The sequence below is a fragment of the Chiloscyllium punctatum genome, chromosome 11 (genome assembly GCF_047496795.1).
Source record: "Chiloscyllium punctatum isolate Juve2018m chromosome 11, sChiPun1.3, whole genome shotgun sequence".
Classification (NCBI taxonomy): domain Eukaryota; kingdom Metazoa; phylum Chordata; class Chondrichthyes; order Orectolobiformes; family Hemiscylliidae; genus Chiloscyllium; species Chiloscyllium punctatum.
The window spans coordinates 68,913,087-69,033,792 of NC_092749.1; the positions used below are offsets into that span (position 1 = coordinate 68,913,087).

At 41.3% G+C, this 120,706-nt stretch overlaps 2 protein-coding genes across 4 annotated transcripts; one reads left to right on the plus strand and one right to left on the minus strand.

Annotated features, from left to right (window-relative positions):
- Positions 1–5,302: 5,302 nt before the first annotated feature.
- On the minus strand, positions 5,303–75,549 carry pus10 (pseudouridine synthase 10). Its single transcript, XM_072580992.1, has 18 exons — positions 75,480–75,549; positions 69,394–69,530; positions 64,617–64,865; positions 61,057–61,143; positions 53,147–53,181; positions 38,954–39,065; positions 38,149–38,210; positions 34,825–34,870; positions 30,683–30,747; positions 28,610–28,695; positions 24,343–24,468; positions 22,637–22,693; positions 14,905–14,981; positions 14,762–14,817; positions 14,554–14,671; positions 12,107–12,249; positions 8,782–8,881; positions 5,303–5,551 (listed from the first exon to the last, which is right to left on the minus strand). Exons 2-18 carry the CDS (start codon positions 69,517–69,519, stop codon positions 5,513–5,515), a joined length of 1,584 nt encoding a protein of 527 aa, XP_072437093.1. The 5' UTR covers positions 69,520–69,530; positions 75,480–75,549; the 3' UTR covers positions 5,303–5,512.
- Positions 75,550–75,807: 258 nt separating this feature from the next.
- Positions 75,808–95,464, plus strand: pex13 (peroxisomal biogenesis factor 13). 3 transcript variants are annotated; one of them, XM_072580993.1, is made up of 4 exons: positions 75,808–75,951; positions 87,978–88,666; positions 91,381–91,509; positions 93,627–95,464. In XM_072580993.1, the coding sequence occupies exons 1-4, from the start codon at positions 75,881–75,883 to the stop codon at positions 93,929–93,931; spliced, it is 1,194 nt and encodes a 397-aa protein (XP_072437094.1). In that variant the 5' UTR covers positions 75,808–75,880; the 3' UTR covers positions 93,932–95,464. The 3 variants fall into 3 exon arrangements, with proteins under 3 accessions (XP_072437094.1, XP_072437095.1, XP_072437096.1); XM_072580994.1 differs by having other exon boundaries at positions 91,384–91,509; XM_072580995.1 differs by having other exon boundaries at positions 93,632–93,870.
- Positions 95,465–120,706: the final 25,242 nt, after the last annotated feature.

Below are 120,706 nucleotides of genomic sequence, written 5' to 3' on the forward strand. Positions count from 1 at the left end.
TGCCTTCACCTCCCTGTCCATCTGCAACAGCACTTTCAAGGAACCCTGAACCTCCACAACACTAAATCCTGTCCTGGCTTGCCTTACTAAAGTGTAACACCTTGCATTTATCTAAATTAAACTCCATCTGCCATTTCTTGCCTCACTGGCCTGACTGATCAAGATCTTGTTGTATTCGGAGATAACCTTCTTCACTATCTAGTACACCATTAATTTTGAAGCCATCTGTAAACTTACTAACCATTCCTCCTATGTTCTCATCCAAATCATTCATATAGATGAAAGACAACAGTGGACCCAGAACCGATTCTTGCAGCACACTTCTGGTCACAGTCCAGTCTGAATAGCAACTCTCTATGTGCCACTGACTTTGTAAGAAGGAGAGCTTTGAAGAACTCCTTTAAAACAGATAACAGTTGTGATTTATAAATTTAGACTGTGATTTATAATAATTCTAATCATGTTTGATACATTGAACAAAAGCCAATTAAAATCCATTATAATGTACCTGCACCAAAGCAGAGTTAAGTAGCCAGCTCCACCTATATTTTATAACACAAGTACTTCATGCATTTTAGGAAACAGGTTTGCAGTAATAGTGCTCCTACAAGTTAATAAACTGTTGTAGCATGAATATATTCTTCTAATTTCAATTATACCAAAATTATTGTTGCATGGAGGATACAGTTTTCTCTTTTATAGAAAGGCAAGGTTACTCTAACACAACCATAGCCTCATCCATTAATCCTCCATCAGGCAAGCAAACATGTATGACCTGCCTCCAACCTTTAGATTCATCAAATACATACAAAATCAATAGCCTGAATGTTCTCCTGTACTCTGTTTTAAGTCAGTGTCATTTCTTTCAAAGACTAATCCAGTTTGTTTCAGCAGGTAAAGCATCAATTTGCCCAAATTATAAAAATAAATTCTAATACAAGAGAGTGTGATGTGGAAGTCAGGAGATGGATTTACTATTGTTAATATATAGAACAATAATTTTGAATCAGTCATCATTATAATGATGTTTGTCAAATATATTTCACTGTTTTCAAAATATTCAGACAAGCAAAGACAAGCTAATAGGTGTCATCAGACTGCTAAGTGTAGGACCTTTCAATGCATAAGTTGACTGTTACACATCCTACATTACAAAAGAGACTACATTTCAAAAATACTACAATGGCTGTAAAATGCTTTAGAACTCCCGTAGATCACAAAAGGATCTGTACAAATTCCACTACCCCTTGCAGAAATTGACCATGATGAAGAATCTAATTTGCCAGTGACAAAGCATAAACAACTTGCCCATTCATCTTGTATTCATGAAGTTATGATTCATCAGGCTTTGTGTAAATGTGACCAGTGGAGTGCCACAAGGATCGGTGCTGGGTCCACTACTTTTCGTCATTTATATAAATGATTTGGATGTGAGCAGGGAGGTATGATTGGTGGGTTTACGGATGACACCAAGGTTGGAAGTGTAGTAAACAGCAAGGAGGGTTGCCTCAGATTACAGTGAGATCTTGATCAGATGGGCCAATGGGCTGAGAAGTGGCAGATGGAATTCGTTTCGGATGAATGTGAGATGCTGAATTTTGGAAGGCAAATCTTTGCAGGATTTGTACACTTGGTGGCAAGGTCCTCGGGAGTGCTCATGAACGGAGAGACCTTGGAGTGCAGGTTCACAGCTTCTTGAAGGTGGATGGGAGAGTGAAGGCGGCATTTGGTATGCTTTCCTTTATTGGTCAGAGTATGGAGTACAGGAGTTGGGAGGTCATGTTGCGGCTGTACAGGACATTGGTTAGGCCACTGTTGGAATATTGCGTGCAGTTCTGGTCTCCTTCCCATCGGAAAATTGTTGTGAAACTTGAAAGGGTTCAGAAAAGATTTACAAGGATGTTGCCAGTGTTGGAGGATTTGAGTATAGGGAGAGGCTGAAAAGGCTGGGGCTGTTTTCCCTGGAGCATTGAAGGCTGAGGGGTGACCTTATAGAGGTTTACAAAATTATGAAGGGCATGGATAGGATAAATAGACAAGGTCTTTTCCCTGGGGTGGGGGAGTCCAGAACTAAAGGGCATAGGTTTATGGTGAGAGGGGAAAGATATAAAAGAGACCTAAGGGGCAACTTTGTCACGCAGAGGGTGGTACATGTATGGAATGAGCTGCCAGAGGATGTGGTGGAGGTTGGTACAATTGCAACATTTAAAAGGCAGCTGGATGGGTATATGAATAGGAAGGGTTTGGAGGGATATGGGGCGGGTGCTGGAGGTGGGACTAGATTGGGTTGGAATATCTGGTCGGCATGGACGGGTTGGACCGAAGGTTCTATTTCCGTGCTTTATATCTCTCTGACTCTAAATGTCACCGTTTGGTTGGAATTTAATACAAGTAATTGATGTCTTGCCTGGCAGATGAAAAGCTTCAGAGTCCTATGTCACTCAAATGTTGGAAACAAGTGAACTAAAATTGTAGGATATGTAGTTAATTCTCTTCAAACCTTCTTCTAAATAAAGTACATTGCCTTGCTCAGTTTTGGTTATTTAGAATAAAAGGGAATAGCCAAACTATTCTGCTAGATACAACAACTGGAATTTACCTAACAAAATGGAATAGTCCCAACTATCTACAAAAAAGCAGGTTACATACCATACAGCTACTTACGGTCCCACTGGTCTATGTAATCATTGGCAAGTGACAAGTGTTGCCGACAATACCTACCAACGTATAAATAAACTGCTTACCAATGATCAGTTATGAAAAAAGTCATTAAGCAAAGGCTGTGATGAGATATAGAGTTTATTTCAGAGGTAAGAGTGACTACCCTTAGTATGAAAGAATTCTCATAATAATGAAGTAAATAGGCATAACAGAAGAACCTTTAGAAAGAGTAGAATCATATTTAGTACAAAGGATGGTGGTTGTGGTTGTTGAAGGCCAGTTGTGGCATGAACTTCCTGAGGAAGTGGTGGATGCTTATACAATTACAACATTTAAAAGACATTTGGATAGATCTATGAATAGGAAAGGTTTGGAGGGATATGAGCCAGGAGCAGACAGGTAGGACGAGTTTAGGTTGGATTATGTTTGACTTGGACTGGTTGGATAAAGGGTCTGTTTTCATGCTGTAGGACACTACGTCAGCCTAAAGGACAACAATGTTGTTTATCAGGGTAGCAACTGACTTTCCTTTCAATATGATGTCTGCAATAGTCAGATAACATCTCCACTTCTGAATATTATACACAAACAGGCTGACTCATTAAAACCTGAACAACATTGAGGCTTAGCCTGACATGTGTGGTGGCGAAGATAGTCATTCCCAAGAGTGTGCAACCACATCCTTTGACATTCAGTCCCTACAAGTGATATTTGGATCACAAGTTCAGTTAAATTTCTGATCAATCACTGAAGTACTGTGCCTTCAAAAACAGACAACATATCCTGTAGTAAGTTATCTACTGACTCAAGATCAGGACATGATCCTCATGGCGTGTGATTGAATAGTCCCCATTTGCCTGGATGAATGCAGTTCTAACAACACTTAAAAACCATGATACCATCCACAACAAAGCAGCTATTTGATTACCATCTATTCATGCCTGAAACATTTACTTACCCTATCACCAGTTTAACTTTCTAACGTTTCTTCAATAGCTATCTCAAACCTGTGACTTACATTGGCAAGAGACACCTTCACCTGACGAAGGAACAGCACTTTGAAAGCTTATGATTTCAAATAAGCCTGCTGAACTATAACCTAATGTCATGTGACTTCTGACTTCATCCTGACTTGGAAATATTGCATAATTTCTTCAATAATAGCATGTTGGGAGCACCTTCACCAAATGGTCTTCAATGGTTCACTACCACCTTCTCAAGGACAATAAGAATGGGCAACAAATGATGGTCTAGCCTGTAGCACTCATCCCATGAACAAATAGAAAATGTATAATTCAGGTGTAGATTGATTAAAAATTAATCTAAGATTAAATGCTTAATTTTTGAATTCAAGACATAAATTCTCTCTTAAAGCTCATCTTTTCTTTGGAAAAATGTATGCTGTGGAGATGAATTTTTTGAAAAACATTAGTTTAATTCAGTAACAGAGCACAGCCAAGTTGCAAATCCACTGTAGCTTAGTTTCTGCTGACCAGAGCTAAATTCTTTGACTGAAAAATCACTGTACATGCCTACATAAACAAACCACAATGTCCAAGCTGACATTGGAATTAGCATTCTGTAATATGAATTGAAGTCTTCATTCACATGCAGAGTCAAAAGGAGCAGTGCTCTGAAAGCCTGAAGTTTCAAATAAACCTGTTGGATTATAACCTGTGTGTGATTTTTAACTTTGTCCATTCCAGTTCAACACCTCCCCCCATATCAAGTCAAGTGATGTAGACAAACAGATCATGTCATTGAGACAAAATAGCTGTTTTGTTTCTGTTCTATAAAATATTGCTCCTAAAAAAAGTGAAAAATCAAATCTCTTTGGTTGAGTTGGACATGGCAGTATTTAGAGAAGGGCATTCTTACAGTGTTCAAACATTTCGCTCACAACTGGCACCATCTAAAAACAGACTTCTTTAATATCTGAGGTATGTTAATTGGTGCAAGATGACTAGAAATTTAATATTAAATGGGAAATTCACAAGTCATCTCCTGGTGTAGTGTTTCGAGATGTTTTAGCAAGATTAGAAGATACTATTTACATATGATTATTATTTAATTAATTTGACTCATAGGTATTTAAAATATTAGAAACTACATTTTTTGGATCAGAATGAAACATTAATCTTGAAAGCAAGTTCTTTTTTGGACATGTAACCAGGCAGTTTTTCAACAGATTCATAGGTTCACAAATTTCAGAAGTACTATTTTTAACCGAATGTCAACTATTTGTGTGAAGCCAATGGCCTACTTGCTCGACTATTAAACGTTCTGGGGACCTGGATTCAAATTCTGCCATGGCAGATGGTGGAATGTAATTTCAATAAAAAGAAAATCTGAAATTAAGCATCTAATGATGATCATAAATCCATTGTTGATTGTTGGAAAAACCTATCTGGTTCATTAATGTCCATAGGGAGAGAGAGAAAAACTCTCGTTCTTACCTCGTCTGACCTACATGTGACCCCACACCTGCAGCAATGTGATTGATTCTTACCTGCCTTCTGGGTAATTACAGATGGGCAATAAATGCTGGTCTAGCCAGCAATGCCCATGACATTGAATGAATTTTTTTAAATTAGCTGTGCAGCTTGAGCGTTAGTCAACTTTATACAAATTAGATTCATAATTTAAGGTCAGACATTTATTTTTTATGTTGTTTATAAGTTATTTACAAGGTTTACATTGAAACTGAGCCCTTAGAAAATGAATGCAAAATTAAGCTTAAAAAAATCACTGTCACTGTTTTTGTTTACATCAGTTCCCATGAAGTATCTGATAACCTTTTTGATGGTAGTTAGTACTGAACTCAGCCAGCAATTGCTCAAACTCCAGCACTTCACTCATCCAATTTTGGCGGCCAGTCAACATCTACAGACTAAAGAGAAAGAAGGTTACTATGTATGTAATTGTTTTCTGTACTGTGAAGACAACAGTAAATCCATTCCACTAATTGAAATTACAAGATGGTTGCAAGCCATTAGTAATGACCCCAAAATATTTACAAAGACATTTGGATTACATTTACCTACAGTGTTGCACCCAAATTTCAAAGCACAGTTAGTACCATTATTAAAACTTTTGAGCAAATCTAGACCATGTTAAGAAGAGAGCATTATATGGTACAGGTTCCATTCGCTCATTTGTGACAGTTTGGACCAGACGAACATTGGGACATTCACTATATTCTCTTTTTGGTAACTGGCATAAAGCAGTTATAACAGAATCTGAAGTGGTGACCGTAAATTTGTTTGTATGGAAGACCAAAAATAATGCTGGTTAGAATTTAAGCGGGACAAGCATGAGTGAGTAAAAGCAGCATATATTTACTGAGTACCTTTAACATAATGAAACATTCAAAGCTACTTCAAGAGGCATTGTCAAAATAAAATACATCAAGCTAATAAGGAAATATTAGGTCAAGTGACCAAAGGTTTAGTCCAAGAGTTATGCTTTAAGGACTGTCTTAAAGGAGGAAAGCAAGATAGAGAGAGAGAGAGAGAGAGAGATAGGGAGGGTATTCTAGACCTTGGCAATCAAAGGAATGGTCATCATAGATGGAGCAATTAAAATTGGGAACGTTAAAGAGGCCAGATATATGCCTATATCTCAGAGCATTATGGGTCTGCAGCAAATTACAGATATAGAGGGGGGAAAGGCCAAATAAGCAGCCTGATAATTTAGCAACAGCGCAGAGATCAATAGAAGTGGTGGCGAAATAGAGTTGGATAATGTCTGTATACATTGAAAGCAATGTTGTGCTTTTGAATGTCACTGAGAGGCAGCATCCAGATGATTAAAAAAAGGACCAAGGATAAATCTTTGGGAAAACCAGTGCTAAATGTGCAGGAACAGGAAGAAAAGCTGCACCAAGTGTTACTCTGGCTACAATCAGTAAGATGATAAAGGGAGAAATTAGAATGATAGGAAGCTAGCAAGAAACATAGATAGGAAGAGATTCAGCAAATATAGAAGAGAAACAAGACTCCATTAAAAACCTTGCTTTGTGTTTGGTAATGACTAGCGTGACCATCAAGGATCTGCACTGAAGTCTCAACTATTCAGCAATGACTTTGATAATGGGTTAGAAAGCTATCGAAATATACTGGTGACACAAAGATAGGCAGCATATTTAAGCAGTGTATACAGCAACACACAACATTCTCGAGACACTTTGATAGTCATGTATCATTATCCAAAACAATAAAATAACATTTTCCAAATGGTAAGAAGCAGTCCAAGGAGATTGGGTGTCTCGGTACATATTATTGAAATGGCACAAGCAGTCACAAAAAATAATTAAAAGGACTAATGGAATTCTGGCCTCTATATCGAGAAGAATAAAATATAAGTTGATAGTAGTCATGCTTCAGCCATACACACAGTCTTGGTTAGGCAAACCCTAAATACTGTAAGCAAAGCCCGAGCTCCAAAACCTTGGAAGAATAAATAGAAACATAACAACTAGCAGCAGGAATACACAATTCAGACCCCAACCCTGCTCTCTGCCACTTGATATAATTATGGCTGATGTCAACTCCATTTTCCTCCTTGCTCTCCACAACCTTTCAACCCATACCTAATTAAAAACCTGTCTACCTCCTTTACTCAATATCCTCGCATCCACTAAAATCTGAGATCGTGAATTCCAAGGATTCACAACTCTTTGAGAGAAGTAATTTGGCCTTGGAATGTTTGTAGCAGTGTGGAAGCAGGCTATTCAGCTCATGAAGTCCACATTGACCCTCCAAAGAGCATTTCACACAGACCCACCCCCCCTACCCTATCCCTGTAATTCTCATGGCCAATCCACCTCACCTTCACATCTTTGGACTGTGGGAGGGAACTGGAGCACCTGAAGGAAATCCATGCAGTCACCAGGAGAATGTGAAAAGTCCGCACACAGTCACCCAAGGGTGGAATCGAACCCAGGTGCCTGGTGCTATGAGGAAACAGTGCGAACCACTGAGCCAGGACCCAAAAGATTAAATTCCAGGGCAAAGTTACACAAATTAGCATGTTAAAAGATTGAAGGGTGATAGAATTGAACATGCTAAGGTATTGAGGGAACTGATGTGCTAAGTAGAGAAACTATTATGGATGGCTGGGAAATCAAGCAGTGTCTAAACATTGGAGCTTGATCATTCAGGGTTGAAGCTAGGAAACATTTTTATACAAAAAGGAAACTTGCCCCCTCAAACAACATGGTTCACCTAAATCTGTGGTTGATTAAAATCTTTGAGTGACACAAATTCAAGAGCTATGGGTCAAAGGTGGTCAGATAGAGGTAGATGACAAACCAGTCACAATCTCATGGTCAGTGAAACAGCCTCAAGGGGTTAAATAACCTACTCTGACTCCTATGTCCCTGTAAAGATGAGAGAGAGCTAAGATTGACAACATCATGTGACAGGGAGACAGTATGCAAGAGGCAACTTGTTTAATTGCAAACAGCATTGTAAGTTAAAAAAAGTCAGGAATTTTACTCTAATGCAAATTGCTACTTTGCCATAGTTGGTAGCATTCTTCCTTTTAAGTCTTAGGTTTAAATTTTGGCACAAAATAGAGAACATCATTTAGACAAGTGAACTAATGAAATACTGAAGATGTGCCGTATAATGAGAAGTTTATTCTCTCAGACGAAATGTTCAATCAATGCTTCTGTATGCTATTTGAACAGCAGCAAGGAGATCCCCATGACAACATTCCTCCCTTGACTATGTCAATACAGAACTGGTGTCTCTCATTTTTATGGAATCGCCCTTTCTATATACACATTAGCTACCTAATTTTTCTGCAGTAAGCAACGATAAAAATAAATCAGTTGGAAGGCATTTGAGGAATATCTACAGGAGATGAAAAATCCTACATAAATGCAGGCACTTCTCATTAATACTCTGCACTAGTAATTCACACAAAATTACTATGTAGCCACACAATGCAGCTATTGTGAAGTCCAATGCTCCAATTGAGATTGATGGAAGAAAGCTGGGTACTTCCTTGATAGAACATAACCTTGCTTAAGGTCAGGAACCTGATTCAAAAAGCCTTGCACAAATTCTTGCATGCAGAAGCTTGACATAAAACAAAAATAGAAAGAGCTCTCACCTCTACATCTAGTTCAACAATATCTGTTGTCATATTCAGTAGGGTGCCAAGGTTTGGCTGGGTACGTCCAAAATCTCCATGTACAAACTCTTTAACATAGCTATTAGACAGTTCAGAAAACTTTTATTTGTGCAATGGAATATTAAATATCACTGAATATTTATTCAGTATAAAGGTTAGTTAGAATCTGGTTATTATCGAACTTGTTAAAGCAATCTAATGTCTATTAGAAAGTCAAACAATTCCAGGATAACAGACAAATGAAAGTATAAATAATCATATTTTATAGAAAATTTCATTGATATTTGCACATTACATATCGTATAGGCTAATAACATGAAACAGGACACCAGATTTACCCAAGGTAATCACAAGCCAAAATCTACAAACAGTGGATGGTATCCTGGAATGATATGGAGTGATGTTTTGTTGTTTCGAAAGCGTATAAAATGCAATGATCAGCCTCTTCCTTTCCAAATCGGAATAGCTCTGTAAGCTATAGAACAAATATGTATGAGGAGGGATGTACTTCACTTTCCTAAAATCTATTTTTTCCTCCTTCAGGGGTACAGACCAGGACGCTGGTCAAGCCCACATAATGAGATGCCTATCTGGTGCAAAGGTGAAAAACATCTCGAGTTGACTTGAAAGGGTACTGGAGAGAAAGCACCAACAACAAAGTAAAGGGTAAAGTGATCTTGTTTCAGGAATATCAGGAATTAGGTACAAAATTAAAAACAAGAACTCAATGGTAGTAATCTCTGAATTATTACCTGAGCTATGTAAAAAATGGCAAAGAGATAAGATGATTAGGGAAGTAAATATATGGCTAATGGAATAGTATGGGAAAAAGGGTTCCATTTTGTGGGACACAGGCACACTGGGGCAAGACAAAACTGTACCGTTTGGAAGAGTCTCCACCTGAAATGATCTGGGACCAAGATCCGAGCAGAAAGACTACATAGGATGGCCACAAGGACTTGAAATTAGTTGGTGGTTGGGTGTGCTCCGAAGAGGTTATCAAAGTTTCCAGAACAAGTTATAAGACAGAAAGTATGGAAAAGGTCACAAACCTAACTTCAAGGCACAGCAGATAAAGAATGGCACAGTGGCAAGCACTGTTGCCTCACAGCACCAGGGACCCAGGTTCGATTCCAGCCTCAGGCAACTGTCTATCTGTGTAATGTTTGCACATTCTCCCCTTGTCTGTGTGGGTTTTCTCTGGGTACTCTGGTTTCCTCCCACAATCCAAAGATGTGCAGGTTAGGTGAATTGGCCTTGCTAAAATTGCCCAAAGTAGATTAGATTACTAGATTAGATTAGATTACTTACAGTGTGGAAACAGGCCCTCCGGCCCAACAAGTCCACACCGCCCCGCCGAAGCGTAACCCACCCATACCCCTACATCTACATCAACCCCTTACCTAACACTACGGGCAATTTAGCATGGCCAATTCACCTGACCTGCACATCTTTGGACTGTGGGAGGAAACCGGAGCACCCGGAGGAAACCCACGCAGACACGGGGAGAACGTGCAAACTCCACACAGTCAGTTGCCTGAGGCGGGAATTGAACCCGGGTCTCCGGCGCTGCGAGGCAGCAGTGCTAACCACTGTGCCACCGTGCCGCCCACAGTGTTCATGAAATGTGTAGGTTAGATGCATTAGTCAAGGGTAAATGCAGAGTGGTAGGGCAGGGGAAAGGGTTTGGGTGGGATGCTCTTCGGAGGGTCAGTGTGGACAACTACAAGAAAGGGGCAATCAATGTAAGTCTTAGATTGTTCTGGGTGTAAGTTTGCTCGCTGAGCTGGAAGGTTTGTTTTCAGACATTTCATCACCCTACTAGGTAACATCATCAGGGAGCCTCTGGTAAACTACTGGTGTTATGACCGCTTTCTATTTATGTGTTTAGGGTTTCCCTGGGTTGGTGGTGTCATTTCCTGTTCTTTTTTTCAGAGGGTGGTAAATGGTCCAAATCGATGTATTTGTTGATAGAGTTCCAGTTCCACTCTCTCAACATACACATCTATTTGGACCATTTACCACCCTCTGAGAAAAAGAACAGGAAATGACACCACCAACCCAAGGAAACCTAAACACAAACAGAAAGCAGGTCATAACACCAGTGCTTCACCGGAGGCTCACTGATGTTACCTTGTATGGTGACGAAATGTCTGAAAACAAACATTCCAGCTCAGTGAGCAAACCTACACCCAGAACCTCAACCAGAGCTACAAATCTTCTCAAAACTCTTAGGGTGTTGTACTTAAATGCACAAAGTATATGAAACAAGGTAAACCAGTTTGTAGTACAAAGTAAAATTGGTGGGGATGATGTTTTGGGCATCAGAGACATGACTGTGAAGGAATCAAGGTTCTAAACTAAATAGTCAAGGATACACATTAGGTGAAAAGATAGCCAGATAGGCAGAGGTGGCCGGATGACCTTGTTAGTAAGAAATGAAATTAAATCAATACCAAGAAGCAATATAGGGTCAGAAGGCATAGAATCTTATAGGAAGGGGAGTTATGTACAGACTCTCCAGCCAGGATGTGGGACAGAAAATAAATCAGGACATATAAAGGGGCATGTAAGAAAGGCACTATTACCAATAATCAAAGAGAACTTCAATATGCAGATCACAAGGAAGGGAATTCGTGGAATATCTACAAGATTTCTTTTGGAGTAGCATGTGGTAGAACTCACTAGGAAACAGGTAATTTTGTATTTGGTGATGTGTAATGAGGCAAACTAGATTACCCAAGGGAGCAGTGATCACAATATGATAAAGTTCACAGCTTATGAAGTTTGAGAGGTCAAAAGCCAAATAAAGTCTTAAGGGTATATAATTCTTCTAAGATACTGTAGTTCCAATTTCCAGTTGTGGTTAGGGTGATGATAAAGTCCTATATCAGCCAGCATCCAGAGCAACAGGAGTGGTCACCAGCAGTAGCATTATGCAAGGATTGGCCAGTTCTGGTATTAATGTCTGCATATTAACATAGATCTTTCCCTACCTGCATTAAGACACATAATAGTGCATCCAATACAAATGACCAATCTGCACTGAAGCATCAGCTGAAAAGGAGGTATTTAAAATACTCTGCAGTGTCAAGAGTTTCTCAGAGACACTACATCTCCAACCTGGCATCCTGGATCTAATTGACTGGCTATGTTGTAGATACTGGATCAGTAAAACAAAAACTCAACTTTAAGGTCTGCAAACTGAATGCAATGTTAAAATGGCACACATTCTTGAAAAAGATTATTATTAAAAAATGCTCCATCTTTTACTTTCTTATTTGCACAAATTGTAAAAAGATACGTCCCAGCCTGTGTCTTTAAATAAAGACGAAAATGATGTAGATCTATATACTCCACTCTCATATTGTGTATTACACGCGTTCTTACAGCAAGAGGCCTTCGGTGAAGAACTCGTAATGGAGTTTTCTGGTCAAGCTTTAGATCCTAAAAAGATGTGTTAAAACATTAGACAAACTTATTGAATACTATCCATTCTGTAGGCTTGAAGGTTTGTAGTTCAGGTTGTAAGTTTCCTCGCTGAGCTGGTAGATTTGTTCTCAGTTATTTTGTCACCGTGCCAGGTAACATCATCAGTGAGCCTCTGATGAAGCGTTGGTATTCTGTCCCACTTGCTATTTATCTGTTCCAGTTTGTCGTGGTGGGTGATATCACTTCCGATTCTTTTTCTGAGAGGTTGGTAAATGGGGACCAAATCCTTATGTTTATTAATAGAGTTCCAGTTTGAGGCCAGGCCTCCAGGAATTCCCGCGCGTCCTTGTTTAGCCTGTCCCAGGATGGATCTATTGTCCCAGTTGAACTGATGTCCCTCTTTATCTCTGTGTATGGATACCAGTGATAGTTGGTCATATCTTTTGGTGACTAGTTGGTGCTCGTGCATCCTGGTGGCTAGTTTCCTGCCCGTCTATCCAAGGTAATGTTTGTTGCAGTCCTTGCAACCAATTATAAGAAACCCATAAATGCATAAACAACATCCTTAGCGGAATAAAGCTCATTAAAGAGGAAGAGAACATTAACAGACTCCCCTTCCTAGGCATCACAGTAGAACGCAAAGCCAATGGAGAACGACAGACCAATGTTTACAGGAAAGCCAGACAGTGGCCAGATACTCAACTGCAGGAGCAATTATCCTTACACCCACAATGGAGCTGCATCAGGACATTATTTAAAGGAGCCATAAAACACTGTAGCACTAGGAACTATTGAGAAACGGAGGAAAAACACCTGTACAACATATTCAGGAATAATTAGATTAGATTAGATTAGATTACTTATTGGGTACTTAATGTGTACCCAATAAGCGCAGTCTGCTGATTCCTACACAACAGACCTAAACAAGTAGGCACAACACAGCCAGACACTCTCACCACCCTGTCATATATTAAAGACATTTCGGAGATGACCACCAGACTACTCTGGCCCCTAGGCATCATGGTAGCCCACAAACCTAGGACCATACTGAAACAGCTCCTCATGAATTTAAAGGACCCCATACCAACAGAACCAACATCATTTAAGAAATACCCTGCAAGGAATGCAACAAACATTACATTGGACAAACGGGCAGGAAACTTGGCACCAGGATACACGAGCACTAAAGACATGACCAACTATCACTAGTGTCCATACACATATCCTGGGACAGGCTAAACAAAGACACACATGAGAATTCATAGAGGCCTGGCATTCAAACCAGAACTCGATTAACAAACACACCGATTTGGACCCCATTTACCAACCTCTCAGAAACTGAACCAGAAATGATATCACCCACCACAACAGACCGAAACAGATAAATAGCAAGTGGGACAGAACACCAACGCTTCATTGGAGGCTCACGGATGATGTTACCCAGCATGGTGATGAAACATCTGAGAACAAATCTACCAGCTCAGTGAGCTAACTTACAACCTGACAATCCATTCTTTTCAATTTCATATGTACACTCCGCAGTCAAGAAATTTTCTTCCAAAAATGGTACTGTAAGTTTCACAATTTTAACACTACTTCAATATTTATGAAATTCATCATTCAGTTGCAAGCTATAGACCATGATAAGTGTCCTTTGTCTAACATTAAGCAAACTAGTTTTGAAAGCAAATGCATATCTTTTAGAAAGTGTCTGCTTCCAAAATATCAGACATTTTTTATTTAAATCCTTATGGAAATAGATCGAGACCAACAAGCCAGTCTGTTTTTGATAAATCTGATATTTTCAGCATCATGCCCCTCATCTCACGCCTTCTGTTTTCTAGCAAGTCTGCCCATGGAAATCTGCCAATACTTATTTTAAATTTTAATGAGGGTTACATCAAAGGATTTGCTAATTTGTCATCTATTTTACTTCCTTCTCGCTACATGATAAAACAATTTAAGTGCTTGCTCCAGATAAACACTGAAATCAACTTTAAAAAATAATTAATGGAAGAGACTAAGTCAATATCACTCAGTTCCAGGTTAACTTACTGTATTCCAAAGAGATGAGCTCATTAGTTTTAGACTGAACAGCAAGAAATGCAATAACCCCCTGAACAGGTTACTGCCACAAAAATTACTTCTCGCTGAGTCACAAGTGAAAGCCCTGAAGCTCATTGGGTTTAACAACATTTACAAAGATGCAAGTTATGATTCAGATTCATCAGCCTCATCTCAGAAGTTTATTTCTTCTTTGAAGCATCTTGCACACAACATGCAAAGCTGAACTTATGCAACAAATTTGTTTCTTTGTACCTGTAAATCCTGCAGAAAATCTATATCATTCTTTACTATAGCTTTCTCTGTCCATATTAGGGCACTATATGACTTTGTCTTCTCTTCTTCACCTTCTTTCATATGTCCTATTGCCTCCCTGAACAAAATAATCAGGAACAAATTAATTGTTTGCTTAGTAAATAAAACAAGTTGAAGAATGGAGGGTAATTTGATTGGACATGCTCACCTGGTCACTATCTGTAAATCTCGAACTTGGATTTTGTCAGTAGAGCTATTAATTTTCTGCAAAGAATTTATAAGCTACATTAAAGCTTAAACAAATCACTTTGTAAATTCCAAGGAATTTAATTTTGCACTCTTCTTAATCACCTGTTGAAGTTCTTTAAGTTCATTCTGAAGAAATGTTGCTCTGCGTGGGTTAAGCAGCTCAATCGCAAATGGCCTGCCTGACAACCAAGGAAAACATGTTCAGGGGAAAATAAGTCAGTTTCACACATTTGGTAGAAATGTTAAACAATTCTGATCTTGAGATAGCTACGCAAAATGATCAAATGTTTACAATGAAAAATAATGTTCAAATTATAAACTTTCAGGCCACCAAATAATCCATTTAAACCAATAACCTAAAATAATAGTTCAGACATAGCACCTTTTGATCCTGAGTCAATCCTCCTTCAGCACATATTCCAGGCTGATGTTTCAAAATAGTTCTGAATAGGAACATGGAATATAGGACATTGGAACAGTAGAGTTGAATGGCCTTCAAGGTTGCTGTATTCAATGTGATGATGGCCAATCATCAAACTCAATACCCTGTGCCTGCTGTCTCCCTAATACACCTTGATCCTTTTGCCCTAAAAACAATATCTAACACTATCTTCAAAACATTGTTCAAAACTGTTTTGGCCTCAACTGCTTTCTATGGCAGAGAATTCCACAGGCTCACCATTCTCTGGGTGAAGGGATTTCTCCTCATCTTAGTCTTAAATGGTCTGCCCCATATCCTTAGTCTGTGACCTCTGGTTAGTGAATCCCCAGTTAGTCATTATGAATCTTCTTCTTGTCTTGCTACAGGAGGAAGGAGGTGCATAAACAAAGCCACATCTACATGGTTGCAAAAGACCATGGACTATTCAAAAAGGAACTGGGAAGGTTTTCTGTTGTGTTAACCGACAACCAATATCCCTAATACGGCCATTTTCTATTTATGGAATCCTCCTCATCCAAATTGATTTTTGCATTTGTCTCGAAAATGCCATTGACTACTTCAATAAAATAATTCACTGCCAATACAGGTCCTGTGGATACCCAGAAGACACTGAACTCCCTGTGTAGCTAAGTGGACTCAAATGCCAGCCCCATCTCTATGGTTTTTCACTGTCGGTGAATCTCCATCCGGAGCAACTAAGGAGAGAATAGGGCCCCTTGAAGGCCAATGATGTAGTGTATGTGTGGAGCCACAGGAGATGAGAGAGATACTAAACGAAATACTTCACATCGGTTTTTACTGTGGAGAAAGACATGGAGGCGAGGGAACTCAGGGGAAATAGTTATTAATGTCTTAAGCATAGTCCACTGACAGAAAAGGAAATGCTGGAAGTCTTAAAAAACAAAGTTGGACAAGAGCTTCCAGAGGAAGTGAGGAGGCTGGTACAGTTACAACATTTAAAAAGACATTTGGATGGGTCTATGAATAGGAAGGGTTGAGAGGGATACGGGCCAAGGGCTGGCAAATGGGACTTGATTAATTTAGGATATATGGTCAGCATGAATGAGTTGAACTAAAGGGTCTGTATTTGTGTTGTACATCTCTAGTCTATGACTCTAAGTTTCTGGGACCTAATCAAGTGTATCCCAGAATGTTCTAGGAAGCTAGGGAAGAAATTGTGGGGCCCCTTGCAGAGCTATTTATATCACTTAAGCCATAGGTGAGGTATTGGAGAACTAGAAAGTGGCTAATGTTGTGTCTTTATTCAAGAAAGGCTGTCAGTAGATGCCTGGAAACTATAGATCGGTGAATCTGATGTCAGTGATAAGTTATTGGTAGGGATTCCGAGACACAGGATTTGTCTGCATTTGGAGAGGCAAGACTGCTTAGGAATAGTCAACATGACTTTGTGTCAAACCTGATTGAGGTTTTTTAGGATGTAACTAAAAAGATAGATGCGGGCAGAGGGGTAGATGTTGTCTACATGGACCTTTGACAAGGTTCCGCACGGTAAACTGATGAGTAAAGTCAGATCACATGGAATTCAGGGAGGGCTTAGCAGTTGCATACAAACTTGGCTTGATGATAGGAGACAGAGTGTGATAGTGGAGGGCTGTTTTTTGGACTGGAAATCTGTGACCAGCAGTATCCCCACATGGGTCCACTGTTGATTGCCATTTATATAAAAGATCTGAATGAGAATTTAGGAGGTATGATTAGTAAGTTTTCAGATAACACCAAAACTGGTGGTACACCTGACAATGAAGAAGGTTATCTAGGATTAGAAAGTGATCTTGATCAATTGGGCCAATGGACTGATGTGTGACAGATGGAGTTTAATTTGGATAACTGCGAGGTGTTGCATTTTGGCAAGAAAAACAAAAGCAGGAATTACACAGTTAATGGTAGGCCCTGGGTAGTGTTCTTAAACTAAGAGATTTAGGGGTTGAGGTACATTGTTCTTTTAAAGTCACGTCACAGGCAGACAAGGTGCTTTAAGAAGGTGTTTAGCACACTTGCTTTCATTGCTCAGACCATTAAGTTTAGGAATTGGGATGTCATTTTGACGTTGCGCAGGACATCGGTGAGGCCTCTTCTGGAGTACTGTGTTCAGCTCTGGTTGCTCTGCAATGGGAAGGGTATTATTAAGTTGGAGAGTATTCAGAAAAGATTTACCAGAGAGTTGCCAGGATTTGAGGGTTTAAGTTATAAGAAGAAGCTGGACAGACTTGGAGTTTTTCACTGGAGCGTAGGAGGTTGAGGGGTGACCTTATAGAGGTATATAAAATCATAAGGAGCATAGATAAGGTGAATAGCAAAGGTCTTTTCCTTTGGGTTGGTGAGTTCAAAACTAGAGGGTATAATTTTAAGGTGAGAGGAGAAAGATTTAAAAGGGACCTGAGGGGCTACCTTTTCACAGAGAGTGGTTCATATGTGGCGTGAACTGCCAGTGGAAGTGGAAGATGCTGGTACAGTTACAACATTTAAAAGACATTTGGACAGATACGAGAATAGGAAAGATTTAGAGGAATATGGGTCAAATTCAGGAAAGTGGGATTAGTTTAGTTTTGGGAAATTTGGTTAGCATGGATGAGTTGGACCAAAGGTTCTGTTTCCGTGCTGTATGATTCTAACATTCAAAAGTGTAGATTTAGTTTTTATTTTTTCTTCAGCCTTTAGTTCATTAACACATCAAGTCATTACATATAAATACAGAAACAGGAGTACAACACTTAATTTCCTGGGCACAGATTCAACTCACTGGACCTGAACAAAATGGGTCACGGTGTAATTTCTGGCAGAATCGAGTCAGAAGTCCAGCAAGGCCTATCTCAGCATTGGGAACAACTTGCTGCACCTTTCGTGTATTTGTCAGGCAGTGAGAAGAGTTTCTCACTGGATAGAGCAGCATGGTGGCTCAGTGGTTAGCACTGCTGCCTCACAATGCCAAGGATCTGCATTCAATTCCAGTCTTGGGTGACTGTCTGTGTGGAGTTTGCACATTCTCCCAATATCTGTGTGGGTCTCTGCCAGGTTTCCTCCCAGATTAGGTGGATTAACCATGGTAACTGCAGGGTTATGGCGATAGGGTGGGGAGCCAGGTCTGGGTGGGATGCTATTTGGAGGTTGATGCAGACTCAATGGGCCAAATGGTCTCTTTCCAGACTGTAGGGATGCTATAATTCCAGCAGTAGGTTACCAATTAAGAGAAATTATAACTTATTAACACCTATCTTACCTCATTAAAACTCAGCTTCCTTTATTACTAAACAAGCTCGACATTGAGAATTCTGGTATTGGAAGTCAGAGTGACATCAGCTTGCTGCTTGCTCCAAAGGACTTCCATATTGGACACTACTCACCATATGTACCCGATAATCATGTACGTTAGAATGTGACATATGTCAACCTCTAGGAACTTCAGAGCACATCTCCAAACCATATAAAGGACATTTCTGCACTTCAAAGACGCACTAGGAACTATTAAAAAAATGCTGTTTTCATCTCCAATGATACTTATCTCTCTCGCTCAGACTCCAACAAGGCAGAAGGGGTCAAGACTGAAGGCAGGCTGCCTGCCATTCATGGCCTAACCCCTTATGCAGAGAGCATCCTGTAATGTTGCTGCAAGGACAGTGTGCCCAGAGACATATCCCCAGCTCATGGACTGGATGAGGGTGCATGTCTGGCCAGTTCACTTGATGTCAATGCACTCACTCACTTTAAGCTACCTGGATACTCACAACATCACAACCTTGCATTGCCTTGCCTTCCTTTTTTAAGCTTTATTCTCTCAGTCAGAGGCTCATAGTACTTCTGTCCTGCCATGTCATTTAGCACAGTCACAGAGAGAGAGAGAGAGAGAGAGAGAGAAGGCAGCACAGACAGCAGGCAGACACAGTGAATATTAGGGGGTTGGAGTGGATAACAGCGAGTGGGGAAGATCTTGCAATCAATAGAGAGAGTGGTAGAGCATGAAGCCTTGCTGGAGGTGGTTACAGTGGTAGAAAGAGAGTGAGAATGAGGTACTGAAGAGGTGGCTGATTGGTGAAGGATTCTGTCCTTCCTTCTACACTATTGGCCGTTCCTTCAGAGAGCCAGGTGGCGACCTCAGACAAGGTGAGCATGGTCTGGTGTCAAGGATGTGGAGTTAGAAAAGTTTGTGCCTGTACAACACCCCACCTAGAAGGGCCTCTGGATTTCTGCCCACAGATTGGGGCACCAAGTGTCTCTCTTCTGCAATGTCTAAGACAGGTATCAGGAACCATGCAAGGCAGCTCTGGACTGACTGGGTTTGTCCAGGACCACAACTGCCTTTTAAAGATGGCACGGCAGCGTGGTGGGGGGGTGAAAAACATGCCAATCAATTCTGAGACATCCTGGCAGTGGCAACTTCATAGAATTATAGAATTACTACAGTACAGAAGCAGGCCATTCAGCCCAAGAGTCCACACCAACCCGCTGAACTGCATCCCACTCAGACCCATCTCCCTACCCTATCCCTGTAACCTTGCACATCCCACGGCTATTCCACCTAATATGCACCTGCCTGGATTTTATGGACAATTTAGCATGGCCAATCCACCTAACTTCAAAATCTTTGGACTGTGGAAGGAAACTGGAGCGCCCAGCAGAAACCCACACAGACATGGGGACAATATGCAAACTCCACAGTTGCCCAAGGGTGGAAATGAACCTGGATCCTTGGCATTGTGAGGCAGCAGTGCTAACCACTGAGACACCATGCCGTCAAGTTCTTCCAGTCCAGTAACAGCACATGGTAAGATGACAGAAACACCCTTGGGCAGGTAGATCGCTAATGAGGTGTGTTTAAGATACTGTGAGAAAATTCACTAGGCCTCAGTGAAAAACCCACAAAAAAAACCTTGATGCAACTGGCATTTATCCAAACAAGTGTTACGGTTTGGCCTATTGTGATTAACTATAAACTGTCTTAGCGCACTTCTGCTTTTTATTTTCTTATTCTGACTGTCTGGTTTGCTCAAGGATGTTTCCTACTTTGACAGCAGGCCGATCTGCCTTGTGGTACGTATCCCCCTCAGTACATGCTAACTATCCATCAGAACATAGAAACAAGAGCAAATCTAAACCTTGCAGCCCCTCAAACCTGCTCAGTCATTCAACAAATTATGGTTCATCTGATCTAGCCTCAATTTTATTTTCCCACCTGTCCCTCATAGCATTTGTGATTCTTTCTGGTGCCCTATGTCACTTCAATAAGATCCAGTTTCCCAATCAAACCACCCACTTCTTCAACAGGTGCATTCAAACCTTTGCATATAAAAGTTGTTTTGTTTCTTTTCAATTTACAAAGGAGTGTTTTAGGATTAGTGGGGTCATACTTGTACTAAGTGCTAAAAGTCTTTGAATTTGTACAATAAATAGATAGTTTGGATCATATTATTTTATCTTCATTTCTCATGGAATGCACTTTATTTTAGTGTTAAAACAACTTTAGAGAGTGTTGCTGCTTAGATTTCAGCAACAGACCACTCCATTTAAACTAAAATAAATAAAAATATGATCTACAAATCCAGGTTCCTGACTGGAATCTGACTTGTCTGGTACTAATATCAGCTGGGATCACAAGTTCAGCTGCTTTGTTTAGAATGCTAAAGGCATTCAGATATTGAAATTTTAGTTTTACCCTTTTACTTCCTTTGTAAATTCTACTCTCATTTGTTGTCCGACTTGAATTCATACTCTCCATTCTATCCTGACACAATCTATTTATCATTTACTGCATCAACATCTTTCTCTTTGATCTTGGCTCTTCTTTGATTTACCACCTCTTCCCAAATTTGATCTCTTGTCCCCACTGTTCAGTTTAAAACTCTCTCTCAGATCCCTAGTTCTTCAGGTGGCAAGAACACAAGCTCCAGCATGGTTCAGACATTGTCCCCTCAGTACAGACTCCATTTTCCCTGGCCTGATGCCAGAGGCCCGTGGACTGGAACTGACTTCTTTAATAGTTGAGCCACACATTCATCTCTCTGATCTGATTTCCCATATCCAACTTGCACTTGGCTCAGGTAATAAGACAGAGATTCTGAACTTTTGAGGTTCTGCCTCTTAATTGGCACCCAGTCCTCATACTGACTATGCAGACTCTTTGTGTTGTCCTGACTATGTTGTTGGCACCTAGATCGACTATGATGATTGGATCCTCCCCTGCCCATTCCAAATTCTTCTCCAGCTCTGAGCAGACATCCTGAAATCTAGCCCCAGCCAGCCAACACAGCTATCTGGAATCTCAGTCTTTGCCTCCTTACTGTACTGTACCCTCCTGCTTCTTCCACATTCCTACTTACTCCGCACTCTTGAGTAGCTTCTTGTGCCATGGTCAGTCAGTGCATCACCCCTACAGCCCTCACTCTCAGCACAAAGGGCTGAAAGAACCTCAAGCCTGCCGGACTCATGCACTCCTGCCCTCTGTGTCCCTTTATCTGCCTCACCCACAGTCATACACTCCTGTCCCTGAATACTGACCAAGCCAGGTGATCCAACCCCAAGAGGTGCAACTGTCTCCTGGTAAAAATGATCCGGGTGACCTGCTGGTTCCTGCTGTATTACAGGGTCTATTGTTCAGTGACCAGTCATCAAGTCTGAGCTCAAGCTGCACAAACGTCAATCACTAGCTGCAGACCAATTTGCTCCAGATCAAACTGGCATTTAGGAGCTCTCATACATTGTAACTGATGCATCATTTCTCCTGCCATTCTTAGAGTGTTCCATTACCTCAATGAATCTACTCAACTTTACATTTAGATGTGTTATATATTTTGTTAGCCCTACAACCAGCTGCCATGCTTTGAACCTTAAGAACCTTAACCTCTTACCAGATTCTCACTAGTTAACTGGCTTCTTCTCTTTAGAAGAAGAAGAATAAATTACTGGAGGGTGAAAGGGTTTAGGCAATAGCAAAAGGACACCCCTTTCCTTCCTCCACTTAACTGCCTGAATCACTTAGCTCCTGCGCTCTATCCATTTGCCAAGTTGCATTAACTTGGTTAGTTTTATAGGCCCCCATCATAAAAAGGTGGATCTGACTCACTTAATGAGAAATTCCGGTTTCACCTCTAAATTCTTAATTAAGCAGCCCTTTAATTGAAATCCTCTGGGAAAAAAAAACCCTGTTTAAGTCTGGCATCTGCAGAATTTAAAATGTAGGTTTCAGTTTAACAGCAATTACAAATTCCTGTTGTTTTAACATATTTCTGTGTGCTAAAACAGACACCATTGTAATGAATGCTAATTTAAAAATAATAATTTCTGAAACAGGATACATATTTAAACTTAAAATCACAGTCCAAACCAGCACAGTGGTTCATTTAAAATAAACCACATCACAAGAAGCTTAAACATAATTACCATTTCCCAAGGCTCTGACATCAACATCTTCTCTTCCTGAAGAGGAAAAGTTTAAACCTGCAGGTATAAAAGATGCTCTTTGGATCACAAAACTATACAAATTAATATTTTAGATGTTAAATAATAATAATATATTTATTATGTTAACGTTCCCTAATCTGACTAGATGAATGGCAATATGGACGAGTTGGACCGAAGGGTTTGTTTCCGTGCTGTACATCTCTATGACTCTATAAGCATACTTTTTTTTAAAAAGGACAAACTGAAGATGAATTAAACAGGAGGGGGGAGAAATGAATTCCAAAGAATGCTTTTACAATGTAACATTGGCAATCAAACATTTTGAAGCTCATTACTCTGTGGGAAAAGGAGTTGAAAATTATTTTGAATTAAATGGCACTTAAAATGGCAACAGATCTTTCACATTTCATTTTCTTTCACCCTGTAATTCATGGAAAAGTTATGCTGTAAACACAAAAAGAGATTTACAAGACCACCTCACTTACTAGAACAGAAGGATTTCTTTTTGTGTTGTCTGCAGTGCTTGTAATCACTTGCTGCCTCCTCAGTGGTCTCTCGCACATGCATACTCAGTCAACAGTGAAGGACTGTAACATTTTGCTGGCTTACGCATAAGACTGCAAGAGTGAGCTAGTTCTTGACTGAGGTTGCATCATATTGACGCTTAATGGATTTACAGCTAAGAGACACATGGTCAACAGGATGATCTGGGCTGGTTTTGATCCAGAGGTTGGAGAGGAATTACCCAGATTCCCATGACCAGCCATTGGGTTTTATATACAATGTCTCAGCACTGGGTTAGAAAGTAAAAACAATGACTGCAGATGCTGAAAACCAAATACTGGATTAGTGGTGCTGGAAGAGCACAGCAGTTCAGGCAGCATCCAACGAGCAGCGAAATCAACGTTTCGGGCAAAAGCCCTTCATCAGGAATAAAGGCAGTGAGCCTGAAGCATGGAGAGATAAGCTAGAGGAGCTTATCTCTAGCTTATCTCTCCATGCTTCAGGCTCACTGCCTTTATTCCTGATGAAGGGCTTTTGCCCGAAACGTTGATTTCGCTGCTCGTTGGATGCTGCCTGAACTGCTGTGCTCTTCCAGCACCACTAATCCAGTACTGGGTTAGAAAGTGTTTAGTTATGGTGGCCTGAGCATTATGAGTGTGAGTGAGCTTAATGGGGACTCTCTTCTTTTTCTGTGTACGCAAATGCAACACTTGCAAACATGTCATAACAACAAAATTAGTCATAGAAGGTGTTGAGATTCCACGTGAACACACATCCAGGCAAGCTTGCACAACATGAAACTTCACTGAACTGCAAAATTGCAGCAACAGAGATGAGCAATTTTTTTTTAAAAATGAAAACAAACCAGTCATTTCAGATTGTACTAACTTCAGTTAAGCATCAATCATATTCCAATGGCTATAATATTGCCTGACTTTTCTGTTGTAAAGTTTCACATTATATTAAAATTCTTAGTTTCCATACTAAATTCTTCTATATTTAGAAGTCTAGCATTTTAATGTTTTCCATCTTCAGTGTACCATATCACAAAAACTTTAGTTTGGGAGACTAAGACAGACATCACGTCACAAGCTTGGATCACCGCAAGTCTTATATTGTCATCTAAAGGCACTGAAATGCAAAAAAGCATTTAAGAATTTTACTTTATTCAAGTAACTTACTATCTACTTTAAACATTTTTTTCAGCGGCTCTCCTATAAGTTCTTCCACTGAAGACTCCATTTTTCTTTCTCCGTCTATTACCCAGGGAGTCTGTGGTAGATTCCTGGAGAACTTGTTATATCTGCCTAAGAGAAACACAGGTATCCACTTTTCAGACTTTTCACTCTCCACATGTGGATTATTTGACACATTTATAATCAAGCAGACTGTATCACAATTGTTAACAACAGTATGTGTAATATTCAAATAAAGCAAGATAAAGGACTTGTCACCTCCTTTTACAGTCCTAGATTTTAGAACGTACAGGTGGCCTCCTAACCCAGAACTAGGGACACCACCTCTGCTCTACAAAAGCTCTAAGGCTCAGACAGGAACTTTTTAAAAAATTTAATCTTATTTTTCTCATCAACCTGGTCAGAGAAGTTATTGTATGCCTCTGGAGCAGGTGGATCTTGAACCCAGGCCTCTTGATCCAGGGGCAGGAGTACTACCACTTCATAAGATGGCCCATGGCTCAAAGAGAATAGCTCTATTCCTGATGAATATCCTCGGATGCTGCCTGACCTGCTGTGCTTTTCCAGCACCATTCTGATCTAAACTCTGGTTTCCAGCATCTGCAGTCCTCACGTTTGACTCAAAGAGAATAGCTGCAGAGTTGATTCAAAGCAGGTGATGCTCGAGTTCAAGTCCAGACATTGGTAATAGCATCTTTGAGATCTTTGGTGTAAAATCATCAAGGGGATATTGGTGGACGCCATTTGTTGTTTAATTAGTTGACTGGTTAAATTGGTGGTGGTCTATTTAAAGAAAAACAACTGGACTCATATCTGAGGCAGAGAGGGGACTCAGGGTAAGATGGTGCTATTCTAGAGACAGATGGGTCTTAGTTACATTCAGTACTCTCAAATCTGTGCACAAGCTAACAGAACGGTTTTAAAACAGCCAAGAAAACAGCACACATAAATGTCAAAGCCAACAAGCCAAACAAAACAAAAATGATCTGAACAACTTCCGCTGACCTGAAAGTCTAACGGTGAGAACTCTTTGATCCATCATTCTGAAACATTGATCGATGAATCCATTTGAAGGCCATATCTGCAGAAATGGCCAAATGCTAACTAAAATAGATACTATTTTATAGAAAACAGCTGGGCTGTTGGTCTGACTAAAGTAGCTATTAATAGGTGCAGGCACTAGCCCATGGAGAAGATCAATGGTCCTGACTGCCTGTCCCACTTCTGCAGCTATGTTCACGTCTGGTGTCCTTGACGAGGAAGCATGCAATGTCTACCAACACTTCGGAGGCATTTAGGAAGAGGTGGGCTCTGTAAGGGCTGGGGTCCATTATTTCCCCTTCCAATTCCATTCTGATTTAGTCAGAAGTCACATGACACCAGGTTATAGTCCAACTGGTTTATTTGAAATCACAAACTTTTGGAGAGCTCCAAAGGCTTGTGATTTCAAATAAACCAGTTGGACTATAACCTGGTGTTGTGAAATTTCTGACTTTGTCCACGCCAGCCCAACACTGGCACCTCCACATTTTGATTTAGCCTCTCCTCTTTCTTTACCCATTCCCTTTGCTTTGTTGTTGCACTGTCCCAGTGGGTAGCCCTTGCTAATTCGTCCTTTAACTGGTTAAATGGGTGATTTGGTGGTAGAATTTTAAAAAAAATGTAGAGCTGGGTTCAGGTCCCTTTTGGCACATCTCTAAATTTGGGTCAAAGGATCCTGGATCATGCTCCACCAACTCCAGAGGTGTGTCATAAAACATCTGGACAGGTTGATTAAAAATATCTTTTTTTAAAGAAAAGAGGGGGCTGGGTTCATTCCCCTTCCCCCTTCTCTTGTCTTCCCATTTTTTTGATCTTGGATATTGTTGCACTGGCTCTTCTTGATTATTTGGGTGAATTAGCAATGAGTATCAAAGAAGTTGGGTTCATTGGAGTTCTTGTGGCACCATTGTAGTGTCCCTACTGTGAGCTGAAAGGCCTGAGTTTAACTCTCATCTGTTCTAGAGATGTGTCGTAACATGTGTGAACAGGTTGATTATAAATAAAAATAAAAAAATGTTGGGTTCTTGTGGCCTTGTGTGGCCAGAAGGACCAGGCTCCAGTCCCACCTGTGCTGTTAAAGGATGCCAGTGTTATGGACAAAGAACGTGAAACCATTTTAGAATAGATCACATCATAGCATGCTATATGCATTCAATACTTAAAGACACCACCATGCCCAGTTGTTTTGCCCAGGCATTAAATCAAGTAGTAGGTATGGACCTGAAGATGTGGGACAAAGATCAGAATATTTATCTATAATTTTCTAGAATATGGTGACCAGATTTAGCAAATTCACTGTAATAATAAGGATAGATGAATGATAATGGACAAAGTCATGGAAAAATTGTCTTGCGTCAGCAACAAAGTCTTAAAGGATAATGGTGGTAATGTGAGAGTGACAAGTTTGGGACATGCATAAGAACTTAAACATTTCAGTAATGCATACCACTACAGAGAACTCTGTTCAGCAATAGTTCATGTGAAAGAAGACTATGCAATAATTCATTAGCTGTCACGCAAAATACTGGCATATCAGCTGAACTGTAAATTATAAACTGCACTGGCATAGGCAGTAAATGAAAAAGAATTCTTACAGATGCTTGGGAGGTCCAGCCCAACCCAATCAAGATATGGTTGGAATTTAAAATTACCTTCAGTACTGCACAATAATATTCCAGCACTAGAAGGAATAACAATTAGCCTGAGTTTTATTATAAACACACGTCTAAACACGTTAAACACTGGTCGAAAAAAAAACATTCATTAAAGCTGAGGCACCACATAAAGTTAGAGCTTTGAGATATTGCAGATAGTCCAGGGAGATTTCAGATCTGGTGACACGGTTTATTACAAGATAGAACACAAGGAGTGGAAAGGGCCAGGAAACGTTAATGACATGATGGGAAAGCTTTCATAACATGGGAATCAGACTGTAAAGCTGTGTTCCTCACAGGTAGTGGGGCTGAGGTGTGAATTTTCAAATTCAGAATGTGGGAGAAGGGGTTGCTAATGAAGCACCATGTAATTTGCATAGCCATGAGTTCTACAAATTGGAAACAGAGAGGAAGACTTAAGAGGTAAAAACCATGACTGCAGATGCTGGAAACCAGATTCTGGATTAGTGGTGCTGGAAGAGCACAGCAGTTCAGGCAGCATCTAAGAGACTTAAGAGCTTGGGAAATATTATAGCCCGATTGTGAAGAACATGAGAAAATATCTTTTTGGGATCATTTGCCGAAATACGTTCATGAATATCAGCCAGCAGAGTCAGATGACTGGGTAGTGGCCACAATAGTGGGATATGCAGACAAGCCTAAAGGAAAATGCAAGAACTTCTAAATATCCAAGATCAGCAACAAGTAGGAAGGGCCATTGATAGGCAAAAGGATTTACAAGACTGGAGGAGCAGAAAATGCATTTATAGTACTGATTCAGGAAGTACAATTAGGAGGAAAAGGTCAAGTACAACTGAGAAGATTTCTAGTAAACGTGCTGATGGGAGAAATGCAGAGAGATCTCAACATGAGAAAACAGTCCACAGTCTGACAAGGAAACTGGGTAGCAAGGATAATGGAGAGCCTTCCTGGACAGATAAAAGCAGAAGTCCCAATGATTAAGAAGTGTTTATGGCTACTAGTAGAATGGAAAAAAATCGGGTGACTAAATAAGGCTAAACTAAACGGATGGAATTTTACATCTGGAAGTTGACAGTAGTGGTCGACCTGTTTTGTCTCACTAGTGGATCTCTTCTGTACAGAATCTCACCATGACAGATGGTAACGTCGGAATTCAATAAAAATTTGGATTAAAAGCCAATCTCAAAGGGACCACGTAAACTGGCATAAAACCCAACTGTTCACATTATGGAAGGAAATCTGTTATTCTTACCTGGTATGGCATACGTGTGACTCCAGACCCACAACAATGTGGCTGACCCTTAACTACCCTCTTTGCAATTAGGGACAGGCAATAAATGATGACCTATCCAGTCATACCTGCATCATATGAACGAATATATTTGAAAGAAAATTGTCTGGGGGCACAGCAACAGCTATTTAAATGCTATGGTAGGCCAATTTTCAAGTTAAAACTGGTTAGCAGCACTGAAATGAGTACATATGTCCGATGACCCCAGTATAGTATTTTAAACACTGATTTGCAAATGTCAACCAGAACAGGGAATTTAAAAATAATTGTTATAATGTCTTACCTGCCACATAGATTGAATCGTGAGTGCACTGAATTTCCTGAATAACACAGGAGCTTTTAGGTCGTTCAAGCTGATGAGGAAACTGTCTGTCAAAGATCAAAGCACAATGAACGCGAGATTTAAAAGATGCATCAATATTTCATTAGAACAACACATACATTATAATTCACATCTATAAATTACTTTTAAAAACAATTTCAACTATCAGATCTCACCCATAAAATGCATCTTTTCTTCACGTCTAATTCTGACCTCTTCAGCAACCTTGAGTTTAATCACTTCATGACTGGTGACGTGATTTCAATGCCTAAGCTCTAGAATTTCCTCCCGTCCTCTGCATGTCACTTTCCTCCTGTAAGACATTCCTTAAAATCTCTTCCTGATCAAGCCATTGATTATCTGATTTAATATCTTTTAATATGGCTCAGTATCATGTTTTGTTTAATAATGCTCGTGAGAAGCACATTGGGTTGTTTTCACGACATTAAAAGCGTGAGATACAAGCTATTGCTGACAGTGTCCTGGAGGAGGGACTTGAAACTAGAACCGTATGACTCAGAAGCAAAAGATGCAACCATCTGATGATGCCAACTTAGACAAGGGAGCCTTCGAAATGTCCACCTGCTTCCTCACCAGAGGATTCCCCAACACCGTAATTGACAGGGCCCTTAGCCAGATCTAAATGATCTCACAAAACTTCAGCCCTCACTCCCCCTCCTCCCTCCCACAACAGTGATAGGGTCCCTCTTGTCCTCAACGACCATCCACATCCATAGTATAAATAGCCGCCATTTCTGTCATCTCCAGTGAGATGCCACCAGCAGATATATATTCTCCTCTCCTTCAGCTTTCTGCAGGGACTGTTCCCTCCAAGACACCCTGGTCCACTTCTCTTGCACTTCTAGCACAGGCCCACGGCACCTCCCCCCTGCAATTAGTGTGTAACACCTGCCTGCTTACTTCCCCCCTCCTCAGTAGCCAAGAGCTCACACATACCTTCCAGGTGAAGTAGCGCTTTACCTGCACTTCACTCAATCTAGTCTACTACACTCACTGCTCACAATGTGATCTTCTCTACATTGGGGAAATGAAGTATAGATTGGGTGATTGCTTTACAGAACATCTATGTCCTATCTGCAGAAAAAAAAAGACCCTGAGTTTCACCTCCATTTCAACACACCATGTTCCAAGGCCGACATCTCTGTCTCAGGCTTACTGCAGTGCTTTAGTAAAAGGTCAGCGCAAGCAGGAAGAACAGTATCTCACTTTTCATTTGGGAACTCTATAGCCTTCTGGAATCAAGACTGAGTCCAACAATTTTAAGGCTGGAAGCACCTTCTCCCATGTCCTTACCCTAACTCCCACACACCAGGCCTTGTCATCTCTTGACTGCTACCACACACAACATTTGCAGTTAATCATTCACCTAGGTTGACCTTTGTCTGACTTACCGTTGTTCTCTCTCTTTGGCTCTGTCTCTACCTACTGTGTACTGCCCCCTACTCCCCACCCCATCTTCTGCATAAATACCAACCTTTTCCTGGTTCTGAAGAAGGGTTGCTAACTCTGAAACATTAACTCTGATTTCTCTCCACAGATGCTACCACACCTGCTGAGGTTTCCAGCAATTTTTGTTTTTGTTTCACTTCATCCAAGACTCAATGCCAGATCAAGCAGCTGAATGAACAGAATAATAACACAGTGACTCTGACCAAGTCCTGCATGTATACAGCAGGAAATGGGTTGCAATCCCGTAGAAGGCTATTCATGAAACTCTTATGATCTTTTATTGAACTTCACTTCTGCAATTTTGATTTCTAGCCCATCATTAATTTCAAGCCTGTAATCTATTTCATAGACCTTGTGGTCCAAATTTTGCTCCAATTAGAATTCTACATCATTCAAATTATCTGTGCTTGTATGTGTACTTTTCCTTGTGTCTGGGGTTTTCCTCAGAATATAACCCAATATACATCATGAATTTATCTCTGTAACAGTTATGTACAGAAACTGTCCATTTACTAAGAAATACATAAAGTACGTTTGGGGGAAAAGAAACTAATCTGCACTCACTGAAGGAAGTCACCATCTTTTATCTTCTCCAAAGCTTTCACCACTGCCATTCTAGTGAATATGGACTGAAAAGAGAAACATCCGTTATAATTGGTTCTTAGAACTGTAGGTGTGTGTCCAGGATGTGGCAAGATTCATTACATCATATGTTCACTTTACAGCAGAACATTACTAACAAGTCAAATTACTTAGCAATCAAGTCCAATTTACGTTTAGCCTCTAATCCACAGAAATAATTTGTTTGGACTTTCAGGCAATCTCTGTGGCATTCTTAATATACTGCATCACACAAGGTTCCACTATAACCTCCAAAGAAAGACTGTTCCCACAGGGAGCATGCACGTACCATACACATTTGTAACACCAACAAATTTTCTACTTCACTGCATACGATTCACACAAATGTAGCTGAAAGTTGAAAAGACCAAGAAGTAGAGGTCAGGTATATTTTAATAACCAGCATCCTCTTCTCCTTCTTTCCAGTTTCACTCTCCTTTCTCCCTTTATCCCAACCTCAACTCCAGAATCAATTCATCCATCACTGCTGGCCTACTGTCCGATCTGTTTTTTCCACCCTGTTGATTTGTGAAACATACACTACCAAATCACTGAAATCACCCATTTTCTAAACTTAATCTTTTGCCCGAGAGTCCTCTTTTTCTTTACCTAGTTTTTAAAAATAATGGGAAAAAAAAATAGTAAGTTCCAGGACTGGGCACACAAAATAAATTTCTAATGAGACCACTACTTGAACCCCACTGCGATAAAATGGGAACTCACCTTCCAAACGATCTCTCACTGTAGATGAGCTCCACCGGTAAAATGCCATTTGGGAGCTCACCTTAGAGTCATAGAGATGCACAGCACGGAACCAGACCTTCGGTCCAACTTGTCCATGCTGAGCAGAGATCCTAAATTAATCTAGTCCCACTTGCCAGCACTTGGCCCACGTACCTCTAAATGCTTGTATTCATATACCCATTCAGATGCCTTTTAAGTGTTGTAATTGTACCAACCTCCATCACTTCCTCTGGTAGCTCATTCCATACACACACCACCCTCTGAGTTGTCCCTTGGGTCTCTTTTATATCTTTTTCATCTCACCCTAAACGTAGGCTCTCTAGCTCTGGAACCCCCCTCCAACCCAGGCGAAAAAAATCCTTGTCTATATACCCTATTCATGCCACTCATGATTTTGTCAACCTCTAGAAGGTCACCCCTCAGCCCTCGACACTCCAGGGAAAACACCCCCAGCCTATTCAGCCTCTCCCTATGGCTCAAACCCTCCAAACATCCTTGTAAATCTGTCCTGAACCCTTTCAAAGTTTCACAACATCCTTCCAAGAGGAGGGAGTCTAGAACTGCACACAATATTCCTCCCACAGAATAGACAATGTTCTCATATCTTTCTCAGTTTGTTACTCCAAGCCAAAATAATTCTTTCTGGAGTTGTCTCACCCATTGTTCATCACTAAAACTGACCATTTCCACTCTGTAACTTTGCCGAACTCAATCCATCATCGTTCAACTGCTACAGAAAACTTCTCCATGCTTTTGTCACTTCTAGGCATGACCATTTGGATGTGCCCAGGACTAGTCATCCATTTTCCATCCTCCATAAATCTGTGCCCATTCCAAATTTTGTGACCCTTAGCCTAACTTGCAAGAAAGTCATTATTCTTGTGACTTCTGACCTACACTGGCTCCCTGCAAAGCAATTTCTTAATTTTAGCATTCTCATCCATACCTTCAAAGCCCAACCATAACTAAGTAACCTCCTCAGCCTCAAAAACCTCTACACTCCTCTAATTTTGATATTTTGAGCATCAAGGTTTTTTAAAAATTACTCCAGCAGTGACAGCAGTCCCTGGACCTGGACCATAAGCTTTGGAGAATCCTTCCTCAAACTCTCCCTGTTCTCTTCTCTCTCTTCCTCTGTGAAGCTCTGCAATATCTATTTCTCACCTATTCTCAAGTCTCCTTTTCCCACATAATGTCAACTTTTGATCAATAACCTCCTCTGAAATCTTGAGATATTTTATCGCCTTAAAAATGCAAAGTTGTCTTTCACCCAAGACATGTTATTTTTAGAAAACTTCAACAAAGCAAGTTGAACATCACTAATAAAGTGACTAAAATTACTCACTCAAATAATGCAATAGCTTCAAATCAATTGGAGTCCAAACAAAATTTCATTGCAATCAGCTAGCCTCGACACATTCCAACATCTTCTCACTCCACTAGCCTGTTGCAACAATGTTAGGGATCCACGCTGAAACAAATCTCCTTTCTCTTAGATGTGCAGATTAAATTAATTTACATTCCGAGTTCTTCTTTGTTACTTCAAACTTCCTATTCTTGCCTTTCCTGTTTACCTCTTGAAGTATCAAGTTTCGCTACAATGGACAAATAGTAAAAGCTCATTGAGGAACAGCTTTACATAATCCAAACAAAATGAAACTGAATTAAAAATTCTGAATTCTAGGATTGGTTGCAAATAAAGATTCAAAGAGTAATGCTAGATTTTGTTTTAACTTGTCTGAATCTATACCAAATCCTCCTGATTAATGTCAACTAGTCATAGAATGGGCAGTACAGTGACTCAGTGGTTAGCACTGTTGCCTCATAGCACCAGGGACCTGGATTCAATTCTACCTTTGGACGACCGTCTCTGTGTAGTTTGCACACTCTCCCAGTGTCTGTGTGGGTATCCTCTGGGTGCTCTAGTTTCCTTCCACAGTCCAAAGATGTTCAGTTGAGGTGGATTGGCCATGTTAAATTGCCCGTAGTGTTAAGGATGTATAGGTTAAGTGGATTGGCCACGGGAAATGCAGGGTTACAGGGCTTGGATGGGGGGTGGGATGCTCTTCAGAGGGTCAGCACTTTCACACTGTAGGGATTCTATGAATTATCTTCAGTTACAATGTTCTTCCCCCAGAACAAGCAGGGCAGCTAAGGCTATATTTCCAAAAACACTATACCCACAAAAACATGGGATCTCGAGGATTACATTTTGATTTTCTGGGCTATATTTTCATTCTCTCTAACCTGATTAATTAGGTGACAGAGTCACATTGTTACATCACCTTCTCTATTTACATATAGGATACTTGGACCTACAAAAAACTGAATCATCAATATCCTCAATAACTATTGACTTCATTAAACTTGAAGTCATAAGTCATTAACAAAGTGCTAACTTCTTAAACACCACAGTATTTAATTTGGTACAAAGCAACAGGCATAAGTAGACAAAAGTTGAGCATAAAATCACTGACACATACTTCTGCACACAGAGCCATCAGCCTAAACACACCTTCCACATACTGATAGGATCATAGCTACTGTGTTTCCATTGCATTTCACAAAGCTGGAATATTTCAGGCAGTTACTTCCTTTTATACTGCATCTCACATCTCAATCTCAGATTTAAAATTAACATCTGAAACAGTGTTCGCCTCAACAGCATCCACTACATTTTCTCCTTAAAGCTCTTAAATGTATGCAGCCATTAGTTGGATGCACCACATTCACTTGCAAGTAATCCATTACCTCAGTGTCTCCATGTCTTTCTAGCTCCTACTTAGCAAACTCCTACTTTGCTAACAGTCGTGAAACTGTTCTCCCTTTGATACCTTCCAACCCACCTTGCTGTCTCCCTGCTCCCTCCAATCCCCTTGCAGCCTCCTCCTTCCTCCAATACCTGCGGCCCTGCAGGCAGATGCCTGTTTTGGTGTCTACTGGTCCCTACTCCTGCAGGGAGTCATCTCTGCTCCCAGATCTTGGCTTTTGGCCTTGTACTTCTGGCCCTCATTCCCCCACGGATCTCACATTGCCTATACTTCCTTACCTGGCTGCTTGCAGGTTGGCCAATCAGTGGTTGTTTCTCTACTATGTTTGCTGTGGATGAATGGGAACAGTTTCTCACCCTTTCCCTCCACTCTGTTTACAAAACCAGTTTCCCATGATCAGTCAATCCTGTGACTGAATATGCCTCGGCCATTTGGGGCTTTCAAGGGCTGATTCACCTGCTGCTCTGTGTATTTTGAACGTTGACTAGGATGCTATCTAAACAGAAGTATAACGTACAAAAATCTCTGAAATTAATTTAGGCCAAACATTAAAAATAGCTATAGAAATACCTGCTTGCTTTTTGTTGGTCTAAAGCACTCTCGACATGCAGTGGCCCTAGATTAATAATAAATATCACAATTATGAACATTCTAACAAGAGCATAACTTTAAAGCTTGGATTTATCATTTCTTCTCTGCAATACTCAAGGCAACATTATATTTAAAATACTGAATTCTAGTCACACAATCTAAAGTGTTCAAGGTCAGCAGAATTTTGATTTCAAAAAGGACATTCATTGACTTTCCAGTTTGCTTTTATCTCAAGTTATTCAAATTTCAAACAAGCATGGGTTTGCTGGACATGATTCATTCTGCAGACTGGAGAAGTACAATGGATCACTTCCTTATCCACAGTTAATTATAGCTAAGGAAAACGTAGTACAGAGGATATTTAGGGAAGTGTTATCTAGAGTTACAAATATGCAAGTTCACACACCAATAATTGTTGCAGCTCATTTATGCCAATGCCCCTTACATTTTTATTCCCCATTGTGCACAGCCTTTCATTTGGATGTGGAGTCCCTTAAATCTTTTTCCATGGCCATGCACATTTCCCACTCCATTCACAGGGTTTCCAATTTTCACTAGGGCCTTTTAGGAGTATGGAATTGGTTCAGGTTTCAAACCTGCACCCTATAGTCCAAGCTGGCCAGTTCCACCGTGGCAATAGATGGGTCTACTCCTCTGTAATTTTCATAGAGATGGATCACATTTTTAAAGGGTTGTAGTTTACAGTACAAACAGAGATGTCATGAACCATAATCTGCATGAGGAACCATCTTGAAAGTAAGTTTGAGAGGTCCTCCTCACATCCACTACACTAAAGGTATACCCCTCCTTCCACCTATTGTCTGTCTTGACACCTATGTCAAGTTCTGAAGATTATTAGGGATAAACAATAAGTTTTAGCATACCAGGGAATATCCACGTTCTAGTACCCCGTGTTTTCAGGGATTGAAATCCAAATGCTTGACACTTTTATTGGGTTGCAGAGAGGATTGGGAGATAGAGGGAGGCTACAAGGGCAGGAAAGGATCTTTACTTTTAAAAAAAAGGTGGTACTTTTAAGAGTATAAAAGGTTATGAATGAATTTGTCTATAATTTTGTAAACATATCTACTTGGGGTGGCACAGTGGCTTAGTGTTAGCACCGCTGCCTCACGGTGCCAGGGATGCAGGTTCGATTCCAGCCTTTGACAAGGTTCTGCATGGTAGACTATTTAGTAATGTTAGATCACATGGAATTCAGAGTGAGCTGGTTAACTGGATACAAAATTGGCTTGACGCTAGGAGACAGATGGTCATGGCGGATGGTTACTTCTTGGATGGGTGCCTATGACCAGCGGTGTTCCGCAGGAATCAGTGCTGGGTTTACTTTTAGTTGTCATTTAAATAAATGACTTGGATGAGAATATAGGAGGTATGGTTAGTAAGTTGGTGGTTGACACCAACATTTTTGACATAGTAGATAGTGAGGAAGGTTATCTAAGATTACAAAGAGATCTTGATCAATTGGGGTAATGTGCTGAGGAGTACCAGATAGAGTTTAATTCGGATAAATGCAAAGTATTGCATTTTGGTGAAACAAGCAAGAGCAGGGCTTAAACAATTAATGGTGGGGTCTTGTTGGTATCATAGAACAGAGAGATCTAGGGGATCAGGTACATAAATTTTTGAAATTTGTGTCACAGGTAGACAGAGTGGTTAAGAAGGTATTTAGGATGTTTGCCTCCATTGCTTCGACCTTTAAGTACAGGAGTTGGGATGTCATGTTGAGATTGCACAGGATGTTGGTGTAGCTTCTTCTATAACACTATGTAGTTCTGGTCACCCTGCTATCGGAAAAATATTATTTAATTGAAGAGGGTTCAGAAAAGATTTGAGAGGTTGCTGCCTGGAATGGAGGCTTTGAGTTATGAAAATAGGCTGGATATGTTGGGACATTTTTCACTGGAGGGTAGGAAGTTGAGGGATGACCTTTTATATAGGTTTATAAAATTATGAGGGGCATAGATAAGGTGAATAGTAAGGGTCTTTTCCTGAGCATGGGAGAAACCAAGGGGCATATTTTTAAAACAAGAGGAGAAAGATTTTAAAAAGAAAGGACATGAAGGACAACTTTTTTACAGTCAGTGGTTTATATGTGGAATGAACTGCCAGATGAAGTGATGGATGCAGGTACAGTTACAACATTTAAAAGACATTTAAGTACATGAATAGGAAAGGTTTGGAGAAATATAGGCCAAGCACAGGCAGGTGGGACTAGTTTAGTTTGAAAAAATGGTCAGCGTGGACTAGTTAGACCAAAGGGATCATTTCTATGCAGTATACCTCTATGATTCTATTGATCCAATTAAGTTAGTTAGAGAGAGAGAGAGAGAGAGCACGAGAGCGAGAGAGAGCGAGAGAGAGCGAGAGAGAGCGAGAGAGAGAAGAATCATTGACAAAGTAGCAAAATTAAGAAGGCAATTCTGCAAGTCCAAATTGTTTGAACTCAGGTACACTCATGCAAACCATGGAACTGGTAGCAGACACATTATTTTATACGTACATGTGATCTATAGAAGGAGGACTAGTGTTAGAGAAAAAAAGTTGGCAAATATTATTTTCATGTACAAAACTTGTCAACTGTAAATTAAACAGCTTAACATAAGCGATGGGAAAAACTAGAATTTAATATAAGCGTGCACATAAAAATCAGAGAAAAGAATAAGAAATAATCAGCATGGGCTCCAAAAGGTTAAGAATTCTTGAAAGGATAACAGGAAGTATATACAAGGAGAACATAGGAAATGCCATATACTTCGATTTTGAAACCCTGTTTGATAAAATGCCACACAGCAAATTCATGACAAAAGGTTAGGACATGTAGAATTGAAGACAAGTAAGTGAATGTAAAACAACTGGCTAACAAAAGGAAGTGGAGATCAGGACAAAATAGTGATCATTCAGATTGGAGGAAGTTAGAAAGCAGTGTTTTACAAGTGGTGCTCAGAATATTCTTGTTAATAATTTAAGGTAATGATTTGAGTTGTGGGTTGTGACTGCACAAACACATCTAACATTGGACTAAAACATATCCATTACAGTATATTTTCATAAACGACTTTATTTTTGTCAAGAATGAAAATTGATACGAAAAAGTGAAAATCACATTCATTTGACAATTCTAGAAACTGTACTGTTACTGTATTAATAACAAAAGAAAACATAATTTATTCATACACATTTCACAAGTGATAATTTGCTATTGGCATTAAGTTAGCTATATGTAAATAAACTATTAAAATATATTAGTATTCAGCAAATAGGAGAATAAATAGGATAACTTACAAAAAGTGGCAATCCCCGTCTGTTTCAGGGTGTGCGAAAACCACACTTAGCTCAAATAAGCTCTAGTATTGAAACAAAGGCAGTTTATCCTCCAGTAAATAAACTAATATGGCAATCTTTGTAGGTTAGCTAAAAGTTTCTGCCTGACGAATGCAAGAAAGTAACCAAATACTATAACTATTTATCACGGTGGCACAGTGGTTAGCACTGCTGCCTCACAGCGCCGGAGACCCGGGTTCAATCCCCGCCTCAGGCGACTGACTGTGTGGAGTTTGCACGTTCTCCCCGTGTCTGCGTGGGTTTCCTCCGGGTGCTCCGGTTTCCTCCCACAGTCCAAAGATGTGCAGGCCAGGTGAATTGGCCATGCTAAATTGCCCATAGTGTTAGGTAAAGGGGTAAATGTAGATGTAGGGGTATGGGTGGGTTACGCTTCGGCGGGGCGGTGTGGACTTGTTGGGCCGAAGGGCCTGTTTCCACACTGTAAGTAATCTAATCTAATCTAATCTAATAACAAAACCAGCTTACTTCTAATTGAAAAGGATATAATACAAAGTAGTCATGTGTATTCCATCCATTTTTCCTTCAAAATATAGATGATTCTGAAATATTCTTATGTCAATAAGATTTTATTGCTTAAAAAGATGACCAATTTAGCATTTCAGTAATTCTAATAAAATAATTCTAAAAATAAATCCTCCTTATACATTGCACTACACGTTCACATTCTAACATTTTGAACTTTGCAATTGTAATAAAAATAAACATTGCCTAAGATCATCTTGAAACTCTGGATCAAATGTTGTACCTTCCCATCCACAGGCACCCCCAGTTCCTCAGAAAGCAGAGGATGAGTTATCCACTTGTAGACTTCTTTAAGTTGTAAAATATCATCCTTTTTTAAAATGTTCCCTTGTTGTCTGTTAAACAGAAAGAGTTTGATACTTGAAAATCTCCTCCCAGTCTTGCATTATGCAGTGAATGTAAATGACCAGAATAGCATTGGAACTTGGAAAACTGGAATTATATGGCTTCAGAATACAACAACATTAAATATTATTAGTAAAAGAAATTGTGTAAATGTCTTCGGCATAAACTGGAAATTAAAACTAAAGAAAAAATAAATTGCCAGGCTTTACAACATGCAGTAAGCTTGGATTTAAATTTCCACCTCATAACCAAAGAGGAGCTACTTCGACTCAGAAACATTTCAGGTTATAGAGAAAACTACAGCTGGAACTGTTAAAACTGTAATACTCTCAAGATTTTGTATACAAGCATTCCTGTTACACAAAAACCTTGACAAATAATGATGTATTATAACACTTTCAATGTCAAAATTACAATGAAAGCTATGCATATTAAATATTCTATCCCTTTCATATGCATAAATTAGACAGTTTTAAAATCAAGTTACAAAGTATTACATGAAAAGAAATTCCCTGGGCTATTTTCACATCTCATTCTACAAACTGGATATGGAAACCACCCTTACTGCTCAAATGAACAATTTAGTTCAAACTTTCAAAAATATAACTAAAAGGAAATCAAAAGTTGGAATCTCAGTTCTGAAGAAAGGTTCCTGGACCGAAATGTTAACTCTGCTCTCTCACAACAGATGCTGCTAGTTTTCTGAGTTTTTCCACCAATTTCTGTTTTTGCTGCTATTGTTGTAATCTCATGGTTCAGACAGTTATCCAAGTAAGTTTTGCTCTTACTATGATGTTGTTTGAAAAGTGTGAAAGAAATGGTTTTCAATGTTGAAATGGAGCGAAAATGGAAAACAAAATACAAATTACTCTGTACATCTCTATGACTCTAATTGTCTTCACATCCTCCAAAAAAGGAAACAGGTTACAGGCACCCCAGTTAATGCAATTAACTTTTTAACAATTATTTCAGTATAAACAAAGTTAGATGTGTGCCTGGTTGTAAACAGATCTGAGGATTATAAAAGGTTTCCTTTGAAATGTGTTAGTAAGTAATGTACATTTATTATGTTATATGGTTTGATAGAGGTTTTAGAGATTTACTGAAAACATTGGGGTGAACCTTTTCTGGAGTCTGTATGCAAAGACTAGACGTCGACTGAGATAGAACTGAATAAACTACAGAATAACACTTCAACACTGGCATCTGCTTAGTTCAGGTTTTGAACGCTGAACATTCTTCACAGAACTAAATCCAGCTCCTTTACTCTAACAGCAGGACCATTGATTGAGTATCTCCTTGGTTTTATATCCTGCTGGTGGGATAAAATAAGAAATTTTGACAACAGTTTGGGTATAGAGACAATAAAAATTAAACAAATACCAGTGAAAACAAATGGGCCTGTTAAACTAACTTTTACTTGTTCCACATTTTCTCACTTGATGATTCACTGTCCTGTAATTCCTCGATTTTTTTTTGAGTCAGCTTTGTTTCTCCATTTCCTTTCAAAAGCCCCAACTCATAGCTGAAACGAGTCATGATCTCGTCACAAGACTGCATCATACATGTTTGTTATTGAAAGAGGGAACCAGATTTCCAGTTCTTGAAATTTTATATGTGTCACACCTGACTTCAAACTGCTGTTGAGGAGAATGGTCCAGCTAATGTCAGACTTCAGGGACAATCCATTCCTGAATTCACATTAAAAGTGACATGATTTTGTCAAATTACCATAAGTAAGATACTAATAGTTCAACACGTTAAAATGAAAAACTCATTCTTCAAAATTTGTTCCCATCTCCAAAATGGACAGTAGTTGTCAAGGATAAATATGGTACTAAAATCATTTTAACTTTACAGTTTTTGAAGAAGGAAGTACTTAGAATAGGATAAATCAGATATATAGGAACTTTTTTTAAACCAAAAAAAAAGTTACATAGAAACACAGGCGATAGGAGCACGAGGCGGCCATTCGGCCCTTCAAGCCTGCTCCGCCATTCATCACGATCATGGCTGATCGTCCAACTCAATAGCCAAATCCTGCTTTCTCCCCATAAGCTTTGATCCTATTTGCCCTATGTACTTTACCTAGCTGCCTCTTGAATACATTCAACGTTTTGGTGTCAACTACTTCTCGTGGTAATGAATTCCAAAGCATCACTACTCTTTAGGTGAAGAAACGCCTCCTCATCTCCGTCCTAAATGGTCCACCCCAAATCCTCAGACTGTGACACAACCACCATTGGGAACATCTAACCTGTCTAGTACTGGTAGAATTTTATAAGTCTCTATGAGATTGCCTCTCAGTCATCTGAATCTCAGCGAGAACAATCCTAACCTAATCAATCTCTCATCATATGTCGGTCCTGCCATCCCCAGAATCAGCTTGGTAAACCTTTATTGCACTCCCTCGAGAGCAAGAGCATCCTTTCTCAGAAAAGGAGACCAAAACTGCACACAATATTCTAAGTAGGGAAGATGGAACAGAGAGAAACAGAATGAAAAGGGGGACAAAGTGAGTGGAAACAGAGAAACTACAGCAAAACTAATCATATTCATTAGCATCTTGACGGAACAGGATATTTATCAGTGTTTAACTAAGTTATAAAATGATATTGTTGAAAATTACCATGAGTAATTAAATACACAAAATAATCTTTTTTAAAAAAGTCTTAGAAGAACCCCATTTTAGTGGAAAGTCATGTGGATTTTGTCTGGAATAGTAGAATCTCACCCTTTAGCCTACTGCATTGAAAGCAAAACATTTATTCAAGGTTGTCTGCTCACCATTCCTCTTCTGCTCCATCCCTGAGCTAGCTAATACGTTCAGATCTAAATCAGATTTTTTTTCCTGAATGCTTGCTTCAATGATCCCCGTACAGTTGAAAGTTTCTGTATCACATGCTGCTGATTCTCAATGTTATTAAACCATTATCTAGCCTCTGGAAATGAAAAAGATCAAAATTGCATCCACTCACAGTATCAGTTCTAACAGAGAGCAAGCAGTCATTTTCATGTTAATTATTAGTTGAATAGAGCCAAAACATTTAAAGTTTTACTTCTTCATTTTTAGGCCTATAAAAAGAAATATTGTACTATGACTCATTAAATGCACAGCCATTTGCAAATCTGCTCTGACTATATTGTGGTCATGTCACTCTCAAAGAGTCATACAGCATGGAAACAGATCCTGTGCTCCAACCAGTCTACACCGACCATGTTCACAACCTAAACTAGCCCCATCTGCGCTTGGTCCATCTTCCTCCAAACTTTTTCTATTCATGTACTTATCCAAATGTCTTTTAGACATTGTAATTATACCGCTATCCACCACTTTTGCTGGCAGTTCATTCTCTGTGTAAAAATGTTGCCCCTCATGTCCTTTGAAAACTTTCTCTTCTCATCTTAAAAATACACCCACTATTTTTGAACTCCCCAACCTTGGGGAAAAAACACTTGTCATTCACCTAGGTTAACATTTACAAAACAAAATTAGTTGTCCATCACTGTAACATTTGGAAAAGTTTTTTAAAAATCTGCATTTATCTGTTAAACACCTTATCCTCACCAGGCCACAGACGTTAGGTGGTCTCCCTTCCTTTTCCCTCCGCATTTTATTACCTTGTTATCTATTTGACTTCTTCCACGTGTCCCCAAAAACTATTCCTTTGGTGACTCTTTGGATGCTGAAGTAGTCTGTGTCCCTATGTAAGAAGGCCTGAACAACATTCAGGATTGGAGTGGTAAATGGCAGGTGATATTCATACAACTGCCAGGCAATGAAACTTTGCACAAGAGAATATCTAACTATCAGCCCTTATTCATTCAATGGTATAACCTTCACTGAATCCCCTACTATCAACACCCTGGGGCTGAACTGAACACGAATACTGTGCAACAAGAGAAGGCTGAGAATTCTGTGGTGAGTAATTCATCTCCTGATTTCCCAAAGCCCGTCCACCATCTCAAGACACAATTCAGGGGTATGATGAAATACTCTCCACTTACTTGGAGTGCAGCTCCAACAATATCTTAACACATTTCATCGACACTCCTTCCAACATCTTAAAGCACTCACCCCTGTCACCATACTGCAGTTGCTATGCCAATGTACCATCTATAAGATGCACAGTAGCATTTGACCAAAACCCTTTCAACCATGCTTTCCAAATCAACAACAAGGGCAGCAGAAACATGAGATGACTGTCACCTGCAAATTCCCCTCCAGCCATACATCATCCTGATGTGGAAACATTTCACTGTTACTCTTTAGTCACTTGGTCAAAATTCTGAAACTCCCTTCCTAACAGTACCTTGAATGCAACTACACTGTTCAAGATAAGAGCTCACCACCACCTTATCAAGGACAATTAGGGACAGCAACAACTGTACACCGAGCCAGGGACGTCCACATCCTGAGAAATATTTTATAAATGCCACCTTCCAGATTTACTATACCTTTCTCACTTGCCTTAAGCCTTCCAAATTATTGTTCGGTGAAATGCCTTGTGATTGTTCATTGCATCAAAGAAAGCCACTTCTTTTCAAAAATATTTAGTCAGCTTGTCAGGAAACTAACAACTGAAGTTGAGAACAATCAATGAAAGATTACGTTCGAATCTCAGGCATGATTAATATCTTAACACTCTGTCCTTCATAAGACAATTTCACAACTGTTGAGACCTATGCTCATGTCTATGGAGCAGCAGAATAGCCCATTGAGAGATAGGAGGTGTTGTCCTGACTTTTACTCCAAGAAAAAATAAAATTGACAAGCAAAAGCCAGACAAGTGACGATATCCAAGATCCTGTGGTCTCCCAGTTAAAGATTGGCAACACAACAAACTAGAATTCTTTAGTTGGTTATGTCCTTAAATATCTATGAGTGATAATAGAAATTACAGAAAATTTATTTCCAGCTGTCATTCAAAATGTATGCATCATTTGCGTGTGGCTTAGGACTTTGTTTTTGTCTATGTGGAGCTTTCTTTAAGGAATGTCCCTTCACTTTACTTGTCATAATAGAGTGCCACCTAGTGGTTCAATTAAAGCAAGCAACTACTGTAATGAGTTGGAACCATTACACTCAAAATGACATGGCTTCATGACACATCACACATCATTTCATAATTGCATGAACCTTTTATAACACAAGTTGTTTAATCTATACAGCTGCTTTCCAAAAGAATAAAAAAATGCAATACAATATAAAGTAATTAATTTCCACAGATGTTTTACAATAAAAATGGTCATTTTGCTCATAAACTTAGAAAATATGGCAAATTGACTTGAGTCCCACTTATGGAATAATTTGATATCGGAACCCTTATCAAATTACTCAATTTTAGTTTCATGCAGAGACAAAATAAAACCAATCACAGCCACAGAGTTTGCTTTATAACAAATATGCAGCAAAAGGTCTTTGTTAACAGTGTCAATGTACCATAAAGAATCCCACTGTACCAAGAAAAGGGAATTTCAATTGAAGAGAACCTGTAAATTAGAAATTGTGAAAATTTGTATGATTTGAAGTGTCATTCTTTACATACACAGCAAAGAACGTTGCCTCAAGAGTAAAACAGGAGCTTGATCAGATGAGCCGCAGATGGAGTTTCATTTAGGTGAATGGGAGGTGCTATATTTTGGAAAAACCAGTCAGGGCAGGGATTATACGCTTAATAGTAAGGTCGTGGGGTGGGCTGCTGAACAAAGGGACCTTGGAGTGCAGGTTCATGGTTCATTGAAAGTGGAGTCGCAGGTAGATAGGATAGTGAAGGCTTTTGGTATGCTTGCCTTTATTGGTCAGTGTATTGAGTATAGGGGTTAGGAGGTCATATCGTGGCTGTACAAGACATTGATCAGGCTAATTTTGGTATATTGCGTGCAATTCTGGTCCCACTGCTGTAGGAAGGATGTTGTGAAACTTGAAAGGGTACAAGGATGTTGCCAGGGTTGGAGGGTTCAAGCTATAGGGAAAGGCTGAATAGACTGGGGCTATATTCCCAGGAGCGTTGGAGGCTGAGAGGTCACCTTATAGAGGTTTATAAAATCATGTGGTGCATGGATAGGGTAACTAGACAAAGTCTTTTCTGGGGGGGGGGTGGGGGAGAAGAAAAGAGTCAAAAGCTAGAGGGCATAGGTTTAAGGTGAGGAGGAAAGATTTAAAAGGGATCTAAGGAGCAACGTTGGTGTGTGTATGGTGATAAGCGGAAGTGGCGGAGACTGATACAGTTACGTTTAAAAGGCATCTGGATGGGTATATGATGCTATGAAGATGTGGGTGTAGGACAGAAAAGCTAGCAGAACTACCTGACAGCACCAAGTGTTCTGAATTAGATATAATGTAACATGTGAGGGAAAGAAGTTGGAAGAAGGGAAGATTCTACACTACAAAACCAAAAGTAGGGAGCACTGGTAAGACTTTACTACAGATAAAAAAGCCCAAGTGGGTGGAAAGGAGGTGAAAGGCCTCAGGTGTTTCCACTGTGGTAAAGTGGGACACATAGAGTCATAGTGCTGGCTGTTAAAGAAAAACGCTGTGGGAAAATATGTGGTAAAAGAAGCTAAGCCAGTGGCATTAGTGAAGGTAGTAAAGGAGACCCCAAGGAGAGCGGAGGAGCTGCAGGAGAGTGCACAGGCTAGGCAGGGGTTGGATATGGAGTTACTACCTGATCTCGACAAAGAATTTGCCTCTGTGGGCAAAGTTTACTCAGAAAGAACAGGAAGAGAAGGACAAGAAGTTATAATTTTGACTGATACAGGATCTAACCAGTCGCTGATAGTAAGGGATGAGTGAGTATGCATACAGCATGGTGGCTCAGTGGTTAGCACAGCGCCAAGAACCCAAGTTTGATTCCTGCCTCAGGTGATTGTCTGTGTGAAGTTTGCATGTTCTCCCCGTGTCTGCGTGGGTTTCCTCCATAATCCAAAGATGTGCAGGTCAGGTGAATTTGCCATGCTAAATTGCCCATAATGTTAGGTGCATGAGTCAGGGATAAATATAGGGTAGGAGAATGGGACTAGGTGGGCCTGTTTCCACACTAAGTAATCTAATCTAATCAAACAGGGTATCCACTAACTGAACCTCCTTCACCTTTCTCTTTACTCTTCGCTTCATGCTGTGACTTACGATAGTGGGATGTGGTTACCATACAGGATGAGAAAATACCAGGATATTTCTGTTTTAACTCCTCGGTTTCTCTGTCTTCCTTGGGCTTCTCCACAACTAGGGGTGTCACTCCCACCTTGGATCCTGCCAAATCATTCCCAAAAACAAAGTGAATTCCACGGACTGACACTCTGTCAATCACTCCCACTGTTTCCCCAGTCTTGGGTCCAATCTGATCTTATATAGGGGAATGCTAAATTTCTGTCCATCTATCCCACAAATTATCACACTCTCATAACAGATCAGAAAGATTAGATTAGATTCCCTACAGTGAGGAAACAGGCCATTTGGCCCAACAAGTCCACACCGACCCTCTGAAGCACAACCCACCCATACCCCTACATTACCCCTTCACCTAACACTACGGGCAATTTAGCATGGCCAATTTACCTGACTTGCACATCTTTGGACTGTGGGAGGAAACTGGAGCACCCGGAGGAAACCCATGCAGACACGGGGAGAATGTGCAAATTCCACAGTCACCTGAGACGGGAATGATGTAATGCTGCAGGAAAAACCTGAACAAGCAGAGGGTCAGACAAAAGTGTTTAGTCCTGAAAGGCTAAGGGACTTGCAACAGCAAGACAAGACGATAAAAGATATATATATATATATATATATGTGGATGCATACTCCAAAAAAGGAGGCAGAGAATATTCCGGAGGGTTACCTGAAAGGTAGAATCCTAAAGGTGGAAATGGAAACCACAGGAGGCTAGTGCACAGGAGGAATGGGCCGAAGTGCACCAGATTGTGTTGCCGATAGCATACAGACAGGAGGTGTTACTGGTAGTACACGAACTACTTGTAGGCCACCTACGAGTTCAGAAGACTCAGGCTAAGGTACAAAAACATTTTTATTGGCCTGGAATGCAAAAGGATGTGGTTAACTTTTGCTGAATATGTCATACATGTCAAATGGTCTGTAAGCCACAGGTGGTAATAAAACCAGCAGCTTTGTTGCCAATTCCCACATTCGATGAACCTTTCACGCAGGTTATAATTGATTGTTAAGGTATCCTCCAGGGGACTAAAAGTGGGAACCAGTACTTATTAACCATAATGGTTGCATTTACCAGATTTCCAGGGACAATTCCATTACGGAGTATCATGGCAAAAAAGGTTAGAGGAGTTAGTAGCTTTCTTCACACGGTATGGGCTACCCAGAGAGATTCAGTCAGGCCAAAGATCAAACTTTACTGCTAGGCTGTTTAAGGGGGTTATGGACAGCTTAGGTGCACAGCACTTTAAATCCAGAACATATCATCCTAAATCCCAGGGTGCTTTAGAAAAGTAGCAACAGACCTTGAAGACCATGTTGGGAGTGTACTGTCAGGATTACCCAAATGATTAGGATAAAGGTATCCCATCTGTATTGTTTGCCTTTACAGATGCCCCAAACGAATCTACTCAGTTCACTCCCTTTGAGTTAATACTCAGGCATGAAGTGAGAGGCCCTTTGAAATTAAAGAAAAATTGACAGGACCACAGTCGGAGATCTCACACTTCGATTATGTATCGGAGGTGAGGGACAGACTAAATCGAGTGGGTGAGTTAAACAGCACCTAATGAGGGCACAGCGTAGAATGAAGCAGGTGGCAGATAAAAGCTCAGAGACTCGGATGTTTTCTCGAGGGGATGACATGTTAGTACTATTACCAGTGATAGGAGATCCCTTCAAAGCCAGGTTTAGTGGTTCCTATCAAATTGAGAAAAGGTTGATTCAGGTGAACTATCTAGCAAAGATGCCAGGTAGGGAAGAAAAGGTATCGGGTATGTCATGTGAACATGTTGAAACTATATTATACTACAGAGAAAGAACTGGAGAAATAGGTATTAGTTACTGCCCCACAGAGTGAGGAATCAAATCCAGATGAAGTGGATTTTGATGTGCCTCAAAATAGATTTTTTAAAAATGAGTGGGATAGGTTAGTAAGCTATTGGTCTCAGGAGCATGGAACGCAGTTAAAAGATTTGTTACTGCAGTATGAAGACATATATAAGAATCAGATGGGGAGGACTTTGTGCTATTGTACATGAAGTAGACGTAGGGAATACTGCTCCGATAAAACAATACCCATAATGGCTTGATCCTTTCAAAGCCAGACAAGTCCACATGGAGGTGGAGGCCAGGCTCAACAAGGGCATCATTGAACCAAGCCAGAGCAAGTGAAGTTCGCCGATCGTCTTAGTTCCCAAACCGGACAGAACTCAACAATTCTGCGTGGATTAACGGAAGCTCTATGCCATTACAAAATGAGACTCATATCTAATTCCTAAATTAGAGGACTTTATTAAAAGGTTGGACAAGCTAGTTACATCAACAAATTGGACTTAATGCATGGTTACTATCAGGTACCTTTATCAGATACGGCAAAAGAAATTTGTGTTTGTAGCCCCAAATGGGCTATATTAGTTTAAAATGATGCCCTTTGGAATGAAGAATGCACCCGCCATATTCCAAAGACTCATGAACAGAATTGTGGCTGGGTAAACAAACTGTACAGTCTATTTGGATGATGTCGTCATCTTTAGTCAGTTCTGGAAAGATCACATGGTACAGTTGGCAAAGCTCTTTGAACGACTACGAGAAGCAAAACTGGTGATAAACTTAAATAAAACTGAATTTGTGAAAGCAGAGGTGGAGTGCTTGGGACATAACATCAGTCATGGAAGGTTGACCCCACGGAATGCAAAGACGAAGGCCATTAAGGAATTCCCACGACCAACCTCAAAGAAAATGGTGCTTTGATTCTTAGGACTCAGCAAATTCTATTGGAAGTTTATTCCAAACTTCAGCAGTATAGTGGCAGCGTTAACTGATTTGCTGAAGAAGAACACAAAGTTTTGGTGGACAGAACCATGCCATGAGGCGTTCGACCATTTGAAAGCCATGTTAACCACCAAACCAGTTTTAGCTACACAAACCTTTTCAAAACCTTTTAAAGTCACAATCAATGCTAGTGACACAGGAAGGAAGATGAGGATGGGACTGAACTGCCAGTTGGTTACTTTTCGAAGAAGATCAACATCCCCCAGAGGAAACACTCCACGATCAAAAAAGAACTATTGAGTTTGGTACTGGCCTTAGAATAATTTAACATGTATGTCACGAACAATTTGTGGGAGATGGCGGTGTACACTGATCACAATCCGTTTACATTCTTAGAACACTTCAAAGACAAGAATAATGAGACTATTTTGTTGGGGTCTTATGTGACAAACTTATAATTTAAAAATCTTACATGTTGCAGGTTGTAAGAATGCAATCGCACATGCACTATCATGGATTTAACTGATAATGTTTAGCATTTATTCAATGTTTTATATACACAGTTATATGGGAAGTAGTTAAGGTGAACTTGGATCAAAGTTATTGGTATGTTAGAGTAATGTGTTTCAAGAATAGAAAAAGAATGAAGCCATCTTTTCATTATGATGGTTCATTTCTTCTTAAGGGGGGAGGTATTATGAAGATGTGGGTGTACTGTACCTTTGAGAGAGAAAAGCTAGCAGAACTATCTGACAGCACGAAGTGTTCTGATTAAGATACAATGTAACATGATCCAGCAGCTAGGGTAGCTGGGTTGTCTGGAGTTGACAAAACAAATTCAAATTCGGCCAATCAATCAGTTTAAATTACACCTCGTCCCCCGCCCCAAAACAACCAAACTCCAATCATATTGATAATATTAAAAGCCAATGACACAATCTGATGCTTTGGGAGTATAAGACCGGGAAAAATCGAACAGTTGTGGGAGAACTGCCAAAAGACCAACAGATGTAGACTGCTAGTCAGAGCTGTCTGAGAGGTACCTGTCTCGAGAAGATGAGGAAGCTGGTAAAATTGACATTGATGCCATGTAGTTGGAGGGTCTCAAGGCAGAAGATGAGCTGTTCTTCCTCTAGGTGTCGGGTAGCTAGGATTTGGCAGTAGAGGAAGCCCAGGACATGCATGCCCTTGCCAGAGTGGGAGCTGGAGTTGAAGTGGTTGGCCACAGGGCAGTGGGGTTATTTGGTGTGTGTCCCCCAGAGATTTTCTCAGAAACGTTCCGTGAGTAGGCATCCTTTCTCCCAAATGTGGAGGGGACCACATCAAGAAAAACAGACACAGAGGATGAGGAGTTTCGGTATGCAAGAAAATCTCTGCTGGATGTGGAAGGATCTTTTGGGGACTTGGATGGAGCCGAAAGGGGAGGTGTGGACACAGTTTTTACACCTTTTGCGATGGCCAGGGAAGGTGACGGGAGTGGAGGATTGGTTGGTATTGCACGGAGACCTGACGCGGTGTCTGTGGAATGTTTTTAGGGATGGGGGGGAAAATATATCCCTGGTAGTGGGGTGTTATTATAGGTGGCGGAAATGATGGAGGAAAATACATTGTATCTGGAGATTGGTGGGGTGGAAGGTGAAGACCAGGGAGGTTCTATCCTTGTTGCAATTGGAGGGGTAGGGTTCAAGGGGGCAGGTGCAGGAAGTGGACAAGATGCGGTGGAGAACATTGTTAAGCACGAGAGGGGAAACTGCAGTCCTTGAAAGAGGAGGCCATCTGGGATATTCTGGAATGGAATTGCTTCTCTTGGGAGCAGATACAGCAGAGGTGGAGGAATTGGGTATAAGGGATAACGTTTTCACAGGAGGGGGTAGGGGGTGGGAGGAGGTGGGAGGAGGTGTAGTCCAGATAGTTGTGGGAGTTGGTGGGTTTGAAGTAGATGGCCATGTTGAGTCGGTTGCTGGAAATGGAGACACAGAGGTCCAGGAAGGGGAGGGAGGTGTCGGAGATGGTCCAGGTGAACTTGAGGTCAGGGTGGAAGGTACTCATGAAGTTGATGAACTGTTCAAGCTCTTCGCGTAGCACAAGGTGGCACTGATATGGTCATCAATGTAGCGGAAGAAAAGGTGGGGAATGGTTCCAGTGTAACTACAGAAGATGGACTGTTCCATGTACCCAACAAAAAGGCAGGAATAGCTAGGGCATATGCGGGTGCATATGGCTACCCCTTTGGTCTTAAGGAAGCGGGAGGATTCTAAGGAGAAATTGTGGAGGATGAGGAGCAGTTCAGCCAAGTGAATGAGTGCGTCAGCGAAGGGGTACTGGTTGGGTCAGCGGGAGAGGAAGAAATGGAGGGCTTGGAGTCCTTCCCCTGGGCAGATGGACATGTACAGGGACTGGATGTTCATGGTGAAGATGAGGTGTTGGGGGTCAGGGAAGTGAAAGTCATGGAGGTGGTGGAGGGGCACTCTCCAACCGCAATAAGGGTAGAAAACCCCTGGTCCTCACCTTTCACCCCACCAATCTCTGGATACAGCACATCATCCTCCTCCACCAGAGATATATTTCCCTCCCCACCCTGAGAAGCATTCCACAAAAAACATTCCCTCCGCAACTCCTTTTTAGGTCCATGCCCCCCACCAAGCCACCCTCCACTCCTGGCACCTTCCCTTGCCACCGCAAGGGGTGTAAAACCTGCACCCAAACCTCCCCCTTCACCTCCAAAGGATCCTTCCACATCTGGCAGAGATTTCCTGCACATCCAAACACCTCATCTATTATGTTCCGTTGCTCTCAATATGGTCTCCTCTCCATTGGGGAGACAGGATGCCAACTCGTGGAATGTTTCAGAGAACATCTCTTGGACACATGTACAAACAACCTATCACCCTGTGGCCGACCACTTCAACTCCCCCCTCCCACTCTGCAAGGATATGCAAGTCCTGGGCCTGCTGCACCGCCAAATCCTAGCCACCCGACGCGTGGAGGAAGAACGGCTTATCTTCCGCCTTGGGACCCTCCAACCACACGGCATCAATCTTTAATTCACCAGTTTCCTCATCTCCTCTCCCCCCACCCCCTCCTAGGTCCTACTGTCCAACTCGGCACCACCCTCCTGAACTGTACTACCTGTCCATCTTCCTTCCCACCTGTCCACTCCAGCATCTGCTCTGACCTATCACCATCACCCCCCCCCACCTGCATCCACCTATTGCCTTCCAAGCTACTTTCCCCCCAGCCACATCCCCCGCCCCCAGCCACATCCCCCGCTCCCCCCCCCCCATTAATTTCTCAGCTGCCTTCCACCTGAATGGCTTATGCTGAAAACATCAATTCTCCTGCTCCTCAGATGCTGCATGACCTGCTGTGCTTTTCCAGCACCAAACATTTTGACTAGGCATAAGAATAGGAAGGGTTGCGAGAGATATGGGCCAAATGCTGGCAAGCAGGATTACTTTTATTTTGGTTAACTGGTCAGCTTGGACAAGTTGGACCAAAGGCTCTGTTTCCAAGCTGGACATCTCTATGATTCTATATATTAATCTGAGAAGGACACTGGCCCATTACAACACAGTCAGTCAGTCAGTGGATTTTTACATTGGACTTAATATGGCTTGAGTTTTTTTTTTAAACACCAAGAAGTGCTTGAACACTTCAAAAGGTCACCTGTTCGTCAATAACAACAAACTATGAATATGGTTTATCTATCTTGACATTTTGACAAACTATGAAAGCTTTAATTATCTCTCAAGACCAAGGCCTGAACACTACTTAAGGGTTTCTGTTCAGTATGGCTACGTTAAAGCAACATCACACTTGGTATCTGAAATGAGAAAAATTAGTTGTCCGTCAAAATTCATTTTCACTAGTTTAAAAGAAAGAGAGAGATTGATAAGGTGCAGTGTTGTAGAGTATTAAGACAAAACTGATGAAGCAAGTTAAATATACAGTGAAAAAATAAATTGTTGCTGAAATAAGATGATCTTCAATTATACAAAAGTTTTAACTGGTTTTTAAGTGCCATGTAATTTCAAAGAATAGCTTCTTTGAAAATGAAAGCAGTTTCAGATGAAGTATTTAATTATTGCAAAACCAACACAAAGAAAAGAATTACCTAGAATAATTACTTACCCTAGTTCCTGTTTTACCAGCAACCACGTGGCATGCTATTAGGCAGATGGACACACCCAAAGACAAAAGGAAGAAAACAAGTGTAAACAATTAAAATGATGTAAGATTTCCTGATACCTGTGACCAAATGTCTAAGTACATCAGATGAAATACCAGTCAAGGCGCACTCAACAAAACATGAAACAAGACAGGAAGTGAACATCACACATTTGATTTATAGTAACTGACATTCCAAACCTGCTCAAGAAGGATTTTAAGAAATTTTCTTTACTCTAAATAGAAACAATATTCTTAAGTTGTTTGGCACATTTAAATTTCTACTTATAATTGTTCATACTGAATCCCTGATTTATTAATAATTAATAATATTTTTATGAACACATGAAAGGTTTTAACCAGAGCTTTTGCAGGACAGAAGAATTATTTCACTAAGAGATGCAACATGTTTCCATTTTGAATTAGCAAACACATTTGGATCGGGTAGGTATAAGTTAACTAGATAGAGAGCAAGACTCTTTCTTCCAGGTCAACAGCCCACCACATTTCAGAAGACCATGACCTAGTGCAAGAGTCTCAAATATTTTGCTTCCAAGACACCCACTCCTACATAATGACATTTCCACAGACACCACTGCAACATAAGTTTGATTTTCCCCTGTACAAAGTTGTTATTTTTGTTTTACTTGATGGCTATATTCCAGTATTTCCTGTTTTTAGGCTGAGATTTTCTCTTTCCTCCCCACTCTGACTGACCAGAAACCTCTCTCATACTTACCCATTTAAATTACAATTTTCTGTTAAATAAAGTACATATTGTACAAATATAGACTGGACAGGTTTAATTCCTAATACAATCGAGAGTAATTCAGTAATTGGGGAAGGAGCGCTGTGGAGGAAGAGGAGTGAAATGATGCGCATTAGATGGAATTAAAAGAGAAATATGAAACACAAAGAAAACGTTGACGTATGGGCACATTATTATTACCTAAGGTTACAAAGGGATCTTGGTCAATTGGGTCAATGGACTGAGGAGTGGCACATGGAGTTTAATGTGGATAAACATAAGGTATTGTATTTTGGTAATACAAACAAGGACAATAAACGTTCAGGCCTGGGGTAGAGGATGCTCATGTCAGAAAGGGAGTGGGAAGGGGAATTAAAATGGGAAGTGACTGGGAGGCCCAGTCAGCCCCTGCGGCCTGGCTGAGATGATCTTAGGGAACAGTTTGCCGAGCATAACTGGTCTCCCCAGTGTGGGGAAGACCACATCGGGAGCACCTGATGCAGTAAACTAGGTTGGAAGAGAGGCAGATGAACCGCTGTCTCACCTGGAAGGACTGTTTGGGCCCTGGAAGGAGGTGAGGGGGATGGTGTGGCAGCAGGTTTGCATTTTTTCTGGTTGCAGGGAAAGGTACCTGGGAGTTCGGCGGGGTGAGGGGGAGGGGAAAATGTTGGTGGGGAGAGTGGCTCAAACCAAGCATTGTCAAAGGGAACGGTCCTTGCGGAAGGCAGAGAGGGGTGGGGAGTGGAAGATGTTCTTGGTGATGGGCTCTAGTTGGAGTTGGCAGAAATGTTGAAAGACGATGTGGAGACTGGGGACGTGGTAGGTGAGGACAAGGGGTACTCTGTCTTTGTGATTGGAGGGGGGTGCAGTTTAGAGCAGTGGAACGGGGAACGGGGAATGGGGGTGGTCACTGCCCATTTTGATTCTCCTTCCCACTCACTTTCTGACCATGACCATCCTTGGCCTCCTTCATTGCCACAACGAACTAAACTACAAATTGGAGGAACAACACCTTGTCTTCCGCCTGGGCAGCCTACAGCCTGGAGAACTCAAAGTTGAGTTCCCCAATTTCAAATAACCTTCCTTCCCATTCCCCGACTCACTGCCCAGCCCCCTCCACTCCTCCCAGCCACCTAGCAGATTCATTCCTCCCATTGAACAACCAGGTCGTACCCTCTACCTGTCTTCACCTATCCCTACTTCACGACCCTGCCCTCACCACCCCCTTTATCTGCAGTTCCCCTTATATCCACCCCCAGTCCTGAAGTGTTACACCTGAAACATTGGCTTCTCCACCTCCTGATGCTGCCTGGCTTGCTGTGGGGTTCTTCCAGCCTCCTGCTTGACTATCTCTGCTGCTATTGATGGCCAGCAGTGCCTCATAGTTGCCCAGTCTCAAGCTGCTTGATTTGTTTATCGTCTGTCCCATTTGAAATGGTGATAGTGCCACACAACACAATGTAAGATATTCTTAATGTGAAGAGGTGGGACTTTGTCTCCTCAAGGTCTGTGTGTTGGCTACTTTTACTGATACTATCACAGACAGAGGCATCTGCAATAGGCAGATTGCTGGGTACACCAGTCACCTTAGCTCTAGGACAAATCTGCAGGAGTTCCTCAGGATGATGCCCTAGGCCCAACTATCACCAGCTGTTTCATCAATGACCTTCCCTTCACCATACTTTCAGAAGTGGAAAGGTTCACTGGTAAGTGCTCAGCATCATTCAAAATAATTACTGAAACAGTCCATAACCAAATGCAGCAAAACGGACAACATATAGGCTTCTGCCGAAAAGTGGCAAGTAACATCAGAACCACAGTAATGCCGCATAATGACCACGACCAACAAGAGAGAACCTAACCATTGTCCTTTGACATTCAATAGCATTATCATCACTCACTCCCTTATTATTAACATCCGTGGGGTTGTCGTTCACCAGAGATTGAACTGGATTAACCATTAACCATAATAAAGCAATGCCTAGAAGAGCAGGTCAGAAGCTATAGATCCTGCAATGAGTAACTCATCTCCTGACCAACCCCACTGCCCGCTTCCCATTGCCCACCCCTGTTCACCATCTACAAAGCATATGTTAGAAGTTTGATGGTATTCTCCCATTTGGGTGGATGGGTGCAGTTTCAAGCTCAAGAAGCTTGAAACGATCCTTGTCAAAGTAGCTCCCTTGTTTGGCATCAAATCCACAAATATCCATTCCCCTCATCACCGACATTCAGTATCAGCAGTGTATACTGTCTACAAGATGCACTGCAAAAAAAAAAATCACCAAGACTACCTTAGACAGCACCTTCCAAAGTTGAAAAGTGTGGCACTGGAAAAGCACAGCAGGTCAGGCAGCATCCGAGAAGCAGGAGAGTTGATATTACAGTTTACGATGGAGGGCTTGTGCTCGAAATTTCAACTCTCCTGTTCTTCGGATGCTGCCTTACCTGCTGTGCTTTTCCAGCATCACACATTTCAGACTCTGATCTCCAGCATCTGCAGTCCTCATTTTCTCTCAGAACCTTCCAAACCTGTGAACACTTTCATCTAGGTAGCAGATATATGCCCCATAACCTGCAAGTTCCTCACAAGGCCACTCACTATCCTGACTGGAACTCTTGAAACGCCACTGTGGCATACCTAAACACATGAACTGCAATGGTTCAAGTGGTAGCTCATCATTACCCTCTCAAAGGCAACTAGGGATGGGCAATGACTGCTGACCCAGCCAGTGACACCTACATTTCATGAATGAATAAAAAGTAGGCAAACTATTTACTGCAAACACCTCCTGTAGTAACAGGTTTTCAACATTCTCATCACAATTTGTGTAAAGATGATCTTCCTGAATTTCCAGTCAGATATCATTTCAAAGACCAAATACATTGATGGCATTAAATCATGCTCTTCCTCACATGGAGAAACATACTCTCTACATTCATCCCATCAAACCTACAATTAATTTAAAGAAAGCTCAACCTACTTTTGTCATGAGTAAAAGAGACTCAGCTTGTCACAAGTCCCCTCAATTTGGGTTGTTGTTCCATGTTCAGAAATGTCTTGCGACTGGACATTGTCATTGAACCACTCAAGTGTTTCTGAGTGATCAGGAGTGCCTTTGCAGAAGTTCGTTATGGAGCCCTTGACAGCAGACCAGAAGCTGCGGGCATTCTGTGTCTCTGGGATACCAAGTGTGTGCTAACATCATGGGCAGGGTGTAAGTGCACCCAATACACAGTGGGCACCAGCCCACCCCACTTTGCTGCATTTTTTTTAATCTCACCTTCAAAAAGTGGCCTACAAACACTAAGCATATTATGGTTTGGACAGCACATTATCCTGGTCAATAGGCTAAATAAGAAGCCAAATAAACATTTACAGAACAACCTCAGTTATCCAAATGTCAATTATCCAAATTTCGAATGATCTGAACAAGATCTCAAGGTCCCGTAAAAACGTTATCTGAACAATCAGTTATCCGAACAAAATACTCTCCGCCCATCTCATTCGGATAATCGAGGTTGTTCTGTAATTAGTTATTGAAGTAGGGTTGGCAGGCTGCTGATTTCAGCACATGCCTACCTAGCCTATTATGGGAGTCAGTTAGCAGTGGGTGGGAAGGTAGCAAAGCTACCCACCTGACATTTCACTTGTCCCCTTCCCAACAAAACACATTTGGGTTTTTTTGGGGGGGGGGGGGAATTGGGGGTTGCAATGTAGCATCCAGCCCCAATTTTCAGATTTGTCTAATTGGTACGTAGTTTATCCTTGGGAAGGAATACAAATATAAAATAAACAGTATTTGTGGTATTCCCCTCAACGGTTATGGATCCACAACACAAATCCCTCCTTAATTAAGTGGCATTGAATTGTAATTTCATTCACATAACAAGTATGGCTAGTGCGAGAAAAAAAAATCACATCAATGTGCAAGGATTGCCTATCTGACATCAAGGTTAAAGCATGTTATTGAATATAGCCCCTAACCTAGCATCTGACTCAAATGCTGCTTTATGCTGATATGAGGACACAGACATAATAAAGTGTTACACTCCCTTATCTTAACATTGCCTTTCTCCATTTGGCACTGACAGGAATAAGATTCACAGAAATCGAAACCAGTAACCATCAACAGGACTATTTACAAAACCCTGAATAGATACCAATTAGGTCAGGATATTCACACAATAATGTAAATTAGCTATGTTTTCTGATTTGTTAATACTTCCGTAGAAAGAAAACTTAACTGCTGACAGTGGAAGATCATAAGAAAAATGGCAGGTTTTTCATAAATCTAGTTTAGTTCGCCACCTGTTGTTCAAATTTTAAAAAGGAACAACCCAAGAAATTACACTTTATTCTTGTAAACAGTGGCACATTGCGAGATAAAAATCAGCGTACAGCTCAAAAATATAAACTATAACCATCAAAAAGGATACAGACTAGTGGAACAGACACAACAGATGCAGTCAATGTAATGAAATGTGAAATTAGATTTTACACAATACGACAGCAAAAATAAACATATACCGCATGTTTCAGAACAGAGTGGAGCAGCAACAAATCAAAGGTTTAAATGTATTGATTTTTTTAAAAGAAATCTGCGAAGTAATCACACAACAAATGGAAAATCTAGATTTGATACAGACTGGCAGAATGTCACGAGTGGTGTGCCATAGGAGTCGGCGCTGGAGCCTCAACTCTACAATTTATACAAAGTTTTTTGGATGAAGATACCAAAGGTATGAGAACTAAATTTGCTGATGACAAAAAAGTTGTGAAAGTGAATTGTGAAAAAGACGTAAGGGATCGAGATAGGATGAGCGAGTGGGTAAAGTTCAAGCAAATGGAGTACAGGTCTGGTTTTTTTTTCTATTAAGATTAGATTAGATTACAATGTGGAAACAGGCCCTTCGGCCCAACAAGTCCACACTGACCCGCCGAAGCGCAACCCACCCATACCCCTACATTTACCCCTTACCTAACACTATGGGAAATTTAGCATGGCCAATTCACCTGACCTGCACATCTTTGGACTGTGGGAGGAAACCGGAGCACCCGGAGGAAACCCACGCAGACACGGGGAGAACGTGCAAACTCCGCACACTCAGTCGCCTGAAGCGGGAATTGAACCCGGTTCTCTGGCGCTGTGAGGCAGCAGTGCTAACCACTGTGCCACCGTGCCACCCATCTGGAAACCATGGGGCTAACATCTTTTTGGAAATAAGACATTTTGGTTTTTGGACACAGCCCTACAGGTTATTCTTGATTGAAAATGACTTTTATCAGTTTCTGTTGTTGAAGGCATTGACTTTTGCTGATAACTTTCCTAAGCCCGATAGTACTGTAGTTTTGTCTCCATGTTTCCTCCTTTTAGAAATAGTCCTGGACATTGGATTTTAGGTCTTTGGGTCCATTTGGTTCCAATTGCTTGTTGAGGACACCGGAGGATGCTTTTGAAAAACCTTCTGTTTTTAGGTCTTTGTGGCTCTTGGACGTGCAGATGTAGGATACCCAAACTGTACAATGTGGGGATGTGTGAAATAGTCTATTTTGGCAGAAAGAATAAAAAAACCAGATGGCAGAGCTCTGAAATGCAGAAAGATCTGGGTGTCCTGGCACATGAATCACTGCAATAAGTAATCAGGAAAACAAATAAAACGTGTTTTATTGTGAGGGGGACTGAATGTAATAGCAGTTATACAAGGCAATAGTTATACCATATCTGGAGTATTGTGTGAGATACTGGTCACCATTTTTATGGAAGGATGTTAATACATTGGAAGCAATTCGTAGAAGGTTTACTAGACAAATACTTGGAATGACCCTTAAGAAGAAAGACTTGACAGGCTAGTCCTTTATCCTCTGGAGTTCAGAAGAGTCAAAATGACTTAATCGAAATAAACAAGGTCCAGAGGGGACATGACGAGATGGATGCTCAAAGGACTTTTCCTCTTGTGGGAGAATCTAAAATTTGGGATAATTTAAAAATAAGGGAGCATCCCTTTAGAACAGAGATGAGGAAACTTTTTTTCCTCTCAGGTGAATGTCTTCGGAAAACCCTGATTATTAAGGGGGTGAAAGATTATCAGGGGCATACAGGAATGTAGAGTTGAGGTTAAAATTCAGAGCAGCTATGATCTTAGTGAATGGCAGAGCAGGCTTGAAGGCCCAAGTGCTCTACTATTGTTCCCTTGTTCATATGTTTGTTCACGTGGCACTGAGTTTATTTTATTCATTCAGGTGACATGGGAGCTGACTGTAACCCCAGTGTTTACTGTTCATCCCTTGTGACGATGGCGATGTTATTCAATGCTATGGAATGGTTGATGTAGTACTGGTTCAACTACAGCACTGTTAGAGGGAGTTGCAGAATTTTGACGCACAGCAGTAAAGGAGCAACAGTATAATTCCAAGTCAGGATGGTGTGGTGATTGAAAGGGGAATTGCATGTGGTGGTTCCATACATGTGCTGTGCTTATTCTTCCAGACAGTACAGAGTGACGGCTTTTGGAAGCGACTGTCCAAACAGCATTGACTAATTGCCGCAGTGGATCTTTTAGATGGACAGACACTGCTGGAACTGTGTGTTATGCATGGAAGAGGATAGATAATGTACCAATCAAATGGGATACTTTGTCTTGGATGGCATCAAGCTCCTTTATTGATAATTGACCAAAAGAAAAGACTTACACTTGGTTAATTATAAAACAACTAACATTGCATTGAGCAAACAACTAAACAGACTGGTTTAGTAGCACTGGTGGCTACATGGTCTGTTTCTACTCACAAGAGAGTTTGAAAGCAGATGCCTGAACAAGGAGAAGCTCAAACTCAACTACTTCTGGTCCAGGATCCTAGACAGAGATTCGTGTGATGTGTTAAAGGAAAGACAAGAAACTTACATAAACTGTGTTTCTGTCTCTCATTATTTACACTATTCAGTTCAAAGAGCATCATCTTCCAATGGATAGAGTTCATAGACAAACTTGCTGTCTTCATATCGCGATAAGCAAATTTACAGTCAAGAAAATTAACAAAGAGAAGCAAAAAAAAGGTTCAGATATACATTTTATGGAACAAAAAAGTGCATTTTTATCAAAAAAGATAAGTTGGACGACTCACCTCTCTGACTAAAAGCTGGGGAGGCAGTGAAACTGAAAATACGAGACTGTTAAAATGATAACCAGCAGAGTCCACTTTAGCACACACCTAAAAACAAACAAAAAGCTATCTATTCTCTGCAGAATACAAACTTGAAAAAAACACAAACAATAAACTGCCTTTTTTTCCCCATCAATAAACTCCTTTAAAGTTTGTCTGTACTTATTTTGCAGGCAGCCTCCTTTTTAAGATAGTGTACAAAGTCTCATTTTTGTTCTTGCTTCCCTTTTCCTCAGTACTGACTCATGGCAGAATCATCATTTCCATTGATAACTACTCATTATACATGTTTTTGTACATGTAATTTTCCCAATATGGTCTCATCAAACAACATATGCAATGACTCATGTAAAAACATGTAATTTTTATGAGTTCTTACTAGCATGAAGCAGGTGGAGGTCATTAGGAACAATAAAAGTCATGAAATTTTGATGACAAAAACAGCTTAAAGATAAATTATCCAAAATTAGGCCATTGAATATGGTGAGCCTAACTGGTTTCTACTGATTAGATACAGAGAAGGTTATTCACCTTGGAAACATTTATACATACTTGGACTTGATTTTTGGTATCCAGGAGTTTTTCTTTAATAACTGCAAACCACATTGAATAGAAACCAAATAATAGAAAAGTAAAACAGTAGCAGGAAATGTTGCAGAGGTGCAAATATGTGGGCTTTTAGATGGAAAGGATTTGGAGTCCGAAACTGAAGTTGACGTCAAAAGGGAGTCACAGTCGCCAACAACTGAGGTAAGCTCAAGGAAGCTGTCAGACAGAAGGACTGAATCAGTGGCAAAAGGGACGAGTTTGCAACTGCGCAGTAACAATAATTTTAATTTCTCCATGTTGAGCTCTCAGGAATTTAGCAGATCTGACATCATCTGTGCAACGAGAAACAGAGTTAACATTTCGCTCTCCACAGATGCAGCCAGACCAGTTGAGTTTCTCCAGTATTTTCTGATTTTATTTCGGGGGCCAATGGTCTACAACTCTCACCATTGTGTGCAGCATCTCCTCTCAATGGTTGTCATCCATCTCTTCCTCCTTTACTACATTAAACTATTAACCTTTCCTGACCTCTGATGCTTCGTATATTCTCAGTTGGGACACCTCACCATCCCTGCTGCTTGTGCACCATCACTACATTTCTTATTCTCTCATGAAATGACAAAGTTGCTGGCTGGCCAGCATTTATTGCCTGTCCCTAGTTGCCATTCAGAAGATGGTGGTGAGCTGCCTTTGTGAACCACTGTACTCCATGCACTGTAGGTAGATGAACAATGCCATTACAGAGGCATTTGATCCAGGATTTTGATCCAGTGACACTGAAAGAACAACAAATAATTTCAAGTCAGGATGGGGAATGGCTTCATTGGGAATTTACGGGGTAGTAATGTTCCCATATATCTGCTGCACTTGTCCTTCTAGATGGAAGTGGTCATGTGTTTGGAAGGTGCTGTCTAAGGATCTTGAGCAAATCTCTACAGTGCACCTTGTAGATTGTTGCTGCTACTGAGCATCTGTGATGGAGGGAGTGGTTGCTGGTGGATGTGGTGCCAATTGTGGGTTACTTTGTCCTGGACGTGTTAAGCTTCTTCAGTCTCATTGGAACTGCATTCATCCAAGCAAGGGGGGAGTATTCCATGGCATTCTTGCCGTGTCCCTTTTGGGAATTAAGGAGTTACTCACAGCAGTATTGCTAGTTACTGACCTACACTTGTAGCTATTGTATCTAAGTTGAATTTCTGGTCAATGATAACCCCCAGGATGTTGATAGTGGAATATTCAGTGATGGTAACACCATTGAATTTCAAGGGGCTATGGTCAGATCGTGTCTTACTGGAGATGGTCATTGCCTGGCATTTATGTGGTGTGAATGTTGCGTGCCACTTGCAAGCCCAAGCCTGGATATTGTCTAGGTCTCGGTGCATTTGAAGACGGTCTGCTTCAGTATTTAAGGAATGGTGCTGAACATTTGGTATGCTTACAGTTAATTGGACACTTCTGACCTTTCATTGGAGGAGACGTCTTTGATGAAGCAGCTGAGATGATTGAGCCTAGGACACTCCGAAGGCACATCTGCAGAGATATCCTACAGCTGAGATGACTGACCTGCAACAATCACAATACTCTTTCCATGTACTAGGTATGACTCCAACCAATGGAAAGTCTGGCCCCTAGTTCCTTCTGATTCCAGTTTGCTCCTTGATGTCACACTTGGTCAATGCGATTTTGATGGCAGGATGACATCATGAAGGCTATAAAAAGCCTTGGATGGGTAGAAAGGCACATGTTGGCATGGAAGGAATGAAGAGCCATGGTGGATGCTTGAAGGACATGGGGTGGCATGGGTTGTCATTGATGGAGTATCAGGAGTGTGGGTGAAGTGAGGGCAGAGCTTTTCTTTTTGTTATACTGTGCTTTTTAAAAGGGTCACAGCACATCAAGCTTTGCATTTTGGACAGCTAGGCTTCACATCAGACAGCTGTGGCTGCCTCAACTCTTTTAATGGGCGGTGGGCCGAACTTCAGTTATCAGCCACGTATCCAAAACCAAAATTTAATTGTCCCAGGAATTTGGGGTTTGTGAAACTGGAAATTTTTCCTCCAGACTATGGAGCAAATGTTCAAGCTGGGGAGAGCGAGAGAGATCTAGAATGCTTATGGCAGTTGAGAAAGCTGACTGTAGTCTTGATTCAAGCTCAGTTCGCAAGGTGCTGAAAAGTACTACACTGACCCAATCAGCTAACCATCTAAAGTAAAATATGGTTTTCCTCTTCAACCATTTGAAAGATGTACATCCACAATTTGTTATTGAAATTTGCCACTAGCACGTGAACAGATCTGCCTATCTCATCATTAAATTTTTTCAATATCCCAGCATCCCCACACTCTTATGGAGTAGTGAATTCTTCCTTTGGGAGAAGTAATTTCTCCTCATTTTATCTCTTATCTTAAAACAATGACCTCTCATTGAGATTGCCCCACAAGGAAAAATCCTCTGTTTACTTTGTAATTCCTTTTAACATCTGAAATATCTCAATGAGATCTCTCATTCTTCTAAACTCCAGACAGTAAGAGCCTGAAGTACTCAATCTCTCTTGAGACAAACCCCTCATCACTGGAATCAATCTAGTGAAACTCTTCTGAACTGCTTCTAATGCAACTACATTCCATCTCAAGTGAGGAGACCAAAATTGTCTACATTATTCCAGTCAGTGGTTTCACCAATACCTTGTATAATTGCAGCCACAGTTCTCTACTTGTGCTCTATTCCTTCAGCAATGAATGCCAAGACTCCATTTGCCTACCTTATTAAGGTCACTAATGACAGATAGCTCGAAACAAGTAAGAAACTGAATTAATGCATGACCTTGCCTTCCTGAAATATTAAAATTCCTTGCTATTAATGATTTAACTCACCATACAAAACTTAAAGTATTTGATCAGCGTCTGACATCTAATGAGCTTTATAACAGGTTTAAGGTTAATTTATCTAACCGAGATCTAGATAAAGCAAACCTTTTTGACAAAATCTGTTTCACATAGGTCTTGTAGAATGCCCAGACACACGGTGCAGGTTTTAACCTCATCATCAGGAAGGACATTTCCACTGGACAGCAATTTGACTGCTCCATTTTGTTCTGAGTCAGAATCATTCTTTTCAGAATCCTGCAATCGGATCTTCTTACAAGGTGGTTGATCATATTCCACTACCTTAGATTTATCTTCATCATCGTTCAAGAACTTGTGGAGCTCCGTGAACAATTCCTGAAACACCAACATTATATTTAAAAATGTTCCGTTTGTGATGGCTTATTTAACATATTCATAAAAGTGGACAGTGCGCCTCTTCAGATTTACATTAAACAGTATCTGACCACTGGATCAATTATTATCATTGAAACATGTTGCACCTGTGTTATATTGAATTAAGTTCCACAAGGCTCTGTGAGATGCTGAACCGATGGCACAATATTGTGGGGGTGAAAAGGTGTTGGGAAAGTGGCTGAGTGAAAGGATAAACATGGGTAAAATTTTATACCATTGCCTGTGGCGGCTTTTGAGTGTATATGTAAATGGGGAAGATGTGAGGATTACACCACTTTGATTAAGTTGGTCAGAGGAGGCTTGCTGACAATTAATCAAAGTCCTGAAGTCAGCAATTAATTGCCTCAGCCTGCCATTGCGGATGTTGACCGGCCAGGGACCCAGTCAAATGGGAAGCTTGTCAACCAAATGCTGTGGGGATTGCTTGTGGGCTCTTGGCTGTGTGATTAGTAGGTAAACTAAACATTTCATGATTCATTTAGTTTAGTCATCCTCACTTAAAGTAACATTGACTGATAAATGAAACAATTATTCCAATCAAGTACACTGTATCACCAATGCAGAGCTTAGCATTCTCACATCATGTGACTGTTTAACTTAATTTTACAAAGAAATGCATCATGGGATTGCAAACAGAGTGAAGATTACAACCTAATGTTTTCAAGTGAAAGATGCAAGACAGAGATATCGGTTTTATTTCAGACCCAGACTTCCAAGGTTGATTAAGACAGTGATGGTACACTCCACAGCTTGTTAGCCCTTATCAAGGAATCATAAATACACCAATACAAGGGCATGTCTGTAGTAAAGAAAGAAGTTGTGTGGTTATCGACAGGATCTAACTACTTAGTAAAGGGTCTTGTGGTGCAACAGCTCTACCTTTGAGCCAGGAGACCTGGGTTCAAGTCCAACCTGTTACAGAGATGTCATCCCCTCTAGAGCAGGTGGGACTTGAACCCAATATACAAATTATGATACAGCACTTATGGTCATGGTAGTATGCTTGGGAGAACAAGACCTTTGGCTTGAAAGGTTCCCCATCACTGAACCTCCCTTGTGTCACGTCCAGGTGTATTGTTCATGAATGCATTATCAGGGATAGGGACCCTATTCCTGCACCACAAGAGGGCCCCAAATCCAAAGGTGTGTAATAACATCTTTGAACAGATTGATTAGAAAAGTTTTTTTTGAAGCAATTGACTAAATTCAACTTGCCTTTTAGAAACTCAAATATATTGTTACAAAGGTAACTAAGAGTATGATCCTTTGATCCTAACATATCTTGTGAGCCGCACGGTTCACAATCTTCATGTAATATTTGACGATGAGCTGAACTTCTGACCTTACCTTTTCAATTATCAAGACCACACATCTACCTTCACCCCTGCTCAGCTCACCTACTGTTGAAACCTTTATCCATGTCTTTATGACGTCCACACCTGATATTTCCAGGGCTCTCTAACTGATGCCCCATTTTCCATTAACCTGACCTCATCTAAAACTCTGCTGCTGTGTCCTAACTTGCACTAAGATTTCCTCACCTTTCACCCTTCTGATCACTTCCATGCTGCTTCACAGTCCAGCAGCATCTCAGTTACAAGTCTGCTATCTTTATCTTCAAAGGATTTGAAGGCCTCATTTCTCACCATCTCCACTATCCCTCCAGCTTTACAAACCATTTGAGATCTCTTACTTCAATTTCTAGCAGATTTTGCATTTGAATTCTTCATCATTACCTTTTTTGTGGAATGTCTAGGCCACAGATTCTAGAATTTTCACCTTCAGTCTCCCCAATTTGTGATCCTTTGTTGAGTTGCTCCTTAAAACCAATCACTTTGACCAAGCTTTTAGACATGCCCATATTTTGTGATATGGTACACAAGTTATGAGGCAGGTCTTGTGGTCACAGCAACATGCTTGGAAGAACAAGACCTATAGATTGTAAGGCTCCCGTTCACTGAACCTTTCTTGTGTCACATCTGGGTATACTGTTCATGAACGTGTACATCGAGTATGACTGCCAATAAGTTTTTTAAAAAATTGTTTATTTAATGGAATTTGTTTTATGTCTGTTTAGAATTGTCATGGTTTTCAGCCTCCTCCTAAACACAGAGATTTGGGGGTGGGGGGTGATGGGTAGAGGGAGTCTACCAGAACAAACAGTATTTTCACAGAGGTTTTAAGCAATGTTTTAGCTACAGAAGCTTGGCTAGAGAAGATAAGTGACTATTCAACAAGATAAAGTGTTGCATCATTATTTTAAGCAAGAAAAACGTACAAGCTGACTTCATATTGCACTGCATTTATGAGATGGCTTGAGGTTTTGCAGCAATATATTTTGAAATGGATGATTTAAAAAAAAGCCATGATTTCAAGCATCAAATGTTCTTCTATATGGATAGCGAATCTCCAGCCAGGTCTGTGAACTGGAATTGAGGAAAGTCCATTAGCAATGTATTTGCTAGATGCTTCAACTTGTATAGCACCTTTGAAGTAGCAAAATGTGCTAATGTACTACAGATTGGCAGGAAGGTGGCTCAACTGTTAGCATTACTGCCGCACAGTGCCAGGGAATGTGGAGTTTGCACATTCTCAGTGTCTGCGTGGGTTTCCTCCAGGTGCTCTGGTTTCCTCCCACATTTCAAAGATGTTGAGGTTAGGTAGATTGGCCATGCTACATTACTCATAGATGTATGCAGATTAGGTGGATTAGCTACAGAAAATATGGGGTTACAGGAATGGAGTGGGTCTGGATGGAATGCTCTTCAGAGGATTGGTGTGGACCCGATGGAATGAATGACCTGCTTCTTCACAGTCAGCATTCGATGAGTTCTACGAGATTCTATGAAGAGAAGAAAGGGGGGGAAAACTGATGAAGAAATAAGTTATCAAAGTGATTTAGAAGAGAAGGAAAAATGTCCCAAGGTAAAGAGTTTTAGGGAGTAACTTCTGACTGTTGAAGGCAAGATGGCTGAGAGTGCTACCACCAATGTTAGAAGTTAGAGGTAGATGGGGTTGGAGCTATAGAGAGATTTTATAGGGAGGTTAGAGATTTTTTACTTAATAAAGATTATATAGATTCATAGATACATGGAAATACAGCATCACTCCAACTCATCCGCGCCAACCAAATACTCCAACCTGACCCAGTCCTATTTGCCAACATTTGGCCCATATCCTTCTAAATCCTTCCCAATCATATATCCATCCAGGTGCCTTTTAAATGTTGTATCTGTACCAGCCTCCACCACTTCCTCTGGCAGCTCATTTCATACATGCACCACCCTCTGCATGAAAATGTCAAATCCTTTTTAAATCTTTCCTCTCACCTTAAACTTATGCCCTCTAGGTCTGGACTTCCCCCACCCTAGAAAAAAGACTATGGCTACTCACCCTATCCATTTAGGGCAGTACAGTGATTCAGTGGTTAGCACGACTGCCTTAGAGTACCAGGGACCTTGGGCGACTGTCTGTGTGGAATTTGCACATTCTCCCCATGTCTACGTGGATTTCCACTGGGTACTCCGGTTTCCTCCCACAGACCAAAGGTGTGCAGGCTAGGTTGATTGGCCATGCTAAATTGCCCATAACATTCAAGGATGTATAGGTTAGGTGTATTAGCCATGGGAAATGCAGGGTTATAGGAAAGGGTGGGGAGTTGGGACTGGGTGGGATGCTGTTCGGAGGGTTGGTGGACTTGCTGGGTCAAATGGCCTGTTTCTATACTAGGGATTCTAATGATTCCATTCCACTCATGATTTTATAAACCTCAATAAAGGTCACTCCCCAGTCTACGACACTCCAGGGAAAAAAGCATTGGTCTTTTCAGCTTTTCCCTCCAGCTCAAACCCTCCTGTCCCAGCAACATCCTGGCAGATATTTTCTGTACCTTCTCAAGTTTAACAACATCATTCCTATAGGAAGGCAACCAGAATTGTATGCAGCATTCCAGAAGTGGCCTCAATGTCCTGTACAGCTGCAACATGATATTCCAACTCCTGTACTCAGTGCTCTGACTAATGCCTTCTTCACCACCCTTCTACCTGCGACTCCACTTTCAAGGAACTATGCACGGGCACCCCTATGTTCAGCAATGCTCCCCAGGGCCCTACTATTAAGTGTACAAGCCCTGAACTGATCCACCTTACCAAAATGCACACCTCACATTTATCTAAATTAAACTCCACATTCCACTCCTTGGCCCACTGGCCCATCTGATCAATGTCCCGATGTACTCTTGGATAATGTCCTTCAATGTGTATTACAATCACTTATTTTGGTGTAATCTGCAAACTTATTAACCATGCCTCCTATATTCACATTCAAACCATTTATATAAATGATGAAAAGCAATGGATACAGCACTGATTCTTGTGACACATATTAGCATTTTCCAGGTGTTCAAACTGTTTTTTTTAAGAAACTCACATTGTTAAACTTTTAAATGAAAATAAAATATTTCAAAAACCTTGCATGAAAGCCTGTACGTAGGCTGAATCCCAACAGAACAGAATCTTAGTATACATCGAGGACAGCATCCTGCACTGAGCAACATCTGGACAACTCTCCTGTCCTTCTCCTTCAATGGAAACATGACTTCTAATCCTATTAAACAAAAAAAAGGCAGGAACAATAATTTTCATTAATGTTTACAGGTTTTACAATTGTTTTCAACTTGAAATAAATATTTTCAAAGATCATGTTCAACTTTCACATTCATTTTCAGTTACATTTTTGTGCATCAACGTTTGGGGAACAGGCTACTTGGTCATTTCCCTTTCCTAAACTATCTGTTTTACCAAGATATGGCAAGCCGTACAATTTTTGCAGTGAATTCACATGACAGAGAGGGAGATGTTGCTGACTCTCTTCAGGACAATTTGGCTGGTCCACTTCAATTTCTGGTTAATGATAACATTATCACATAATCCCCAAGTTATCATAATGTCGAAGTGAGATGATTGGATTGGGCATTGCCTGGTACTTGTGTGGCACAAATATTACTTTCCACCTTTCGGACCACATCCGATAATATACAAATGATACTAAATATTGTGCAATCAACTTCATTTGAATCTTATGATGACTTTACTTCATTGATGGACCAACTGAAGATGGTTGGTCCTAAAACACTACCCTGAAGACTGGGGCTTTTGTGGTGCAGTGCTAACGTCCCTGCCTCTCAGCCAGGAGGCCTGAGCTCAAGTCCCACCTGCTACAGAGTAACAACATCTCTGAACAGGTTGATTAAAAAATATTTAACTTAAGTCCATCCAACTGAAGTGTTCCCCAATTCCCACTGAATGGGACTGTTTTTCAGGGCTCTTTGATGCTATCCTCAGTCAAGTGATGCTTTAATATTGTTACAAATTCACAAGACAATATTCTGCTTGGAGTTCAATAAAGACAACCTTGTAAGTTAGATACCTTAAGCGAGTGTCTTATGATAGAGGTCACATGATTATAGCCAGCCAGGAAGCACATTAGGACAGTGCTTCTACTCCAAACATACCCCTTTCTAAACAAAAAGTGTAAACAATATGTGCATTTGTTTTCTGTCAGTTACCCCAAGTTACCTGCTTGGTATACAGTTGTTAGCAGTTTGTTAATCTCATCAATCTTTGCATATGCATTGCAACGCTTTTCAATGGTACACGAATAGTTATCATTGGCTAGTCATCTGGGTGATGTTTTAGCTTCATGGAGCATTTCCATGTAACCTACTGATGCTGTGGCAACAACTGTCGTTCCACCTCCATTGTCAGGGTGCTATAGACCTCTGAGATTGATGTCAAGATTAGAGCGGTGCTGAAAAAGAACAGCAGATCAGGCAGCATACAAGGAGCAGGAAAATAGATGTTTCGGGCAAAAATCCGAATGACTCATTTCTGATTAAGGGCTTTTGCCAGAAACGTCAATTTTCCTATTCCTTGGATGCTGCCTGATCTGCTGTGCTTTTCCAGCACTGCTCTAATCTTGACTCTAATCTCCGGCATCTACAGTACCCACTTCCGCCCTCTGAGATTGATGGTTGATCTGTCTGATGGCAAATTCAGATCTTAAATGATTAGCCACCTACAATGAGCAAACAGTTTCTCTTGTCGTACATGTCTTCGGTTGCAATAGTAAATCTGTTTGCTGACTGGACACAGGTCCCAAGTTACCAACTGGTCTGACCCTTGTTGACAACATTGAAGGTTTGTACTCGGACTAGCTCTCCACTACTCAACTGGATCAGCAATTTGGTAAGATGATGAAATGGCTGAAAAACAAATTTAATTTAATTTTGAAATGCATACCTGGTTTCAACAATGTTTTTGCTATTGGAAGAATAACTTTGGTATGTTGTTATGACAATCCTTGGGTTGTCTTCTCCAAAATCACAAAGGGCAGTCTTTGTTCATACAGGACTATTTTTCATGGTTTCAGTTGGTTTGTTTCTCCACTCTAGGACTGGCTTATCTTTGCTGATTTCTTTAGGATATCTTTGATGGTTTTCACCAATGCCCCAACCCTTTCATCTAACCAGGGATACAATAGATGATGCATGATGTTGAATTTTCTCTTACTTTACAAAATAATTGAATTCTTCACTTGGGTACTGAGAATCATCGTTGGCATCACAGTGGTGTTGATTGAAGTCAGCTGGTTCAGTTCCCAGGAGTCAAAATCTGTGTTTACCGTGACAAGATAACCAGTTCCTCAGAGTGCAAAGAGATTTATTCCTAGCTATATCCATGATCTATCCAGGATGTCATGTGTCTAGCTTGCTTGGTTGGTACCCATTATGAGAACTGCACTAACTGATGTGGCTCTTGATTTTATTGCTCACATTTGTCCAGGACAGCAAGTCTCTTGCCTTCTTCAGACTTGACTCAATTGCTTGGAAGCTTGCACTAATGCACTTCAGTATCTTTCTCTCAACCTCTTTGGGATAACAATTATATTTCTTTTGTTCAATATGCCACCTCGAGCTGTGGATTCATTCCTGTGTGCCCAATATACTTTCGCAACTACAGGAATGTCTTTGATGCTTTCAGGCCATCCTTTCAACTATACATCTTGTAACACTTGGACAGTTTGCCTTATTGTGGAGTTTGGCTGAGTTGAGTAAGATACTTAAGGTTCAATGTCTTTGCTGGGGGGGGGGGGTCATCTTGTGGTGCAGTGGTAGTTTCCCTATCCCTGAGCTGAGAGGCTCAGGTTCAAGCCCCACCTGCTCCAGAGATGTGTAATAACACCTCTGAACAGGGTGATTAGGAAAATTGGTCAATGGCCTTTGCTGAGCTGCTGACTACCAGAACATGTTTAGCTATTGTTTAACAATGGATCTGGAAGATTTCACACTCTGTCGCAGCATCCTCTACATTATTCATAAAAGGAGATTTTCTGTCAACAGCTTGTCAGTGACATTCATCTGTTTCTTTTGCTTCTATGTCATATTCACGTGATATTTCTGTAACCAGAGTAACATTTAGTGCAGACACTTTGAAGTAAATAGTAGTTGCTGGAGGAAAATGGTTTGAAGCAGTTTGTGGCTCGATTCAAACTCCTTTTGTCTCTTCCAATTGGGTATTAATGAAAATGACTACAGGCAAAGGCAGTAGCCCAAGCAACAGCTTGATCTGAGCATATACTCATTGTTTGCATTAAAACACTCTAGATCAAAGTTCAGCTGGTTGACTTTGTTGCAGTAGGGATGCTCCAAGCCCTGTCTTGCTGGCATCACATTGCAGGCTGACTTCATATTTCAGGCTATTCAACACCATTACCATTACTATTACTTGATCTCAGTAATTGCTGCTTTTTGTCTTGTGCCCCAATGCCATTGCACAGCAAAAAAACAAGAACTGATCATTGATTCAGGAAGAAAAGAGGAGGGCACACCACTATTTATTTCAATGGAGCTGAGGTACACAGGGTCAACAGCATCAAGTTACGTGTGACTAAAACCAACAATCTGTCCTGGACCTTTCATAGCTGGACAGTCAAGAAGATACAACAACGGCTTTTCTTTCTCAGAAGGCTTAGAAAATTGGGAACATTTCATAAGAACCATCACCAGCATTTATAGATGCACCACGGAAAGCATTCTATCTGGATGCATAATGGCTTAGTACGGCAACTGCTCTGCCCAGGACAGTAGAAACTACAAATTTGTGTACACAGACCAAACCATCACGAAAGCCAACCTCCCATCCATTGACTCCATTTACACTTCTTGTTGCCACGGAAATGCTACAAATCATCAAAGACACATCCATCCCGATAATAATTTCTTCCAAATTGTTCTGTCAGGCAGAAGATACAGAAGCTTGAACACACCTACCAACAGGTTCAAGAACAACTTCTTCGCTGCTGTTATTAGACTGTTGAATGGACCTCTCTAATTTCAAATCTAATGTTCATCTAGCTTTTGCAAACCTCTTTGCAGCCATAACACTGTATGCTTTGCTCTGTCTAAACATCTATGATTTCCATGTCCTTGTATGTTATGATCTGCCTGTAATGCTTGTAAAACATAATTTTTCACTGTATTCAGGGACATGTGATAATAAATCAAATCAAAATAAGTTCTTCTCACAGCATGAGTGTAGTGCCATCATATAGCCTCAACTTTACTTTTGAGGGCTTCGCGTTTCAATTTAAGGGCACTGCTGAGTTGTCATTTCACACAAGCATCTCAAGTTCATGCTGTTTCATGATGACCATTGTGTATCTCTCACTTCAGGATCACTTGTTATTCTCCTTCTGCAGTCATCATTCTGATATGTCTCAAACCACTTAGCATCCATTGATAAAAATTAGCTAACATGTTCAATTGTTTCAGAGTGATTCTTCAGAATTATATGCAGATCTCTCTCCAGTGGCCATCTGCACTTGCTTATTCTGTTTTCTTCTAACCAAGCACTTGCAGAAAATGATGTGGCTTTCTGTAGCAAGAATACCACTTTTTTCAAGCTGGATATGCCTTATTTTGCTTTGTGTCATGTATTTGCCTGTGATCTGTATTCTTGGAATGCCTGTCAAGATAATGTCTAAAGGCCTAGTTTGTTTTGTCATGAATATGCTCTAGCTTTGACACAGGCTAGCTCTACCTTCGGCACGTCTGCACATATTAATCACTTTCCAGAGAGGAGAAAAATACTCTCACAGCAGAATCTCTTAGGCCAAATGAAATCTTGACCGCAATTACATAGTTCTCATTGACAGAATTCACCAGACTCAGGAGTTGTCTTTGTGCAGTCACCTATTTATCAATGGATTTATCCCTAATGCTGAGTACATACTGATCACAATTGAAGCTCGTGGTCTTTCTTCATGTTTTCAAAATTTCTGCTTTATCTTTTGTTCTTTAGAGAGATTTAAGTCAGAATACAATTCATGTCAGTCGCTCAATTATGATAAAAATGTAGTTACCTGTCACTGCTTTGGCTTGTAAATTAAATCTGTGGCAATTCCTTAGTTTTACTACTGGAAATGAAAAAAAAACTGTCAGATTTGCTTCAGATTATCTTTCATTTTAACTGGTACCAGAAGAGGAAAAATTGCAGCATGGTGTTTTACCCAGTGCCTTCAGCTATAGCTTCTTTCTTTGTTCTTTTTCTATAGCTTCCTAAAGATTTTAGTAGCTTTGAATATTCCTGTGTTTCTTGGCTTGTAGCGAGTTGTTATTGAACTGAACTGATTTGTAAGACTACCTGCAGTAAATGTCTCATGATAGAGGTCACCGGACTACAATAAGCCATGAAGTACATGAGTACATTACCTTTCATCCCAAACCTGTGTCAAAGGCAATCACTCTGAACTCCTCTTACAACTAAATATAATGAGTTAATGTCTCAACACCCTGACTGCTGTTTTTGAAGTGTTCAATTGCTAATACAATTTAAACTGATTCATATGAATTTTGATTTTCTGCAAATCCTTACTTAATAATAATTGATGAAGGTTGACTGAAGTTCGTTAGGTTTGGTAGGGTGAACAAAATGAACACATATAGTAGAAAGTGAGGGCTGTAGATTCTGGAGATCAGAGTCAAATACTGCGGCGCTGGAAAAGCACAGCCGATCAGGCATCATCCGAGGAGCAGGAGAGTTGACGTTTCAAGCATAAGCTCTGCATCACATCACAACGGCAATTCTCCTGCTTTTTGGATGCTGCCTTTTCCAGCGCCACACTTTTTGACATTGAAAATGAACATACATGACAATGCAAACAAAACACGACTTCACACAAGATACAGAATCTTTTTTTCTGCAGCGAATGAAGCGATTCACTGCACTTCCGTTTATTACGCACCGTATTTTAAATACCTGTTGCAAAACCCATGAAAACATTAAGCACTGCGATACACCACAGAATTATTTCTTCCTGCACATGCCTGAAGTGAATTTGTAATTAATTTACTGAATCCTTTCCTTCATGAGGAAAACACTAAAACAAATAAAAACATATCTGAATAAGACAGTTAACTAAATCGTATTCAGTCAAAGTACGTCATCCTCAGAACAAGCCAAAAGTTATAGATGGTGATATATCAGTAACACTCACATTTCCAGAGACACGCTCCAACTCCCGGAAGTGATTGTTCACAAACGCAGAGACTCTCTGTAAGTTCATGTCTCCCAGTTCGTATCTACCCCGAGAGTCCATTGGTTAGTGCTACTGAGCACGTCGCAGTCCTATTGGCTACAGTGCCGATCCGGCTGTATCTCCGTATACTATTGGCCGTAATGTTTGACTGGCTGCATTTCCATGTTCTATTGGCTGTTGTGCCTGTCCGATGTATCACTGGAGCCTATTGGGTGTTACACCTGTCTGGGTGTATCCCCCTTCTCAATTGGCTGCTGTGCCTGTCTGGATGTAACCCTTTGTCCTATTGGGTATTTCTGAGGGGAGTGCAGCTTGAAGGGCCGAGAGGTCATTGTGGAGTGAATGTTCTTCTGAAGATTATGGGGTCACAGCCGCCTCCGAAACCCTGGGAAAGACGGATCCCGGGAAATCTGAGTGCGCCTTCTTTCCAGTGAGTGTTATTCTGCGATAATGATGTGCGCGGCCGTGGCCCGGTGTGAAGCCTGAATGGTATTTCCGCTAAACAAAAAAACACGATCGACCCTTAAAATATCGTCGTCTTTGGAACTGAATCCGATTCCAAAATCATCCAGCAGCATTCCCTCAGTGCTGGCTGGAACCCGAGAGAGCAGGTTGTACACATGTTGAGAAATTTATTCGAAATGCGAACGAGTTGTTCCAGCATTTCATTTTAAGTCGTTTGGTTTTCAAAGTCACCGCACTAAGTGTGCTCCGTAAAGTTTAAAAGTCATAAACCTTCAATGTTTCGGAGGGTCCACCAATGGCCAGGCCCAGTGTGGGATGAGTTCACCAGGCAATGTCACCGCTTGTTGTGCTCCAAACACTCGAAAAGCTGCAAATTCCTCTCCTGCTCTGAGTCAGATAGTAAACTTAATCAATCTTTTAAATGCAGTGTAATTTGTGATAGGTACGACTTTCATAAAGTACCCCGACAATAAAACTAATAATGCTTTCGGGAGCAGTCGGTTCCCATTGGGCTTAAAAGGGGCTGAGCATTGAAATGTACATTCAGGAATTGCAGCATTACTATATAGAGTCAAAAATCACTATACTACAGAAACTGTTTTTAGCTACAAAAACGTTAATAATAAAATCATAACCCTGACTTTCATTTCTATAGGGTCGTTAGAACACTGTAAAATGTCCCAAGGTACTTCTTGGGGCCATAATCGAGCAACTCTGACACTCGGCCACATAAAGTGACATTAGGAAAAAGCTGGGTAAAAAGTTTTAAGGATTATCTTGAAGGAAGAAAGTATGATTGAGCATTTAAGAGTTGTGAAGAAGGTATTCTGGAGCTTAGTGCCAAGGCAAGCTGTTTATATATTTCTAACATGTCCTTTAACCTCACAACCTTCCTAAATCTATATGTTCTGCCAATCCTGGCCTTGAACTTGTTTGATTTAAATCCTTCCATCATTGGTGGCTGTATCTTTGATGGCATAGACCCCATGCTGTGGAATTACCTTCCTTTATCCTCTCCTTCCCCCTCTCAAAATTTGATGTAAACAAGGGGCTGGATGACAGAGCTTTGATTAATATTAAATGTAGAAGATTAGAAAGCTGGCTGAGGAGTCTTGGCATATTCAAACCTCAGGTAATCATGGGTAATCTCGAATAAACCTGATCAGTGAGGACTTCTGCATCTGATAGGCTAAGGCAAGAGAGTACAGTAGATATAACAAATAATTAGGAAAGTTAATAAAATATTATCATTTATTGTGAAGGAACTTGATTGCAAAAATAGGGAAGTTATGTTTTTGATATACAGGGCACTAATGAGACTACATCTGTAGTACTATGTATAGTATTGGTCACCTTATTTAAGAGAGAATATAAATGTGATAGAGGCAGTTGAGAGGAAGTTTACTTGGTTAATACCTGGTTGTCTTACGAGGAAACATTGGAAAAGTTAACCTGTGTCTGCTGAAGAGGAAGATGTGACTTGATTGGAACATTTAAAATTGTGAGGGGTCTTGAGTAGATAGATGTCAAGAGGATATTTCCTCTTGTGGAAGAATCTATACTAGGGGGTCACCATTAATAAATCAGGAGTCATTCATTTAAAACACCAATTCGGCAAAAACCTTCCTCTCGGAGAGTTGTGCATATGGACCTCCCTTCCTGAAAAGTTGATGGAAGCAGAATCCTTGAATATTCTTACAATGGAAATAGATATATTCTTTCTTCACAAGGAATTGGAAGATTTTCAGGGATGGCTGAGCATGTGGTTTGATGTTACAAGTTGATAAGTCACAATCTTCATGAATGCTGGAGCAGGCTCAAAAGGTTGGATGGCCTACTCCTCCTCTTGATTAGTATGTTTATATGTGTCAGGCAATGTCAAGAAGTTGGAAATATATGGTCTTAGTGATAGTACAAATATGTGACCATGAACTAATCTTTGAGTCAAATATGACACTAAAGTTGATGCTGCCTGAACTGCTGTGCTCTTCCAGCACCACGAATCCAGAGTCTGGTTTCCAGCATCTGCAGTCATTGTTTTTACCTACTAAAGTTGTAGCAGTCTGGTTCTGTCTCAAATTCTTGCCACTGAGATGGATGGAATTGGTTGCACTTGTGAATGCACCAGAAATTAAGACCTTGGATTTATCAATATTTAAATGTTTTAAATTTCTCTCCTTCTCGTGTTGAATGTTGGACAAGCTGTGTGATAATTTAGAGGTAGTGAAGGTGTGAATGACATGTGAGGTTGACCTGGATGTTATTAGTGCATGTGAAAACTAATGCACAAATAGAATGTGGCAAAGTGTAAAGTTATCCATCTTAAGTGTAGAGATAATTTTAAAAGTCCTTGTATTTGAACCACAGAATGTTAACTTGCAGAAACAATAAGCAATTATGTAGGGAAATGGTATATCAGTGTTTGTTACAAAGGGATTGGAATTTTAGAGTAAAGATGTCTTACTACAGTTATTTGGAATGGGGAGGGGGGGATGTGATGCCTGTACCTGGAATACTGAGTGCAGTTTTGATTTGAGGAAAGAGACTTGTCAGAATGTCACATTCAGAGTATAACAAAAGTTTAATAGATTTCTTTCTGTGATGAGGGATTGTCCTGCAAGAAGAGATGAACAGAAAATGATTTTTATTCTCTAGCATTTAAAGGAATTAGAGCTGATGAAATTGAAACATAAAATATTCTTAATGGGCTTGACAGGTTAGGTGCAGAGAAAAGAATGCCCCTGGCAGGACACTTTGGTCACAGTCTCAGAATAAAATATCAATCACCATTTAAAAGGGACCTGAGGGGCAATGTTTTCACACATAGGGTAGTGCAGACATGGGACAAACTGCCAGAGGAGTTGTTAGGAGGTGTGTACAATTATCCCATTTAACAGGCTTCTGCATGGGTACATGACGAGGGAGGGTTTTGAGGGATATGGGCCAAGTGCTGGCAAATGGCTCTAGAACAGTTTAGAATATCTGATTGGTATGGACATGTTGGGCCAAAGGGTCTGTTTCCATGTTGTATAACTCTATGACTTAGTAGTAAATTGGGAAATTTCTTCTTTCTAAGGATTGTGATGCTTTGGAACACTAGAAAGCAAAAGACAATTGTTGGATACATTCCAAACAATGGGTAGATTTTTAGGTGCTAAAGACATTGGGGTATATGGGGATAGTGTCCAAAGGTGGAGTTGAGGTCATAGATCAACTGCTATCTTAATGAATATCTCAAAGGGGAAGTGCCCCCCCATCGTTGCACTTTGTGTTTTTGAATGATATCGCAAGAATCAGCGTGTATATGAGAAGAGGGATAAGGATAAATGCTGAGGAACATCAGAACAAGTAGTCCAGGAATAGAAATGGTTACAGGTGAATCTGTGGCAACGAAAAGATAGACAAGGAAAGAATCTGCCCAGTGTGCAATAGCATACTATTTGACCATAATGATGATCACTAATTATAAACATTGTATTTATGGGATAAGATTGAAAGAAAAATATAGGGTCTCATACTGTGATCCTGAGAGATTATAAGTTGGAGGAAGAAAAGAGGAAGTAGGATTGGTATAGACTGTATTGGGGATAGCCTACATTCTCTACAGTCAAGAGTATAAGTGTTTAAGGCTGAGTTGCCTGCACAGTGCCAGGATTAAGGACATCTCATCGGGGCTGGAGAGGATCAACTTCACCAGTTTCCAAATCCCCCGCCCCCACCTGATTCCAGATACATCCCTCCAACTCGACAACGCCCTCTTGACCTGTACCATCTGTCCATCTTCCTTTCCACCTATCTCTACCAACCTATCACCATCACCCTACATCTGCACCAACCTATCACCTTCCCAGCTACCTCCCCCCCCCCCCCCCCCATCCCCCATTTATCTCTCAGCCCCTTCCCCCTCCATAATCCTGATGAAGGGCTTATGCCCGAAACGTCGACTCTCCCGCTCCTCAGATGCTGCCTGACCTGCTGTGCTTTTCCAGCACCACAATCTTGATTCTGACTCTCCAGCATCTGCAGTCCTCACTTCCTCCTGGAGAGGATCCTGGAAAAGCAAGGGTAATGATCCAGTTGTTGGGGTCTACGTAGGCATTATCATCATAGCAAAGGACATGGAAAAGGTTGAAAAATAGCAAATCACATTTGCACCGCACAAATTCTGGGCAATGACCATCTCTAATCTAACCACTGCCTCTTGGTTTTCCATGGTATTACTGTCACTGAATGTTCTAGCAATATCCAGGAACTCAACTGGCTAAAAGAGCAGGTCAGGGGCTACAGCAAGTAACTCACTTTCTGACTCCCTAAAGCCATGTTCACCATCTTCAAGGCATAAATCAGGAGTGAGATATAATTCCCACTTGCCTGAATAAGTGCAGCTCCAACAACACTGAAGAAGCTTGAACCATTCAGTACAAAACAGTCCACTTGGTTGGCACTACATCAACAAACATTCAGTCACTCACCAGCAATGCTTGTTAGCAGTAGTGTGTATGTAATCTACTAGATGCACTGCAGAAATTCACCAAGGATCCTTAGACAGCACCTTCCAAATCCATGACAGCTTCCATCTGACAGGACAAGAGCAGCATATACATGGGAACATCACCATAGGACCATAAGATATAGGAGCAGAATTAAGCCATTCAGCCCGACAGGTCTGCTCTGCCATTCAATCATGGTTGATATGTTTCTCAACCCCATTCTGCCTTCTCTTAATGTCCCTTGATCCCTTACTAATCAAAAATCTATCTAACTCTGTCTTAAATACACTCAATGACTTGGCCTTAACAGCCCTCTGCAGCAATGAATACTACAGATTCACCACCCTCTGGTTGAAGACATTTCTCTTTCTCTCTATTCTAAAGGGTCGTGCCTTTACTCTGAGTCTGTGCCCTTGGGTCCTAGTCTCTCATATTAGTGCAAACATCTTCTCCACATCCACTGTATCCAGGCCTTTTCAGTATTCTATAAATGTAAATCAGATCTCTCTCTTTCTTTCTCTCTCTGCTCCCTCCCCCCCCCAAAAAAAATCCTTCTAAACTCCAGCAAGTACAGACCCAGTGTCCTCACCTGTTCCTCATATGCCAACACTTAATCCCGGGATCATTCTTGTAAACCTCCTTTGGACCACCTCCAAGGTCAGCACATCCTTCCTAGATAGAGGGCCCAAAACTGCCCTCAATATTCCAAATGTGGTCTGGCCAGAGCCTTATACTGCCTGAGCAGTACTCTGTTGTATTCTAGCCCTCTTGAAATGAATGCTAACATTACATTTGCCTTCCTGTCACATGCAAGTTCCTCTTTGTTAATCAAGAAATTGAATGCAAGAGGCAGGAAGTTATGATTAGGCTGTATATAACATTAGTTAGGCCGCAGCTTGAGTCCTGTGTGCAGTTCTGGTTGCCAAACTGTAGGAAGGATTGTGATTGCATTAGTGAGGGTGCAGAAGAGTTTCATGTGGATGTTGCCTGGGCTGGAGCAATTCAGATGTGAAAAGAGATTAGATAGACTGGGTTTGTTTCCTTAGAGCAGTGAAGGCTAAGTGGGATCTGATTGAGGTGTAAAACGTTCTGAGGTACATAGACAAAGTAGATAGAGAGAAACTTCACACCTTGAAGAATGGTCAGTAACCAGGGGCGTAGTTTTAAGGTGACCAAGAGACTAAAGGCAGTTTGAGGGGAAAAAAGATTGCTCAGAAGTCTCAGTATCTGGAAGTCATTGTCTCAAAGGATGGTAGTGGCAGGAACCTTAAGACATTTAGAAGTATTTCAATGAGCACTTGAAATGCATAACATACAAGGGCGGCACGGTGGTACAGTGGTTAGCACTGCTGCCTCACAGCGCCAGAAACCTGGGTTCAATTCCCACCTCTGTGTGGAGTTTACATGTTCTCCCCGTGTCTGCGTGGGTTTCCTCCGGGTGCTCTGGTTTCCTCCCATAATCCAAAAATGTACAGGTTAGGTGAATTGGCCATGTTAAATTGCCCGTAGTGTTATGTGAAGGGGTAAATGTAGGGGAATAGGTCTGGGTGGGTACGCTTCGGCAGGTCGGTGTGGACTTGTTGGGCCGAAGGGCCTGTTTCCACATTGTAAGTAATCTAATCTAATCAAAGGCTATGAGCCAAGTGCTAGAAACTGGGAATAGATAAGTACCTGATGACTGGTGCTCATACAGTGGGCTAAAGGGGTTCTTTCCCTGTTGTAAAAACTCTATGATTCTAAACTAAGTTAAACTAACTACTATGAAAGATGAGGAATCATGCGAAGATAATTTGAGGAAGTTAAAGAGAAAGAACATGGCAATATTGCAGGGTGGCAATATCAGTAATGGTAACCAGAGTTTTGACAGGAAGGAACAGAGCATAGAAACATGCTAGCAAATTGAGTCTGAGTAGAGAAAAAAGTTAAATTTAAAGCTCCTTATTTGAATTCATGCAGCCTTTTTTAACAAGTTAGAGAAATCAGTATCTCAAATAGAAATAGATGGGTACAATTTGATAGTCATCACAGAGACATAATTCCAATGTGGCTAGGGTTGGGAATGGCATATCCTGATGTACTTGACATTTTGGACGGACAGACAGTCAGAAAGAAAAACAAGGTGGGTAGCTCAGTACAATAGGGAGAAATGATCCTAACTCCAGATCAGAATGTTGTGCAATAGGGGATAGAAATCGCGATTGAAATAGTATGTAAGCTCCTAACAGTAGCATACAGAGAATTGAATAAATAATTGGAGATTAATAATACTGTAAGACTTGTTGACACAGGTAGCCTTGAAGGTGAGTTCCCAGGGTGTTTTTAGGCCGGTGTCTTCAGAACATGTGGAATCGACCAGGGAACAGGCTATTTTAAATCTGGCAATGTGTAATGAAACAGGATTAATTGATGATTTTGTGGTAAAGAATTCTCTAGGGTGGACTGATTTATAACAAGTTTGAGTTTCTCATTTGAGGGTGAGAAATCTTGGTGTGAAACTAATGTCTTGTAATTGTATTCTTTTAACTATATGTTTATGAAAGCAGAATTCACTAAAGACTCGACATTTTGGGCATAAACCCTTCAACAGGAAATGTTGACTCTCCTATTCCTCTGATGCTGCTTGACCTGCTGTGCTTTTAGAGCACCACACTTTTTGACTCTGACTCTCCAGTATCTGCAGTCCTCACTTTCTCCTGGATTTAGAAGGTGTCTGTTTCAGATCTCCTCCTTAAGGCAGTTACAGTGGAAACTCGATTATCTGAATGTGATGGGCGTGCACTGTTTCATTCGGATAATCAATTATTCGGAAAATCGATTAAATGCCTTTCCATTGGGGCTCGGAGTTTTAAAGCCTGCTCCCTATTCAGGAGGCTGCAGCAGTGCACAGCGCGCAAGACCCTGCCACCAACGCCACCCCTCTGTCCAACCCCGCCCCCCCCCCACCTCCTAACCCGGTCCAACACTGCTCCCGCCCCTCCCCCAGCACAAAGTGTGCAAGCCCCCGCGCCCCCAATCCAGTCCAACACTGCCTTTGCCCCACAGCACAAAGTGCGAGAGCCCCCACCCTCAACACAACCCTCCACCGCTGTTCCCCTCCCCCCCCCCCCCCCCCCCCCCCCCCCACCCCCCCCCCCACCCCCCCCCCCACCCCCACCGGCCCCTCTCTGGGACATCCGGACCAAACACTGCTGCTGTCTTTGTGGGGTAAGTCTCCAAATAGTGCGTGCGTATACACACAAACACAACTTTTTACTGCAAATTTTTGACAGGTTTCATGTTTGTCCTATACAGGACAATGTTGGAGAGATTATTCCTAGGAATCCGGTGGGCGGGTGGGGGTATTACAGTACACCCCTCTGTCGATCTCCAGGGAAAGTGTGTGCAGAGAGAGGGCGGGAGGTCAGCCATTTGGAGATGATGCCTGTTTAATCATTGTAAACAAAAGACGCGATTACTGCTGGAAACACATCTTTGATGTCGTATTTCTATCAGGACATCGAAATCTCCTTTGGATAATCCGATTTTCAGATAATTAGCATTCAGATAATCGAGGTTTCCCTGTATACAGGTGGTTCTCGAATAATGTGCATTCCAGCAGCGCACTTTGCTTATAATGTTGCTGAGTAGTTAAGGAATGGTATTTTTGAGAACGCGTACCTCTGTTTCTGAAAGTGCAATTCCAGCGGTGATTGTTTTGCGCACTTCATTCTGTACACATGGCAATGTCAGCACTGGTCTTCGTGCTGTTCTGAGCATGTGCTAATGTCAGCTTTCTGTGAGAGGTACTGTACAGAGAGTAGCTTTCTGAGAGAGTTACATTGAGCAGCTTCCTCGTAAAGGTACACTACTTCTAGATTATCCCTTTTGGGAAAAAAATGGAGTGGCACAGTGACAAGAATGTTAGCAAGAAGTGCCCTGGTGATAAAATTGCAGGTGCTGAATACAAAAGAAAGGCTATAACACTAGAAGAGAAGCTAGATATTATAAAGCAGTTTGAATGTAAGGAGAGAATATGTGATATAGCTCGCTTAACAGGAATGAGGGAGTCTATCTTACACACCATGATGACCCTCTGTTTCTGCATTAACAGTATTTTTTATATGTGCTGTGTTTAAATTACTTTTTTTTCATTGATGAATATGATTTATACCTTCATTCAGGCTGTGCTATACTATATGTTAGATGTTTGGGTGATTTTTGAGCAATCATGAGCGATTATTTTTGTTGGTCTGCCCCATGCCCCACTTTTCCATAGGTGCCATTATTTGTATTAAGCAATTTTCTACAAAGCGAGGTTTTGCTGAAACGCAACTACAGTGTTAAAGGAGAACTACCTGCAATCACATCATCACGATCATTACAGGATTGCGATCGTACTTCTCGAACATTCTGATCCATAGAACCTCACATTTACTGTGTTAGATGCTTTGGGGTCTGGTCAGTGAATGTAACAAAGAGTCCCTGGTGCTATTTGTGATGTTTTCCTTGGCTATGTCTGGCAACAGAGACCATGTCAGAGTTTCCTTGCAAGCCACTCTGTGTCTGGGAGGATTGTATCTGCCACAGGAAGTATGTCATTCAGGAAAATCCATGACTCAGTAGTTAGCACTGCTGCTTCACAACTCCAGGGACCCGTGTTCGACTCAAGCCTCGGGCAACTGTCTGTGTGGAGTTTGCACATTCTCCCCTTGTCTGCGCGGGTTTCCTCTGGGTGCTCCAGTTTCCTCCCATAGTTCAAAAAATGTGCAGCATAGGTGAATTGGAATGTTAAATTGCCCATAGTGTTCAGGGATGTATAGATTAGGTGCATCAGTCAGGGATAAATGTAGGGGAATTGGTCTGGGTGGGTTACTCTTCGCAGGGTCGCTGAGGGCTTGTTGGGCCAAATGGCCTGTTTCCCATGGGAGTCTGTTCTATGTCAGGATTTTCATTGCACTGGACAAGAGGCAAATATCTCTACCGTTTTACCCCCCCCCCCCCTCACCCCTTCTTAGAGGCAGTCATATATATTGCACTCCTGAAGTCACGGAGGAGGATTGTTTTGTTCTGTCCCAGATCAAGGGATAAATGTATGGTGTCTTGATGTGAATGAAAACCCAGCAGCTTTGAAGGCCTTAATAGGGGTACCATCCAGGCCACAGGCTTTGTTGCGCTTCATTCTTTTGATAACTTTTTGCAGCTCTTCCATTGGTGACTCAGCCATGGATTCTAACATGGTATTGGCAGATAGCCTGAAGGTTATTAACTTCCACTGTGGATTAGCAGTTCAGGAGTTGTTTTCAGTGGAGTTTCCAAAATTAGTATTTGGCTTTGACATTCTTGAGAAGAGAGAAAAAAGGATTTTTTCCATTTTAACTTGGTCTGTAAATGGCCTCAAGAAAGGTTTGCAAGTAATGACGTTCAGCAAATTGTTGAGGATCTTACAAGCCTTTTCTTCCTACCAGATGTCATTTAACTTCCAAAATGTCTTTGGGCATCACTCTTGAGATGTTGGAATACTGACTTGTGATATTTTGTTGTTCTGCAAAGGCAACCAGGGTTGCTTGTTATTAAGTCTCGTTATTCGAATTCATGCAGATATATGAGTTGATGCCTCAAGTAGAAATAAATATTATAGATGTCCAATAGACATGCTTCCATGTTATTTTGTATCTGCCCACTGGTAGAAAAAGATATGTTATATTCTGGGTGCACTTTGTCAGTCGGAGATCATTTTTTTGTTTGGCCAATACTAACTCACTTTTTCTAATAGTCCAGCTACAGAGTTTGAAGTCACAGTCATCGCTGGCTTTAAAATCCCCCAGAAGGATGATTCTTGTTTTTGCTTTCGAACTGGTACTGAGGACTTCATCAAGATTAGTTGAGGCAAGGATTAGAAGGGATGCTGACTGTGACATACTGATTATGACTGAGCTGGATATCACGAATCTTTCATGTATCCAATTTGGGAGTCGAGCAATGCTGCCAATGTCCTATTCCAGATGGCAAAACCAACTGCATGTCCATGAGAGTTAGGGGTTGCAGTCTTTCTTCTCCATTAGAAGGTGTATGCCCCCTGCTTGTTCCTTCCATATAACTATTTACAAAACTGATATTCCAAAAATCTCCCTCTGAAACTTGGAAACTAAGTTAAGTTGCACCGGTCGCTGTTTACAGGCGTGAACAAACTGCATTTTTTTCTCAGTTTGACAACCTGGGCCCCATCTTTAATCTTTAACAACGAAGCCATCTTATCTTGTAGTCAGTAATGATTAAGTATAGGACATCTGACCCCTTTCATTACTTCAGGCAATCTCCAAATATTATAATCTTGTTAACTTTGTACAGTTTTACTACAAATTGTACAGAGCATTAGTGAGACCACACTGAGGGTTTTGCATACAATTTTGGTCTCCTTATTTAAGAAGGGTATATTAGCAATATAACTGATTCAAAGAAGGTTCACTAGGTTGATTCCAAGAGTGAAGTGATTATTGTGAGTAAATTTTGAACAGGTTTAGCTTGTACCCTGTGGGGTTTTAAGGAATAACATGATCTTAGTGAAACATATAAGATTTGGAGTGGCTTAACAGAGTAGACTGGTGGACAGAGTCGAGAGGATGTTTTCCATCATTGAGTATTCTAGATCTTGAGGACCGGTGTTTTAAAATAAAAACAACTCCCCTTTACAGTGGAGGTGAGGATGAATTTCTTTTGTCAGGGAGTTGTAAATGTTTGGAATTCTCTGTGCCAAGAGTGTGTAGAATATGGGGCACTGAATGTGTACAAGGCTGAGTCAGGCAAATTTCTGATGTACAGAGGAGTTGAATGTTATGGAAACATAAAAGTGTTGAGGCTAAGGTTGTATCACCTGTGGCCATGCAGAATGGAAGCCGAACATGCTGGAGGGGCCATATAGCCTTCTGTTGCTTCAATTTTGTATGCAGGCTCTCCAATTAAGTTGTTTGTTGATAGTATGATATTCTGTTTATTTGTCAGTAAAATGTTGCTTGCGAAGTATCAGTAACTACTGAGGAAAAAAAAATCAAACAAATCATTTGTCAGCTGAGAATTATTTATTATTTAGATTTATTTCCAATTTATCTGAAATGGTGGAAGTATGTGATACATAACTGTATAAATACTTACAAAAAATGTATTCCAAATTAAGAAGACTGATTAAAAGCAAGAGTTAAATTGGAAAAGTTCATTTTAACTGATCTAGTTTTAAACAAAATACAAATCAGACTTTTAATCTTTTAAAATTATATTGTTCTCGTAATTATTGTTAATCTCCTGCAACCAACATCGTTGTAACCAACTTCATGTAAAGCAGAGTCTTTGGTGAAATATTTCTCATTGTTTAGAAGCACAAATTTCAAAATATGTATTATATAATTCAAATAATCTAATTCCAAAAGCAAAAACGACTCTCCAAATACACAAGTTTGCTACCATTTTTCTTCAGGACTGTTCATTTGGTTTATGTTTTAAAATTGCATTTGCACTTGCTGCATTTCAGATCAGCTGAACTGTTATCTGGCCTACCTACAAGACAAGGACAGCCTGTCATTACAAGAATTCCACCACCTCTTCCTCCAAGACCAACACAGCAGACTGGAGTTGGTAACTTCGGCTCTTACAGATCTATCTATAATACTTTCTCTCCAGCATATACACCATATGGAACCTCTTTATATGGAAGTTATAGCCCCTATAATTATGGACATGGAGGTCTTGGCTACAACAGATTTCGAACAGATGATATTCCTCCAAGTAGGTTTGTACGCCAGGCTGAAGAAAGCAGTAGAGGAGCATTTCAGTCCATTGAAAGTATTGTTCATGCATTTGCTTCTGTCAGTATGATGCTTGAGGCTACTTTTTCAGCAGTGTACAACAGTTTCAGAGCCGTCTTGGATGTTGCAAATCACTTTTCCAGACTTCGAGTGCATTTTACCAAAGTTCTCTCGGCATTTGCATTGATCAGAACTTTGAAGTACATGTATAGGAAGTTACAAAGGATACTGGGCCTACGGAACAACTCTGAGATTGAGGATTTATGGGCAGACAGTGCTCTGGTTCCAGCTGGTGCTGAAGACAAAGTACCTGGGTCGGGAAAATCCTGGCCCATCTTTCTGTTCTTCGCAGTTGTCCTTGGAGGTCCATATCTTATATGGAAACTATTGAGCTCAGCTACTTCAGAAGAACCAGGTGATAAAATCTCTTTTAAATAAAGATATAGAAATTGTTGTGACTGAGGACAAGAAATAGTCAGTGCCCTTCTACCAGGGAAATAATCCCTTTAAACATTTGGCTAAACACTTCTTACATTAATGTTTTTTTCTATACTTGGTAATTGTCACCATTCTGACCTATTGTGTTTGAACATTGTAGATCTAAAGTGAAATTCTAATGTCCAAAACATTATCCTTTTCCCTTATATACATCACAGGAGGAAGAAAATCATGGGTATTCTGTTGTAAAGTAATTGAGGGAAAGTTGAATGCACTGCTTGTGCACAGGGAGGGACAATTTATCGACATCAATTCAGGCTGCTTCCAACTCAATGTAGAGTGACATGTTAGATTTGAATCAGCAGGGCTGGAATATTCTGCAAATTAATGAGAGTTAGACCATAATCAACTAGAACCATGATCTACCAATGTTCTTTCTTAATCTAAAATATTTCTACATCAAATTCAGTATTTCATGCTAATTAGAAATAATGTATTCCTTTGTGAAATCTACTCTGATAAATGTTGAAACTTCAGATAGAGTGTACAGATGGACAACAACAACAATAATAATACTCTGATCTGAAGTTATGACAACAAGCTTTAAGCATTAACAGTTCTGGATTTGAAAACTAGCCTGCACAGGATGCACTGCAGACATTCATCAAGGCTCCATTGACAGCACATCCAAAACCACAACTGTTACCACTATGATCTAGAAGACAAAGGCAACAAATGTGGGAACACTATTGTCTGCAAGTTCTCATCCAAGCCACTCATCAACCTGACTTGGAATTATCACCATTCCTTCAATATCATGGTGTCAAAATCCTTCAACTCCCTCCATAGTGACATAGAGATCTACAGCACAGAAGAAGGGCCTTTGGCCCATTCTGTCCTCACTGATCAAAAACAACCACTTGATTATTCTAATTCCATTTTCCAGTATTTGGCCCGTAGCCTTGTATGTCTTGACATCAGAAGTGCATGTCTAAATAAATCTGAAATGTTCTGAGGGTTTCTGCCTCTACCACCCTTACAGGCAGGGAGTTTAATGATCCCACCATCCTCTGGGTGAAAAAGTTTCTCCTCACATCTCCTCTAAACCTTTTGCCCCTAATCTTAAGTCTGTCATTGATCCCTCTGTCAAGGGGAAATGTTCCTGTCCATGCTCGTCAATTTTATACATCTCAATCATGTTCCCTCTCAAACTCCTCAGCTTGAAGGAAATCATCCCCACTCTGTCCAATTTCTCTTCATAACTGATACACTCCAACCCAAATAACATCCTGGTAAATGTCCTCTGCAGCCTCTCCAGGGCTATCACATCCCTCCTCTAATGTGGATTCCAGAACTGCATATAATACGCTATTGTGACCTAATAACATTTTATCCAGCTAATGACATTGCAAATGGACTGCAGGGTTTCAAGAAAGCAGCTCATTGCTGCCATCAGCTTAAAAGCATTTAAGGTTGGCAATAAATCTGACCCAACTCGTGATGCCCATATGCCTTGAATAATAAAAGTAATTAATGGCTTGGATGAGGGGAATGAATGTACTATGGCCCAAATTTGTGACAAGGCAAGTGGTGAGGATAAGAGTCTGCAGAGGGAGAGGATAGGTTAGATGTGTGGGCAAAAACTTGCCAGATGGAATACAGTGTGGCACATTGGGAGGTTACACATGTTGACAGGAAGAATAGAAGTAATAAATATTGTTTAAACAGAAAGTCTGCAGAAAGTGGCAGTGCAGTGGAACTTGGGATCCCTCATGCAAAAACCATGAGTAGGTTCAGTAGGTAATGGGAAGGCAAATGGAACTTGGGCTTCATTTCAAAGGAAATGGAGTACAAAATATCAGAGTCTTGTTAAAACTATACAAGACACAAGTTAGACAATATACTTTGAGCATTTTGGACTCCTTATCTAAGGAAAGATGTATTGGCATTGGAGACAATCCAGAAAAAGATCACTAGGTTGATCCTGAGTATGGCAGGGTTTTCTGATGAAGAGTGGTTGAATAAGTTGGGCCTATACTCGTTGGAGTTTAGTGGAATGGGGTTTTACTTTTTTGAAACCTGTAAGATTCTTACAGGGGGCTTAGATACTGAAAGGTTATTTTACCTTGTGGTAGAATCTAGGACCAGAGTGCATAAGCTCAGACTAAGTAGTCACCCATTCAAGATAGAAATGAGGAGGAATATCTTCTTTCAGAGCGTGATGAATCTGTGGAATTCTTTTCTGCAGAGGGCTTTAGAGGCTGAATGATTAAGTATGTTGAAGGCTGAGATTGACAGATTTGTAAAAGTAAGGGAGTCAAGGCATATGCGATAAAAGGCAGGAAAATGGAATTGAGGCTTATCAGATCATTGTTCCACCATTCAATATGATTAATCTAAGAAGCGATATAGTCGATTCAAGCTCCTGTTTCTATGACTAGAATAGCAGTCTGTTAGAAGAATTACTTCGGCTGTTCTGAAATATAATCATTGCTGCCCAGTTTTGTGCTGGCAAGGGCCCAATTATAGGAGATTTGCTGTATTAGCTATCTGTTTAAGCTGCTACCAATGTATAGAATCAGACATCAAATTACAGAGTGTTTATACTTTTGTTCTTCGAATTTCCATCCGTTTTCATGGCTGGTTTTTGTATATGTTAATTTGCTGATACACTTTCCTCTATTTTGAAAGAAGAATCAACAAGTTGGGCAAGTGGAGATGATGATCATGTTGTAGCAAGAGCAGAATATGACTTCACTGCTGGCTCAGAAGAAGAGATCACATTTCGTTCAGGTGACCTGCTGAACCTAGCTCCTAAAGGTGAATTATTCAACTACATTTTCAATTTAAAGTTGGTGTAATAAACTGAACAGCTGTGAACATATTCAACTTGTGCCTTTTTTCTCCTTAAGTCTGGTAAAAGGTGAATATCAAAGCAGTAAAAGAAGATGACAAAGGTTGAATGACAAAAGAGCTAATTTACAATTTTTAAGACTATTTTCTCCTTCTGAAAGCAGTCACTCATTGGTTCTATTGGTAACCACATTACACTCTTGGCCAATCTTCAATGAATGCTGGTAGGCCAGCTGTACATGTAAGTCATGAGAATTTATTTCCTCCAACACTCAGCACATCCTGATGAAGGGCTCTTGCCCGAAAGGTCAATTCACCCTGCTCCTTGGATGCTGCCTGACCGGCTGTACTTTTCCCGCACCACATTCTCTCCATCAATATCACATATCGGTTCTTCATTTTGGAATAAGCAGTAAATGTGATATTACCCATATTCAACTATAAATTAGGTTTAAATAATTTAAATAGAAACCCGTTAGGATCATTTTACAGTATGTTTAAGCCTTCCAATATCATTTGTTTTATAATATACAAGTATGGATGACTAAGGGGTTCAGAATGTTACCTTTTATCTCAACTTTAAAGATACATTTTCCTCCCTTATGCTCCAACTGCAACGCCCTTTTCCAGAAAGATAGATTGTTTAATAGATTGGTAATGTTCATTTGGGCAATGAACTACGTAAAATTAACCTTAGAAATGACACAGTGATGAAGAAAGACAGACCATGATTGACATAAAAACAGTAGGATGATGCAAAATGATAAAATTTGGAAACTGAGCGCACAAAAGACAGATGGTGGGTGCATAAGTGTAAAGAGAATAGGTGAAAAAAAACTCGAGAACAAATATAAAAATAAAATTTTTGGTCAAGAGACATTAGATTTAAATATTGAGCAAACTGTGAAAGCTCAACAAATTAAACAAATTTAAATAGGAAAAAGAAGGTCGGAAAAAGCATGTATTAGCGTGAGCGATGTTTGAAATGCTTTGCACGTGTTAGTCATCTGAACAGGTAAAGTTGCCATAGTCCTAGAGGACCATAGGATTACGCTCTCATTAGAGTGAAAAGACTGGTGATATAAGCTGAGAGTCACCTTGCCTCAGGTGACGTGCAAGGTTGAGAAAGAGAGTCCTTCAAGGATATTCAGTACATCTCAGCTTGTGCAGAAATTGAGACCACACTGTTAGCATCACGCTACTTTGCAAACCCTGCACCAAACAACTACCCCCCTCCCTCTCCACCACCACTGTGGCCAACCACTTCAACTCCCCCTCATAATCCCCGTAGGAACATACAAATCCTAGGCCTCCTCTACCACCAAATCAAAACTACCCGCCAACTGGAGGAAGAACACCTCATCTTCCACGTTGGGACCCTCCGATCACACGGCATCAACACTGACTTCACCAGCTTCCAAATCTCCCCATCGCCCACCTCATGCCTGATCCAACCCTCTTGACCTGACCTACCTGTCTATTTTCCTTCCCACCTATCTACTCCACCCTCCCCACTGACCTATCACAATCACCTCTCACCTGCATCCACTTATCGCTATCCAACCTACCTTACCCCCAGCCTCACCCCCATCTCCTATTTATCTCTCAGCCCCCTTCTCCATCCATATTCCTGATGAAGGGTTTATGCCCAAAATGTCAACTCTCTTTCTTGGATGCTGCCTGACCTGTTGTGTTTTTTCCGGTACATAGTCTCCAGCATCTGTAGTCTCATTTTCTCCCGGTTCAGCCAACTGAACTAACTGAAACGCTTAGTCATCTATACTTGTATATTATGAAACAAATAATATTGGAAGGCTTAAACATGCTGTAAAATGATCCTAATGGGTTTTGTATTTAAATGATTAAGACCTAATTTACAGTTGAATATGAATTGTATCACATTTGATGCCTAGTCCAAAATGGTGGAAGAACTGATTTGAATTTCACATTCATTGAAGTTTAAAATAAGGCTTTACAACAGTTTGGAGTGAATTCATTTCAAACGTTGGTTGTAAGACCTAGTCCCAAATATTTCATTTGGTATTGGTATAAAGCATGCTTAACCGTTTTCCTTCTCTTTTCAGAACAGCAACCCAAAGTACGTGGGTGGTTGATGGCCAGTTTAGATGGTCAAACAACAGGATTAGTGCCAGCCAATTATGTCAGAATTTTAGGTAAAAGACGGGGCAGAAGGCCAGCAGCGTTGCAACGCTTGGCAGAGAAACAGCCACGTGAAGGTTCTACAACTGCAAATGGACCTAAAGTTATTGAATCACTGGAGGAACAAGAAGCAGCTTTTGAATCAGCTTTTACCGAAGCACCAGAGCATAATAAAGATTCTAGCACTACAGAATCCACACATCCTGGTAAAGATGTAGTGAATGTCTGACAATACTAATATTATTAACAGGAAGAAAGCTTTCCCTTTGTAGAACTGGTGTATTAAATTATATTCATAGGTTTTAGATTTCTGTTGTACCAAATTATGATCTTTTCATCCTCAACTCAGCAATTTTTTTTTGAAAAATAAATCAGGGTACATAAGATGTTTATTTGTCACCTATTAAGTGTCTATATTCTTTGCCAACATACGCCTTTTTTTTGTTTAGCCACTGTACAACAGATAATCACTGTACTTAACCATTATAAAATGGTTGGATCATATCTAAAACCTTTTTGAAATTTCAACAAATTTGGTGATTGACCTGTAAGTCAAAAACAAAAGGTGACAATGTGACAGCTGTTCCCTGCTCCCCACCCCTCCACACCCCCATCCCCTTAACTGATATATTTGCAGACAGTTTGGAAATACAAAATGGATGCCTGCCTGCACAACATTCTTGCACATCATCATATATATTATTGTGGGTGGGTAAGATATCAGCCATTGGGCTTCTAGCGTGTTTTCACCACCATTTCTGTAATTTGTGCTGCTGAAGAAGATGGAACAAATAAGCTAGCATGGCACTTTTCACCCTGGAGCTTAAAGGTGGGAAGGAGGTAGACAGGGCTCCCCAGTTCTTGTCAGATCCCTGATCCCTTCCTGACGAAAAATCTAATGACTTACAAGTGCAGCATTCAAGGATCTTTTCATTTACCACTTCTGAGTTCTCATATAGCTGGGAGGTCTTGGGGGCAGGAGCTCTTTTTCCTGTTGGACAGAGGTCTTGCTCTTAGCTCATTCCAGCCTCCCCCCAGTACGTTATCATTGGGAGATAACTATTTGTTTAAAGTCAGTCTGCTCAATACCAACTTTTCAGTGAGGGTAGTAAACCCAGAACCCTGTCATTCCCCATGTAAAATTTGCCCTTTCGTCTTTTTTGTGGTCTTTAATTTCTTCTTCTTAGGAGATCTGGATTTTATTCAACAAAATTAGCCATAGCTGGTGACAAGTGATGTGATTTGAAAGCATTTGGAAAGCTCTGTCCATACATAAAATTTGAATACTCAGGTTTTTTGTATTTATGAAACTGGTGATATTCTGGTAATTTTGGTAGTAAACCTGTAGCTTGTGATCTACAGCTGCTTGATGAAATTAACTAGATCATTATAATACAATATGTATTAATTCAAATGTATCAGTTATAGCAAACATTTGAACCAAACTTGTGAATACTTCTAAATTGTTCACATTATCCATGATAATAATTTCACAAGTGAAGTTAATGTGCCTGACGTGATGTCCTTAATTGATTGGATAACCATGAAAATGTTAGTTTGCTGCTGTTCTTTTGAAATATTATCTGTATCATACTTCCAACAAGGGGAAGTAGCCAAACTGAAGCAATCACAGCTGAGTAATAGTTTCAAATCAAACTCACTTGTGATAAAAGGTGAACACAGTGTCTAACTCATTGTGACAGTGTATGGATGTTACCTGATGGAAGTAATTAAATATTGAAACATACTTTTAAAGTTAAAATGTCGAAGGTATGCTGACTAAGTCTTTGCATAAGTTAATCTAAACTTATTCGGAAGTTTTTCATTTGGAATTATAAATTTCTTTCAAACAGTATTAAATATTACATACACAAATTGGAAAGTTTTCATTAGAAGTGCTGTTTGCATTGCGAAAATACGTCAAATTGTAATGTTTGAAGATCAGGCTTCCCCCTCTCACATTGTTCTGTGTGTAGCTGTGTGTACTCCATCCATTTTCAAGGGGTTGGCTGAATGGGTCATTGCCCTTGAGATTCAATTCAATTCAGGACAGTGCAGCACAGGAACCAAGTCTGCGCCAATTCCTAATCCCTATTTAGACCCACTACTTATTGCCCATACGCAGTATCATCTTTCTCTTTGCCACCCATTCACATGTCTATAAAGATGGACCTTAAATGTCACTAATGTGCCTGCTGCCACACTTCCACAGGCAACACATTCCAGGCACCCACCACCCTTTGGATGAAAACTTTTCCCCGCATTCTTCCCTAAATTTTACCCCCAGACCTTGAACCTGTGCTCTCTTGCAGTTGAACGTTCCACCCTGGAAAAAAGCCTCAGACTGTCAACCCTATCTATACCTCTCATAATTTTGTAGACCTCTATCAGGTCACCCCTCAGCCTCAGTCTTCCTAGTGAAAACAATCTGGGTTTACCTAATCTCTCCTCATAACTAAAATCTTTGAGACCAGGCGACATCCTGGTCAACTTCTCTCATCCTTTCCAAAGTATCCACATCCTTCTGGTAATGTGGCAACCAGAACTGCATGCAGTATTGCAAATGTGGCTATATCATAAATTGCCAACTTTTATATTCAGTCTTCCAGCCAATAAAGGCAAGCGTGCTGTCTGCCTTCTTGACCACCTGTGTTGCCACTTTCTGGGATCTCTGGACCTGTACGCCCAGATGTGTCTGTATATTGGTGCTCCAAAGGGTTCTACCATTTATCTAACCTGAATTTGATCTTCCAAAATGTATCACCTTGCATTTGTTTGGATTAAACTCCCATCAGCCATTTCTATGCCCATATCTGCAATCTCTCTATATCTCAATCTTCTTCACTGTCTGCAATTTCACCAAATTTGGTGTCATCCACAAAATCACGAATCAGTCCACCTATATTTTCCTCCAGATCATTTATAGATATTGCAAACAACAAAGGTCCCAGCACTGATCCTTGTAGAACGCTAGTTACTGATCTCCATTCCGAAAAGAACCCTTTCACCACTACTGTCTGTCCTCTATGTTCAAGCTAGTTTTGAATCTATCCAGCCAGCTCACCCTGGATCCCATGAGATTCTACCTTATCAGCAAGCTGTGAGATACCTTTTCAAATGCCTTACTAAAGTTCACATGAACAACTTCCACTGAGCTCCCCATATCAATCATTCTTGTCACCTATTTAAAAAAAACTGAGTCAAATTGGTGAGATATGACCTTCCCCGCACAAACCCACGCTGCCTATCACTAACAAGTTCATTTGCTTCCAAATGTGAATAAATCCTTTCTCTAATTACCTTCTCAACAGCTTCCCCACCACCAATGCCAGGCTCACTGGCCCATAATTATCTGGATTATCTCTGCTTACTTTTCTAAACAAAAGAAAAACATTAGCCATTCTCTAGTCCTCTGGAACTTCGCCTAAGACCAAAGAGGATTCAAAGATTTCTGTTAAGGCCCCAGCTATTTCCTCCCTTGCCTCCTACAATATCATGGGATAGACCTCTGGTCCTGGGGACGTGTCTACCTTAATGTATTTCAAGACACCTAAAACTTCCTCATTCATTATGTTGATCTGCCCAAGAATATTCACATACCTTTCCCTCACCTCAACATCCCTTGCGTCCCTCTTTTTGGTTAATACCAACATAAAGTACTCATTAAAGATCTCACCCATTTCTTCCATCTCTACACAACTTCCTTTCTTTATCCTTGAGTGGACCAATTCTTTCCTTAGCCACCCTCTTCATCCCGATATATATATATGGAATACCTTTGGGATTCTCCATAACCCTGCTGGCCAAGGACATTTCAGAGCTCCTTTTAGCTCTACTAACTCCCTGTTTGAACTCCTTCCTACCTTCTGTATACTTCAAGGACTTTGTCTGTTTTTAGTTGCCTAGCTATGCTTTTTTGTTTTGAGTAAGCTGATAATTTCTCCTGTTATCCAAGGTTCGTGAACCCTGCCATTCGTATCCTTCATCTTCACAGGAACATACCTGTCCTGCACTCTAATCAGCTGGTCTTTTAAAAGACTTCCACATGTCAAATGTGGAATTACCCTCAAACAGCTGCTCCCAATCTACGTTCTCCAATTCTTGCCTAATTCGGTCATACTTGACCGACCCCCAATTTAACACCTTAATCTGAGATCCACTCTTGTCCTTATCCATAAGTATCTGTAAACTTGTGGAATTGTGGTCACTATTGAGCTTTGAGAAGATTTGTAGCTCAGGTTGAGGTTCTGGATGTAGGTTTGCTCACTGAGCTGGAAGGTTAATTTCCAGACGTTTCATCACCATACTAGGTAACATCTTCATTCGGCCTCCATGCGAAGCACTGCTGCTGATTCCTGCCTTCTAATTATATGTTTGGGTTTCTTTGGGTTGGTGATGACATTTCCTGTTCTTTTTCTCAGGGGGTGGTAGATGGGGTCTAACTTGATGTGTTTGTTGATAGAGTTTTGGTTGAAATACCATGATTCTAGGAATTCTCATGTGTGTCTCTGTTTGGCTTGTCCTAGGATGGAGGTGTTGTCCCAGTCGAAATGGTTTCCTTCCTTATCTGTATGTGGCCACAAAATGACATGACCCTCTCTCACTAGTATCCTTACATCACTCTGCTACAATGGTCTTTCATTCCAGACCCAACTTAATATTTTCCTAATGTCATGATTAGATATTTATTATCACTTCTGTTACAGTGATCTTCCATTGCAGACTAACCTATCATGATCGATATTTAGCTATTCCATCTATTACAATAGTCTCCTGTCTCAAGCTGATTTTACTAACTATTAATTAGATATTTTAATGTCATGTCCCAAATATTTATGGTCCCAATCCTGTCATAATAACACTTAACACAAGTAATAAGGCAAGTTTCTCTGTTATCTCATCATGCCATAGTGACCTTTCAGCCTTAACCTTACCCTGCTAATTGGTGTAAGAATGTTCCACAATTCTTTTTCCATCATGCCTTTCTCAGATCACAAATTGCCAGTAGTTTTCATGCTTTAACCCGTCCCATGCTTTCATGCTCTTTATTTTCCATATTCCCCCTTTGAGACCTGCTGGTCTCACCTAGAGAAAGAAGACAATAAGCTCAGCCCCTGTTGTGCCCAACACAAACAATGTAGGTCCCAATACGGACTAAATAATTTTCGGAGTCTGAGACTTAAAGAGTTCTTCCTCCATTCCTTGGGTCCCTTGGGTCAAAAACCTGTCCTCCAATAACTAGAACAGGAAAAAAAAACCAAGTTCCCTCACAATCTAGGACCCGCATGTTCTTCAGAAGTATCATCAACGTCTCCACGTGGACATATTCCTTGCACCGTGGTGGTTGTCACATCATAATAGTCGAGCGATGGGGTTCCATCCAAGGAGCAAGCACTTTCTGTGTAGCTGAAATGACCACAAGTTGCCGTGTAGTGACGCAAACTAAAAAGGACTTAATAAAAGGTAAAGCACAACAAAAGACGAAGGCAACAGCAAGCAAAACCACACCGACAATAAGACCAATCTTAACAAACCATGTTCCCCAAGACCCTAATATATTATTCAGCCAATCAAAAGCCTGATGACCAAACCCTGCATTGTCTTTTAGCTCCTGTCTTAGATTCTTTAGTTTTTCCATTGCTTTAGTTAAAAGATCCCCCAGGGCTTGTGTTGTTAGGTATAAAGGTACAGCAATGTTCCCCAAACATCTCTCAAACTCCACCTTTATCTGCCAGTATCCAACCTAAGGCCTGTCTGTTTTGCCATATCATTTTGGTAGTAGCATCCAATTGTTCTCCCAAGGCCACAAGGGCATTGTCAGTATAATTGATAAATTTCTGTTGGTTGTAATAAATGTAATTAATCCATTCAGCATTCTTGCTAACCCCTATCACTGGGATGAGAGTCTCCCAACATGCGGCAATCTCATTGTGGGCCTTAAACTCATTAGGAATACCTCTTGGCTGTCCCATGCTATCAATCCGAATCGTCGGATCAGGGACATACCATCGCTTAGTTCGACACAAAACTGACTGTGACATCGCATCAAGCTGCGCGTGTGGCGATATAACTACCATGTGTAGGAGCATTACATGGGCACAGCTGCCATTCCAGTCAGCGGGCAGCGTCGGGCGCAACCCTCCTTTCTTACCACACAGCCACCAAATATCTGCCAGTCGGACGCGTTGAGAATTTAAAACAGCCCCAAATGTGGTGTCCACCTCTAGTTCAATTGCATTCCCGCAAAGACTCTTAAAATAGCCTACTGGTGTGGAGCCATTTCACTTAAAGCATTCAAAACTCAACCCTTCCCGTATCTTGAAAGCAATCACAGGGAACGTGTAATTAGTCTTCCACGTGGACCACGGGGTACTATATACTGTTGGAGTTGCTGCCTACCCACATCATCCTGCTGATAGAACATAGAGGCCTGAAGTAGGAGGCACCAAAAGGATTGCCTGTAAGTTGATGAATCATCTGGGTTAAGAGGTCGGCTAGAGTGCTGCAAACGCCATTGAGTACAGGCAGTCGAGTTATTAGGCATAGGGACAACATAGTATAAGGGGGTCGCCTTTGTACACAAGAAACAGTCCTGTGTAGCCATCATTACGGCCATGTAGTTTGCCCATTGATACCAGTGATTGTCACGGGCGCATACCCATGTTAGGGCAGCGAGGTCTGAACTTCTAATATACTTTGGGCGGCACGGTGGCTCAGTGATTAGCACTGCTGCCTCACAGCACCAGGGTCCCAGGTTCAATTCCAGCCTTGGGTGACTGTCTGTGTGGAGTTTGCATATTCTCCCCGTGTCTGCGTGAGTTTCCTCCCACAATCCAAAGATGTGCAGGTCAGGTGAATTGGCTATGCTAAATTGCCCATAGTGTTAGGTGCATTAGTTAGAGGGATATGGTTCTGGGTGGTTGCTCTTTGGAGGGTCGGTGTGGGCTTCTTGGGCCGAAGGGCCTGTTTCTACACTGTAGGGAATCTAATCTAAAAAAAACCTTTGCCTCCCAGCCTGAGCAACCCTGGCATTACCAGTCCATGTCTGCCAAATTAATGGTCTCCAAGTCTTGAGTATGCAGGCCTGGCATCACAGAGGGGGGTATCAGGGGCATCCCCCATGTCTTCCCCATCCCCGCTGCCAGGAGAACTATGCTCCATATCTCCATCACAATCATTTCTAGAATGATCAGTATCCCCAAGAACTTCACCTGTACCTTGTTCGGAACCCTGCTGAGGGATACTAGCCCCCGTATGACCTGCCCGTGTCCAAGTTCCTCAGCCTCAGCTCCACTTACCTCAGTGTCAGAGTTAGTTTGTGCTGGTGGGAGAGCTTTAGTACAATGATTAAGGTGGTACCATATGTGTTGTCCTTCCACTTGGATGGCGGTAGGTGATGCCTTAGTCACTACGAAAGGTCCCTCTCTCCTCGGCTCATTCCAGCGTCTTCGAAAAACCCGCACGTACACCCAGGTTTAATAGGTCCTTCCTTGTTGACAGGTGTCAGTTCCCTTTGTGTTTCCTGCAGTAGATAGACTCATGTATCATAGTTAGCTGCTGCATATATTGCTTAAATTCTAAGCTTAACCGCTCCAAGCTAGGCCCTTCGTATGGGCCTCTCCACCTAGGCACTGGAATAGGTCTATCTGTGAGCATCTCATGCGGTGTTAGGTTGGTCATGTGATTAGTCTGCATGTGATAACTCATTAACGCTAGCGGCAGTGCATCAACCCAATTAAGGTTGGTGCTTGTGCAGATCTTGTTTAACTTGGCTTTCAATGTCCCATTAATCCTTTCCACCATACCCTGTGACTGGGGATGATACACCCACCCAAACCTCTGTTTGATTCTCAAAACCTGCGGCATCAACTTAACTACTTTCTGAATGAAGGCAAACCCATTGTCTGAACTAATTTCCAACAGTATACCAAACCTTAGGATAACTTCATTCGCCAGAACTTTCACTGCTGTCCCAGCTCCTGGTTTCAACCTTATTTCCATTGGGCTAGCTGGTTTCACTCTCCCGATCTGTATCGTGCTGTGACCACAAAGCGGCTAGTAATGCATCTAGTTGCTCATTACCATATTGATCCCCTTCCTCCACTGTCACTGGCATGTTCAGCTGGGGTGTTATCTTGACCTCATTCGGATTCCCTGCTCGGATTTTAATATAGCTGCCATCTCTGGATTCCCAAACCCCTGCCGTAAGCATATGCCATTCCCTGACTGTTTCTACATAGGTCCTAAGTCTTTAGATTGATATCCCTTATTTACCAGTAAGGTTAGATGTGGTGCAGCACCTGATACACGATGCCACTTTTACAGGAACGCATTTCTCTCTATTTGCAGGATCACTTCCTGCTCCCCTAATACTATTGCTTCACTTCTCAAATGTTACGGAGCAGTGACTTCCTGGTGCCACTTCCTCCTTAACACCTCATCCTGAGACTCATCAAATCTCCCTGTACAGTGCAGCTCAGACTTAGGTGGTCTTGCTTTAGTCAACATCGTCAACACTTCTGCTTCCCACATCCCCCAAATGTCTTGAATATCACTTGCTATATCCTCTATCCAATAAACATTAACATCTTTAACTTCTTGCATCACTAATTGTGTATTGACCTTTTCTATGGCCAAGCCCTGCTTGTGCACTCCAATCTTACCTCTAACTATAGTAAAGCATCCCTACCTGACAAATTAATTGGTGTCTCTTTAGACACTAATATTGGCAGAACTATCTCCCTTCCTTCCATTTCTAATCTTACTGGAGCTGTAAATCAGGTTAACTGTGATTTCCCTGAGAACCTTACAGTTTTAACAAATTTACTTGACATGGGAAGGTGAGAGGCATACCGCGGCTGTACACAAGTGTATGTAGCTCCAGTATCTACCACCACCGGTGTCTGCCGCCCTTCTATATTAATTTGTATTACTGGTTCTTGATCAGCCTCCCATGCTACTACAGGGTAGTGCCCCTTCCCACCCAGGTTCTCAGGGCATCCCTAACACATCCCATACGGGTTAATAGGTCCTGCTGGGCCTGTAGGTGTCTGGGAAGTGGTCACTGGGGATTCCCGCCGTCTAGGCCCGCTGTAGGGCAGAGAGGGCCCGGTCCAATAAGAGCAAATCTTCCTAAAGTGACCTGGTTGATGGCATCTCCAGCACATCATTTCTGGCCCCCCTTAAGCCTGATTATTTATCATGTACCTTAGTCTCCCATTCCTATATCCCTGTCCTTGGGCACTCAGTCTGTTTAGGTTATTGTTTAAATCTGCCCTGCCCCGGATACATCACCTGTGGGAAAGCTTCTCTAAAAACCACCATTGCTGGCATGGGATTTTCTGGCCCCTGTCTGGCTTCCTGATAGGACCTCCCCTTGCACCGGCTCTTGGTTCACGCCAGTGTTGATTACTGTGTCAGTTCTTACTGGTAACACCTTTTTAGCCTTTTCTTTTTCTTTCTTTCTAAGCTCTTTGAGCTGCATTTGCGCCAGCTTCCTTTGCACCTCCTCCTGATGTTCAGACAGTTTCTCTTTGTCTTTTCAAAACCTTTCAACTGCATGAGCAACAGGATCTCTAAATTCCTGGTGACTCATTGATGATGTCAGACCCACCAACTCCCCCAGCCTTGACCTGACTTGGGAGGGCATTGCCTCAATGATGGAATTTCAGAACTTTGTGGTCAGCAACTGATTAGTCTCTATGTCTTGCTCTGTTTCCAGCCTCCACTTCTTTAACTGTTTCTCCAAATGGGCAGCCGGGTTTTCACTTTGTTCCAGTGGATCCCCTCTCAGAGTCTAGGGGTCCATTTTGGGTGGATAACAGTCTCTTAAGGCCTGCCATACATTTTGTCTCACTCGATCAAACCCATCAATCATTGGATTGTCTGCCACATTTTTCAAAGGGGTTCGGACCATTATTTCCTTTAACTTCGGGTGCCCTACCAACCTCACCAGCAGTGCCTTCAAGTCTCCTATAGCCAGCAATCACCCTGTGGTTTCATCTTCAAAAGCCCTGATCCACTTTCCCACTCCCTCATGTAAACTGGGCAGCACATTCTTCAGCCCTTCCAGATCCTGAGTTCCCCAAGGAATGTATTGTGGGTTTTTCCCCTCTTTTATAAGGAGCAGTAGCATCCTTCCCTGTTGGCCCTTTTTCCCTTTACTGACCCGACTTCTCAATAAATCCCCCTCAGGCTCTGAGTCCAATGCTATTTCTAATTCCTCCCATTCTTTAGGTACTGAGGCATTTTTCTTTCCTTGTCTCTCATCATCCCTTTCTGCTTGTTTTGCGTCACTTTCACACCTTTTGTCTTCAGCCCTCCTTTCGTAATGCAATGAGTATTCCTCAATTGCTTTTTGTTCCCTTAGCTCACGCAGCACACTAATCTCATGTTTCAGCTTTTCTTGCTCTCATCGTATAGCTTCTATTTGCTCCTGCCAGTCCTTTTTCTCTCTTTCTCTTCTTTCCCTCAGTTCACTTTTGTCTTCCACACTCCCATCCCATTCTAACTGTCCCTCTATTTCTACTGTTCCCTTTATTACTGGGCACTGCTTCAATGCCTCTTCATTCGAGTTGGGAGGAGGTCTATTCAACTCCTTCACATCTGGGTATAGAGGGGGTGCTGATTCCTGCTTTTCTGTTTCCCAAAGCTGCTCAGCTTGTTCTTTTGCAGCTTTCCCAGTCATCACAGGTGCCTAACAAGCTACCTTCAGTTCCTCACCCTCTTTCCTGAAAAGTGTCAGTATTTCCATCTCCTGATCCCTCTTTTGGTTTCTATTTTTAGATTTATCTTTCAGCTTATAGTTCTTAATTAATCCTTCCATCTCATTGCACATATGTATATCAAAGGTACATTTTTTTGGCCATTTAGTCAATAAATCCTTAGTTCTTTTTTCGCATTTCTCAGAAATTTTTACAATATCATTTCTTGCCACTGGAAACTTCTTCCTGATTATCTCAACTGCAATCCCTTTATCCATCCTACGATATATTTCAGTCCAACTAATGTATTATCTTTGTTCTCATAAATCACTTCCTCATACCATTCAAGTCTGGTAGTGCTTTGTTCAATAGTATAAACAATTCCTAACTTTATAACTTGCAATTGTCCCTTACCAATCTATCAATTTCTAAATGTCCTCAATTGCAGCTAGTTAATACAAACAACCTATTCTCATTCATTCAGCCTAAACCAATCTAACACTGCACCTTCAAAATGCATCAATCACGAACGGTTTCTTGAGAAATTTCTCTCTCAAAAAAAACTAACTTAAATTCTTACAGTGCAAAATAAAATCAAAATACCCCTGGATCTTGAGCTCCAGGGAAACAAAAAACAAACATTTAACCACCAACAAACAATTATGCATACAAATCAGATCACAAAGATTAAACTATAAAGTCTCTTTTTCTCTCACATTACACACACACACACAGCACACACACACACACACAGCACACACACACAGCACACACACACAAGAACTTGGCCGTAAATCAATCACTGTCAGCCAGAGTCTTACTTAAACAGACCCTTTGTTCATTTTCAAAACTCTAATTATCCTATAGGTCTTATCTAAAGCATTTAACACTATGACTATTCTCTGCTATTTTACTTTTAATCATCCACTACCAATCTGCCAGCTTTCTAAATAGGTCCATCAGCAATTCCCCCTTATTTTAGATTCCCTACAGTGTGGAAACAGGCCCTTCAGCCCAACAAGTCCACACAAACCCACTGAAGAGTTACCCACTTCCACCCCCCCCCAACTAATGCACCTAACACTATGGGCAATTTAGCATGGCCAATTCACCTGACCTGCACACATTTGGAATGTGGGAGGAAACTGGAGCAAATCCACACAGTCACCTGAGGCTGGAATTGAACCTGGGACCCTAGTGCTGTAAGGCAGCAGGGCTAACCACTGAGCCACTATGCCACCCTTTATTCTGCCCTAGCTATCTATAGGGTCTTATAAAACAATTTCACCTTCTTTATTCTGCCATTTCTATCTATAGGGTCTTATATTTCTGCCTATCTATTTATAGGGTCTTATATTTCTGCCCTATCTATATGGTCTTATATATGCCATGTGGAATTTTTACTCAACAATTGCTACTTTCTATTCTTACTCACCCCTTACTCCACTGCGCAGTTTTCTTGACCAATTCTCCACGTCTTCTTCAGCAGCAATTTACCTCTCGCCTTTGGATCTTGGATCGGAGAGACCCTCCGGTAGGTTCCCGCACCTCTGAGTCCCCAAGGACCACTTGAAGCCAACAGAATATAGTCCGAATTCACAGCAAAAATGCTAATCTTTTTTTGTGAGGTAGCCTTGTTCTGTCAGTCTCGGGAGTGCCCCCTGGTGGACCAAGAAGCGCCCTGTTACTGCCGCCCTCTGTCCAGATGGGTCTTTGCATGACCCTGCTTGCAGCGGCAAATTTGTTGTGGAGAAAATATAGAGAACCACTAGGAGACGCAGAGAGCTCTTCAAGAAGTAGGTATTTTATTTGCAAACAAAAAACCATGACACTGAGAAAGCAGATTCTTGAATGTCCACGAACCTCAGGGTCCGTGGATTTTTATATTTTTTTTATCATGTTTCTGTTAGCTTATCAAACTAATATCATATCCAATTATATTAATCAAAATACCTCACTCTAACTACACAATAAACCAGTGATGTTAGTTCCCATTATCTCTTTAGTTGTACGTTCTACTTACTGTTATTCTAATGTCACGGTTAGATATTATTGCTAACTCTGCTACAATGGTCTTTCATTCCAGACTGTACTTAATATTTTCCTAATGTCATGATTAGATATTTAACTATTCCATCGATTACAATAGTCTCCTGTCTCAAGCTGACTCTACTAACTATTAATCAGATATTTTAATGTCATGTCCCAAATACTTATGGTCCCAATCCTGTCATAATAACACTTAACAGAGAAACTTGCTTTATTACTTGTGTTATCTCATCTCGCCATAGTGACCTTTCAGCCTTAACCTTACCCTGCTAATTGGTGTAAGAATGTCCCACAATTCTTATTCCATCATGCCTTTCTCAGATCACAAATTGCCAGTGGTCTTCATGCTTTAATCCTTCCCATGCTTTCATGCTCTTTATTTTCCATACCCTCTAGTTCTGGACTCCCCCACTCAGGGAAAAGACCTTGTCTTATTGACTGTTTTGACAAAGTGACCAAACAGGTAGATGAGAGTATGGATTTCAGCAAGGTGTTCGATAAGGTTCCCCACAGTAGACTATTGTACAAAATGCAGAAGAATGGGATTGTGGGAGACATAGCAGTTTGAATCAGTAATTGGCTTGCTGAAAGAAAACAGAGGTTTGTAGTTGATGGAACACGTTCATCTTGGTGTCCAGTTACGAGCGGCGTACCGCAAGGGTCAGTGTTGGGTGTTCGTCATTTTTATAAATGACCTGGATGAGGGCTTAGAAGGGTGGGTTAGTAAATTTGCGGACGACACTAAGATCGGTGGAGTTGTGGATAGTGATGAAGGATGTAGTAGGTTGCAGAGAGACATAGATAGGATGCAGAGCTGGGCTGAGAGGTGGCAAATGGAGTTTAATGTGGACAAGTGTGAGGTGATACACTTTGGATGGAGTAATTAGAATGCAAAGTACTGGGCTAATGGTAAGATTCTTGAGAGTGCAGATGAGCAGAGAGATCTCGGTGTCCATGTGCACAGATCCCTGAAAGTTGCCACCCAGATTGACAGGGTTGTTAAGAAGGCATACAGTGTTTTGTCCTTTATTAATAGAGGCATTGAGTTCCAGAACCAGGAGGTTATGCTGCAGCTGTACAAAGCTCTGGTACGGCCACACTTGGAGTATTGTGTACCGTTCTGGTCACCGCATTATAAGATGGATGTGGAAGCTTTGGAAAAGGTGCAGAGGAGATTTACTAGGATATTGCCTGGTATGGAAGGAATGTCTTACAAGGAAAGGCTGAGGGCTTTGAGGCTGTTCTCATTAGAGAGAAGAAGGTTGAGAGGTGACGTAATAGAGACATACAAGATAATCAGAGGGTTAGATAGGGTGGACAGGGAGAGCCTTTTTCCAAGTATGGAAACGGCAAACACGAGGGGACACAACTTTAAAGTGAGGGGAGATAGGTATAAGACAGATGTCAGAGGTAGTTTCTTTACTCAGAGAGTAGTAAGGGTATGGAATGCTTTGCCTGCAACGGTAGTAGATTCGCCAAGTTTAAGTGCATTTAAGTCGTCACTGGACAGGCAAATGGATGTACATGGAATAGTGTAGGTGGGATGGGCTTCAGATTAGTATGACAGGGCGGTGCAACATCAAGGGCCGAAGGGCCTGTACTGTGCTGTAGTGTTCTATGTTCTATAATTACTCTATCCATGGCCCTCATGGATATGAAACCTCTATAAGGTTTATCAACCTCTGTTTCCATACTGTAGGGAATCCAATTTATTTTAATCCGTCGGTATATTCCTCAACTCATTTGCATAAATTAATAAAATCTTCCACTAAATCTATTAAACCTGCCTCTTTCCAAAATCTTATTTGTTTTGACATTGAGGTAATTACCAAAGGCTTTTAAATTTTCAAATTTGTACAATTCCTTCTTAACTCTTTGCCTTGGAACCGCATCATCTGATATATTTTCAATAGAATAAAGTATGTTAACATTGTTGTGCTGCAGAGTCCTTGTCTAATCTTGAAGCAGTTATTTATCTGAAGAATCCTTTCTCCATAATGCCCAAACTTGTGTTAAATTTGGTTCATTGTGTGGTTTGAATCTTACTGCAAAGAAACTAATTTGTTAAAATTTATTTTATTAACACCGAGGATGCTTTCTGTAATATCTAATATCATCCCTCAAGAATTATTCGAATGCATCCAAAAGAAAATTTGTTCTCAAATGTCTACATAATTTCAATTAACTCAGCAGTTTTTTTGGAAATTGGCCATTAGGAGTCTGTTGGTTGTGTCACCATAACCTTACCAGACCATAGGGGCTGCTCATGAGAAAAGCAAGTGTTGGTGAAGGCCACCAGACCTCAGGTAAGGGAAGATGTTGAGAAGCAGTCCTTCATGGTAACCTCAAACTGGTGATGGGAATTGAGCCTACACTCTTGGTGCTATATGGCTCTGCAAACCAACAATCCAGCCGACTGAGCTACATTGATTCCCAAGAGATCTGTAAGGTTGTGTTATAAACAGAGGAAAGTGAGGACTGCAGATGCTGGAGATCAGAGCTAAAAATGTGTTGCTGGAAAAGCGCATCAGGTCAGGCAGCATCCAAGGAACAGGAGAATCGACGTTTCGGGCATAAGCCCTTCTTCAGGAATGAGGAAAGTGTGTCCACCAGGCTAAGATAAAAGGTAGGGAGGGGGGACTTGGGGGAGGGGCATTGGAAATGCAATAGGTGGAAGGAGATCAAGGTGAGGGTGATAGGCCAGAGTGGGGTGGGGGCGGAGAGGTCAGGAAGAAGATTGCAGGTTAGGAAGGTGGTGCTGAGTTTGAGGGTTGGGACTGAGACAAGGTGGGGGGAGGGGAAATGAGGAAACTGGAGAAATCTGAGTTCATCCCTTGTGGTTGGAGGGTTCCTAGGTGGAAGATGAGGTGCTCTTCCTCCAACCGTGGTGTTGCGATGGTCTGGTGATGGAGGAGTCCAGGGACCTGCATGTCCTTGGTGGAGTGGGAGGGGGAGTTGAAGTGTTGAGCCACGGGGTGGTTGGGTTGGTTGGTCCGGGTGTCCCAGAGGTGTTCTCTGAAACGTTCTGCAAGTAGGCGGCCTGTCTCCCCAATATAGAGGAGGCCACATCAGGTGCAGCGGATGCAATAAATGATGTGTGTGGAGGTGCAGGTGAATTTGTGGTGGATATGGAAGGATCCCTTGGGGCCTTGGAGGGAAGTAAGGGGGGAGATGTGGGCGCAAGTTTTGCATTTCTTGCGGTTGCAGGGGAAGGTGCCGGGAGTGGAGGTTGGGTTGGTGGGGGGTGTGGACCTGACGAGGGAGTCACGGAGGGAGTGGTCTTTCCGGAACGCTGATAGGGGAGGGAAGGGAAATATATCCCTGGTGGTGGGGTCCGTTTGGAGGTGGCAGAAATGACGACGGATGATACGCTGTACATGGAGGTTGGTGGGGTGGTAGGTGAGGACCAGTGGGGTTCTGCCCTGGTGGCGGTTGGAGGGGTGGGGCTCAAGGGCAGAGGAGCGGGAAGTGGAAGAGATGCGATGGAGGGCATCGTCGATCATGTCTGGGGGGAAATTGCAGTCCTTGAAGAAGGAGGCCATCTGGGTTGTACGGTATTGGAACTGATCCTCCTGGGAGCAGATGCGGCGGAGACGAAGGAATTGGGAATATGGGAAGGCATTTTTACAGGGGCAGGGTGGGAGGTGGTGTAGTCTAGGTAGCTGTGGGAGTCGGTCGGTTTGTAATAAATGTCCGTGTTGATTCGGTCGCCAGAGATAGAAATGGAGAGGTCTAGGAAGGAGAGGGAGGAGTCTGAGACGGTCCAGGTGAATTTGAGGTCGGGGTGGAAGGTGTTGGTAAAGTGGATGAATTGTTCAACCTCCTCGTGGGAGCACGAGGCAGCACCGATACAGTCATCGATGTAGCGGAGGAAAAGGTGGGGGTTGGTGCCAGTGTAGCTGCGGACTGTTCCACATATCCTACGAAGAGGCAGGCATAGCTGGGGCCCATGCGGGTGCCCATGGCTACTCCTTTGGTTTGGAGGAAGTGGGAGGATTGGAAAGAGAAGTTGTTCAGGGTGAGGACCAGTTCAGTCAGTCGAAGGAGGGTGTCAGTGGAAGGGTACTGGTTGGTATGGCGGGAAAGGAAGAAGCGGAGGGCTTTGAGTCCTTTGTGATGGGGGATGGAGGTGTACAGGGACTGGATGTCCATGGTGAAGATAAGGTGTTGGGGACCGGGGAAGCGAAAATCATGGAGGAGGTGGAGGGCGTGGGTGGTGTCCCGAACGTAGGTGGGGAGTTCTTAGACTAAGGGGGACAGGACCGTGTCGAGGAAATGCAGAAATGAGTTCGGTGGGGCAGGAGCAGGCTGAGACAATGGGTCGGCCGGGGCAGTCAGGTTTGTGGATTTTGGGCAGGAGGTAGAAACGGGCGGTGTGGGGTTGTGGGACTATGAGTTTGGAGGCAGTGGATGGGAGATCCCCTGAGGTGATGAGGTTATGGATGGTCTGGGAGATGATGGTTTGGTGGTGGGAGGTGGGGTCATGGTCAAGGGGGCAGTAGGAGGAGGTGTCCGCGAGCTGGCGTTTACCCTCAGCGGTGTAAAGGTCGGTGCGCCAAACTACTACCGCACCTCCCTTGTCTGCCGGTTTGATGGTGAGGTTGGGGTTGTTATAAACACCTTGTGATAGGAGGAGGAAAAATTCCGCAAGCCAATTCTTGTGTGATGATTAAATTAAAAGTTTGTCTTTTCTACCACAGATAACAAACAATCTAATTGTTGTAAGTTTACCTATAATCCCTGAGGGTTAAGTGCACAGAAAAGATCCAGGCTATTAAAATAACAAATGTAAATGTTTGCAATTAGCCCCTTTAAGACACTACCTTAGCTATTATTTGTGGAGTAGCATTTCATAGGCTGACTTTGTTTTCAATTTTGGTAATCTGAATGTAATGTTGGATTTGGAAAGTTAGTCTTGAGGATTTGATCTAATCTCTATTCGATCTAATAGTCATATAATGAAGTCAAACTGTTTAAAGTAAAACAAACATTTACCTCAATTGTAGCTGTAGTTTCTGGTATATGTAAATATTCTCCATAAAATGTTGGACGCAGTAGCTTATCGACAACATTTCATCATTTAGATAAATGATTTGGATGTGGGTATAGGAGGTATAGTTAGTAAGTTTGCAGATGACACCAAAATTGCCAGAGGACGTTGTGGAGGCTAGTACAATTGCAACATTTAAAAGGCATCTGGATGAGTATATGAATAGGAAGGGTTTGGAGTGAGGTAAAAACAAGGTAAAAACAATGACTGCAGATGCTGAAAACCCCATACCAGGGATATATTTCCCTCCCCACCCCTTTCCACCTTCCGCAAAGACTGTTCCCTCCGTGACTACCTGGTCAGGTCCACACCCCCCTACGACCCACCCTCCCATTCTGGCACTTTCCCCTGCCACCGCAGGAACTGTAAAACCTGCACCCACACCTCCTCCCTCACCTCTATCCAAGGCCCTAAAGGAGCCTTCCACATCCATCAAAGTTTCACCTGCACATCCACCAATATCATTTATTGTATCCGTTGCTCCCGATGTGGTCTCCTCTACATTGGGGAGACTGGGCGCCTCCTAGCAGAGCGCTTTAGGGAACATCTCCGAGACACCCGCACTAATCAACCAAACCGCCCCGTGGCCCAACATTTCAACTCCCCCTCCCACTCTGCCGAGGACATGGAGGTCCTGGGCCTCCTTCACCGCCGCTCCCTCACCACCAGACGCCTGGAGGAAGAATGCCTCATCTTCCGCCTCGGAACACTTCAACCCCAGGGCATCAATGTGGACTTCAACAGCTTCCTCATTTCCCCTTCCCCCACCTCATCCTAGTTTCAAACTTCCAGCTCAGTTACTGTCTCCTTGACTTGTCCGACCTGCCTATCTTCTTTTCCACCTATCCACTCCACCCTCTCCTCCTTGACCTATCACCTTCATCTCCTCCCCCACTCAGCCATTGTACTCTATGCTACTCTCTCCCCACCCCCACCCTCCTCTAGCTTATCTCTCCACGCTTCAGGCTCACTGCCTTTATTCCTGATGAAGGGCTTTTGCCCGAAACGTCGATTTCGCTGCTCGTTGGATGCTGCCTGAACTGCTGTGCTCTTCCAGCACCACTAATCCAGGGTTTGGAGTGATATGAGCCAGATCCTGGCAGATGGCACGAGGTTACCTCAGGTTACAGCAGGATCTTGATCAGATGGGCAATGGGTTGAGAAGTGACAGATGGAGTTTAATTTAGATAAATGTGAGGAGCTGCATTTTGGGAAAGCAATTCTTAGCAGGACTTATACACTTAATGGTAAGGTACTAGAGAGTGTTGCTGAACAAAGAGACCTTAGAGTGCAGGTTCATAGCTCCTTGAAATTGGAGTCGCAGGTAGATAGGATAGTGAAGTAGGCATTGGGTATGTTTTCCTTTATTGGTCAGAATATTGAGTACAGGAGTTGGGAGGTCATGTTGTGGCTGTACAGAATATTGGTTAGACCATTTTTAGAATATTGCAAGCAATTCTAGTCTCCTTCCTATCAGAAAGATGTTGTGAAACTTGAAATGGTTCAGAAAAGATTTACAAGGATGTTGCCAGAGTTGGAGGTTTTGAGCTATAGGGAAAAGCTGAATAGGCTGGGGCTATTTTCTCTGGAGTGTCAGAGGCTGAGGGGTGACCTTATAGAGGTTTATAAAATCGTGAGGGGCATGGATAGGATAAATAGACAAAGTCTTTTCCTTGGGGTGTGGGAGTCCAGAATGAGAGGGCATAGGTCTAGGGTGAGAGGGGAAGGATATAAAAGAGACCTAAGGGACAATGTTTTCACGCAGAGGGCGGTACGTGTATGGAATGAGCTGCCAGAGGATGTGGTGGAGGTTGGTACAATTGCAACATTTAAGAGGCATTTGGATGGGTATATGAATAGGAAGGGTTTGGAGGGATATGGGCCAGGTGCCTGCAGGTGGCACTAGATTGGGTTGGGCTATCTGGTCGGCATGGATGAGTTGGACCGAAGGGTCTGTTCTGTGCTGTACATCTCTATGATCTATGACTGTATGACAATGTTCAGTTATGTGGAATTAAGTTCCCAAGAAAGGTAATCAAACCAAAATAATAAAATTGAGAAGTGATCACAAATGATTCTGAAGAAAAATGAAATTGAAGCATAAGATTATATGATATGATTAAAATTTCCCAAAAAAGAGATCTTTTAAAAGACCTATTCTTGCCGCAATAGTTCTGGCAAGGCTACACTTAATTCCCATCTTTCAATTTCCTGTGAAAGTACTGATGGGAATAGGCTGGGCTTTTTTCTCCTGATATGTCAGAGGCTGAGCGATGACCTTTTATAAAATCATGAAGGGCATGGATAGGGTCTTTTTCCAAAGGTTAGGCAGTCCAAAACTAGAGGGCATAGGTTTATGGTGAGAGGGGGGAAATTTAAAAAGGACCTGAAGGGTAACATTTTCAAACAGAGGGCAGTGTGTCTACGGAACAATCCACCAGAAGAAGTGGTGGATGGGGTACAAATACAACATTTAAAAGGCATCTGAATGGATATAGTCATATGGCACAGAAACAAATCCTTTGGTTCACCCAGTCCATGCCAGCTATAATCCCAAACTGTTCTAGTCCCACCTGCCTGTGCCTGGCCCATATTTCTTGAAATCTTTCTTATTCATGTGCTTATCCAAATGTTTTTAAGCATTATAACTGTGTCCACACCTGCAACGTCCTCCGAAAGTTCATTCCACACACAAATCACTCTCTGTATGAAAACACTGCCCTCATGTCCTTTTAAATCTTTCACCTCTCATCTTAAAAATATGACTCCAAGTCTTGAAATCCTAATCTATGACTCTGTCACTGTATATGCACATTTCAGAAGTTGTTATCTTCCTCTCGTCATCCTTTTTCAGAATCCAATTTTGTCGTTCATCAAGTTCTGTTATGGCATGGAGACAGACAGCCAAACGAAATCAGTCTTTTACGTCTGTATTTTCAACATGTAACATTAATCCATTGAAGACCTGTAAATAGTTCCTAATCGGACTTTGAATAACCAGTCACAGTCTTTACAACAATAAATTTCTAGACATTTGGTTTTGCATCTTAAAAATCTATGGTTTAAACCCAAAACATTTGTTTTCATTCACACAAAAGACAAACACACAACACAGTTAAGGAATAAAATTCCCAGCTCGGTGAACAGAACCACAACAACGAGCACCCGAGCTACAAACCTTCTCACAAACTTTGAAGTTAAGGGATAAAATAAAAAACAAAACTGGCCAGATTAGTTAAATGGCTTTCATGATGCATTGTTTCACAGGCAATAATGTGGACTCCTTGGCAGCTTTTCTGAAAAGATTAGGGTGGTTAGGGTCCATTTGGTGTACGTGCACCTACAATGTTGCTGGATAGGGATTTCCAGGATATTGACCCAGTAATGTAGTAATGACCCAGTAATGAGGTAATGGTGATATTTTTCCAAGTTTGATGAAGGGCTTATGCCTGAAATGTTGATTCTCCTGCTGCTGGGATGTGGCCTGACCTGCTGTGCTTTTCCAGTGGCACACCTTTCAACTCTGATCTCCAGCATCTGCTGTCCTCACTTTCTACTGAATGACAAGTGTGTTTGGGACAGGTGAGGGCTAACTTGCAGTTGATGGTGTTCCAATGAATGCGCTGCCCTTTTCCTTGTAGATGGGTTGGAATCAATGTTCCCTCTAAGCTGTGTATGCATCCAGCTGCTCCAAGATTCTGTGCATGGCAATCAATGTCAGCACACTGATGGTGGCATTGACTTTGGTTCTGCAGGTCACTGCTCTGCACATACTTTACTGGACTGTGCAGTTAGAAAGAAAATTAAAGGGAATGCTGATTGGAAGGTGCTGTCCAAGGGGAATCAGGAGGTTGACTACTCACTGCAGGATTTCTAGCTTCTTGCTTGGTCTTATAATTACCATATTTATTTGCTACTCCAGTTCATTGTTTAATCAATAATAACAAATTCAGTGATGGAAATGCCATTGAATATCAAGGGATGATAGTTAGATTTTCTCTCATTTGAGACAGTCATTACCTGGTATTTGTGTGGATTTAATGTTACCTGTCAGACCAAGCCTGGATATTGTCCAGGAGTTACTGCATTTGGACATAAAGTGTTATAGAACCTCACCATTTAAAATAATTTATTGTCTTTCATATCTTTTTCGTCTGTGAATACAGATGAGAAATATTTATTTACGACCTCACTCGCATCCACCAGTTCCATGCACAGCTTGCTCATTTGGTCGCTAATATGTTCACTATTTGTCTAGTAAACCTCTTACTCTTAAAGTACTTAGAAAAAAATCCTTGGAGTTTTTCTTGATCCCATCTCTCAAAGAATTTTTATGGCCCCCCCTTTGCCTCCTAATTGCTTTTTTAATCAACCTCCTACACTCCATAGTTTTGAAGGGCCCATAGTTTTTAATGTGCTGTATCTTACATCTGCTTCCTCTCTTTTTAATCAGACTCAGTATCCCTTGACATCTAAGATTCCCTAAACTTGCTGCCCTTGTCCTTCATTCTTAGAGAAATACACTGGTCCTGAATTCTTACTATACTACTTTTAAAAGACTTCCATTTTCAAATATAGATTTACATGCAACTAGATACTCACAATCTATGTTTGCCAGATCCAGTCTAATGATATTGAAATCAGCCCTCTCCAAATTTAGACACCTAACTTCTGCACTATCCATATCTCTTTCCATGATGACTTTGAAACTTACAAAGTTATGGTCACTATCCCAAAATGTTCACCTCTTGAAGCTTCAACCACTTGCTAGATTAAATCTAGCTCTGCCCCATCTCTAGTACAAACATCTATGTACTGGCAGAAAGTCCTCTTCTGGATGTACTTTAAAAGTTCCATCCCGCCTAATCCTTTCAAACTAAGACAATATCAGTTAATTTTGAAAAATTGAAGTTGCCTATAACTGTAACCCTGTTTCTCTCATGCCTTACTGTGATATCTGCTCCTCTATTGCCCTCTGACTGTTGGGAAGCTTGTAGTTTAATCTCAGCAAGGTATTCCCTCCTTTTTTGTTTCAAAACTCAACCCAGATGGCCTCATTTGAAAACCCTTTGAAGAGATCCTCCCTCATTGATGTACTGATGGCTTCCTTTATCAATTATGCAATGCCCCCAACTCTCTTACTCCCGACCCCCATTGTGCATGAAACTTCTATACCCTCGAATGTTGAACTGCCAGTCCTGTCCTTCCTTCAGTCATATCCCACTGATTGCAATAATATCATATTCCTACGTGAAAGTGAGGACTGCAGGTGCTGGAGATCAGAATAGTGTTGATGCTGGAAAAGCACAGTTGGTCAGGCAGCCTCTGAGGAGCAGCAGAGTTGACATTTCAAGCATAAGCTCTTCATCCTGAACCATCGACTCTCCTCCTCAGAGCCTGCCTGACCGGCTGGCTTTTCTAGAACCACACCTTTTGACTCATATTCCTATGTGCTGATCAATGCTCTAAGTTGATCTGCCTTATCAGTCAAGCTCCTTGCATTAAATAGATACAATTTAGCTTTCTCGACATACCTTGAGTCTTATCCTGCACTATCTCCTCTGCCTACTGGACTGTCCTAGCATTTCTTCTGTATCTGACAGGACCTTGCTCCCAACTTTACATCTATTCTGTCATTCCCCAGCCAAATCAGTTTAAAATCTCCACAAAGAACAAGCAAACTTCCCAGTAAGGATATTGGGTCCAAACTGATTCAGGTGCAACCAGTCTCGCTTGTACAGGCCCTACCTGTACAAAATGTCCCACCAATTGTGGAGTATAAAGCTAGTCTCAGTGGTGGTGACAATGACATCTACCATCAGTTGTTGTAGAAGCCCATCTAATGTCTGTTAGTGAAGGAAATCTGCCATATTCACTGAGTCTGGTCTAGATTTGACTCCAGATCCATAACAATGTTTTTGGCTCTTGAGCACGCTCTGAAATGGCTCAGCAGTCCACTAGGTTGCACCAAATCGCAATATAAAAATCAAAAATAAAAAGGAATGAAACATACAATGTGGCATCAGTTTAGGGGAAATAATGATGATGCAGTCAATCTTGCAAAATCTTACTTGCTTACATCAGGTGGAGCATGGTGAAGCTTGCACTGAAATTGGGTGTACCACAAACCTGTGAAGCAGCAGCCTGAAATCTTCTGATTTGGTATGCCTATGTCGCAAGCTCCACCATCACCTTCCCTGGTATGTCCTCTTCCACAAAAAGGATGGACCTGCCAGAGATGGTAAAATCGATACACAGTTTTTGGGAATGAGTTGCCCTTGAGTCCTCAACATTAATTCTTGAAACCATCTGTTGAACGCCTCTGATAACTTTTAAAAATGCTTTTATTTATTCAAAGGATGTGGGTGTTGTTGGCCAGGCAAGATGGCAAACATTTATTGCCCATTCCTCATTGCACAGGAGCAGTTTGAGAATCAACCACATCGCTGTGGGTCTGGCCTCATGTGTAGGCCAGACCAGGTAAGGACAGCAGCTTTCCTTCCCTAAAGAACATTAGTGAACGAGATGGTTTTCCATGACAGTTGTTTAACGGCCATCACTCGACTCTTAATTCCAGATTTTAATTAAGTACAAATTGTACCATCATGGCGGGATTCAAACTTGGATGCCTAGAACATTACCTGGGTCTCTGGATTAATAGTTGAGAGTTCACACCACTATTGCCTCACCAACTTCCTCAGCTGTACACAAAGGTTTTCTTGGTGGAACTATTTTGCTTTTACTTTGATTTTCTTTTGATTATTCTGTTCCAGATTCACTAAGTGTCACAGCATTTTGTTTTTTAAATTTAGAGGACCCACTCTCAATTTCAGTGCCAATCACAGAAGTGACCATATGCGCTAAGTTCACAGTTCAGCTCCTTCAGTTTTCATGTTGACTCTAAAGAACCCAAAGTTGAGCAAGGATGCATTATCAGATAGCTAACTACATACTTCCTTGATTTAAGATAAGAGATTATTTCAGGCATTAGATCTAAAAACCTTTGTAAGTCCTTTCCTGGACTTAACCACCTCTCATTGGTATGGAAGATTAGTCCAGGATAGGCAAGCAGGTGGCTAGAAGAACACAGTAAGCCAGTCAGCATCAGGAGTTGGAGAAGTCCATCTTTCTGGTGTAACCGTTCTGAAGGGTTACACCTGAAAGATTGACTTTTCCACCTCCTGATGCTGCCTGGCTTGATGTGTACTTTCAGCCTCCTGCTTGTCTCCCTTGGATTTCAGCATCCACAGTTTTTTTTGTCTCTAATTCAAGATAGACAGCAAGTTTGTTGATTAGTGATTTAAACAAGTAATGCTGAAGGACTCTTACTCAAATCAAATTTACAATCATAACAATAACTTAAATTACATGAGGAAGATCCATAATTTTTTATTTGCTCATGCTTGTTGGTAGGTTGTAGAATGGTAATTGACAAATGAGGGGAAGAAAGCCCACATCTGCGTCAAGCATGACTAGTGCACCACCAGTTGTAATGGAAATCAGCTTCTTGAATGGAATGTTTTCTCAAGCACAAATATGTTAAATTCCTTGTAGATATGCTCACTCCTTATTCTCTTTTTAAGAGACAAAAGGTTAGAAGATGATCTTTAGCTGTTACATTCTTAAAAACCATGTGCATGAAAACAATCAACTGAGCTGCGTTGGTCATGTCATTGGAATCACCGAACTGCAGTCAGAAGTATTCACAATCCTTCGGGTTCTAATGTAGATGCTGAAAGACATCATCAAAAGTTACCACTGATCTTTCTATTGTGGAAGCACCAGGCAGCATTCTCAACAGTTTACTGTTATAACTTATTCTTTGTTCTTAAAATTTTTGAATAAAGAGTTAGTGGCCACAGTCACTGATTCTTTAAGTACTTCACTATCAGTTAATGTTTTCTTGTGTTTTGCCGGAAATGGGTCTTAACTTTTGCTGCTAGAAATGACTTGAGGTTTCAAAACGGCCTTCTTTGTCTGAACATGCTGCTCAATCAAAAACTACCTTTGAATTTTCTGTGCATCTTTGTGTGATATCATTCAAAATTCCCCTTTTTACTTATTAATATACTTTGGTGACATATAAGGCAATACTCTCACCTTTTCGAGTTGTGAACAGAAATTAACTTTCCCATTCCACATGGAAACTGTACACTTTTGGTTTCTTTGTAGATGGTCCAGGTTTATCACTCAGTATTAATGTTCCATCTTTTAGTTGTGACTTCATTCCGCAGCTGTGAGTAAGTGAAAGTGAGGACTGTTGAACATCAGAGTCAAAACGTGTGGTGCTGGAACAGCATAGCCGGTCAGGCAGCATCTGAGGATGAGGAGAGCTGTGAGTAGATCTCTAGATCAACATCTCTGGAATGTTTCTGGCTGTTTTCAAATATGGAGGCATGAGAGGTCATTTCTGTGGTCACAATTTGTTGCAGGAAGCCTGGTCAACTTGCATTGCTCGATATTGGATGTTGTCACAGCAGCGCTGTGCAATAATCCCTGTAATTTTTCTTCATCCTTCGCAGACCTATTTGATAAGCAGGTGAAGTAAAAAAACTGCAGTCTACAAGGATTGGGCACAGGAACAGAACTAGTTGAGCTGCTCTTGCAAGGAGTTTGCACAAAAACAATAGGCTTAACAGCCACCTTTGTTTCCAAGATTGTGATATACTGGCTGCACACTTCAGTTCATTTTATATTTCTTATTCATTTGTTTGCATTGCCACCACAAAATGTGCTTTACCCTGTATTGATAGTCTCCTTGTTTCAAACTGAAACATGAGTGGCGCGGTGGCTCACACTGCTACCTCACAGTACCAGGGTCCCAGGTTTGATTCCAGCCTTAGGCAACTGTCTGTGTGGAGTTTGCACATTCTCCCCGTGTCTGCGTGGGTTTCCTCCAACAGTCCAAAGATTAGATTAGATTACTTACAGTGTGGAAACAGGCCCTCCGGCCCAACAAGTCCACACGGACCCTCTGAAAAGCAACCCACCCAGACCCATTTCCCTTAAATTTACCTAATGCTATGGGCAATTTAGCATGGTCAATTCACCTAACCTGCACATTTTGTGCAGAAACCAGATGAATGTGCAAACTCAACACAGACAGTTGCCTGAGGCAGGAATTGAACCCAGGTCTCTGGCGCTGTGAGGCAGCAATGCTAACCGCTGTGCCACGGTGCTGCCCACATGCAGGTTAGGTGAA

Bases quoted from the DNA above. Each gene is read 5' to 3' on its own strand.
- pus10 (XM_072580992.1), bottom strand. From the start codon at position 69,519: ATGTTTCCATTGAAGGAGAAGGACAGGAGAGTTGTCCAGATGTTGCTC. The intron at 24,469-28,609 runs GTAAGACATTAT...TGTTTCTCTTAG, and splicing joins CGATTCAATCTATGTGGCAG to GCAGATATAACAAGTTCTCC. The intron at 14,818-14,904 runs GTGATTAAGAAG...AATTCTTTGCAG, and splicing joins AACTTAAAGAACTTCAACAG to AAAATTAATAGCTCTACTGA.
- pex13 (XM_072580993.1), top strand. From the start codon at position 75,881: ATGGGGTCACAGCCGCCTCCGAAACCCTGGGAAAGACGGATCCCGGGA. The intron at 75,952-87,977 runs GTGAGTGTTATT...GCTGCATTTCAG, and splicing joins CTGAGTGCGCCTTCTTTCCA to ATCAGCTGAACTGTTATCTG. The intron at 91,510-93,626 runs GTGAATTATTCA...TTCTCTTTTCAG, and splicing joins GCTGAACCTAGCTCCTAAAG to AACAGCAACCCAAAGTACGT.